Source organism: Schistocerca cancellata, chromosome 4, assembly GCF_023864275.1.
Source record: "Schistocerca cancellata isolate TAMUIC-IGC-003103 chromosome 4, iqSchCanc2.1, whole genome shotgun sequence".
In the NCBI taxonomy this organism is placed as follows: domain Eukaryota; kingdom Metazoa; phylum Arthropoda; class Insecta; order Orthoptera; family Acrididae; genus Schistocerca; species Schistocerca cancellata.
The window spans coordinates 567961529-568105707 of record NC_064629.1 but is presented as its reverse complement, the minus strand read 5'-3'; the positions used below and the strand labels follow the sequence as shown (position 1 = coordinate 568105707).

Here is a 144179-nt window from a genome sequence, read left to right as displayed (position 1 = left end):
ACAAAAGTTCAAAAAATGTCCGACAGATGGCGCTTCATCTGATCAGAATAGCAATAATTAGCTTAACAAAGTAAGACAAAGCAAAGATGATGTTCTTTACAGGAAATGCTCAATATGTCCACCATCATTCCTCAACAATAGCTGTAGTCGAGGAATAATGTTGTGAGCAGCACTGTAAAGCATGTCCGGAGTTATGGTGAGGCATTGGCGTCGGATGTTGTCTTTCAGCATCCCTAGAGATGTCGGTCGATCACGATACACTTGCGACTTCAGGTAACCACAAAGCCAATAATCTCACGGACTGAGGTCTGGGGACTTGGGAGGCCAAGCATGACGAAATTTGCGGCTGAGCACAGGATCATCACCAAACGACGCGCGCAAGAGATCTTTCACGCGTCTAGCAATATGGGGTGGAGCGCCATCCTGCGTTTTGGTTTCAATAAAACTCCATGTCATTCCAACATGTGTGTCAATTTTTACCTCTCTACCTACATTATTTCGTGGTTTATTAAGTTTTCAAATTTATGCTGACTTTTTGATCACCCGGTAGCTTGAAACATCTAGTAATGTTTTCAGATAATTCTTTGACTACTTTTTAAGTAAGAGAACTGTTGTTACTTTTTATTTCTACACTTGTACCACCTATAAAACACCAAATTGTCATCTACTAACAATGCAAGTACGAGGTCATTTACGAGTATCAGAAACAACAGTTGACCCAAAACAGAACCTTGTGATGCTGTAACTTACCCCTTTCGTGGTTGATGGTCATATATGTCCCACTAACTTTGAGCGCCAGTTCGAGTGTCGGGATATATGTTACCCAGGTCTGCACGGTGCTGCCATCTAGGGACGACTGTACTGAACCTAAGAAAAAAATCGGGACTGCACTGCAAAGGCAATAGAGAAGCGGTGACTACTTTTGTTGACTGGCGTGTATATATGGCCGCTGCAACACCACTTATTTGTGTCATTCTTCAGTTTTCATCATTTCTCACTTTCCAGCGATGTCTGAAGTAAGTAATTCATCTTATTATTAACTTAATAATCATTTTTTTAGTACAAATACAGTATGGAATGTACTTCTCAACGACTGTACTATCTTATAATCGAAATACAATTAGTGGGACACATGTGTCCCAGCAGACATTATTTGTAAAGATTAGCAAGACAATTGATTAATGGGTATTCATCCAGGAAAAAGAGGGGATCAATGCCCACTTTCTTCCCAGCAAAGAGAGGAGTCTCTACTGTGCCAGATGACGTCCGGCTCGTGAACGTAGGCAAACATACACCGACAGACATTGGCACTAGGAAGCGATGCAGATTCTGCAGCACAAACTCTAAAGAGAAGAGAACAAAAGTTGTTTGCACTGCTTGTGGTGTACCACTCTGTGCCACACCATGTTTTTCCAAGTTTCATGGCATGTAAAGTTTTGTAAGTATTGATCATGTATCATGAAAACTGAAATGTAATGAATATTTTTTACACTGGCTCTACACAAATAAAAAGATTACATGCATGTATAATTTGTAGTTATTTTATTCTCTGCAAAATCCTTTTGATGACTAAAAAAATAAAATTACAAAATCAGTCAGTCAGCAGAAAAGGTATCTTGCGTTGGTTCATGGGACATGTGTGTCCCACTTCCTGTTGTGAAAAAATGGAGAACTTAAAAAAAATATTTTGGTGGTGAAAATATAATAATGGGACTGAAAAGAAACTGTTATCACCTTAATATTTTAAAAATCTGTAAAAAATGAATTTTATCTATGAAAGCTGCTTGTTGCTCCAGCTGCCAACCAACCACACTTCTCGTTGGCTGCTGGCGGTGGCCCCATCGAGCGCCGCGCAGTTGCTGGAGCTGGCGCGGCTACCTCTCAACCGCGAGTTGCTGATACTGGCGCCAGTGCCACCGCCGGCGCCTCATTTAGGGCTGCGTCTACTGGAAGCCTTCCGTGTGGCCCCCAACAGCCACATGCGCGTGTTGCACTTTGCCGACTGGCGCGTCGGACACCATCTGCACCCGCAGCCACCGCCCTTGGAGAGACGCAGGGCCGACTTCCGTGGTGCCACCCTTAATGTCTCCATTAAAAACGTAAGTCACACACGGAACTCTAGTTGTGGGGAAGCCAGATGTCACACTGAAACTTATTGGAAGAAATTTCAGATTATAAAATTCATCCACGATGAAGACGTCTTACAGATCCCTCATCTGACCGATTCTTCAGTATTATCCGCCACTCAAAGACCTTTGTTGTAGTTTATTCATTATGTCGAAAGACTGATTTGAAGCATATTTATAAGCAGGTCTGTTGTGTCCAAATCTTGTCATGTCTGCTTTATTCCTGCACACCACATCGATTTGTACGTACTTACTGTGTTCAAACCTTTATTCCCCTCTACAATTCAACAATTCCACAATACCTCCCCCCAAACTCCCTCTACTATATATTTCACTATGCTTTGATGTCTAAGGCTGTATTCTATTAACCAATCGCTTCTTTTTAGTCAAGTTTTCCAGAGAGCTCTTTTCTCCCCAATCCGACACGAGAGAAGGTTCTCCACAGAACATACTACTATGTTCGGGCGTCTCTTGGACAATAGTTACAGCTTGTAACGGATCATTTGCTGGCCGTGACCGACGGCGAGTGCTGGCCGCTATTGTGAGCAACTTCGGCTTCTCTTCTTTCTTGGGGCTCCGGCTATTCTCCAGCCTGAAGACAATAGTCTGGTTTCTGATAATACTGCTAATGAATGATGGCTTGACCCTTCTGTGTGGTCTTCAAAAACGAGTGTGTTTCCCTCAGAAAGGCTTCCGTTTTCTAGAACGCTTTATGAAACAAACTCTTAAAAGTGTCGGCAGGTAGCAACACTTCTCAATAGAACTTCGAGAGTTACCAGGATATGGTCAATCACAGTGCCTTCTTTCTGCTCTGGAAGACATTTGGCCGGAACGTGTGCAAGTGGAAAGAATGTCATGGAACTATGAACAGATCGCGAAATCGAATAGTCGGTTGGTGGCCCTGGTAGGGTGCAGGAGGCGAGTTTGTGCCCTATGGCGGGGAGGTGGTGTGGTGGTATATTTCAAGAGTGTGTAGTCAGAGATCAGTAAAGTTGTTATCTCGGTTGGAAAGCTCATAAAGTGTTCGGAAGTGGGTTCCGTTGCATAAGTGTGAGAGACGGTTACCCTGTTGCGTGTTTTCGAGGTGAGTGTTGCTACTTAGCGAGTGTACACGGCTGCTAAGGAAGGGGCCGCCTAACACAGCCTGTGGCAATTACCTAGTTGGAGCCGTTCTCTGATGAACGAAGCGGACACGGAGAGGGATACTGTAAGAAATAAACTGCGTTTGGCTGCAGTGGAACAAGAGTAACAAAAATACTTGACATTTCAATTGCATGTTTAAGCCAACCGAGATTCATGTGCATATTTACTGATTCGTGAAACTTTTTAAAATTGGTGAATGGACAGCTCATAAATACACCATGATGACTGTCATGCGCTATGCGCGGTTAGATAAGCACACACATTTACAAAGCGCACTTTCAACTGCTTTAGAATAAACCAACCATAATAAACCACCAGTCAGTCCAATCGAAATGTTCTCTTTGTGCCATGTACGTCATTCCTGAATTTATAATTTGTGTCAGGTTGGCATAGATTCAACAAAATATTATTGTTTAGTGAATCACCAATCTGTTTTTTTATCATACTTTACAACATCGGGAAAACTGACCAGGAGACTACTATGCTTTTCATCAAAGTATTTGAAGCCAGCAGAGGTGGTGGCTATGTCTATGTTTTGTCCAGCATTACAATTACTCAGATTTTTGACACAAATATTTGATTTTGATTCACCCTTTCTTCGTGATATTTCATCACGCGAACTACATTTTTCGATTTCCTCCCTTTCATTTTCTATTCTCATTTGTTTTGGAGGTACAAAAAACTTAGGAATATTGGTCATTTTTCATTCTATTCACTATGTTTTTACACCTCACCATACTCTAACTGAACAACATTCATGTACCATTGCTCTCTTCCAACTCATTGTTGGAGAAATAAATTCTTTTACTGTAGACAACACTTTCGCGCCGTAGCAATGAGCTGAGTTTCGTGACAGGGCATAATAGAGACATTCATGCTCAAATGTGTTGCTTATTTGTATTAGTGATCACGAAATTAATTAAATGAAGGCTGTTGAACAACAATTACTCTATGAATGCCACCTGTTATTAGATCGCATAGGTTGGCATTAGTTCCTCTGGCAACAACTTCCTACTTCTATCAAGCCCCGATCAGCGTACTCCTTAGGAATAAACACCCCTTCAGCAAATGAAAATAAATGTAACAAAGATATGCTACCTCAAATTAGCACCAGACAGTTGTAAACTATTATTTGAATTTTGAACCAGTAAGCTTCTGTCGTGTGAGATTTGTCATGCTCTTGTTTTGTTACACACACTGCAGGACTGGGACACACTGCACCTGGTTCCTCTGCCGAGACCTGTTTGGTTTGGGTGACATTGCCAGCAGCTACAATAATCCTAGCATAGCACTAGACTTCACCGAAGCACATAACTCTTGTTGCCTAGCAAGGAAGTTAGTAATGGAGTTGCCTTCCATAAATCAGAGTTCCTTGGGAGAGAACCAGTAACTGCTACAGCAGGTAGGAAGAGATGGAGACCCCTCGTACCCTTTGCACCACCAGGTAGATGAGAACCGTTTATCTATTTTGCGGTAGTATTTCACAAGTGTCATGTTGCGCGAGCTGCTTGATGATCCAGAAGCGTTTTTTTTTTTTTTCTTTTCCCTTCGCAGAGCATGCGTATGACTGACCATTTGTGACAAGTTGAAACTTTTGTTACCCTCATCCAGGTAGAAAGAAATGGCCCTAACCAATTTTGGGATATGATCGTCTTTGGCAATACACATAACCTGCACAACAGTCCGTCTAACAGCTGGAAACCAAAGAAAGAGATTCCGTTCCGCGTAACCTCGTAAGCATCGTAATCGATCCCATTTACTGCGCAGATAAAGCAGTTAGTTGGTACTCTGACTGATCAAGATTAATCATAGGGATTTTGGTGAGCAGGAAGTGCAAAAGTCAGTCATAACAAGGGAGAGAGCCCAAATTTGCCTGAGTTATTGAAATATGTCGTGTAACAGGTGTTTGCATATAATTAACCAAACAAATATTTTTGTGATAATGTTCTTGTCAGGTCTGCAGATCCGATAAGAAGATTTACGGGCAATGTGTTAGGAAATTTTACGTAGTCACAAAAAACTATATTTTGCTTTGAAACCTGAGGAAAGGAGTGCATTAGTTTTGGTTATCATCTTTTATTTGCTGATGAATAAATGAAATGGTATTTAGGAACGCACTACCGGTGGAGACGAGCTAGAGAGATAAATAGCTGCAGTGAGAAGCGACAATGGATTGCGATGGCGTGATACGTAGCCTGCAGGCCGTAACACAGTCATGTGTGGCTAACGGTTCATCTATCAAGCGTGTAAAATGATGTCGGTAATTGTCGTCCCGTGAACAGTAAATGTCACTCTCCCGCTACTCCTCTGAGCTCGAGAGCTCTCACAAGGGAACCTCCCCATCGCACCCCCCTCAGATTTAGTTATAAGTTGGCACAGTGGATAGGCCTTGAAAAACTGAACACACATCAATCGAGAAAACAGGAAGAAGTTGTGTGGAACTATGAAAAAATGAGCAAAATATATAAACTGAGTAGTCCATTTGGAAGATAAGCAACATCAAGGATCACATAAACGCAGGAGCGTCGTGGTCCCGTGGTTAGTGTGAGTAGCTGTGGAACAAGAGCTCCTTGGTTCAAGTCTTCCCTCGAGTGAAAAATTTTTTATTTTCAGTTTATGTGACAAACTATTATGTTTTCATCAGTGGTTTGGGAGTGATTATCATATCCACAAGAAAACCTAAATCGGGCAAGGTAGAAGGTTCTTTTTACCCATTCGCCAAGTGTACAAGTTGGGTGGGTCGACAACAAATTCCTGTCATGTGAGACACATGCCCTCACCAGTGTCGTATAGAATATATCAGACGTGCTTTTCTATGGAGGGATCGGTTGACCTATGACCTTGCGATCAAATGTTTTCGGTTCCCATTGGAGAGGCACGCCCTTTCGTCTACTAATCGCACGGTTTTGCGGTGCGGTCGCAAAACACAGACACTAAACTTATTACAGTGAACAGTGACGTCAATGAACGATCGGACAGATCATAACTTTGCGAAAATAAAGAAAGAAAATGTTTCACTCGAGCGAAGACTTGAACCAAGGACCTCTCGCTCCGCAGCTGCTCACGCTAACCACGAGACCACGGCGCTTATGTGCCGACGTTCTACTTGATGTCATATATGTTGCACATGGACTACTCTGTTTGTATATTTTGCTTATTTTTTCATAGTTCCACACAACTTCTTCCTGTTTTCTCGATTGATGTGTGTTCAGTTTTTCAAGGCCTATCCACTGTGCCAACTTGTAACTAAATCTGAGGGGGGTGCGATGGGGAGGTTCCCTTGTCAGTACAAGACTTCACCGACATGGCGTATAGCGCGGTCTTCATTGTGGTGAGCACTGGCCGCACGATGCGACTGTCACGTTTTGTCCGCTTCAGACAGCCGAGAAACGCGAAACTAAGCGATCCTGCTTGATTCTATTCAACGACTCTGTCATAGCGGGAAAACGGCATACTGTCGTGCTCGGTACTAGTTTGTACTGCCACGCTAAAGGGACATTTGAACAAAAGCTAGATCACTTTTACAGGCGAGTTCTGCAGGAAATCTACAGATGTATTAGGTTGCCGTAAACTGGTTGGTCCTAACCACCAAATACCTCCCAGCGGAGGTATTCTCGCAGTCATTGTGTCCCCCTGAAACCTATATGTCACTGTCATCTTGCAGAGAATTAGTAATTACACCACTGGCCATTAAAATTGCTACACCACGAAGATGACGTGCTACAGACGTGAAATTTAACCGTCAGGAAGAAGATGCTGTGATACGCAAATGATTAGCTTTTCAGAGCATTCACACAAGGTTGGCGCCGGTGGCGACACCTCCAACGTGCTGACATGAGCAAAGTTTCTAACCGATTTCTCATACACAAACAGCAGTTGACCGGCGTTGCCTGGTGAAACGTTGTTGTGATGCCTCGTGTAAGGAGGAGAAATGCGTACCATCACGTTTCCGACTTTGATAAAGGTCGGATTTTAGCCTATTGCGATTGCGATTTATCGTATCGCGACATTGCTGCTCGCGTCGTTCGAGATCCAATGACTGATAGCAGAATATGGAATCGGTGGGTTCTGGAGGGTAGTACGGAACGCTGTGCTGGATCCCAACGGCCTCGTACCACTAGCAGTCGAGATGACAGGCATTTTATCCGCATGGCTGTAACGGATCGTGCAGCCACGTCTCGATCCCTGAGTCAACAGATGGGGACGTTTGCGAGACAAAACCATCTACACGAACAGTTCGACGACATTTGCAGCAGCATGGACTATCAGCTCGGAGACCATGGCTGCGGTTACCCTTGACGCTGCATCACTGACAGGAGCGCCTGCGATGGTGTACTCAACGACGAACCTGGGAGCATGAATGGCAAAACGTCATTTTTTCGGATGAATCCAGGTTGTGTTTACAGCATCATGATGGTCGCATCCGTGTTTGGCGACATCGCGGTGAACGCACATTGGAAGCGTGTACTCGTCATCGCCCAACTGGAGTATCACCGGGCGTGATGGTATGGGACGCCATTGGTTACACGTCTCGGTCACCTCTTGTTCGCATCGACGGCATTTTGAACAGAGAACCTTACATTTCAGATGTGTTGCAACCCGTGGCTCTACCCTTCAATCGATCCCTGCGAAACCCTACATTCCAGCAGGATAATGCACGACCGCATGTTGCAGGTCCTGTACGGGCCCTTCTGGATACAAAAAATGTTCGACTGCTGTCCTGGTCAGCACATTCTCCAGATCTCCCTCCAACTGAAAACGTCTGGTCAATGGTGGCTGAGCAACTGGCTCGTCACAATACGCCAGTCACTACTGTTGATGAACTGTGGTATCGTGTTGGAGCTGCATGGGCAGCTGTACCTGTACACGCCATCCTAGCTCTGTTTGACTCAATGTCTAGGCGTATCAAGGCCGTTATTACGGCCAGAGGTGGTTGTTCTGGGTACTGATTTCTCAGGATCTATGCACCCAAATTGCGCGAAAATGTAATCACATGTCAGTTCTAGTATAATATATTTGTCTAACGATTACCCGTTTATCATCTGCATTTCTTCTTGGTGTAGCAATTTTAATGGCCAGTAGTGTATGAACTACATCAGAATTAAAATCATCAAAACTTATTTCTGTTCCCAATTAATGTGCGCGTAGCTTGTGCTTGCTACTGATACCTCCGCATTTATTTACAGGAAATATCATGATTTTCGTGTCCGCTAAGGATACTGTTAATTTATAAGAATGATTTAGTAGTAATAATGCCAGTCTGTCTTTCAGTCCATATATCCAAACTTCTGTTGAAACGATAAAACGAGGTTTCGCTTTCATGAAATTTCTGTGTTACAGGATCCTCCATACGCCATTAGGAACATTATGAATGGGACTGTATACTTCAGTGGTTACTTCTATGACACGTGGCACCTGTTGTCAGAGCAGTTAAATTTCACGTAAGTCTTTCTTCACTTTGTTCGTTTTTGCCTGCTGACCATAGAAGTTTAATTGATGTGGTCGCAGTGACAGTGTTCGTGTATTGAACTAGTTTAAGATAGCGTCAGTGCATATACTTTCACTCGTTACTCGAAGGAAAATAAAAATTTGAAAAAGAGAAAATCGTTCCGGATGTTTTTCGAAAATTATTACAAATTGTATTTAGATTATTAATTGATGAGAACTTAAAATTGAAAAGTAAGTTTGAGCTGATTGTAAAATGAATAGATTACTTTACTCCTGCTATACAAACATCTTTCAACTTTAGGAACTAATAAATCAGTATCTTACCTTTTATATTTAGCTGTCATTTACATTCCTCCTTTACAGGGGAATGCTGACAAGGCCAAGTTGTCACTCTACACCCTGTGATTAATGATAGTGAAAGCGATATAAATATACTTTTTAATGGGATAAAACGGTGATGAATTCATGACGTGATGTTCTCGATATGGTTATTTGTTTTCTCTGAAGATGATGATAGTAGATAGGGCCCTACCGAGGGCTCGGGTAGACCGGTACTCGCCTAGGGAGCAGGCACAAAGCGGGCGCAAACACTAACCGTGAAAAGACTGTTCAGGAATTAACAGGCAGAAGTATGCGAGTACTGCCGCCCCTCGTGTTCGTATCTTCTGCCTACGAGAAGAAGCAATTTTCCTTGCCCTGCGACCGTAAATACACGCTATTGTAACAGTCTCATTTCGTCCTAGCATCATAAAGAAACCTTTACTACCGAAGAAAAATCTACCACAAACATGACTTATGTGGCAACAGTCCGCTAGTTTCACACCTGCCAGCTGCACAGCTCACTCACGTTCAACAATGGAGTTGATACTGCTATTTCGTCGCAGTATTATTGGACCTCAAAGGTCGGCGAGCACCTGGTTAAGGAAATATGCTGTTCCACCGATAAGTCCCGAATTTTGTCGATTTCCGCCGACTGACTTCTGGAGCGAGGCGCGATGGTGGAGGGAGCAAGCATAAAAAATGGAAGGGATGTGTAATTTACTTGTCCTCAAGCCAGGTAACCAAACATGTACTCTGCCATTGCTCACTGACTGCATGCTCAAGCAGTACCTATGTATCTGGTATTTTGTTGTTCATCCAGTGTGAATGAAACTCTGATACACGCTAAAGCATCACAAGTCTTAAGTTTCTTTGTTGATTATTGCGCAACACGTTTAACCCAGGTAGTTCTTGTATCAAACCCCACTAGACAGTCGTTTTCTTGTGGCCAGTCGTGCCTATGTGGCGAGTCGTTCGAAGGCGTGTATCCAAGCAAACCGCAGCAACATGGCACGGTGAGTGCACGTTAAATGCGCCGGTAATTAGTGGGATTGTTTCATTACCGCTGGACCACGCCGGTGATGTGCCGCCAGCGAGGCAGCAGCATAAACATCCACTATCGCATGAGACTGTGCGCAAAGAGGAGAATCCGACGACGTAACGATACACGAGAGTAGTAGGCAACAAGAACACAGCCCCATGTTGCATTGTTGTCAAATTTATTCAAGATGGCAGATCCAAGATGGCGGCGATGGATGTAGCAACGTCCTAATGAAGTCATGGCGAGAACTAAGTCATGGCGAGAACTTCAAATTTTGGAGAGAAAATAGATCAATTGGGCTACCTCCACTAAACTAACCCCTTCCCCTCCCCCTCCCCTCCCCCTCCCCCTCCTCTCTCCCTTCCCTCCCCCTCCCCTCCTCCCCAAGAAAATGACGGGAAGAAATGGTGGGAAAAAGGTCACTTGGGCTATGTCCACTACTACTGGTATTAGCTGTAGTGTAGAAGTATTAATACAAGCAGTTGCTTTCTTAGCAGACATAGAATTTCGAGACTGCTATTGGTAGTTCTATAAGTAGTTCTACTAGTGTAACTGAACTTAGGTAATGTAGACGTATAGTTTTTCTACAGTAACTGTAAAATCTACCGTGAGTGAGAAGTGTGGGCTCTATCGTATGTTTGTGAGTAGTGGGTTACAGTGTGCGATTTGTTCAAAGTATTTTCATTGGGGGAACGCAGAGGGGAAACCAGTGGGCATTCTAGTGAGATCCTCTCCTGGGAATGCAGAATCTGTAGTAGAAATAAGTTGATAGAGGAGCAGGAGCGTAAGATCTGTGCCCTTCAGGTGCTGTTACAACGCGAAAAGGAGGAACTGGATAGGTTGAGGAGGGTGAAGGGTGATGGGGAATGGGAACTGGCAGTTGTCAAGAAGGCTGCTATGAGGAGGAGGTATTCAGACAGTTATACTTTGCGTTTATGCAATAGATTTGACCAACTGTCAGAGTTGAGTGGAGAGGAGCCTCTTCTAGCTGTAGATGTAGGGAACATGCAGCAGTCCTCAGCAGTTAAGTGGCCTAGATCAGTTGAAAAGTCTAACAGGAAGAAGAAGGTTCTGCTGCTAGGTAGTTCGCATGGTAGAGGTGTGGGCCAGCAATTGCAGCAAGTGTTGGGGAGTGAGTACCAGGTCATCAGCATTGTGAACCCTAGTGACTGACAGCATACGAGAGTTATGTAGGAATTTTATGAAGGAGGGTCAGGTAGTAATAGTGGGTGGAGCAGGGAACAGTCTTGACAGGGCTGGAAAGGGTGCTGATGGCAGAGGGCACAGGTCACATTTCAGTGGTGCCAGTTCGGTTTATCAGTATGTTGGGTTTCACTAGGCATGGCCTGCACCTCAATAGGTATAGGGAGGGTAGGCTGGCAAAGCTTATAGATGACAGTGTAGTGGGTAGTGGTGGGATCACTCATGGAAAAATTCCTGTAGTACATCTACATCTACATCTACATTTATACTCCGCAAGGCACCCAACGGTGTGTGGCAGAGGGCACTTTACGTGCCACTGTCATTACCTCCATTTCCTGTTCCAGTCGCGTATGGTTCGCGGGAGAAACGACTGCCGGAAAGCCTCCGTGCACACTCAAATCTCTTGGTGTTAGAGCTGCACCTTTTTTAGATTGAAGTCAGCTGATAGGTATACCACTTAAAGGAAGTCCCTCTAGCTAAGGACCCATCTTCACAGGATGTCATGTTTCCAAGTAGAGAAGGAAGTAGCATATTTCAGCAAAATGTAAGAGGTATTAGAGATAAACTTAGTGAACTCTGAAATTATTGGTATATCGAAACACCACTTAAATAATTTGTTATTTTAGAGGCTTCCTTTACCAGGATACACATTAGCTGGCTGTTTTTCAAGGAGTTCCTTGCAGGTGGTTGAATGTTGTGCAGGGGCAGTTTAATTTAGTGTAACTAAACTTGTAATTGTTGTTGTTTATAGGTCCCCTGATTCTGACTTCAGAGCATTTCTGCTCAAGCTAGAGAGGGTTCTTGATTCACTTTGTAGGAAGTATCAAAAATTAGTTATATGTGGTGACTTCAATATAAATTTTGTATATGATGGTGCAAGAAAAAGGATTTTGGTAGATCTAAATTCGTGTGATGTGATGCAGACTGTGTTTTTTCCAACTAGGGCGCAGGGGAACAGTAGCACTGGCCTTTCAGACCATGATGCACAAATTTTAACACTAAAAGGCATTTGTACTCAAACAAATGTCACATGTAATTACAAACTACGTAGGGAAGTTAATTCAACACCAATAGAGACTTTTTTAAACCTTGTCAGGGAATAAGAATGGCAGGATGTTTAGAGTGCCGATAACATAGATGACAAATATAATGCTTTCCTTAACATATTTCTCATGCTCTTTAAGAATTGCATTAGAACATTCTAAACAGGGTACTAGCAGTAATAGGCAGCCTGGGTGGTTGACTAGTGGGATGAGGATATCATGTAGAACAAAGTGGGAATTATATAAAAATGTTAGAAGTAGCCACAATCAAGCTACAGTAGTCCATTACAAACAGTACTGTAAGGTGCTTAAAATGTTATTAGGAAGGCCAAGAGTATGTGGTGTGCAAGCAGAATAGCTAATTCATAGTACAAAATTAAAACCATATGGTCAGTTATGAAGGAAGTGTCTGGTCAGCAGCACAAAGTCGATTATATAAAGTCAGTTCATAGTAAAAATATTTAGGTTACTGAAAATGAGATATATGTGCAGCATTTAACAGTCATTTTCTGAGCATTGCTGGTGAATTAAATAAAAATTTAGTTTCTGCAGGGAATCATATAACTTTCTTGGCAAATGCCTTTCAGATTGATGTCTGAAATACTCCTCTGTGATTCAGACAAGGGGAAGATTGAGTCAATAATTAAATCACTGAAGACTAAGGATTCTCATGGATATGATGGAGTGCCTAGCAGACTATTAAAGTACTGTGCTGCACATGTTAGCCCTGTATTTACCCATATTTGTAAGTTTTCCTTCAGGAATGGTCAGTTTCCTGAGCGATTAAAGTATTCAGTAGTAAAGCTGCTTTATTAAAAGGGAGAAAGGGATAATTTAGATAATTTTAGACCTATCTCTATGCCATCAGTGTTTGCTAAAGTTATTGGAAAGGCTATGTATGTAAGGATAAATGATCATTTTATATCATACAATTTGCTATCAAATGTACAGTTCGGATTTAGAAGTTGTTTAACAACTGAAAATGCTATATTTTCTTTTCTCTGTGAGGTACTGGATGGGTTAAACAAAAGGTTTCGACCGATAGGCATATTTTTTGATTTAACAATGGCATTTGATTGTGTTGATCACAAAATATTGCTCCAGAAGTTGGACCATTACAGAATATGGGGAGTAGCTCACAATTGGTTCACCTCTTACTTTAGCAATAGACAGCAAAAGGTCATTATTCACGATGTTGAGAATGGCTATGATGTGGTATCTTAGTGGGGTACAGTCAAGTGGGTGGCACCCTAGGGATCAGTGTTGGGGCCACTCCTGTTCCTTATTTATATCAGTGATATGCCCTCTAGTATTACAAGTAACTCTAAAATATTTCTGTTTGCTGATGACACTAGCTTGGTAGTAAAGAAAGTTGTGTGCAACATTGTCTCGGTTTCAAATAGTGCAGCTAATGACATAACTTCATGGCTTATGGAAAATAAATTGCTGCATTCATTTTCAATAAGCTATCAATCGAATTCAAAAATCTTAGCAGTAATCCATGCACTTTCAAATCGAAACTGAAGAGTTCCCTCATGGGTCTTTCCTTCTATTCTGTCAAGAAATTCCTTGAAAAATTAAGCTTATACTTCTTTTATTGTTGATTGCGTTTACTTAAACTTATTGATTGACTTTTTCAGGTTTATAAACATTTTATTTTTATCTGTTATTACTTGTAAGTTGTAATTTCATGTACTGACACATTCCATGACCTTGGAGATTTGCTCCTCAGTTTGGTCCTATGGAACTTGACATGTAAATAAAATAAAATAAAAACACCTTCTCTTCCTTGGGATTGGTGGGAAAAGGACTCATCCTGTGCTGGGTTGATGACTAGGATGAAAGTAAACCTTTATTTTGGATGCAGTGTTTATTTAAGGAGTTTGAGTTGTCATAGGCAGTAGTCCACCCAGTGTGTTCACCATGAGGTCTCGAAACCAACTGACATAGTACACCGTAGCGTCACCAGAGGATACTGTCGTCCCTCCAATGATGTAATCCAAGATGGCGGTCTGGGGAAAAAACAGCAGGAGAAGGACTCTGTCTGTGTCCAACTGCTGGAGAGGAAGGAGTGTACTTTATTTATTTTCAGTGAGGAATTGGGACAATTTATTTAGGGATGTATTTCACGTAGTTTATTTATCATGCAGATACAAAACACTCGCCCTGACGTGCTTGAGGTCACAATACATAGCCTACAGACCTGCAGACTGCTCGTAAATTACTGAAATAATGCAGTACACTGATATACAGACAAGAAGAGAACTTGTAAATTGTCAAGATAATGCATGTATAATGCGCTGCAAACATGCCCACTAATTGTAAACTGTAGAAAAAAATGCATTGCACAGCCTACAGACCTGCAAAATGCTTGTAATTTAGCTACATAATGCAGTGAACTGATGTACAGGCACGCAGACAACTCGTAAATTCTCAAAATATATGTAAAATGCTCCGTAAACAGGCTTGCTAATCGTAAACTGTCGATGTAATGCACTGCACAGCCTACAGACCTGCAAACTACTCGTAAATCACCGAAATAATGCAGTACACAGATGTACAGACACGAAAACAACTCGTAAATTGTCAAAATAATGCATATAAAACGCTCCTTAAACAGATTTGCTAATTGTAAACTGTCGAAGTAATGCATTGCACAGCCTACAGACCTATAAACTACTCGTAAATCGCCGAAATAATGCAGTATACTGATGTACTGAAAGGAAAATAACTCGTAAATTGTTAAAATAATGCATGTATAACGCACTGGAGACACGCTGACTGATTGTAAATTGTGGAAATAATGTATTGCACAGCCTACAGACTTGCAAACCTCTCGTAGGTCACCGAAATAATGCAGTATACTGATGTACTGACATGAAAACAACTCGTAAATTGTCAAAATAATGCATGTATAATGCTCTGCAAACACACTCACTAATTGTAAACTGTCGAAATAATGCATTGCACAGCCTACAGACATGTTCACAAAATAATGTAGTACACAGATGCACAGACACGTTCACTATGTATAAAACTGGCAAAATAATTCATGGATAACTCAATTCAATTCAATTTATTGCTCATAACATGTAATTTTACAAGTATGTGCGTTTTCAACTAAGTATAAAGTTTTTACAATTACATTATTTTAATTTACATGATTTCTTATTATATTATAATTCATGATAAATTTAAGTTGTAAGGACATTTTTGGATCATCCACTGCTTGACTCGCTTTTTAAAAGTATCCTCTGTCAATATCTTAACTTCATTTGGTAACAAGTTATTAAAAACAGTTCCTTTGACATATGGGCTTTTCACTGTTAAAGTTTATCTTCTGTTAAACCATAACTTCCCAGCGTGTCCATATGGACACAATTGTTGACTAGTTTTGTTTTTACTTCATTGTTGGCTTACAATTATTTTTAGCGTTGGCGGTCACCTATTGTTTTCAGGAAGGGTTTGAATTTTACGTACATTGTGTTAACACTTCATTGTTACCATTTACACTGTGATTGCGACAGCCTGTATTTCAGGGAGTGCTTTGACGTCCGCAATGGAGCATGTTGATGTAAAGTAAGTAATGTTTCCTAAAGAACTTCTTCATTCTGGTATATGAAACTGTTTGCAGTATATCTAAATATGTTTTTAGAGATTTTGATTTGAGAAAAGTTGTTATCCATCGATTCACTTTCTGTTTATGAAGTGATTATTTCAGCCGTGTCCATATGGACACGCTGGGCAGTTGCAGGGTCAAAAATGATTTCGTTTATTTTTCTCTTTTCATATCATAACAGAGGTCTGGCAGAATTTTTAGAGCCTGATTTGACTGTGCAGGATGTTTTAGACATCCTGTTTGAGGAGTCAAACGCTCCTCAGGCTGATGGAATTAATATCACGCCCCCTGATCCAGCAGTCCTCATGGATGAGGATTCGGGTGATGAAGATGAAGGAGGAATAGCAGATAATCTCAATCCTAGACAACTCCGGGCTGAAGCTGAAATAAGATTAACAGACACACACACAGAAACAGATTTCTGAAATATAGATTACAGGAACAGAAATATGCAAAAAAAACCTGGGTTCATGGTGCACTAATTTCAAATTTGAAGTCTTTTCCTGATCCATGCTTTGACACGTATGTTGACAAGTCTGCAGTGGAAATGTTCGAATTAGTCTTTGATGACGATCTGATACAATTCCTAGTTGATGAGTCAAACATCTACACACTTTTCAAGAACTTTCCAAATCCTAATATAACTTGTAAAGAAATGAGGTGTTTTCTGGGGATCCTCATTCTAAGTAGTTATAACTCTCTCCCTAATAAGAGGTTATACTGGGATTGCAATTGAGACACATGAAACGATTTTGTACGCAATCCCATGAGGAGAAATCGTTTTGAACAAATTCTTAGATTTCTGCACTGTAACGACAGTAACAAATTTGATGAAAAGGACAAGCTGTGGAAAATTATACCTTTTATTGAAATAGTAAGAGACAAATGTAATAAGCTGTTTGTTCCTCAGCAACATCTGTCTTACGATGGCTCAATGATAAAATATTTTGGGAGACACTCTTACAAGCAATTTATCAGGGGAAAACCGATGCGATTTGGATATAAATCATGGTGTTTATGCACTACTTCTGGATATCTGGTAAATTTTTCCTTTTATCAAGAAAAATCAGCCAATACAAATACAGTATATGAAGCACAGTTTGGTAAGGCTACTGCCCCACTTGTTCAGATGATAGATGATTTGACACTGGATGTAAAGCTACTGCAATCCCACTTTTTCTTTGACAACCTATTTACAGGTTTTTCTGTTCTGTCATACCTGAGAGAAAAGGGCTATGGAGCAACAGGCACTATCAAAGAAAACAGAGTTCAAAAAGTCAGGAGGTTAAAATCAGAAAGAATCAGTCAACAGATATGAGGTTCAGATAGTGTTTCAAAGACTTGATGGCCAATTATAAACAAAATCAGAAATAATGAAACAGAAACTAATAATGTACAATTAACTGTGACTAATGAAGATATCTCTGATCCCCATCTAGTCAGCAATATTTTTAATAATTACTTCATAGATGCTGTTGAAAATGATGTGTCTATGAAACAGGATATACAGCACTCATTTGAGTGCAATAACAAGCAGAACTGCAGTACACTAGCCACAGTAAGCCTGTGTCACATTCTGAAGCTTATTTATAGTCTTGGAAACAAAAAATCAGCAGGGTTAGATGAAATTTCTCCATATGTATTGAAGAAATGCAAACAAGAACTAATGAAACCACTATTTGATGTAATAAACTGTGTTCTCAAAGGGGGCATTCTGAATCCTCACTTTGCAGGGATGATGGTGTTATAGTCACAAAATGGGTGGACAATTCAGTGGTTACTGTAGCTTGTAGCTGTGAAGGAGTTGAACCTGTATCATTTGTAAAAAGATATTCCGCAAAGGAGAAGAAGACAGTTCAAGTACAACTTTCTCAAATTATCACAGCCTATAATAAACACATGGGAGGAGTGGATAGGATGGATGAAAACATTGCCATGTGCAGAATAAACATTCGAAACAAGAAGTGGTACTGGGCTTTACTTTCTTTGTTGATTGACGTATCTGTACATAATGCGTGGCAGCTGAAGAAAGGAACGGGAGCTAGGACTACTCAACTCGAATTCAGAAGAGAAATTGTACAAGTTTACCAGGCCGTCTATCAGTCCTATGTGTGGATACAAATCGCGTGTTCCAAGTGATATCAGATATAATGGTATAAAGCACTATATCAAGAAAACTGAGAAGAAGAAAAGATGTGTAGGAGGTTTGTACTGCAAACAGAAATCATCAGCTGTTCGCTCAAAATGTGGGAAATGTGATGTAGGACTGTGTCTAGAATGCTTTGAAGTGTACCATGAAAGTCAGTAAAACAAATGATTGTGAATTATTTTGTGTATGGTGTTATAAATTGGTTTGTAAGAATTATTTTGTTCAGATTTTGCCTTACTTGTATTAAAAATCTGATTAATAAAACATATCTTCAAATGTATTTCAATATCACAGAAAATGTTTCAAATATGCATCTGAGTGCCCAACATGTCCATATGGACACGTTATGTTACAGACAAACTAAGACAGAAAAGAGTCAAGTATTAGCTTATATGCACTACTTAGATGCACAAGATGTCAAAAAATTGAAAATAAATTTAAATATCCAATTTTGAAAAATTCGGGCAGTTAAGGGTTAACCATGTGAAAGTCTTTTCTGTGCCTTGTTTCACAGTTGTGAACATCCATGTTTCTTTTTGTGATCTTAGTGTCTTCTTTCACTAGCATTATAGTTTCTAGTATATACATGGCATAAACTGTGACAATATTGTGTCTAATGAATAGGGTTCTGCAAGAAGTTCCTGGTTTTACTTTTTCTATGATCATCAAGACTCGCACTGCAGTATGAAAATCCTTTTCATATTAGTTTGGCATGTTCCACTCCACAGTACTATTCCATAAGACAAGAAACGGTACACTAACCCATAATATATAGTCCTTAGGATTTCAGAATTAAGATATGCTGATAATACATATAGACTGGGTGTTATCTTTTTACAGACTTAATCAGCTTGCTGCTTCCACGAAAGTCGATCATCTATGCATAAACCCAAGAATTTACAGTCTGTACAGGTTTTTGGGAGAATTTTATCAGTCACAATATTTTGTCTGTTTGGACCAAATGTTCAAAATGAATACTATTAGTTTTTTCTATGTTTACTTTCAGGTTGTCTCTTTTGAAGAAAGCTCTTGCCTTTTCAATAAAGTCATGTATATCTTCAACTGTCCGCAGCTCGAGGTCGTGCGGTAGCGTTCTCGCTACCAGCGCCCGGGTTCCCGGGTGCGATTCCCGGTGGGTTCAGGGATTTTCTCTGCCTCGTGATGACTGGGTGTTGTGTGTTGTCCTTAGGTTAGTTAGGTTTAAGTAGTTATAAGTTCTAGGGGACTGATGACCATAGCTGTTAAATACCATAACACTCAGAGCCATATGAACCATTTTTTTTATCTTCAACTAGGCTGGGCTCGCTGTCTGTCGAGCAGACACCAGGCATGTTGTTCTTGTGGTCTTCAGTCCTGAGACTGGTTTGATGCAGCTCTCCATGCTACTCTATCCTGTGCAAGCTTCTTCATCTCCCGGTACTTACTGCAACCTACATCCTTCTGAATCTGCTTAGTGTATTCATCTCTTGGTCTCACTCTACGATTTTTACCCTCCACGCTGCCCTCAAATGCTAAATTTGTGATCCCTTGATGCCTCAGAACATGTCGTACCAACTGGTCCCTTCTTCTTGTCAAGTTGTGCCACAAACTGCTCTTCTCCCCAATTCTATTCAATACCTCCTCATTAGTTATGTGATCTACTCATCTAATCTTCAGCATTCTTCTGTAGCACCACATTTCGAAAGCTTCTATTCTCTTCTTGTCCAAATTATTTATTGTCTGCATACATAGTGATCAACTGCTTATTGTCAAGAGAACTTCGGGAATCATTTACATAGCATATGAATAGGACTGGACATAAAATGGAGCCCTGAGGAACACCAAAATCAGTATTTCTTATACTTGACCTTCTTCTCACCAGTAATTCTCCATTAGAGTACATAATTTCTGTGCAGTGCTGTCTACCCTTTAAATATGTTTCTAGCAATTGCATAAGTTTTCCAGTGACGCCATTCTTCGCAATTTTTGATAAGAGGACATCATGATGTACTCTAACAAAAGCCCTTGAGAGGTCCAGAAATACTTCTGCTGCTTGGGATTTTTCATTTATTTTTTCAAGTACATGATGGACAAATTGTACTGCTGCTGTCGTGGTACTTCGCCCTTTTCTGAAACCATGCTAGAAATCACGTAATATGTGAGCATTGTTGTAATGTTCCAGGACTTTTTTAAATATTATTTTCTCTATACGTTTGCTGAAAGTTGAGATTAGGGCAGTGGGTCTGTAGTTCTGTACATGCATTATTTCTCCCATTTTGTGTATTGGTGTAACTATAGACAGTTTCAACTTATCAGGGAACAAACCATCTTTGAGAACACAGTTTATTACATCAAATAGTGGTTTCATTAGTTCTTGTTTGCATTTCTTCAATACATATGGAGAAATTTCATCTAACCCTGCTGATTTTTTGTTTCCAAGGCTATAAATAAGCTTCAGAATGTGACACAGGCTTACTGTGGCTAGTGTACTGCAGTTCTGCTTGTTATTGCACTCAAATGAGTGCTGTATATCCTGTTTCATAGACACATCATTTTCAACAGCATCTATGAAGTGATTATTAAAAATATTGCTGACTAGATGGGGATCAGAGATATCTTCATTAGTCACAGTTAATTGTACATTATTAGTTTCTGTTTCATTATTTCTGATTTTATTTACAATTGGCCATCAAGTCTTTGAAACGCTACCTGAACCTCATATCTGTTGACTGATTCTTTCTGATTTTAACCTCCTGACTTCTTTGCGGTATTTATATTTGTACTGCTTGTAGAGTTCTTCATTAACTCTGAGTTAGTCAGTTTGTGTAAGCTATACATGTTTACCGTTTTTTCTTTCAGGTCTTTTGTTTTAAAATCTAATGCCACAGGTTTTGATCTTAAAGGTTGATTGTTCTGGACATTAATTTTTTTAATAGCATGGCTCTATTTAAGTGCTCAGTCAGAATTTCTGTGAACATGTTTTATTTATTATTGACCCCAACGGTATAATCCGTTCATCATATGAATAAACTTGACGTAAACATTGCAGTATGTATGCTCCCGCAGTTGCTGGAACTTCATTGGATTTTAGTTTCACGTGGGACTGCAGCCAATCTGTCTCGAGTACTGTCAAGTACAATAATAAGGGTACGATTTGTGCTGTGCGTTACGCGCACATCGAGTTAGCGATAATACAACAACTTTACCGGCGCATTTAACTTGGACAGCACTGCCTCATCAGCTGGTACAGCTAGCCTGCAGTGGCGTTGCCAGCTGCAGTTCACACGTAAAACGAGGCGAGCAGAGGAGCAATACAGCTTTGAATGTCATTTAATTTTTGAGCAGAATGAACTAGTACACTGAAAATCTCCCACAATACGCTCCTTAGACGACTAGACGCAAACCGCAACACGTTATCGTTTCTAGCTAGCGTACTATTGTAATTAAAAACAAGAATGAGGAAAATTCCTGACCTAGCCACAGGCTAATTTTTCTGCATAAGCTGTGTGTAACGTAAGAGAGTAGTGAAGGATTTCACCGTACAGTAAAATATTGAAGACACTGAAGGTATTACTTACAATCAGTCGTCTGGTAATCTCTTAGCTTCTTCCTTATCGCAGAAATACATTTCAGTTCTGGAAGTGTCAACTGCTACGGTTATAAATAGCCTATCAACAACAGAATCCACGAAGCCAACCAGGCGTAGCATTTTCTGTTCTTTTATGACGAGCCATTCTATATCCCGCCAGCATTCGGCAGTGACGTGAGAAAAAGCTGCGTGCTTTAGTTAAAAAGCTTAACAATCTCATTACTTATCGGGACAAATCCCACAGCTTGGCTCCAGATCAATTCTGTTGGGTTCATTTTGTAATGGTACAGTAGTAAATGTAAGAATGCAGCATTTGTATGATGTGCTCGATGCTGTGAAAATGATTGTTTTTCATCTTTCTACGACACTCATCTACCTCTGTGGTATAAGGCGATAGACATAGTCCAAATAAAGGTCATTTGGTTTTTAATTTTTGCCTTAAAAATTAAATTGTTATGTTTTCTTAATTTAAACAACATTTATGATCAGTCTTTCATAAAACATCGATAGTTAAGAATTTGTATTTGAAGTGGAAAAAGGAATTTCGCGTCCAATATGTAATTAGAAACAAGAAGACGTGCATTATTCATAAAAAATGATGATGAGTTTTGTAATTACGAGATGTAGGTACTTCAAATTGAACGAGGAAAAAAATTGGGGGGTTTGAACCAACACATAAATAACTGCATTAGGTTCACGTGCCTTTACGCTATTGATTGCACATTACGTGCAATGTGAGTTGGTATATCAACTGCTGTATATACAACGCTGGGAAAACTGCAAAGTCTATTATCTCCGGAAATTTACAAGACAAACCGTTAAGAACAGCCTATTCCTCCGCACTTTTTAACCATGTTCCCCTCGCATGTTTCACTACGGAACAGAAGGCAGCCCAGCCATTTTTATACTGCTCATTAACAGCGCGACAATCAGAGCACAACGATGCAGAGGCTTTGACTGTACACGGTTTTTGAAATAAAAACTACGTAGCTAAAGCGTGATTAAGAAAAACGTTGATGGCTGTTAATACATTTGAATATCTTAAAGTTTCATTTATCGTAATTTAGTAATAAGATATCTAATACATAAGTAGGACCTACTTCCAAGAGTGTAACAACACCAGTGTACGTGTGCTATGGCTTCTGACCAATCATCGCATTTGTGTTTGTTTACATCAGGTTTATTCTTATGATGAACGGATTGTAGCCATAACTAATTCCCATGATTCCTGGCTTAAACTATGTCTTAATGTAACAATGTTGTCTGCAGATAGTAATTCGCCTGTGCTCATACATTTTTCTTGGTTTGAACTTGGTATCATATTTTAGCACTAGTATTTGTTCTAAATGATCTGAGAGGTGACCACTTATGACGTCTGATGAGTTGATGTGGTCATAATTTGTGATAATATGATCATTTGAACTACAATGTGTGTTAGCTATTCTGCTGGGTACTAGTCCAAGAAGATCTTTGCCCCGTAAGCCAGGATACAATCTGTAAAAGTTTGCTTCCCTAACCATCATGTAAAGTGTTGATGTTCAGATCTGCCAGTAAAACAAGATGTACATTTCTACAACCTGACGTAAATTTACTTAAAACTAGATCAAGTGATTTCAGAAAACATTTCCACAGGGAGATCTATATACACCTATGACATAGAAAGGAACAGCGCAAAATGTGAGTTTAAGAATTGCAACTTCGAAATGTTTGTCAACACAGAAATTGTTTGCCCATAGTACTTTTTCCATTGTGATTATGAACTTAAATTTTCTTGAGTAGATGGCAACATCACCACCTTTATTGTTTGTTCTGCAGCAGAATATAGCTAGGTTGTAGCCTTCTAATTTGCAATATTGATTGTTTTCCACTGTTTTCTGAGATAGACCACTGTTTTCTGAGATAGTCTTGTGATAAATGATTCAAAAGCAACTACTTTGTTTCCTAATTCCTGTACATTATAATGAAAAAACGATAAATTATTCTCGTATGAAGTGAAGCCTGTTTGAAGCACATATGAAACACATACACTTACATCTAGTGTTGCACTGGTGGAAGTTTTATTGTCCTAAAAAAAAACATAGCTTTAGTCCTGGCGATGTATTGTTTTACTGAGCTGACGTTTCGTGGATGATTCTTTCAAGTATTCGTTATTTTTGTCGTTGAAAGGGATGGCCTCTGTAGCACAACACTGCACATTCAATTTGCAGTTCACCACTTCTTGGATCAGTTTTATAACTAAGTCCTGCCACAGTCTGTTGATATGTAAGCTATGGGATGTATGGAATCTTCTTCCTATACAGTGTATGTCCACAAATATTACATTTTTGTATTACTTCCATATATTTAAGATCTGTTTATTTGCGCTTCGCACTTCTTTGTTTACACACGACCAGACTGGCACGTCATGTCGATGTGAAACAGAGAAGACGATCACGTTTGAGTTTTTCAGCTCGTGTAGCCTTCTTTTGAGTGAAATCACTAGGTCTTTCGTTTCGTTTTGTGCTACATTATTTGTTCCCGCTAAAAACACGAAAAAGTCGTTATTTGTTGTTGGTGCTTCCATGTCATGGTTCATGGAAGTCACTGCCTGAAATTTTGCGCCTGGTTTCACTGTGCTAGTTATTTTGTGATTGCTTCTAGACTGAAATTCTGCTGCTATTTTCCGTCCTTGACTATCTGCATATAGGTTTATTTTACACGTTTTTGCTGGCTGATGATAACGGTTTTTAGGCCTCCCGGTACTTCGGTTTCCCGTGGTGCCACTGTTTTTTTGTCTTTTTTGTCAGTATTAGTTGATAATCCATCTTGAGGAACACTTGATTTTGATTCAGTGTCGGCTACTACACTCACGGTTGAATTCTTTTTTTTTTTCCTGATGTTGAAAGCGACTCTGTTGTTCCTTGTTTCTGATGTCCTTTTTCTTCCCATGTGCTTCGGCGCAGCTCGTTGAGATATCACAGTCTACAGTTGAAAGCACTTCAAAACAGTTTTCATGCACAAAGATTGTCTCACCGCTATGTTTACCGTTTACACGATTTTGCCGTTCTTGCGTGCTGTTTTAGTAAGTGACTGTAGTTCACTTTTCGCTAGCAGCCGTGATGCTTTGCGGAACTTGTCGAGTATTCGGCTCACTTTTTCCAAGTTGAAAATTCGAGATATCCACTTTAAGAGCACTGATTATAAATTGTAAGCTCGGCGCATGTTCCTTTAACTTCGTGATTTCGTCTTTACAATTAGTACACGCCTTATTTTTAACGGCAAAATTAACTCTTCTCTGTGGAAAAAAAGTGTCGAACTCTCACGTTGGCCGCCATCATCGGATAACGCTCTGCAAATATGCTCACAACGCTTAAATAGCCGAAATCATGCAGTGCACAAACACTCATTGTACATAAAAATGCTTTCGAACTATCGTTACGAAATTCGACAGTGACTTATCAGAGAATTGTTCCCTACTGAGTTCCAAGGCGGAATGATGACCGGAAGAGTTCTTCCTAACGATCCTAACAGGACAGCCTGTCTCACATGAGAGATGCCTCCGGTCGTGCACGTGTTTACCTAGTCACCATGGGTGACATATAGCTTTCATAGCTGTGGGTCCAGCACCAAGTGAGGTGTTTGCATAGTGGCTCACCCTCGCAGGTGCAGCTAAAAGGTTGTCAGCGTTATACTGATGTCACATGTCTTTGTAAATAAGAGCCAAGTCTCCCTTTCAGAAATCGTACAGTGTCACAGAAACAGTCAAAGGTCGTTTTTGTTGTTGTAGGAGCTTTCATGATGTCTGAGCTTGTCTGAATGGAACTGCTTCTCCTAACAGGACATGTTTACGAAAATAGCCCATAATAACACCGAAAGCATTCTTCCTAATGGTCCTAACAATGCACCCCTTCCATTACGTGTTACCCTTCCCAGACATCATAACGTCATTCTTTCAACATACAGTAAATGTTCTCACGCTAAAAGCCTTCATAATGTCTGCGAATGCTTGCGAAAATACCATTAATCGTAAAAGCATTCCTGTTGTTTGGGAAAAAAAGCACTGTCTACGCACAGACGGGAAAATCAGAACAATTACGCAAACAGAATTTGAAGCATTGTCCTACAGAAGAGAAAAATGGCTGGAATTTTCGGTGTCCTACAGCTGTTGGTCTGGAGATGTCCCAATGCCACAATGGTGGATGAGGGACAGTATCCCGCCAGAGATGGATGGTCTGCTTCAACTAGTCTTTGAACACTTGAACATAGAAGACATCACATTACTCTCAGAACTTTCTGCAGATAGCTTGCCCCCATCTTGTTCGAATCAGTCTGTAGAGGCTCCTCTGTTCCAGCACAAAGGATGTCTTGTGAATGAATGGAGCATTCTGATTACCCGTAGCTGAATTTACTCGCCAAACTGCTGCTGCTGGTGTGGCAGCACTGTCTGCCACTTGTTTCTGCATACAAGACTTCCAGCAGCAAAACTATTTTGTACAGATCGTCATATTGCACTGACAGTTAAACCTTGCAAAACTGGTCTTGACACTTCCTCAATTCTACTGCTCTGCCACTGGCGATGGAAGCTTGAATATTTCAGAATGAATCCGATCTCCAACCCAGCTATATATCACCGCATTTCATGTCGATGTAATAAACACACAATTCGTATCCTATACCAAGCAAAATCATAACTTCCGCATCCTGCACACATCTAGCAACCACCAGACAGTCGTACATATATCACGAAGAGAGATAGGATAAGCACATGGATCGTATATAGTCTTCACAGCATTAAATATTTCCCGCGAGGTTGGTAGGTCATCCACCACAGCCGATGGTCACAAGTCATCTGCCCCCCCCCCCCCACACACACACACACACACTGGCCTAACACATGACCAGAGAATCCTCAAAGACTGGGTTGGTTCCCCCCAGCACAAAGGTGTTACTTCTTCTGGTCCTGACCTGCTCGCTTGCTTGCCTTCTACACCCATCTCCAGACTGTAGGATTACAAGAACATATGTATTTTCGCATGGTTTGCCAGAACATCATACCATTTACCCGATACTTCTCGATACCGAGCACATAGCAGTAGGCTACCGATCGCTTGCACAGTATAATTCCGAATATATAGAATGGAAATTATTTCTCTAGAAACCAGAAACTTTTGCGAGGTGCAGCGTGCTGTAAACCACTGAGTAACTACAAACTTATCCCATCTGCGAAGATCTTCACGGGAAAACTCGAAAAAAAAAAAAATAGAGGAAACTGATATTTCCACTCGGGAATACCAATGTCGGTGATATAACAGATTCCAAATCATCCTTATAATTTACGAAGCTAACTACGATGTTTCTCATGTGTAGAGAACCAGCAAACGTGTCTTCCACCTGTCTTTGACCTGCCAAATGCACACACCACAATCGATGTTCTGTCAACCAAATAAAGGAGGGAAATGTGCAGCGGCAGTCAACTGGACAATTTACATGGGAGGGAATAATGGTCCAGTGCAAACACATATCCATATTGAATCTTCTCAAATTTCCGTGGAGAACACGTGCGATCACGAAGGCTGTCCAACACATAGTATTAGTTCACTATTCTGCAATCTGTAGGGCGACACGGTTAAGTCAGCTACATTCCTGTACCACATCCGATCTTTCCATTCGGACGGCTCCTGCCGTTACCTGGAAACGTGAATCATTCCCAAGACAGGCCACCACCGCCACGTACTCCTTGCACACCAGGCAGGATCGTCCTAGGAAACCAGCCACATGTATTTTATCACTGTACTTATAATTAAATAGTACGATCGGAGTCTCAATTGGACGACAGTCTACAATGAGCGAACTGTCGGAAATAACACCTCCTGACGGCTGTGGCCCTGGAAATAGATATATCTCTACCATTCTTATGATCTGACATACTTTTCCAAGTAAAAAATAGATCTTACATTCCCTTTGCGGCTATCGCAGTATTCCACGTCAAATCCATACATTCCTTACGACTGGACATAGTCATTTTTTTTGCACATGTTTGAATACACACACACACATAATTTATAAGTGTAACGCTCAAGGCGAATCTATCACACATCCTGTACTCCTAAGTACAATAATTCCGCTATAACTGATTGCTGGCGATACGAAATAATACTGACCGAAAATCAGCGATGGGTGGACATGTCTCATACGTTCTTCTTGCTAGTGGTACCACAGTGTGTTAGAAAGAGAAATGTAACCGTCTTACAAGCCCCCAGAAGTTATAAACACGGTCGCAACGACTATGTTGCTATCACAATCGGTCCTGGTTTTACAGGTGCTCACAATTATCGTTAACGATGTCCATGTTAAAAACTATACAAGCCTTATAAATCGAGGTATTGCATTAGCTCCGGATGAAGTGCTTTTTCCATACAAATACCGCGAAACTGAATGTAGACGGTGATCGCCGAAGTGTATATTAACAGACCGAAAGTGCGATTACACGTCACCAATGGTGTAAGCTCATAATAAAATCCCCCAATTTAGAAAGTGATTCGGCTAAGGAACGTGACATAAAGCCTGTATTTTCAACTCTCACATCAGCCACTAGATATTTCTCCAGCATTCGTAACGCGTTCTGTCTCGATGCCACATCATAGGTTCTGCGATATATCCAAATAACGGTGGGTCTTTTCTGTCCTTAATCCAGTTATTAGGCACATACGTGTCCAGAGGGCGATTTACTATTTGTTTAAACTTTGCCCGTAATTCCTCTATGTCCGTCATACTGGAACCAAATGACTGAACTTCATTAACTAAGTGAGTTGCTAACAACTGCTTTTGTGCTCTTTCTAGCAGAGACACTCCCCCTATCCTTCTTGACTCATTTACTGACTTTCGTAACCAAAGTCGCTATGACGGTATCATGATCACTAATTCCTGTTTCTGCACTGGCGTCATCGATAAGGTGCAGCCTGTTTGTAGCGACAATGTCTAAGACATTTCCATTGCGCGTGAGCTGCCAAAATAGCTACTCGGGACAGTTTTCGGGAAACTCGTTGAAAAGGACTTCGTAAGACTGTCTGTCTGCATATCCTGCAATGAATCAATATACTCGGTAGGTTGAAGTTGCCTCCAACTAGTATTACATGATCTGGGTATTTACGCGCTAATTTAGTGGTATAAAGGTTATGCTTTCATCATATGAGTGGTGGCAGTTACGTGAGAATTTCCTAAACGTGATCTCCCTGCTCAGCGATTAAACGGCCTCCCCTGTGTTACTGGGCTGTCATACAATATGTGTTGGGGACTATCCAAAAATAGTGAAAAATACAATAACGAGAATAGTGCTGAGTAAACCTATTTCCAGAAATCGACAATCAGGAATTTGATATGAGCTAGTTCAACCGTACTGTGTTCTGTGAAGGACCATCTCGGATAGTGGAATTATATGTATAGATTTTTCGTCAATGTGTTGGGGGTGGTGGTTAGTGTTTAACGTCCCGTCGACAACGAGGTCATTAGAGACGGAGCGCAAGCTCGGGTTAGGGATGGATTGGGAAGGAAATCGGTCGTGCCCTTTCAAAGGAACCATCCCGGCATTTGCCTGAAACGATTTAGGGAAATCACGGAAAACCTAAATCAGGATGGCTGGAGACGGGATTGAACCGTCGTCCTCCCGAATGCGAGTCCAGTGTGCTAACCACTGCGCCACCTCGCTCGGTCGTCAATGTGTAGTATGCTCTTACAAACTTCACTAACGAGAACACTTTGGAGTACGTTTTCACTAGAAATTTTGATGTGTATCGTTATTCTGAACACATTATGTATGGTGATTCACCACTACCAAATCTGGCTAAATAAATGTGTACATACTTGCATATGTTCATTCACCCACAATGTTATCTGAAATCAAAAAAGAAAATAAATCTTTTTCTGCATCGAATTTTTTTTTTAGTTTATTTCAAGAGCATAAAGACACGCAGCCATTGTAGCTCATCTAATCTGTCAATTTCCTCATCATATAGCCACCAAAACCCTGTAGCTCGCAGAGACTGTTGGATGGAATGTATCAGACACTCTGAACTGTCCACCCATTCGCAAGTGACTTGCCTCGGTGTGTCTGTGGACACACTGGCAAAGTCCCCCCAAGAATTCCGTATTCAAAAAAGAAGAGCATATCGACATGATCAATAACTGGATGCTGATATATGTCCTTTTCAACATTGGGCCCCACAAAAGCTCTGGCACAGTTGAATAAAATGCAGGATTCAGCGTTTTTGTGGTCACGCATACACTACACACTTTGTCGAATAGATCTGCAAGCAGTTGTACATCTCTGTCGATAAGAGCTTTGTGGCATTGCTTGTAAAGTTGCTAGTGAATGTGGCTTCGCGGGGCACTGTTGTTTCGTTCTCTCCATCGAATCCTGACGAGCGAACCTTTGCCTTATCGGGACATGCAACTCTAGTGAGGTGCATGTCCTCTTGAAGCATTGTATCAGCAAGTTTCTGAAGCAGTGTGTGCATAAAACGTAATGCCTCCAGGAACAAAACTTGCAGTTGTACATCTCTGTCCATAAAGAGCTTTGTGGCATTGCCTGTAAAGTTAATGGTGAATGTGGCTATGCGGGGCACTGTTGTTTCGTTCTCTCCATCGTATCATGACAAGCGAATCTTTGCCTTATCGGGACATGCAACTCTAGTGAGGTGCATGTCCTCCTGAAGCATTGTCTCAGCAAGTTTCTGAAGCAATGTGCGCATAAAACGTAATGCGTCCAGGAACAAATATGTAACGTTCAACGTCATGTATCTCTCAATACTCTCAGGCACGACACTAACCTAATCGTCAGACAAACTAAAATCAGCCAAATGCCCAATGATGAAATGAGCATCATACCTGCTGAAACTATGGAAGAATACAGGTATGTGTTGTGGCACTAGGTAATTTAAGTTTCATGCACTGTGTGCTGCACTGCAGAACTTCCCTGTTAAATGACAGAGGTCTCCACATGGAATTCCTGGTTTTCTGTCCAATGGCGGCACACAAAGATGACAGTTGACAGCTTTCTTGTATAAGGTATCATTCTCCTGTGATTTGGTAATGAGAATGTTGGTGATATAAGTGCTGTCAACAAGTCACACAAGGTGTTTTAGCTCAGAGAGTGACCATCTCGCTGGCTTTTCCCCAACATATGATTTGGAATGATTGTGATTTGAGTCATATGAACACACAGTGTGATATGCCACTGCATATGGGTTGTGCCACCCTGTGTGGATTGTATGGGAGGCAAGGGGGTTGCTCCAACAGAGTGCACTCGATATCAGTATGTGCTATGAATGAGTAACACTCTTGGTGATGGAAATTCTTAAACTTGTTTTCCCCCAGTGGGTGTTTCCATACATATAGGTTGCTGGCTAGATCGATCTACTAGGTACTTTTCTAGACTACCACTTTTAGTAAAAGTGTTGAGGCCTCTAGGGCAACAATGTCATGCACTATGTTATTTATTATTTTCAGACATGTTTGGAAAAGTGGAGAGGCCTGATGACTTTATGCTTCATTTATTTTCTTCCCAGTTTAATGCCCTTCTTCTTCTGGCTTGCATTCACCTTTCTTCAGGCCACAGATGTGAATTGACACGTGTGTGTTCTGCCTCTCAGGCTTATGTATTTTCGGAAGTTTAGTGGAGAAATCAATGCGTTACAAGTTATAAAGTCCACAAACATCTCCATTCCGTATGTACGTGGACAATGTGGATTTGTCATGTATGCAAGTCGGCACTGACAAACTGAGGAAGAATTCATGTTTGAGATTCTGGACATAAATGCATGTCCCTTTAGCAGCTATATCCTTTGGGAGTTTGATACAACAGGATCCTCTCCTCCCCCCCTCCCCAATTAATTGGTCAAAAACAGACATGTGGATATCCAAGTAAAGTATACAACTGAGTGCCTTACCAAACCTCCAATCCTGCATTTTGGAAAACTGACCTAATATGACACTTAAGATAAACTCATGGAATGACTCAGTGACTGAGTTGCCCCACGATATCTCGCCAGTTTCCACCTCAGACATAGACAGTGGATTTCTCCTTTTCACACCGTCTTTCTTTGGGGTGTACGTTAGTTCACAGCATAATACTGTACCACATCTAATGGTGGAGCACCACAGCTTGTTGAAGATTTTAGGGAGCTCCATTTCCAGAATAGATATACACACGTTAAGAAAAAGAGTCAGATCTTGGACCCCCATAGTAGAATTATCTATTAAAAACCATTCAACAGCCAAGATCGCATAAAATATTTCTTTATTTAAGACAACCAGTTTTAACTGACTATGTTGTCATGTTTACGTCTTAAAATCTTTTTGTTGTAAAACATGTTCATTTTACGCTGACTTCACGTGCAAAATGAACATGTTTCACAACAAAAAGATTTTCGAACATGGAGATGACAGCATAGTCTGTTGAAACTGGTTGTCTTAAATAAAGAAATATTGTATGCGATTTTGACTGTTGAATGGTTTTTAACAGTTAAATAGATCGCCTGTCAGTTCTCTCAAAATGAGAAATTTAATGGAATTACCCATGTGGATAGACTATATCTGCTCCATAAATGCGCCTTCAACCACAGAGTAGTTTAATGCAGGCGTGGAACTGATCTGAACGAGTCTTAATCCAAAAGGAAACGCAAAGGAACTGTTGCTAGGCGGCTGGTGACTATATTTAGATGTCGATGAACTAGCTGCTGCTATGGCTCCAGATGACGTGAAGTCACCGTAGGCAGCACCACATTTAGGGAACACAGCCATGATGGCCTTGGACGCGGCGAAGGTCCAGTAGATGGCCCTGATAATGGGGATTGGAGCCCTGACAGCCCCACATGACCTCCCATACAGTGAAGGCACTATGCTTAGCATTAACGGCCTCGAACGTGATAAAAGCGCTGGGCACGTCGCTCGCAGGTTAGAGGGCAGTGTTGTAGTTGTTCCCACCACCTCAAGCTCCCTCCCATACAGTTCTCCCAAACATTCTGCAAGAAACGGGATTGATAAAAAATTGTCTGTAAAGATTTCGAAAACAAAAATGATATGCAACTGTCAATTATAATGATAATTTGTGGTACTTAAAGATACACGCATTTGTATCCAAATTTTAAACATAGACCTCATATCTTCATCAGCTGGTTTAATGCCAATCTTACTTAACTGTTAGCCATACACTCAGAAATTGGTAAAATTATAGGTATATTTTATGATGTGGAAGTTTTAATGTACACTGCTATTTTCAAAGCCCACCAAGAATTTACTGGACAATTAAATTTTATAATTTGGATAATCAGCAAACTAACATGTGATTTTAGTAAATGTTTGTATTTTTGAAACAGAAAACTCGTTGCTACGACAGTATGATACTGGATTTCGGAAAGAATTACATTTTAAAATTTGTATTTTCTGAAATATGAAAATTCTGGATACAAATTACTTTTGAAATCTTTCAAATAACTTCCGGGAATTCAGCCAGGTAACACTTCTAGCGACCGCCGATATTTCGGCGGGAGAACACCCGGCCATTTTCAAGGCAAACTGCAACGGACAGGTGCGTACATGCAAATTTAAAACCTCGGTTCTCGGACTGAAGCAGGAAAGATAACACAAAATGGTTCAAATGGCTCTGAGCGCTATGGGACTTAACATCGATGGTCATCAGTCCCCTAGAACTTAGAACTACTTAAACCTAACTAACCTAAGGACAGCACACAACACCCAGACATCACGAGGCAGAAAGATAACACACACACACTGAACGCTAGTGCCACCAAAGATGACCAAAGTCAGAGCTATCGATAGTGAGACTGTGAATTAGCAGGTGAGGTAGCATTGACTCTGTCCCTCTGTTTTTTGACAAGGGAGAGAGCCGGATTCCAAACAGAGTTTAAACAGAAACCTCCATCCCTGTTAACGAGGTTGCTCGCTAATTTAATCTCAACTGCCTCCCTAATAACACTGTCCCAATAGCTGGACGTGCATGCTAGTATCTCGGTTTTATAACATGGGGTAACCAGTAGCCAAGCAATGTTCGGCAATAGCAGATCTACTTGGCTGCTGTAATCGTGTGTGCCGTTTATGCTCAGTACATCGTTCCTCCACGGTCCTGATAGTTTGACCAATATATGCCATGCCGCAGCTACAAGGAATACGATACACACCCACCTTACGCAGTTCAAGATCATCCTTAACGGAACTCAAAAGTGCTCTAATTTTAGATGGAGGTCGGAAAACACATTTCACATCTTATTTCCGTAAAATACGACAAATCTTGTTGGACGTGTTTCCTACGTAAGGCAAAAAGGCAGTAGACTTAGGTGTTGACTCAGAATTATCTGAAAGTGTAACCTGGCTAAATTCCCGGATGTTATTTGAAAGTTGTATACGCCAGGAGAAAATCAGGTCTCAACATAGTTTTGAAATGTTAGATCTTCAGAAGAAGTAAAACGTTTGCTTGAAAAGGAGAAAGAGTGGTTTCAAACATACTGTGTCAATCGAAAAACAAATAATTTTTTACGGGGTCAAATTCTGAAGTACACGTGGTTTACAGACGTTGTGAATTTAGAATAGTTCTTTAAATAAATTGTTTCTGTGTGAACAGTTTACTCCATTGTCATCAACAATGAGTAAACTATACTGTGAATAATAAAGTTTAGTGAAATACTTCTTGAGTGAGAGCTCAGTAGTTCTCTTTACTCGAGGTATATGCATTATGTGTATAGCAGAAAACAGAAAAAATATTTAAGGTGTAGGGTCGCAACATCCAGAGCTGTTGCACCTTCCTGTGTCTCATTACCCCCCACTGAATGACACAGATAGATATTATAAATAGCTACCTGCATAATCCAATGTAAAAAAAAAGCTTAAAGACATACGGTGTAGTCCTCACTCATCCATATTGCGAAATGTCGGTGACGGGAAAAATGAGAGATGTTAGAGCTCATATAGAGGCGTATAAACAATCATTATTAGCACACACCATTCGAAAATCATACAGGGTAGCAGAAATGTTACTAATAACAGAAATATCCTATGCCACACATAGCAAGGTGGATTTTGGAGTGTAGGTGTAGGTATAGAACACTCCAGGTGAGTATCAGGATTGTTCCATTAAGCATAATGTTGCTGATTTCTTGTCTTATCCTAACCAAGTCTGAGGTTGTATTTCGTTTTTCCAGAGACCCACACCTTAATTATACAGGCCATAACCATTTCTGTCCCCAATTCTGTTCCAACATTGTTGCTGCTCTATTGTTAATGACTACAACATCGACACATGACCTTATCATCTTGAAAAAGAAACAAAGATTAGAGATTAACGTCTCATTCACAGCACAGTTATTAGATACGGTTATACAGTAATATTGAACAAGTAGGTAATATGGCTACATACTAGTTACTACTTTTTATCTCCCACACTTCCCTTCAATACTCAACAGATTGTTGCTTCACGCCCAGGGCCAGTATGAGAACATTTTTCCACACATTTCAGTAGATGAGGTATAAACTATGTTCTGGTGCGTTTTGTTAGTGCAGGTTGCATACATTCAGGGACAGGCTTGATTGATTTTGACCCCCTCCCCTTGACCTATTGTTCTGTTAATTGATTTATGACCCCCTGGAGATAATCCATCCTTTCAAGAACGTCCTACAACACTCCCCTTCCTCATCCATCTCCCCCACCCCTCCCCCCTCCCCCTCGCCAATACAAGTACACTTTCACACCTGACTTATTTGAATAGATGCCGCCCTCTCTATCAGTTCGATTGACTAATTAATTAAATCGATAAATTAATTAACCACTGCTGGTATATCCATCAACCCTCCTCTCCCCCACTTCCCCATTTCCCACCCCATCCAGAAGTTGGCGGGTCTGTGCTCGAGAGGAAGGATTTCTTGATATGAAATTCAATTACATATTGCCTGGGGTTGGATCTCTCTTGTTCGTCATTCTTTGATGTTCTGGAAGATGCAGGTCTTGTAAAACACATCGAAAAGAAGTAATTAACTCGATCGCTTTTTTCCGATTGCACAAGCAATACAATCCAGAAACACGCTCCGCACGTAGTAACACGATCGTTTTTTTGTCGATTGCACAAGCAACACCATCAAGAAACACGCTCCGCACGTAATAACACTTAAAATCTTTCCATCACAAAGCACGCTCCGTCCTCCATCCACTATGCCACACCACACAGCATCTGAGTCACATATTCTCGCACACACAGGCTGGAAGACAAGCCTGCACACAGTGCCGGCTCATGCGGCGCACAGACTGGAAGTCATGCTAATCCACCGAACAAATGCTTCAGGTGGCGGCAATCCTTTGATACTGGCACGTGAGAAATTCCTGTAGAAACAAATGCCCACCCCCCCTCTCTCTCGCTCTCCCTCTCTCTCTCTCTCTCTCTCTCTCTCTCTCTCTCTCTCTCTATCTTGCCACACACACAGACCAGGCGTTAGTAGTCGGTACATCCCTTTGTTCTCATATTTCGAATGATATGGAAACCTGTAGTGTATGCAACAAAGACATTTGAGAAGAAGTAGGTTGCATCTATCTTTTGCCACACTAATTCCACCTTTGTCCTGAACAAAGTAGTGGATACCTGGTAAACCTCCCCAGCTATGGATGTCTTCGAAACATTCCCTCACTCTGTCAGATTGACTGGCTAATTAATTAAATCGATACTCTCTGTCTGCAGCCACATTTTCCTTGAATTCTATTGGTGAATACTAGAAATGGTATATTTGGCAGAATTTGTTCCCGCAACTGCCTGGTTTCCAAATCCTACTCTTCTCCCCGTCCTGATTTTTTCCTCCTTGCACATATTAATGGATACAAGCACAGTGAGGTCATGTTGTAGGATGTCCATTACGTTGGAGGTAACTGAAAATTTCAAATTTCAGCTCAGTTGCATGCTATGTCTCTAAACGTTTTCAGGAGGAGTTGGATTTGTGTGTGTGCTCGCAACACCACTATTGGAAAAAAATTGATCAATCGGGAATTTGACATTGCGACTGGGTTTTTAAAGCACTGCAGAATTCATAAATTGGTTCTCTCCACTACATATGGAAGGCGGAGCAAGAACCTCCTGCGCGATAATATAGAAACAACAACAAATACCTCTGCAAGACAAGAGTCCCCTGCGATGTATTGAGAAGCACTAAACAGGGCACACTTAAACCACGATCGAATCCAGGTAGTAGTAGTTGTCATGGCTAGATGTCAGGGATCGCTGAAACACTCGTGCAACACACGAGCTCATGCTCCGATGTCTTCTACACGCAGTGCCCCACTCAGATGTCGCGTACAGTTATCTGCCGCCACGGGACATGCATCTCAGCGATCGTGACCCGTCTGCTACCAGGCTCGCTCCCCCGGGCAGGACCACCCAGACATGGAGGATGTTCAGGATGACCAGAGTGATCGTAATTCGGATGTTATCAATACGTCCAGCGCCAACATTCGACATATTGAATATTCTCGTATATGCACATAAACATTGGTGAATACTCTTGACACACGCGATGACGAAGGCTGCCTGGCACATACTGACCATTTAGTTTGCTAGTCACCCAACCGGAAGTGACACAGTTAGGTCATCTGCATCCCTTTTCCCCACCTGACCAGTTCAAAGACTCAGCCATGGCTCCCACCATAAGCCAGAAATGTCAATTTCTTCTATCACCGGCTACCTCTACCATGCACCCGGAAGTCAGGCAGAACGGTTCTGGGAAACCAGCCCCATTTTTATCAGAGTAATTAAAAATAAAAATAATGCGATTGTTGTCCCAATCTTATGACATTTGACAATGAGCGAAGTATCGGGAAACATCATCCTAACGACTATGCCTCTGGAAATATCAATAGCTACACCATTCTTAATACAGAAAATAATGAGCAAGAGAGCCAACCACCGCAAATTGAATTTTATAAATGAACAATATACTCTCTGCTGTATAACTGAATTTCATATTGTTGAGATCCTCTGCTCCAGCGCAGACCCATCAACGTGCAGATGGGGTGGAAGGGGGGGGGGAGTCTGGGAGAGGGGAGAGTGGAGAATGGAAGGGAGGTCTGGTGAATTTAGCAGAGCTAGTTAATTAATTTATAGATTTAATTAATTAGTCAATCAAATTGATAGAGTGATAGGGATCTATTAGAATAGCTCAGGCTAGAACATGTACTTGTATTGGCGAGGGTGAGCTGGAAGTGTTTTGATAGGCTGTAGGGGAGGTTTGGAGTGCTTTCTCAGAAGGTCGAATTATCCTCAGGGGATCATAAAACAATTAACAGAACAACAGGTTAAGGATAGGTGTTGGGGATCAAAATCAATTAAGTTTGCCCCCAAATACATGTAATCTGTATTAACATAATGCATCAGAACATAGTTAATCCCCCTACTATCACTTACCTCTGCCCACCCCCGTCCCCTCACACGTTAGTTCCTTGGGGTCTTGGTAAGGCGCTTAAAAATAAATCCAAATCTAGTGGTTGTGGAAACTGGTTCTACTTTCTTCAAAAATATGTTACTCAAGACACTCCTCTGTAACAAAAGTAAATTTCTAAATCTTAGTCTAGTTCTAGATATTAACTGAGAAAGCGTTATTTCCATTTAACTTATCTCCCGAAATTTTTAAAAGCTTTCAATTGCAGCAGAAAGGACTATACCTGTTAAAAACCGTATCTAGAGGAATGCGTTTGGCCCTGTGACATTCGATTTAAGGTCCAGAATTTAACACACAAATTTAATACTCCTGCTCTTAAATATTTTTAATAACGCATCTGAAGTACATGAATTTCTGTTTAGTACTTCTTTGAATCTGCAGTCATAAGATACAAATTCCCCTAACTTGGGTCAGCAAACGAAAATTTTTCGAAGGCCTTTCCACTTTCCATAATCATAGCCAGAAGTCTGTCAAATCTTGCATTTATGAAAAGAGTTTAGTGTTCATGGAGGTATGTTCTGTCTAAGCAATTAAATGAAATGCAGTTTGTTTTGTCATATGCTGTTCGCTTCTCTTATTTATGAAACATCTTAAGTAGCCTGTAACACGTTTTTTTTATGCGTATAATATATGTATTATGTAGTGGCTGCAGTAGGTTACTGTGTTACATTTTGCCATGTTTTTCTCTTGTTTTTCAGATTAGGAACAAGTTTTGTAGCACAAATTTCGTGAGGTTAAATTATCGTTTGGTGTTACGATTTCCATTGTTGTTGGTCCATCTGTGTGGTTCTCGAAATGTGTTAATTCGGACCCCAAAGTCCAGCTGTCCGAATTCCAGCAGTTCGGTCTGGCAAAACTGAAGGCTGAACAAGTAATGTGTACTTGGCTGTGTGCTAAGGCAGGTGGCTGGTCTGCACTTGATAATTAACGAGCAGAAGTACCTATTACCTGTTGCCGGGACAGCAGGACAAGAGATGTCTGTTAACCTCGTGAAGCAATCAGCTTGACTCAGAAAATCAAAGAATAGAAGTGACGCTAGAATCTCGCACTGGAAATTACGAAGCTACACACTCGCCCTCTCACTATCATTTCTTGCATGACTCTGCCAATCAAAAGCCACAGCACAATGCAGGGAGTCTGTATTACAAAACGAAAAAAAAAACATTCTGCCCCACTCCACATGTCACATTTTATGCTTACCAGGGAAACATCTCCTACCGCATCTCTGACGTTATGGCCGGTTGAAGCCAATCAGCTTTTCTCTTTCTACACATTGCTAAAGACATAGCATTCCCACACTCGGTTCGAAGTTTCTCTGAAAAGAGTAAAATTAACAGCAGTGGCCAGGGGAGAAATTCCACTGTTGCTCAGCCGAAATTCTCAGATCTTGGCTCCAAAGAGAGCCCTCTCCCCAGCGTGGGGATGTAGTAAAACGGCAACGAGAATGCTTGTTCCGAGTTTTCGCTTTGCCTGAAACCTACTGTATACTTCAAAGGGAACAACGACTTTCTATATCCGGTTGTGGACGGGTGGTGGCCCTCTTTGAAACCATAGTGTCAGTCTCAGCGGGCAGTCCCGCCCGTGTCGTGCTTTCACTTCGGCAGCCGTTCTAAAGATATTTACTAGGAAGCTGAGCTGAGGGCTTGCCTCTGATGGCGGCCCCATGTGAAACCTGGCTTCTCGATCAGTCCTGAAGAAGTCTGCTCTGCTACGAGGCAAACTCATTGCAGCTAAAAGCTGAACTACAATTGTCATGAGAAGCAGAAAGAAGGCTACTGAATTAAAGAATAAAGAGAATAAGAAGGAGAAAATGCATGCACACCCACTGACTACTGTTACTAGTAAGATAGCAAATTTGCATATTTCTCGATTTTATGTCCTATAAGGAATTAAAAAAGGTAGTTTTACATGAATAAAAACCATGGAAAATAGCGCGTATATCAGCGACGTTTTCCAATGTATATAACATTAAATCACATTATACGTAGAAAGCTCTAGGCTACTGCAAAAAACTCCTGTTCAGGGCAAAAAGAACGTGCTACAAAGATTCCTTTCATATTAAGGTGCCAAATGTGGAACATGTCACTCACATTTTTTCAGTTCTCCTAAAAACCTGCTGAAAATGGAAGCCGCAACATTGTGCATACATTCGAAAACAGTAGCTAAGAACGTACACCGCTAGTAAGTAAAATTGCAGCACTAGGCAGGATAAAAAAGACAACATTTTACTTATTGTGCATATAAATTACAGTAGGAAGAATACATGATTAAATGTTTAGGTGATTTGGGATAGACAGGGCGCCATATTTTGTACACAGAATTTCTGCATCAGGCAGCAACTACGGCTATAACCTGGATTGGCATCTGTTGGAACTGAGCTTAGATGTCAGATGCAGGTAAGTCTTTAGATACTACTTCAGCTCTAGGCGCTATCACTCGTCAATGGTAGTGGCTGGTGAGTGCTGGGGCGGCAGACTCTCGCCAGTCCAAGAACAGAAGTTTTCAGTTGCGTGAGAGATGTAATTAGTGCTATGGATAGGGGTTCTCAAATAGATTCCATATTTCTAGATTTCCAAAAGACTTTCGACACGATTCCTCACAAGAGGCTTATAATCAAGTTGCGTACCTGTGGAGTATCGTCTCAGTAGTGTGACTGGATTCGTAATTTCCTGTCAGAAAGATCGCAGTTCGCAGTAATTGACGGAAATCCATCAAGTAAAACAGAAGCCATGTCTGGCGTTCCTCAGGGAACTGGTATAGGCTCTCTTCTGTTCCTAATCTATACAAACGATTGAGAAGACAATTTGAGCAACCATTTTAGATTGTTTACAGATGATGCTGTCATTTACCACCCAATAAGGTCATCAGTAGATGAAAACCAGTTACAAAATGATTTAGAACACATATCTGTATGATTCTAAATGAGGAAAAGTGTGAGGTCATCCACATGAGTACTAAAAGGAATCTGTTAAATTTTGGTTACACGATAAATCACACAAATCTAAAGACTAAATACCTAGGATTTACAATTATAATCAACTTAAATTTGAACGATCACATAGCTAACGTTGAGGGAAGGCAAACCAAAGACTGCGTTTTATTGGCAGAACACTCAGAAGATGCAACAGCTCTGCTAGAGAGACTGCTTACACTATGATTTTCCATCCTCTTTTAAAGCATTGCTGAGCGGTATGGGATCCTTACCACATTGAATTGACGGAGGACATCGAAAAAGTTCAAAGAAAAGCAGCTCATTCTCTAACATCGCATCATATGGGAGAGAGTGTCACAGTTATTATACATGAGCTGGAGTTGCAATTATGAATGAAAACAAAGGCGTTTTTCGTGGTGGCGAGATATTTTCGCTAAATGTCAACCTCCGACATTCTCCTCCGAATGGGAAAATATATATCATTTTATTCGGAAAATTGCAAATCTTATAACGAGATAAAAATCCGAAAATGCGAAAAAAAATTTTCTGTTCTAACTCCCCATAAATCTATCTGTGCGAGAGTTGATTTCTCTTATTTTATATATATATATATATATATATATTTATTTATTCGGAAAATTGCAAATATATATATAGACCTGACTTACATGAATTTCTGTTTAGTACTCCTTTGGATCTGCATTCATAAGATACAAAATATATATATATATATATATATATATATATATATATATATATATATATATATATATACTTGTGAACTCACATGGGAAGTATTTCATTTTATTTTTTAAATGTAATCTACACTGGTTGAAAATGTTAAAATTTTTACATACATTAATTCAAGATCTAATAAAATCGGTAATTTTTTACATAGAAGGCTGTGGATTGTTGTGTTATAAAGGTTATATTACGTGTTTATATTGGTAGCACTGTCAAAAACAGTATCGTAACGTTTCGTAGTATGAACACGGGTTGTATGTCGAAGTGCTAACGTCTTTCCGAGGAAATGTGACGAATAGATTGGTAAATCTCCCAAATAGCAAAGTATGATGCCAAAACGAAGTGTTTTAAGAAAGATGAAGATTTTCGAATAAAGGAAAACATTGTGTTCAACATGTGATGTGTGAAGTTACAGACAATGAAATACAGGCAAACTCGTCAGTATCTAGAGAAACACCCACTAGTGCTTCGAAGATTAAATTAAAACGTTGCGATTTGCAGTTTTCTCAAAACGAAAGTGATGTAAATTGTAGGTTATTTTATTTTCTGATAGATTTACCTATCCTAACAAGGGTGTTAGGTGAATGTGTGTGTTGTAAAATATGTGGAGGGCCAGTTAGTTTACACGAAGATAGTGAGGTGCTGGCAGCTGTGGCTGAGCGGCTCTAGGCGCTTCAGTCCGGAACCGCGTTGCTGCTACCGTCGCAAGTTCGAATCCTGCCTTGGGCACGGATGTGTGTGATGTCCTGATGTTAGTTAGGTTTAAGTAGTTCTAAGTCTAGGGGACTGATGACCTCAGATGTTAAGTCCCATAGTGCTTAGAGCCATTTGAACCATTTGACAGTGAGGTATCAAATGGACAAGCCAGGAAACTTATCATTAATTGTGCCAGTTGTAAATATACTCATTCATTTTGGAATTCTTCTAAGTGTAAAGATAATTATTTTGAAGTAAATGTTAGGTGGTTTTATGGATTGAAAGCTATTGGCAATGTCCACCTTATAAAATCAACAAGTATGCAGGATTTATTGGAGCTGCTGTGGAATCTGGTGCATGTGAGTCAATGAAGGGTGCTGCAAACGAAGCTGCTGAAATAAATGATGGTATGGCTGGCATACCAGTAGCTTTTGATGGCACTTGGCAGAAGAGCGGCTACAGTTCTAAGAATTCTGTTGCTACAGTGACCAGAGTGGATACTGGAAGGGTAATAGATTTCCAGATTTTAACCAAACATTGTTATAAGTGTAAATCAGGGAATGAAGAACGGCATATCTGTGACAGAAATTATGAAGGAACAAGTAGTGGTATGGAGGACTCTGCAGCTACTAAAATTTTTAGTCGATTTGTGAACGAAAGGGGAGCGTGTTACACTAAGTTCTTAGGTCATGGAGAGTCAAAAGTATATAACAGTGTAGTAGCCGCTCAGCCTTATGGTGAGAAGATTATCACAAAACTGGAATGTGTTGGTTATGTCCAGAAGAAGATGGGCAACAGGTTGAGGAAGTTGAAACAAAGTTTGAGAGACAAGAAACTTTCTGATGGTAAAACCATAAGAAACAAGCTGACAGACAAAATGATTGATGAACTACAGCAGTATTATGGGATGGCCATTAGAAATGATACTGAGGATTTGTTGGAAATGAAGCAGGCAGTATGGGCTACCTTCTCCCACAGATTGTCAGCTGATGAAAAACTAGTACACGACCTTTGTTTGCCCTCCTGGACCCGATTCATTGTGCAGTTACTGCAATACCCAGTACTCAAACAGTTCATACAGCCATAAACATTCCATCTCAGCAGCAGTCATGGATATCATAAAACCTATTTACAGAGACCTGGCAAATCCTGAATTACTGAAGAAGTGTCTGCATGGTCAGACTCAAAATTCCAATGAGTCGTTCAATAATCTTATATGGACTCGCTTACCAAAAATGTTTTTGTTGGAATGAAGACACTAAAGTTTGGGGTCAGTGATGCTGTTATTGCTTTTAATGATGGCAACATTGATAAGGTGAGAGTGCTACAGCATATGGGAATTAATCCTGGAGCAAACTGCATCAGAGAACTTGAACAGATGAACAAGGTTCACATTGATAAATCAGAGTATGCAGCACAGTTGACCACAAGGAGTCCAAAAAGAAGAAAAAAATTGGAAAATAGATCAAGAGGATGGTATACGGTATGGTGCAGGGTGCTTCTGAGTAACTAAAAATAAAAAATTAAGCATATATTAAGTGAGTTACAGTCTTTTGAAACTTTAGGAGCCGTTCCTGAAAATTTACATTTCCTGTTGCATTTTCCCCTAAATCTCAGAAACCACTTCGAGTAGATTATTCAAATTTTCAGGGAGGAATAACATACATATCCTGAGTCTACTGAACTAAAAGAAGAACGTAATGTAATATATAATTATAATTATTTAGGATAACATACAAAAAAGTACACAAAATTTTAACCGTGTAGCCGGCCTTGGTGGCCGAGCGGTTCTAGACGCTACAGTTTGGAACCGCGCGATCACTACGGTCGCAGGTTCGAATCCCGCCTCGGGCATGGATGTGTGTGATGTCCTTAGGTTAGTTAGGTTTAAGTAGTTCTAAGTTCTAGGGGACTGATGACCTGAGAAGTTAAGTCCCATCGTGCTCAGAGCCATTTGAACAATTTTTTTAACCGTGTAATTAAAAAATTGTATTTCCGAAAGCAGTGGCTGAAGTGCAATTATTGTAGTTCAGTAGACTCAGAACATGAAGTTTAATGTCCTGTAAGAGTTTCATGTCAATGGCTACAGTGGTTTGTGAAATACAGGGAAGCCGAGTCACTAACATTGTCGGGATAGGACGTTCCAACTACCCTTAGGTGTTGGTTTTCCCTGCGTGCTGTTAGAGAATGAAATGGTAGAGAAGTAGTGAGAAAGTGGTCCGATGAACCCTCTGTCAGGCATTTAAGTGTGAACTGGAGAGTAGTTCAGATGGTTCAAATGGCTCTGAGCATTATGGGACTTAACACCTGTGGTCATCAGTCCCCTATAGCTTAGAACTACTTAAACCTAACTAACCTAAGGACATCACACACATCCATGCCCGAGGCAGGATTCGAACCTGCGACCGTAGCAGTCGCGTGGTTCCGGACTGAGCGCCTAGAACCGCTAGACCACCGCGGCCGGCTGGAGAGTAGTCATGTAAATATAGATGTAGATCTGGAGAATGCGCGTCAGGGCAACCGTCAAACGCACTCTGTAACGAAATAGGTCACGGCAGCATGGGGAAGATGTGGCCGTACAGTACTTTATTGAAAGATAACATCACGGAGATCTCTAAGGCAGAGCACAGCGCTGGCTTTAACACGCTATAAATGTAACTTCTGGTGTCCAGTTTACCAGCAATGATACCCAGAGGCCATCATATTGAGTACCCAAAGGCACTCCATGCCATCACACCGTGTTCTGAGTCCACATGACGATGACAAATGGAATATGGCTATGTTAATTCTCCTCGGAACCTCCACACACAGATATATTTCTCGCAATACTGTATGCAGTGGGACTCGTCTGAAAAGCCGACATAGTTCCTCTCTTGTGTCCAGTGTTTTTACTAAACACGTCTCTTAGGCGTACCGATCTCTGCTGCCGCGGAACGGGAAGCTGCAGCAAGGGTCACCGTGCTGACAGCCCATGGTGCTCTACACGTTGTCATATTGTAAGTGTGAATACTTGTCTAACAGCAAACATCTTATTTTTCTAACACAGGGTAAGTGAAGTGGTTGTGCGATTATGTATAGCTGAGCGAAGAATATGTGTCTTTTATCGGGCATTAGTCGCATAGGGTCATTGAAATCCTGCATGAGGTTGAGAATGGCTCACCTGAACCCATCGATATCATATTCGCAAGACAGTCGTGAGATTGCAACCAACGCGAGCACCAAATTCGCGGAACGGAATACCGCAGTCCCGATAGGCCATAATTCAGCGGCTGTGAAAAGTGGTTGCGTGCTGTTTGGCGTTACATGTTTCATGAGCAGAAACACAATCTTGTCACAAATGCTATTTTTGGATGAGAAACTCGCTGCATGATCTTTCCTGATATACAGAAAGTAGATGACTTTACTCCTAACTACTCTGTATGATTGTACTGAAATGCTAATTATTAGCTTGTTCCAATTATGTAGTACACTTCGTGCCATTCTGACATTTTTTACATGCCGCCACCACTTCGTTGCAACTTTAATGGCCATAGGTGTATTATGCAATAGCTCTTTTCTTTGTTTCGGTCATGGTGCGCAGAACAGAACTACTCGAGAGTTCAAGCATTTAACGTACTCAGAAATAAATTTAAATACAACCCCTTCACACACAGGATCAGCAGTTTACTTGTGTCAGTCGTCACTTTGCTTCCGGTCACAGAACGTCATTTTATTCCAACGACCACCTCTTTCATACGTCAACGTCGTACGTGGCTTCATTTTTCGTCCGTAACAAACAGTAGCAAAACTTATACACAGAAGTAATTTTTATCCAGTGTTGAATAACGTAGATTCGATTTATCACTGTCCATATTTATCGAGCTGATCTCTGCAACAGTTCAGAAGCGAACGCCACGAAGTTCTTCGTTCATATTAGGAGTCAATGATTTAGGTCGGAGGTCTGTGATGGATGGTACACCACTTTCCAGCCCCATCCATCGAATATATCAGTCACAACTTGCGCCCGAGCTTTGCCCTACAAAATGTAGGCTGGGCCCTACAGAAAGTGTCTCCGCTTCTTTCTCTAAGCTGTTCTGTTTTAGGATTTTGCGCGGTAGGTGGATTAAAACAAAATGTCCAGACACTCTGTGACCAAAATGGTACTGAAACAGAGGATGACAGACTAAAGGCCGAAATACTAAATGTCTTTTTCCAAAGCTGTTTCACAGAGGAAGACTGCACTGTAGTTCCTTCTCTAGATTGTCGCACAGATGACAAAATGGTAGATATCGAAATAGATGACAGAGGGATGGTAAAACAATTAAAATCGCTCAGAAGAGGAAAGGCCGCTGGACCTGATGGGATACCAGTTCCATTTTACACAGAGTACGCAAAGGAACTTGTCCCCCTTCTTGCAGCGGCGTACCGTAGGTCTCTAGAAAAGCGTAGCGTTCCAAAAGATTGGAAAAGCGCACAAGTCATCCTCGTTTTCAAGAAGGGACGTCGAACAGATGTGCAGAACTATAGACCTATATCTCTAACGTCAATAAGTTGTAGAATTTCGGAACACGTATTGTGTTCGAGTATAATGACTTTTCTGGAGACTAGAAATCTACTCTGTAGGAATCAGCATGGGTTTCGAAAAAGACGATCCTGTGAAACTCAGCTCGCGCTATTCGTCCACGAGACTCAGGGGGCCATAAACACGGGTCCCAAGGTAGATGCCGTGTTTCTTGACTTCCGCAAGGCGTTTGATACAGTTCCCCACAGTCGTTTAATGAACAAAGTAAGAGCATATGGACTAACAGACCAGTTGTGTGATTCGATTGAAGAGTTCCTAGATAACAGAACGCAGCATGTCATTCTCAATGGAGAGAAGTCTTCCGAAGTAAGAGTGATTTCAGTTGCGCCGCAGTGGAGTGTTGTAGGACCGTTGCTATTCACAATATATATAAATGACCTTGTGGATAACATCGGAAGTTCACTGAGGCTTCTTGCGGATGACGCTGTAGTATATCGATAGGTTGTAACAATGGAAAATTGTACTGAAATGCAGGAGGATCTGCAACGAATTGACGTATGGTGCAGGGAATGGCAATTTAATCTCAATGTAGACAAGTGTAGTGTGCTGCGAATACATAGGAAGAAAGATTCCTTATCATTTAGCTACACTATAGCAGGTCAGCAACTGGAAGCAGTTAATTCCATAAAATATCTGGGAGTAGGCATTAGGAGTGATTTAAAATGGACTGACCATATAAAATTAATCGTCGGTAAAGCAGAGGCCAGACTGAGATTCATAGGAAGAATCCTAAGGAAATGCAGTCCGAAAACAAAGGAAGTAGGTTGCAGTACACTTGTTCACCCACTGCCTGAATATTGCTCACCGGTGTGGGATCCGTACCAGATAGGGTTGGTAGAAGAGATAGAGAAGATCCAATGGAGAGCAACGCCCTTCCTTACAGGATCATTTAGTAATCGCGAAAGCGTTACGGAGATGATAGATAAACTCCAGTGGAAGACTCTGCAAGAGAGACACTCAGTAGCTCGATACGGGCTTTTGTTGAAGTTTCGAGAACATTCATTCACCGAGGAGTCAAGCAGTATCTTGCTCTTCCCTAGGTATATCTCGCGAAGAGACCATGAGGATAAAATCGGAGAGATTAGAGCCCACACAGAGGCATACCAACAATCTTTCTTTCCACGAACAATACTAGACTTGAATAGAAGGGAGAACCGATAAAGGTATTCAAGGTACCCTCCGCCACACACTGTTAGGTGGCTTGCGGAGTATGGATGTAGATGTAGATGTAGATATAGACCGTAGGACATGTGTAAGAACAAAGATGCAGTATTTGTAGATTTAGAAAATGTTTTTAACAATATTGACTGGAGGACACCGAAAAGAAATTAAAAACTGGGAATGAAAAGTTATCTATAACACCTGCATACACAAGACGGCAGTTATAAGAGTCGAAGGATATGAAAGGGAGGCTGTCATTGAGAAGAAGATGAGACAACCTTGTAGCCTATTTTTCTTGATATTCAATCTGCATGTTGAGATCAAGGGGTGATATAAACATTGTGTGTCTCTAATTGCAATCTATGGTACAATTGTTATTCAAATGTTTTCCAAGACGACACGAACGATATTTGTGTCTGCTCATCTCCTTAGCTATAGTTAGACGAATATGTAGCTGAACATCGACAGCTCTCTTAGTCAGCCCAAGCTTATCATTCCAGCATAGGTTAATGATCGATATTAGATCGTTATGTCTGGCACTAATTTCGATGATTGCTGATGAGGTTTGGTAGTCTCCTTTCGATGATAGGAGAAAATTCCTTTGTAAATAATTCAGCAGGTCTATGCCATGATGAAACGGAGCTATGCAACAGGATAACGGTGATATGTTATTTATCGTAATCTACCAACAGTTTTCATTACTTTTTTCATCTGTGTTTTATCTGGAGAATCCTGTGAAGAAGCAATGTGTGTGTGTGTGTGTGTTCAGATACCGCATGTGGGAGCAAACGTCATGGGGCTCGTTGTCCGAGGCAGGCGAGTGGAGTGGCATGACAGGTGACCTGACCCGTGGAGTGGCCGATGCTGCTGTCGCTAGCTTCACGCAGACCACCATTCGCAATCAGCATGTGGACTTCACCATGCCACTCATCCGTACCAGGTACAGAAAGCTTTCTGTCTTCACATCTTCTTATTTTAAAAAGTACATCAGCAGCGGAGGGCTGGCCTATGCCACCACTGCCAGCTTCATATATTTGAAAAACATAACCAGAATGTAGATTTCAGCACATCGCTCATACGCACTAAAGTTTACATGCCAAAACATGTTACACTTCAGTCTCTCTCACCCTCAACAACATGATAGGACGGAAATGTTAGTGGAAAACTGCCCAACCCCACCTTTGTCAGTTTGTTTAATTGCCTATCACAACCAGCATGCAGATTTCGTCTAGCCTCTCATCTGCACCAGGTACATATGCAAGTCCAGGTAGCTTTCTAGCTTTAGACTTCGTCCCTCAGCAGTACACTATGAGAGCAACGTGAATGCACAGCTGTCTGACGCCACCATTACCATTTTCACATATTGCCATGTACAACATACCCAGAGACATCACCACTAGGTTCATCTGTACTAGTGCATATACGCAGATGACTTCCTTGCTTTCAGGGTCTTTCCTCCTAGAAGATACACCATGCCTACAACAAGATTCTAGGGTTGACTAATACCAACACTGTGAACGTCCAGTTATGACCACTCACGACCAGCACGTATACTTCACCACATCCCTAATCTGCACCAGATGGGCCCTGCATACGCTATCCCAGGCATCTTTCTGGTATCCAGGCTCTCTTCCCTTAAAAAATACATAATGGCGACAAAATGAATGGAGGACTGCCTATGTCAGCATCGCAAATCTTATATTCAGGATGTTGCAAATCTTTAGGTTCAAAATTATACACACAGGAGAGGACAGAAAACTGATAATTTTAAGACAACGAACCAGTGAAAATTTGAGGTGATACTAGGTTTGAATGGAAAGTGCCTGTGAGGTATGTGTTTGCAAACTGTTTGCGCTTCTGCATCGTCATTCGAGTTGCTACCTTGAAAAACAAAGCACATAAGTCTGTGATGAGTACACAGTTTTTGTCCTATGGGGTAGTAGGAAGGGACTGAAGTTTGTAAAGCCAGTAGAAGATGAAGTGGAAGGAAGGAAGATTAAAGTTTGATGATTAGAGATGGAGTGCAAATAGGGACTAGGAATGGATGGGTGAAGGAATTGCCCTGTACTTTCCAATGAATCAGTCTGACATTTGCTCTAAGCATTTACAGAAACCACAGATAAATTACACTCCTGGAAATGGAAAAAAGAACACATTGACACCGGTGTGTCAGACCCACCATACTTGCTCCGGACACTGCGAGAGGGCTGTACAAGCAATGATCACACGCACGGCACAGCGGACACACCAGGAACCGCGGTGTTGGCCGTCGAATGGCGCTAGCTGCGCAGCATTTGTGCACCGCCGCCGTCAGTGTCAGCCAGTTTGCCGTGGCATACGGAGCTCCATCGCAGTCTTTAACACTGGTAGCATGCCGCGACAGCGTGGACGTGAACCGTATGTGCAGTTGACGGACTTTGGGCGAGGGCGTACAGTGGGCATGCGGGAGGCCGGGTGGACGTACCGCCGAACTGCTCAACACGTGGGGCGTGAGGTCTCCACAGTACATCGATGTTGTCGCCAGTGGTCGGCGGAAGGTGCACGTGCCCGTCGACCTGGGACCGGACCGCAGCGACACACGGATGCACGCCAAGACCGTAGGATCCTACGCAGTGCCGTAGGGGACCGCACCGCCACTTCCCAGCAAATTAGGGACACTGTTGCTCCTGGGGTATCGGCGAGGACCATTCGCAACCGTCTCCATGAAGCTGGGCTACGGTCCCGCACACCGTTAGGCCGTCTTCCGCTCACGCCCCAACATCGTGCAGCCCGCCTCCAGGGGTGTCGCGACAGGCGTGAATGGAGGGGCGAATGGAGACGTGTCGTCTTCAGCGATGAGAGTCGCTTCTGCCTTGGTGCCAATGATGGTCGTATGCGTGTTTGGCGCCGTGCAGGTGAGCGCCACAATCAGGACTGCATACGACCGAGGCACACAGGGCCAACACCCGGCATCATGGTGTGGGGAGCGATCTCCTACACTGGCCGTACACCACTGGTGATCGTCGAGGGGACACTGAATAGTGCACGGTACATCCAAACCGTTATCGAACCCATCGTTCTACCATTCCTAGACCGGCAAGGGAACTTGCTGTTCCAACAGGACAATGCACGTCCGCATGTATCCCGTGCCACCCAACGTGCTCTAGAAGGTGTAAGTCAACTACCCTGGCCAGCAAGATCTCCGGATCTGTCCCCCATTGAGCATGTTTGGGACTGGATGAAGCGTCGTCTCACGCGGTCTGCACGTCCAGCACGAACGCTGGTCCAACTGAGGCGCCAGGTGGAAATGGCATGGCAAGCCGTTCCACAGGACTACATCCAGCATCTCTACGATAGTCTCCATTGGAGAATAGCAGCCTGCATTGCTGCGAAAGGTGGATATACACTGTACTAGTGCCGACATTGTGCATGCTCTGTTGCCTGTATCTATGTGCCTGTGGTTCTGTCAGTGTGATCATGTGATGTATCTGACCCCAGGAATGTGTCAATAAAGTTTCCCCTTCCTGGGACAATGAATTCACGGTGTTCTTATTTCAATTTCCAGAAGTGTATATCTGGATGACCACATGGGTATTAGAACCACCGTTTACATGAATGTGTGTCTGGCGTCTTACACGCCATTGTAGTGCACGCATTTGGGGCTAGCTGTCGTCACCCTGTATAGTTGCTATGAGCTCAAGCAGATGTTATAAGGCGTGAGATTTTCGTATCAACGATAAACTGAATTTTTATTGACGACCATTAATTCCTCAGCTCAAATTAACCAGCTAATGATCATCTGGTTGTACATAACTTTGATCGCAAAAATCAGGGACACAATGTATTTGACATGATCAAGCAGAAAGTGAGGTTCCCCACGCTGCTCATCTGCACCATACTCTAACTGAGACAGTTTTCTATTTTTCAGTCTCTCTCCCTCTCAACAATACGTCAAGACAGCAAGGTCAACAAAGGGCAAACCGAAGCTACCATCACTTGCTTCACATATTTACCATGCATCACCACAGTGCAGACTCGCCAACGCCGCTTACCTGCATCAGGTACACAGGCCACTCTCGACAGACTTAACTCTTTTAGCACATCATCGAAACTGTACACGAAAATTGTCAGAAATCTACTGTTTTTGTTGTTGTTGTGGTCTTCAGTCCTGAGACTGGTCTGATGCAGCTCTCCATGCTACTCTATCCTGTGCAAGCTTCTTCATCTCCCAGTGCCTACTGCAACCTACATCCTTCTGAATCTGCTTGGTGTATTCATCTCTTGGTCTCCCCCTACGATTTTTACCCTCCACGCTGCCCTCCAATACTAAATTGGTCATCCCTTGATGCCTCAGAACATGTCCTACCAACCGATCCCTTCTTCTGGTCAAGTTGTGCCACAAACTTCTCTTTTCCCCAATCCTATTCAATACTTCCTCATTAGTTATGTGATCTACCCATCTAATCTTCAGCATTCTTCTGTAGCACCACATTTCGAAAGCTTCTATTCTCTTCTTGTCTAAACTATTTATCGTCCATGTTTCACTTCCATACATGGCTACACTCCATACAAATACTTTCAGAAATGACTTCCTGACACTTAAATCTATACTCGATGTTAACAAATTTCTCTTCTTCAGAAACGCTTTCCTTGCCATTGCCAGTCTACATTTTATATCCTATCTACTTCGACCATCATCAGTTATTTTGCTCCCCAAATAGCAAAACTCCTTTACTACTTTAAGTGTCTCATTTCCTAATCTAATACCCTCAACATCACCCGACTTAATTCGACTACATTCCATTATCCTCGTTTTGCTTTTGTTGATGTTCATCTCATATCCTCCCTTCAAGACACCATCCATTCCGTTCAACTGCTCTTCCAAGTCCTTTGCTGTCTCTGACAGAATTACAATGTCATCGGCGAACCTTAAAGTTTTTATTTCTTCTCCATGGATTTTAATACCTACGCCGAATTTTTCTTTTGTTTCCTTTACTGCTTGCTCAATATACAGATTGAATAACATCGGGGAGAGGCTACAACCCTGTCTTACTCCCTTCCCAACCACTGCTTCCCTTTCATGTCCCTCGACTCTTATAACTGCCATCTGGTTTCTGTACAAATTGTAAATAGCCTTTCGCTACTATTTGTAAATCTGTTATAATGGTTTCGCCAACACGCCACCCTTATGATACTTAGAAACAATATAGGTTTCTCGACGAGTGTGTTTGGTTTGGACTACGGTGATAGCATGAACGAGTGAAAACTAGAAATATGTAGGTGAACCTGCTGGAAGCTCGTAAAAATACACAACAAACGAACGGTGTACCCGCCTTCTTAGCAGCAGGAACATGAGGTGCTCTGCCACTGACGGTCTGTCCACATGGAAGTCAATAGAACAGTTGGACGTGGTTATCCAAATGGAATCAACTCGGAAATCTACATTTTGAGCTAGAGCTGTTTTAGCATAACTTTACACATAAAATTCAAATCTGACATTATACCAAATGCGACTGCCTCATTATTAACATTTTCTAATGTTCTATCGGATTAATACTACAGGCCTCAACAGTTATTGATCCACCGTGCGTAGGGTGCCGAAATTGGAGTTGGTTTCTTACTGCTTATCTTAAATTTGACACCGGGGCTTGGTTATTGTGGTTCGTAGTTGGAAAGAGAGAAAATGAGGCAGCACTTATATCACTGAAATAACTACACTTCAGAATTTATGTTTGAACAATTTTTTTAATTCACAACGCCAGTGTAACAGCGGCAGAATGTGGAAGTAAATACAAAAATAGTTTAAACATTATATGAAATACAAACTATTTGATTATTTTTATACAGTTTGATGAAAGTAATTACTTCAACACTTAAGTTAACATTATTACTACTGTCGTTAATTACATAAATACGTTATGCCCATATGATTCTCTTACACATTGACATGTTTGAAAGCTACTACAAAGTGAAATTAATTTAGCATTAGTGCCATCAACATCATCCACAATTTCAGGGTCTGAAGTTTTTCATAAATCTCTTTGGAATCCCCTGGAATGAGGTGCATTGTCGATTTTATGTACTGCAATTTTGGCAGTGATGTTGCTTTAGCATTTGGCCGTAGAGGTACCAAGAATGCTGTTAGGTCTGGCGAAGACTTTGGGAGGCCTACAGTACGTCTCTGAATATTTAGTTCAACGAAATTCTCTTCGAAGTTGTCGTTCATGAACACTGAATAAGATTTCTTCTTTGTTATTCGTATTTGTAAGTTCCAGCGAATTAACTTTGTTGTTGTGTCTCATGATTTCTGTTGACTGTTTTTTTTTTTTTCTAACGGTGAAGTACTCCAAAAGTTTTCCTTTGCCATCTTACGGATTTGCAGATAGTGTTTTTTTCTGACCTGTTGCATGACAGTGATGTAATCTTCTGTAGTATACGGCCTTTGTTGCATTTTTAGTGCACTTTATGTATCATCAAGGTCGCTTCATTCGGTAAGAATGAATGACCAGAAATAGAAATCCTATGGTAATCGTTTTAAGGGTAGCGTGTTCCTGTAGAGCAGTCTTCAACATTTTTGTGTTTCTGTTCTGCTCTCCACAAGAACCAGACCACAAAATCAGTGACTTAATTTGTTCAGTAACATTGCTAAGAATGTGTTTCCTTAGACGAGATCATTCTTCTTGAGCTCCATGACCAGCAACTCCTTCAATCCGCACATAACAGTGACCTTCGTTATTTTTTCCTGTATGGATTCCGTAGTTATACAACTAGAGTAGCCGTTTTGGTTCCACATTGCAAATCACTGCCACGTGGATACAGCAACTGGTAGTTGCTCCAGACCTCTCTACAGAGCATCATGTTATGGGATGGAGTTGGTTCTGTTTTGCTTGACATACTGCACACATTCCATCACAGTTTGCAATACAGAACCGGCAATCTGTAAAATGGTAGTTGGTTCCCAATTGTATAACTACGTCCAATTGAGGCCAGGCAGACGTTACGGCCAGTGTGCGCACATTAACAGAATACAGTTAAACTTCCGTGCAGATGGTAAACGAGAGAGGTGAGATAACGTCACTGGCTGTATCAATCTATGTTAACATATTTGTAGAAATAATGTGCGTAATTATAAATTCACGTTGGTGTTAGAAGTAATATTCCTCATTTATTGTGGAGTTGGCCATCTATATGAAGGGCTTATTTCAGTAGTGGTACAAGTCCATTTTTGTTCATTTTGGGATACAGAGTCCTAAAGTTAAATGAGCGCTGAAAAATCTGCAGTTGAGATACCAGAAATATTCAAGCATATGGCTTCTTGCTAGAGATGAACCTTTCTTTCTGTTTGTTTGGATAATTAATTTCAGAAGCATTATAGGCAGAAAAGTGGAGGTAATGGACTTGTACCACTATTGAAATAAGCCCGTCATATGGTCTAAAGACTATCCACCTCTATACGGTATGGTGTGTGGCGCTTCAAGAGCTTCAAGAGCTTCAAGATATTAGGAAGAAGTGCATTGAGTTATGTATACGGGAAGAGAATCGAAAAGATTGCATATATAAGTACTTTACTAACTATGAGAATAATTCCTGCTGAAGTCAGTGGCGACTCGTAACCACAAATTTGCAGCTATTCCGCAAACGGCGCGGATCCATATCTACTGGAACCTTTATGCTTCCACTGCAGTAGATTTTACCCCCGTCAACTTTCACTGTTAATTACGATACAGCCTGTGCACACCTAATGCCAGTTGCAGACATAGCCAATATTTGCAGACGTCAGGCACTGCTCCTTGAGCTGGGATACAGCATTTTCATACTGTTTTATTCGTTGATAAGGTATTGTGCGAAACGTTCAAGATGTCTTAAAAGATCCACAGGTTTAACAGATAATTCACTGAATCTAGAAGCCGTAGCTAGGTTACGCGGCCACTGTAAGCGTTTCAGCCGGAATATTTGCTTTCTGTTCTGCAGAACATTGCAATAGCCACAATGCTGCCCCACTGTGAATGCTATTCTTGAAAACGAGGTGAGTTGTCTGACAGCTGGAAATCGCCATGGCTACTACCACACGACAAAGAAGCTGCCGCGAATGGGTGTGTTGACGGAGCTCCCGAAAGTCATATAGCAGAAATATCAAAGCTACCTCAAGTACTGCCACCTCCTAAGGGTTGTGTTTCTTCTATAGTAAGTACGGGACCGATCACCACTCGTCTACTTGAGTGAGACGAGCATGTCAGTGGTAGGGCTAGGCACCCTGTACAGAGGAGGCTCGGACCAGAGAGAACTCAGGGTGCTATACCAACACCCGTAACTTACAAGTTTGAGGCGCTGTCTTTCACTGAAGCCGAAACTGAGCCAGCAGCGCTCACTTCACCTGTTGACGAGGCAAACGCAAAGACGAGGCAAACGTAAAAGGACAGGAGTCTATTAGCAGTTGGTAGTTCGAACGTACGGTGAATAACGATAGCCCCTAGGGAGACGGCAGCAAGGGATAGAAAGGAGCACCATGTCACTCAGTGTGGATGCGTGGTGGCCTCATTCGGCATGTTGAAAAGGCTATTACGGCAGCCATAGAGAGAACAGCGTGCGTTCAACTGATAGATTGTATCTTACATGACAAATGATGACTGTCATTTGGGCCCCATGGACATATTTCGATCATTTCAATGTCTGGCAAAGACGCTTGAGAATACTGGCCTTGGTGAGGGAGTTTCAACGAAGCTCACAGTGTTAGTTGTTGTTTTTGGGGAAGGAGACCAGACAGCGTGGTCATCGGTCTCATCGGATTAGGGAAGGATGGGGAAGGAAGTCGGCCGTGCCCTTTCAGAGGAACCATCCCGGCATTTGCCTGGAATGATTTAGGGAAATCACGGAAAACCCAAATCAGGATGGCCGGACGCGGGATTGAACCGTCGTCCTCCCGAATGCGAGTCCAGTGTCTAACCACTGCGCCACCTCGCTCGGTGAAGCTCACAGTGTGCAGTACTGTCCCTGGAACACATCGTGGCCCCCTGTTTGTGAGTCGAGTAAAAGTCTTTGACCAGAGACTGCGAAGATTCTGTGAAACGCTATTCTGTGACTTCCCAGACTTGCACCTTAGTTCTGAGAACAGTAGAGGCCCCCTAAATTGGTCAGATGTGCATTGCAAATCGGAGGCTGCTACCCAGGTAACTGACTGTGAGGGGTGTTCACGAGGGTTTTTTAGAATCGACGACTCTCCATTCAGTAATAACGACAGTTGTGGAAGACCCAAAAGTGTAAGTGTAAGATCCAAACGAATACCCCCACAGATGAGAGCATTAAAATCCTAGTAGTTAACTGCCGAAGTGTTCGCAAAAGAGTGCCAGAGTTTGAAGCACTCCTAAAAAGCAAGGAAGCTCATATATTACTAGATACTGAAAATTGGTTAGAATCTGAAGTTGAGAGCAGTGAAATTTTTGGTGAAAATTTAAGTGTATACCGAAAGGCTATAAACAACACACTAAAATCCATCGAGATAGAAATTCAAGTCGCATGCGAGATCGTTTGGGCAAGACTCAGTATCAGGGGTGGGCATAAAATTGTAACGAGCCATTCTGTCAACCACCAGACTCAACTCCAGATGTAACCAAAAACTTAAAGAGGAACTAGGCTCACTTATATGTAATTATCAGAGGATACTTTAATCATCGAACAATCAGTTGGGAAAATTACAGTAGGTAAGTGGTGGACGTGACAAGAAATCATGTGAAATATTACTGAATGCCTTCTCTGGAAAGTATTTAGAACAGAGAGATCGGAATGCCATTCATGTGGAAATATATTAGATCTAATGGCAACAAATAGATCAGGCTTTCTTGAGGATGTCAACACTGAAACTGGTATGAGTCACCAAGAGACAGTTGTAGCAACAATGACTTCTAAAGTACAAAGGGCAGCTAAAACAAGTAGAAAGATTTATATGTTCAGTAAACTATATAAAAAGCAGTATTGTCATATCTCAATGAGGAACTTGAAATTGTTAGCACAGTACAGGAGCATGTAGAGGAACTATGGCTCAAGTTTTAAAGAATACTTTACCACGCATGGGATTAGTACGTACCCAGTACAACAGTTCGTGATGGGAGGAACCCTCCATGGTACACCGTCACAGGAAGGAAAGTGCTAAAGAAACAGGGACTACTGCATAATAGGTGTAAACCAAAGCATAGGGCCGTAGACAGGAAGATGACGAATGAAACGTGTTTGGCTGTCAAGACACCAATGCGTGAATCCTTCTACGATTACCGTAGCAGAATACTGTCAAATGATCTATCACAAAAAAACAAATTCTGGTCATATGGAAAGGCTGTTAGTGGCTCCAAGGTTAGTGTCCAGTCACTCGCAGATGGGACAGGAATTGAAACCGAAGGCAATGCTATGCATCAAGATAGAAAGGGAATGAGAGAGGAAAAATTTTTCTACATCCCTACAGTCCGACATTTTGCAAGCACGCGGAAGTATCAACACGAGACAGCCGCTAGGCGTAAATATTTCGACACGGTTAGTCGCTCACCAAGAGTACGACACTTCTGCGTAAGACTGCGAGCGAGCTCAGTGGAAAAGTGTAAGACAAGTGCAGACCAATATGCTCCCGTACTGTCGTAACGATATGTAAGACACACCACGTAGGTCGCAAGAACACCTATCAGGGGTTTGACGAAGCAATTATGATACTGCAACTAACTGATTAAGCCAGTACAGCAAAACCGAAGACCACTGACGACTCATAATGAACGATACCGATTGGGTCATCACAAATGACGTCGTATGGCAAAACCACTCCTCAGCGCCATAAATACTCCCCCCACTGGGCTATAGGGAGTCGATCACTAGGCTCGATGGCATTCATGTTGTAGGCATTCGATTCTCTGATTATTATATTGTAATATCTTATGTGAGACTGTTCCAGTAGAGTGCTTAAAAATCATTCGTGCGACCCATTCTAGAATATTGTTCAAGTGTGTGAGACTTGTACCAAATAGGGCTAATTAGGGGCATAAAAAAGGGCAGAGCGAATGGTCACAGATTTGTTTGACCTGTGGGAGAGTATCACAGATATGTTGAAGAAACTAAACTGACAGGCTCTTGAACATAGACGTAAATTACCCCGAGAAAGCCTGCTTACAAAGTTTCAAGAACTGGCGTTAAACGACTGTAGGAACATACCACATTCCCCTACGTATCACTCCCGTAGGAATCGTCAGGACAAGATTAGATTAATTACAGTACACACGGGGCATTTGAACAATCATTCCTCCTGCGCTCCATACATGAATGGAATGGGGAAAAGCCCTAATAACAGGCACAATGTCACGAACCGTCTGCCACGTGCGTCACAGTGGTTAGCAGAGTATGGCTGTAGATGTAGCGGGAGATTCAAAACTCAAATAAACAAAAGAGTTTTTTGTTTTTAAATGCGATAGTAGTTTTATGAAAATAATTTTTGTCGTGCTAAGTATACGACAACCAAATGGTGATAACCCTAAAAATTTGTCAACATCCCCATTACAACACTATGAGGGTTGTAGCTGCCATGTCCGTCGATGTAGATGAATACAAAGCGAAGTAGAGCTATTAATGCAATAAGGTGTTTTTTATATTTTCCTGTACAAACTGTACTTACATTTACCATAAAATACAAATCACTTGCTGTAGAAACAAAGAAAAATTTAAAAGCGGAACTGGACAAAGAACTTTAGGTCATAAACTGTGTTCTAGGCGCTACAGTCTGGAGCCGCGCGACCGCTACGGTCGCAGGTTCGAACCCTGCCTCGGGCATGGATGTGTGTGATGTTCTTAGGTTAGTTAGGTTTAAGGGGCCCCGGAACGCCCTATACTTGCAATGCTAAAATAACGCTTATAAATTACATCTTTCCTCACAAAGTATTTGAGGTAGGAAGTTGAACTTTTTACAGATTATTTATTGGAATATGGGCTACAACTTAACACAGGGATTTTACAAAATTTTAGTTAAGTTATTAAAGATGATTTTTTTCAATTGTAATGAAAATTCACAACATTTTTTTGCAGTTTTTTATTTATATATTCAAAAATATACAGTTTTTGGGAAAAAGGTTGTGTTAAATTATGCAGAAGGTACTGTGTAACATTTACTGAAAGTTTGAAACAAATATGTTTGGAAAATCCTTAGAAAACATGTAATTAGCATGAGAAAATAAAAGTTTTGGGAATCGAGCGACAAAGATTGGATTACCTTTTTAGTGTATTCCAGGTCCATAGGATGGATTATCTTCATCCTCTGCAAACTCCTCCTCCAGCTTCCTCTTGTTCCTCCTCCTGTTTACTCTTGCTTGTATTTCTAGACTCTTTACAGCCCTGTCTGCAGCCCGAAGGCGTTCCTTGTCTAAAGCAAGCATCGCTCGTGCCATGTTAGAACCTATCTTCATTCCCATATTTCTAAATACCTTGCACCTTACAATGTTGCCATCATTGAAAGTCGCAACAGCAACTTTACTTTTACTCATTATTATACTTCAACAAAACAGAGACTCAAGAAACAGAATTAATTACGAATATTTTCGACATAACGACAGAGTAAATAAACATGAAACAATCGACAATCACACCAGCGATATATATTGAACCATCACAGGTTAGCCACAACACATACTTTATCTCACATCACTAAAATGTACCTGATGAACACGGACGTTAATAATAACACCATTTGACAGCAGTTTAACAGCGCCACAGTGGGTCACACCCATGTAGAACACATTTCAAAAAAAATTTAAAAATAGTTGTAGTCTTCAGAATTGAATAAATTATATATGTATTAAAAGGTAATAGTCTGCAGATTCAGAAAACGCAAAAAAGTAAAAATTGAACTTTTCATGATTTTGAGCCTTTCCGGAGCCCCTTAAGTAGTTCTAAGTTCTAGGGGACTGATGACCTCAGAAGTTAAGTCCCATAGTGCTCAGAGCCATTTGAACAAGTACAAATAATAAAATTTAAATGCTCCATAATACGCTTTAAATTCGAAAATTGCTCTGAAGTGCAATTTTTTACGTTTAGTTTTCACAACATTTCACTCGTACGGCCCGCACAACAGGTTCAACACCTAATTACGACCCTCGCGACGTGTGAGAAAATCCCTCACAGCTATGCTGGAAATACAGACGCGCTCAAATTGTGTTGTTGACAGCGTCTCTCGACCTAATGGCTGTACACTGGCGCCAAAACTACCGCCAACGTTCCTCTCAAGGCCAGTGTGACTTCTGTTGCTCACCCGAGAATGTGGTTTCAGTACGACGATGCACAGTCCCAGTCCGATAGTTATGTCCGTCAGTAGCTGAACGACCACATCCATCGTTGGACTGGAAGGGAAGGTCCTCTCCCTGGACCACCGATGTCACTGGATCTCAGTACTACGGATTCTTTTTTACTGGTCCTCCGTGACATCGTCAGTATGTGAAAGCCCAGTACAAAATGGACGGGAACGGTTCGGTATTGTCCTAGCTGCTTGTCTTCTTGTACAACAGACAGCGGGGATATACGAGAGAGTGTAGGAGTGTAGTGAAACTCCTTGCGCTGTTGTCGTGAATGCGTTGAGACAGCGACCGACACGTTGAACACTTCCTGTGATATTAAGTTGCTTAAATGCGTGAGTTGTCTATGTCAACGAAAGCTAAACATTCTGTATAACATAACGTCCTAACAGTAGTGGTAGTAGGTTGACTTTAAAAACTTTAAGTGCACAAAATGAGAAAGCAGAATAGAAGCACTGCAGCTTCTAAGACGGGAATTCAGTAAAGGCATTAAAAGATTATATGACTAGATACATCACAGTTCCAGGTACATAAAAACAAAACATACAACTCAAAATTTGTCATACTGAATTGCATATCTTAAGTTACTTTTTTCCATCACTATACGGAACATGAATCTCTCAAAAGTTGATGCTGTTAGAAAAATATTGCAGTATTCCCAATCCATCATAAAGGAATACCAGAACGTTATAAGTCAGCCCGTTAAAATCTTTATTATCTTCGGAACTGATGAAGCATTTTGCAGGAACATTGGGGATGCAGAGGTGTTAAACGCAGAAGGAAAGTGGAGACTGGCTTTCCTGTTATACAGAATGGAATAAACGTTCACCTAAATGATTATAAAAATCCCAAAGAGCCCATGAAACCTACAAAGGAATTATTCAGAACGAGTTTTATTTGACAATTGATGATACAGTTTTAATTCTATTTGGGCAATGTTTGAACATCTACATTAATATCCTGATGTATTTATATTTCTTTCTGAACTCAGGGACCTGATTAAATGACAAATTATTCTATCGCAACAAACGTCCCGAGGCGCAATGAAGAACTTCTGTCTTATTTCTTCACTTCAGTTCTTACATGTTTAACGCACCCTTCTGTCTAAAATAAAATACTGTGTGAATGATCTGTAACCGAAGCCTGACTTATACTTTCTAGACGGCAGTTTTCTGATCGATCCCGACGAGAGGAAGAAGGTAGCTGAAATATGCAGCGGAAATTGATTGATTCGCATCCACTTCATCTTGACCCGAATTTGTAGAATTCCGTCTTTCCACGTACCTCTGAGCGTTCTTTGATAATATTATCGTCTCTAAAACTCGGCACTGGCGCTACAGATTTGTGTGGGAGTTATGCAGTTTCCTATACACCGAAGCTCGTAATGTATCCATCAAAACGCGAAACCTCATTTTACGACGTATGCCGTAAGTTTGTCAGAGTGCATCAGCACAATTAATGAATTGAAAACAGACTTCTTTTATATTTATATTGGAGGAGAACTATTAATTTTCTATTGTGACTAGTAGCTGAAATTTTTCTACACCTCCTATGAAGGAACAGTCACGGGGTTCAATAGCATCCACTATGGATAAAATTCACTCTCTTAATTTTCAGAAGTTTGGAGGCTAGACCAACATATGTCCATGTGGGAAAAAGATATTTGAGAGTTTATTTTCACTTTATTTTAGACATTAACATTTGAGACATCGCAACACAAATGCTGAAAAATACTGTGTTTCAAAATGTTTCTCATGACATTTGATGAAGGGCTTGCAGTAATCGAATTTTGGTGTATAAAACTACGTACAGTTTTGAATACACCTTTTCTCATCCAGTAACTTGACAGTTTTCCCTCACTGACTGTGTAGGTCGACAAAGAGTAATCAAGTAAATCAGTGGATGGGGTATGGAAAAAAATGATTGATTTCAGTCGTAATGTAAGTACTCTGTTCCTTAATCTCATTCTTTCTTTTCCTCTCTGTTTATCTCTTCGACTGTGTATGAGCGTCCTACCTCATCGTCAGATATTTCCACGCCTTCCTGGTAAGTTTTTTGTTCTCTTCTTAATGGCAACAGGAAACAAAAATTAAAAATGATGGTGTTTCATAATTTTAGTGTCAAAATAATCAGTTAGTATAGGATCTTAAAACGAGTGCTTTGAAATAACGATTTAATGGTGCGATATTAATCATTCCTTTTTTTGACATAAATAAATATGCCTTATAATAACAGCTTAAGCTCTCAGAAACTCTTCAAAGGACTACTGCCACGTTGACGGGTGTTGATAGATGAATCTTCTCCCACAAGATCCAACACTATCTCCTCAATTTGTACTGGAGGGGTATCACCCGACTTGCCCGTGTCATTCGCTAAGTCACATGTGCCCCTCGAGTCGTGCTACATGGCGATCACCTCAAAGGAGCTCAGTCTGTGCTGGCTTAGTCAAGAGCGTACACAGTGAGGGAGAACTGTTGCCCTCGCCCCTGCCTTAGAAAAACAAATGATAAATTACAATTTTCCTCGCATCCTGCCCTGTCACACAGACAGACGTATTAATTTAGTATTCGTTTGATGATAGTCAGAAGATTTACTGGGTACTGACTAGTAGTAACTGCGCCCAGAACCATTTGCCCTGAAATTTCAAATTTATCTGGCCTTTCGCCGCGGTTTGGTGAATTCAGGGCTTCTGATCTGGGGAATGGCGAGCGCCGCCAGTCCTCTGGATCTGTATGCTCTGGGCATGTTAAAGCAGCCACAGTGCAGTGCTACGGCGAAACCTTCGTTGTGAGTTACAGGGAGCGGGGATTTTAGCTTAACTGCCAGTATCACGAGGATGCTACAGGTCTCTACAGAGAAACGAAAACTCAATCTCAGGGTGTGCTACTTGCAATTGGGGTAGATGACTGTTAAGGCGAAACACTCGTTGGAGGTGAACCTCTGTGGAACTGCCGCACCACAGATGCGTAGGACTTATCCAAGCAACCGGAGCTCTGTCCGACATGGAATCTTCTAACACCTTTTCTTTAAACCGCAGTGGGACGAGTATACGGCTGACGAGTATGAACACTCAGCTCAGTAAGACAATTTTCATGTAACCGTAGCAGAACACAGAAAGCTTGTCAGAATGCGGTTTTCGTCATTAAAGGGCAGTGAGTTAGTCTTTAATGAGCGTCATCTTTCTACATCCAGGAGGGTCTAAAGGGGATTTTTGGTACTTGGAAATCAAAACGTTTGAGAAACATGTCTTTGTTGATAGAAAGAAACACCCACTTCCCAACAAGCACAAGGCTCCAAACAGCTAAATGTCTGGAACAGTGACACTCAAAGGTACAGGGCAGACAGATACAGAAAGGAAAACAGTGAGAGGCTTCTTTGATTTGTATGAAGTCAAATGTTGCGCCCGACGCCATATTGAAACCGAGTAAATGGGAAACGATCGCTGCTTTTTACTACGGCTCGAAATTGACATTCTTACGAAACAGGAGTAATCTAAGGACTAAACGAAAACATTTAGGAAGAAAAAACTCTAATGAAACAAGATGCGTTAAATGTAGGTTTTTATTTCACTACTGTTCATATGTACAAGATTTGAGCAGCCACTACTTCTTCTTCAGTTTCCTAGAGTAATGAAGCTACTTAGTTTTGCAAATGTTGTTTCTCCTTACAGCAATTTTACTTTATTTCTTAATTTTTCTTTTCTGGGTCTTTCCAACAGAATCAGCGGTTACGGGACACACTGCTGGAGTTCCAGTGTTTATATTAGTGCTGAAATTTTCGTTAATGTTTTCAATTTTAAAGTAACACATAGATATTATTTACTTGCGTGTTGGGATGATCAATCATTAATGAGTATTGACAGCCGTCCGAAATTAATTCTAAATGAATTGGAGTGCGTGGATGGCCGAGGTGGTTACGGCGATCGCTAGCAATAAGTGGGAAATTCGAGTTCGAGTCCCAGTCCAGCACAAAACTTCCAAACGTTACTAATAGGTAGCATATCTGTACCTAAGATAGCTGATGCCAAGTATTGGCAGCCAACGATGTTTTTTTTTTTCAAATTAACATAGGTATTACCGTAAATGCGGACAGTAGGCTGCATTAAAATTTTATTTATGCCATTGTTTTGAAATAGGTCCAGACCCATACATTCACTCTAACCTATTATGTAATATGAATCACATACGTTTAATAAATGACAATTGATAAGTGTTGCAAAGAAACTTTTGTCAAGTTATAGTGTTTCAGCTTTTCTATTATGTAACTCTCGGTGTGAAATGTCTTCTTCTTCGTTATTATCTTCTTCCAGCAGTAAGCACAACAATAAACGCAGTCATTAATTTCAGATGCGTGCATCTCCTTGCACGAACTGTTCACGACTGAGCTGCAGGCTACATGAACGTGGAGCCGACAGGCTGTACACTCAAATAAAATTTGCAATAGTAACAATAAACATCAATTCAGTATTTACAGAAAACCTACCACCACAGATGTCAGTATTAGCAACTCATCTTGCCACCCCCGCCAACAAAAAATGGCATATTTCAGAACGATGCTACACCGAATTAAAAAAGTACGAATGAGTGACACAGACCAACAAAATGAAATCAATATAATTAAAACAGTTGCTCATAATAATGAATATAAACCCACAATAATAGAAAAACTCCACAACAAAATGCAGACAAAACCCACAGATCCACTTCACAGCAGTCACTTCAAGCCAAATCAGTGTGCCACTGAAGCCAAACCTAAATATGCTACTCTCCCATACATAGGCCGACTTTCATACCAAATAGCAAACTTATTTAAAAAGAAGAAAAATATCAGAATCAGCTTTTCCACAAATAATAAATTACAACAAAAAGTAATCCATGATGTATACACCTCCAAGAGTCCCTACCGTAAATCAGGAATATACAAACTCAAATGTGATACATGCCCAAAATTCTACATTGGACAGACAGGCAGAAGTTTTGAAATTAGATACAAAGAACATATTGACGCTCTAAGACTTGGTAACTTGAACAAATCAGCATTTGCAGCCCATATTGCTGAAGAAAACCATTCAGTGGGAAGCATTGAGGACAACTTAAAGATTTTGCATCTAACAGAAAAAGGAGCCACTATGAATATATTAGAAGAATTAGAAATACACACACACAAAAACAGCACCCCAGACTATATCCTTAACGAACAAACAGAGTTGGCTAATACCCCTTTCCTGAAAAATTTCCAAAAATTACTTTCCAGCCTCCAAAGCAAATAATATTAATACACCTATCTGCAGATCAAGTAGAAAATTTATATGTTACTATAATTCTCATGCTGCCAAATGTAATAAAATAATATACTATTTTTCCTATACAGTTCTACATATATATAAAAATCTTTATAATTAAATTAGCAATAACAGATATATATAATAAAATAATAATAATAATAATAATAATTTCAAGCTCTCTGTACTAATGTAATAGACATTACAGTTTTGTAAAAGAATATATGATCCAGTTTTGTAAAAGAATATATGATCCTTTCCAAACATAGGACATCATTGTCAAATGTTACGATATATCATAGCATCTGTGACACCCATATGTTTGTAAACTCTTTGTGTGTACCAAAACATGTGGTGCGTGGTTGGAATGATCTCAGCGACAAATCTAAAGTGTACAGTGAGAACTATTACGTGTGCAACAACGAGGCTGCAGTGGAAATGCATTTACATCGATTGGATGAACGTTATGGAAACAATCACTCGAAACCGACGTTTCACGTAAGTCACATACAACGAAAATCTGCAACGCAACCATCTGTGTGTGACGTGTTTGTAATTATGTTTTATTTATATTTTAGGACAATTAATCTATAGAAAAAATACCAAATGTCAGAAAGAAAGTGTGTAAACCGTCTGATGATGAATCGCAACGATTCGAAACCGGTAACGGTTTCCTTTGAATAAAGGAACTCAAAGTAAATTTGTGGCTGGTTGCTGTCATAACACATCAACATTTGTCTTCAAAAACAACCACGGTCTCCAACATGTCATCATATGACAAAATTGCATCAAATAAAATACTTTAACTTTTGTTTTCACCATACTGTAGTGAGATGTGGCTTTCCTTCCAACTTTAAAAACAATTTCGATATGTCAGCTACATTTAGTACACAGGAACGTATCTCCTGAAATGACCCAAATTTCACTACAAAACACTTCAAATTTTATGCTGCAGTGTAATAGGAAATCAACTATCACAGTTACTATGACCAATATCGAAAAAATTGACACTTGATCATCGACCTGCGATGCGAAACTACACACATCAAAAAAAGTTTGGAATCACCTCGGTTCCGAGGGTTTCGGAACCTGTACAGAAAATTGGAACAGATATCAACATAAACATCATTTCCGCCCTTTTTATTGCCCAAGAAAACCAGACATTGCATGTTGTACCACCAAACAACGAGACCTTCAAAGCTGGTGGTCCAGATTTCAGTACACACCGGTAACTCTAATGCCCAGTAGTAGACTACGTCCTCTTGCATTGATGCATGCCTGTATTCGTCGTGGCATACTATCCACAAGTTTAGCAAGGCACTGTTGATCCAGATTCTCCTACTTCTCAACGGCGATTCGGCCTAGATCCCTCAAAGCGGTTGGTGGGTCACGTCGTCCATAAACAGCCCTTTTCAATCTATCCCAGGCATGTTCGATAGGGTTCATGTCTGGAGAACATGCTGGTGACTCTATTCGAGCGATGTCGTTATCCTGAAGGAAGTCATTCACAAGATGTGCACGATGGGGTTGCGAATTGTCGTCCATGAAGACGAATGCCTCGCCAATATGCTGCCGATACGGTTGACTATCGGTCGAACGATGGCATTAACGTATTGTACAGCAGTTACCGCGCCTTCCATGACCACCAGCACGTACGTCGGCCCCACATAATGACACCCCAAAACATCAGGGAAACTGCATCTAGCTACACTTGCTGGACAGTGTGTCTAAAGCGTTCAGCCTGACCGGGTTGTCCCCAGACACGTCTCCGACGATTGTCTGGCTGAAGGCATATGTGTCACTCATCGGTGAAGAGACGTGATGCCAATCCTGAGCGGTCCATTCGCTATGTTATTGGGCCCATCTGTACCGCACTGCATGGTGTCGTGGTTGCAAAGATGGACCTCGCTATGGACGTCGGGAGTGAAGCTGCGCATCATGCAGCCTATTGCGCACAGTTGAGTCGTAACACGACGTCCTGTGGCAGAACGAAAAGCATTGTTTAACATAGTGGCGTTGCTGTCATGGCTCCTCTGAGCCATAATCCTCAGGCAGCGGTCATCTACCGCTGTAGTAGCCCTTGGACGGCCTGAGCAAGGTAGTTCCTGTCTCTTTGTATCTCCTGCATGTCCGAACAACATAGGTTTGGTTCATTCCGAGATGCCTGGACACTTCCCTTGTTGAGAGCCCTTCCTAGCACAAAGTACTAATGTGGACTCGATCGAACCATGGTATTGACCGCCTAGGCATGGTTGAACTACAGACAACACGAGCCGTGTACCTTCTTCGTGGTGGAATGACTGGAACTGATCGACTGTCGGACCCCCTCCGTCTAATAGGCGCTACTCATACATGGTTGTTTACATCTTTGCGTAGGTTTAGTGACTTCTTTGAACAGTCAAAGGGACTGTGTCTGTGACAGAATATCCACAGTCCACGTCTATCTTCAGGAGTTCCGGGAACCGGGGTGCTACAAAACTTTTTTTGATGTGTGTATAAGATACGAAAGAAATCAAGTTTGTGCTCCAATTACTTTCCTCAGAATCGAGTTAGAGTTATTATATACAGCAGTAGAGAAAACGCATAAAGGTGAGACAAGCCGTTTTTAATTTTTTTAAAGAAAAAAGAAGACCACTACTGAATAATAACTCCGGGAGCTGATATAGCTTTGCTTCATTTACATACATTATTTTTTACAGTTTAATGAGCTTTTATTGTTACAGCAAGAAAATCAGAAAACTCATTTATATCATGTAGTGCTAGCAGTCGGTTTGTGGGAACCACTCGCTACTTTCGTGTGTGATCTTTTCTCTTAGTACTGCTCATTATATATTGCTATCTTTAACAGTACATCAAACAACTGCAAGAAGCAGGTAAGCCCAGCAGCTATGATGCACAATTAATCAAATAACAAAACGTATCCATTCGCTTTTGGCTTCAGACACAGCTGTTTACTCAGTTTCAAAATGGTAGACTTCACACATGCGCCCTAAACTTTGGTGCATGGATTACAACCGATCAAAAATGGCTCTGAGCACTATGGGACTCAACTGCTGAGGTCGTCAGTCCCCTAGAACTTAGAAGTACTTAAACCTAACTAACTTAAGGACATCACACACATCCATGCCCGAGGCAGGATTCGAACCTGCGACCGTAGCGGTCGCGCGGCTCCAGACTGTAGCGCCTAGAACCTCTCTGATTGCAACCGAGTTTCCATTCTGTATACTGTCTGCTCTGGGGCTCCGTAAGGCCTCTACGAGGGCTCCAACAAAACAATATCAAACTAAGGAACAAAATACACCAAGCCTTTTAACGTACTGACAAAAGCAGCTGCTGTAAATGTCATATTAATGTTGGTTTTATAAATGTTATTTTTTCCTTCAATGCGTGATAGTCCAAAATTAGGCGACAAGTAGCATAATACACTCCTGGAAATGGAAAAAAGAACACATTGACACCGGTGTGTCAGACCCACCATACTTGCTCCGGACACTGCGAGAGGGCTGTACAAGCAATGATCACACGCACGGCACAGCGGACACACCAGGAACCGCGGTGTTGGCCGTCGAATGGCGCTAGCTGCGCAGCATTTGTGCACCCTCGCCGTCAGTGTCAGCCAGTTTGCCGTGGCATACGGAGCTCCATCGCAGTCTTTAACACTGGTAGCATGCCGCGCAACGTGGACGTGAACCGTATGTGACTTTGAGCGAGGGAGTATAGTGGGCATGCGGGAGGCCGGGTGGACGTACCGCCGAATTGCTCAACACGTGGGGCGTGAGGTCTCCACAGTACATCGATGTTGTCGCCAGTGGTCGGCGGAAGGTGCACGTGCCCGTCGACCTGGGACCGGACCGCAGCGACGCACGGATGCACGCCAAGACCGTAGGATCCTACGCAGTGCCGTAGGGGACCGCACCGCCACTTCCCAGCAAATTAGGGACACTGTTGCTCCTGGGGTATCGGCGAGGACCATTCGCAACCGTCTCCATGAAGCTGGGCTACGGTCCCGCACACCGTTAGGCCGTCTTCCGCTCACGCCCCAACATCGTGCAGCCCGCCTCCAGTGGTGTCGCGACAGGCGTGAATGGAGGGACGAATGGAGACGTGTCGTCTTTAGCGATGAGAGTCGCTTCTGCCTTGGTGCCAATGATGGTCGTATGCGTGTTTGGCGCCGTGCAGGTGAACGCCACAATCAGGACTGCATACGACCGAGGCACACAGGGCCAACACCCGGCATCATGGTGTGGGGAGCGATCTCCTACACTGGCCGTACACCACTGGTGATCGTCGAGGGGACACTGAATAGTGCACGGTACATCCAAACCGCAAACCGTCATCGAACCCATCGTTCTACCATTCCTAGACCGGCAAGGGAACTTGCTGTTCCAACAGGACAATGCACGTCCGCATGTATCCCGTGCCACCCAACGTGCTCTAGAAGGTGTAAGTCAACTACCCTGGCCAGCAAGATCTCCGGATCTGTCCCCCATTGAGCATGTTTGGGACTGGATGAAGCGTCGTCTCACGCGGTCTGCACGTCCAGCACGAACGCTGGTCCAACTGAGGCGCCAGGTGGAAATGGCATGGCAAGCCGTTCCACAGGACTACATCCAGCATCTCTACGATCGTCTCCATGGGAGAATAGCAGCCTGCATTGCTGCGAAAGGTGGATATACACTGTACTAGTGCCGACATTGTGCATGCTCTGTTGCCTGTGTCTATGTGCCTGTGGTTCTGTCAGTGTGATCATGTGATGTATCTGACCCCAGGAATGTGTCAATAAAGTTTCCCCTTCCTGGGACAATGAATTCACGGTGTTCTTATTTCAATTTCCAGGAGTGTAAATTTACAACAACGCTACTATCAAAAACTACACACAAAAGAATTTAGCTTCTACGAGTAGGTATGTGGCGATTAGATTCTCGTCACTACACATGCAAGCAGCGGCCGTGCTGACTCTCTCTCTCTCTCGCTCTCTCTCTCTCTCTCTCTCTCTCTCTCTCTCTCTATCTATCTATCTATCTCTCTCTCTCTCTCTGTCTCATCTACACACGCGGTGAACTTTCCACTACGTCCTCACCATCTCTCTCATCCACAAACACTTCTAACTCCCTCGGACTTCCTCGCTTCTACGTAAGCTTCACTGGCGGAGGCTATATAAAACCGCGTCATACAGCACAGAGTACAGTTCCTCTGCGGGTTTGCAATTGCAAAGTGCAGTCCAATTCGGCACAGCGAATCTTCACGCCGCTCTTGGACTGCAGTATATTCGACTTGTGGTTGTTATTCACTATAGTTGTGAAATTCAATATCTTGTGATGACATTATTCTATGTTTGTCATATTGTAGCGAGCGGCGCCGATTTACAAAAAAGATTGGAGGGGTAGGGCATACTGGGGGTCTTGCCCCGGTAAATTTTCTAAATTTTAGATGAAAAAAGTGAGTTTTAAAGTTTTTTTAAGCAGTTTAGAGTCATATGATCAGTGAACATATAACTCTGAAAAGACCTAAATTATATTTAAATAAATGCTAAACTATCATTAAAAGAATAAAACATAAAATATTGCTGTCGCACAATAACAGAACTTTGATTAATAAGTGAAATAGCTAATTTAAGCTTACTTTGAATAAGGCTCAGGGTTCATTAAATAAAAACAATATCTCAAAGTTAATGCTTTAATATAGTTAATAAAATTAATACAGTATGTCTAATACTTTCAGTCAAAAAGTATGTAAATAGCGGGTTTTAATTGAGTCTTACACCCTAAAAATATTTAAGTATTTGAAAATAACTAATACAGTCCTATAGTAATACAGTACTAAACTAGTACTAATATTTCGAAACTGAAAATTTAACATTATGTGTGTATTTAATTCTCTATTTTATAAAGATTTTTAATATTGCTCTTAATGCCATTATTAGGGCAAGAGTGTCTTTAAAAAGGTTCAAATGTCGACCGTCTGACAGGATTACTGAATATGAAGTCGTTGATGACTGGTCGGATATCCAATTCGTCCGTAACTTCTCGGTTGGCACGAAGAACACCCAAGTTGTGCAATCGCTTCTGCCCCATTGTTGATCGCAGATATGACTTCAGACGTCTAAGGGCGATAAATGACCGTTCTGCTGTCGTGATTGGAACTACTTCGGGAAGCTTAATGCACTTCACTACTTCACATAGCATTTCTCCAGTTGCAGGCTCTTGTGTAATGTACTTTCTTACATCACGCATGTTTTTTAAGACCAGTAGTTTTTTTATTAGCGATATCGGCTTACATATTCAAGCGTAAGAGTAGTCTCTCAATGTCTAGGTCATTTTTAAAAAACTCAGTTGATTTTTCCAAATTTGTTTCACCTCTGTTTATTCTTGTTCAACTGCAATGACCTGTGTGAGTCCAGTTGAAGCAAATCGCTCAATAATGCAAGATTGCACCGTTTCACAAACTTCAATGTAAATAGCTTTGTAGTATTCCTTTGGGGTTTTGAAAGTGAACGGTGAGCTGGCTTCGTTGTTTTCATACTTCTTTGGTACACTTCGATTCCAAGAAAGCGAAGGATCATCAACTTGTGAAGGTTTTTCTTTTAAACAGAATTCCCAAAAGTGTTCAAAACTATGACGTCTTCCATTCAATATACAAATCAAGCCCTCATATATTTTTTTCCAGATCAGCAATACTTAGATGAGAGAATTGAATTTTTTCATTGACATCCTCTACTGGGTTCATTGCATGGCAATAAAGACATAAAAAGAAATAACTCTTGAATTGTAACATTGACTCAAGGTTGCCTGCACATTTGTAACCTGCCTCTGTTTTGTCCTCTGCAGAAAATGTTTCAAAAAAACTCTAGAAGTTCTTCAAAATTTTTCAATATTCTCAAGATACTAGAAGCTTGGATAGTCCATCGAGTCGGGCAAAGGGGTCGTAGACCAGCTTGTATGTTGGCGCTCTCACAGCGTACGCTTCTGGAAAGTCGCATCCTTTTGTTGGATTCCCTTACGGTGTTTGTTAAGTCTTTGGCTAAAGCCATTATATCTCTCATAGACGTAAGATGGCGGAGACTGTCTGCAACTGCCAAGTTTAAACGGTGAGCAGTGCAGTGCACATAACGTGCTTTTGGTTGTATACCCAAAACAAACGTTTTTAGGCCTTTGAACTTACCTCTCATAGTCGAGGCACAATCATCGCACTGTCCTCTTTCGTTATCCATTGACAAATCAAGACGAGCAAAAACGGCTTTTAAAATACTAAACAGAGTTTGTGATTCAGTGTTGGGGGTCTCGTATAAGCCAATAAAGTCCTCATTGATGATTAAGGAATCATCGACAGTACGAATACAAAATGACACTTGTTCGTAAATCGAAGAATCACTTGTTTCGTCAACCATAACAGAAAAATGTTCAGTCTCCTTGATTGGAGCCAATACCTTTCTCAACACAGACTTTCCTAGTAGGTCAATGATCTCGTTTTGAATATCATGGACGTCCTCTTATACCCCGAACGCCCTAACCAATCTTTAAACTCAGGTATGTCATTCTTTTGGAGTTCCAACAATTGAAAAAAATTGAGTTTACATCCTCGTGCCCTCTAATTGCTAGTCTTGTCGGCATAGAAATTGCACGGTAGTAAAAATTTCCTCAAGAGCTAAAAGGCCTTTTTTCATATCTCTATCTAACTGTTCATTCAATTTGGAGGCCACACTTCGGTTAGTGATAGAATTCTGTTTCAGAACACCTTCTTTATGCGTAAACGTATTTTCATGAAGATGGAATTTATCCAAAGCCTTTTTTCCAGTTAGAAAACCCCAAAGAAGTAAATTGCTTCTGCTACTTTTGAAAAAAATTGTAATAGATTTTTAGCATCTGCCTCTTTGCAGGTTTTGCAAAAAACTTTTTCGGTAGATGCTTCTCATTCTAGCCTAGTATATTTGATCAACCAAGACTTCTGAAATGATCTTCCCTTACCGGATTGTCCAGGTTTCGGCTGTGAACGGTTTTCACCTGAAAACGACGAAGCAATTGACGACACAATAATTGTTGGAGGTTGACTTGCAGTATCATCAACTTCCAAGCGCGCCTTTTTGGTAACAAAATTTATCCATTGCAAACTTAATTCACAATACTTTAAGAGACTAAAGAAAACGAATAAAATATAGTCATATAAAATAGTCCACTAGACACTTAAGTCAGAACACTAAACACGTCTGTAGAATGCGATGAACGAAACTATCCACACTGAATGACTGCGACAGCAGGGTGGGCTTTATATAGCCGCGGCCTCGTAATGTCTCGAAGCGTCAAGACGACTAAGGCGGAGGGTTCCAGGCGCTTCTGCTCCAGTCCTTTTGATGTCACCGCGACCGCAGCGCTGGCCCGCCGGCGCCAGACTTGACCCAAAGCTTCGCGCATCGGGACAAATTCTAAGTGTGCCTGCAGTACCGTAACACTATCGTGATTCACACCACTCGTTTTCAGTTAGCCTGCTTACTACCGTAATAATTATTTGTTTTAAGTCATTACTAAATATATCTTAAAAGGTAACTATCGTCAAACAAGGAAAATAAAAAATTCCGCCCCCACCCCCCCAAACGAAATTTTGAGGGGGCTCGGGCCCCCTCAGGCCCCATTGTGTCGGCAGCTGTGATTTTAGAAACTGCTGATTTTGGAAGACAGAATAGAGCGTTGGCTTAAAGGTGTTGCAACAAAATCTTACGTCGAAAGTACGAAGGTGGTTCTCCCAGAAAATGAACCTCAACCTCAAAGATTTCTAATCAAAACTATGAGATTAAACAAGGTGATGTAACGACTACAAGCTCCATGGCTTGAAGCAGTAAGATATCCAACATTCTCACTAAAGTTGAAGAAAAGAAAGTATGACGACTCTTACGTCAATCTCATATTCAAATGGCTCACCTCTCTACATGTCATGTAGCATGCTACTTCCGAATAGTTCCATGGTACGTACTAAGATGCGCCGTCATTTAGAAACTATGTATCCCAATTTCAAAGACAAAACTGTATAATTTTTTACATATAAGAAAGAAAAATTATCAATAAGTCAAAAAACTTCGAAGTATGCGACAGATATGTCAATGAAAAAGCCACAGAAGCACCATATTTGATCAGCTATCACACTGCACAAGTGGGCGGAGCACACACTACCGCTCAGAATTTAATAAATCCGTGTGTGACGGACATGACACAATGTACACTCGATGAAAAATCTGCAACACATCTTTCTACAGTCTTTTGAACGACAGTTTCGCATCGGATTAACCATCTCTCAGGCTGTATCATACAAGAACTACGAGTAGATGGTCGCCTTCAGCACAACAAAGTCCGCCTCCGTAGCGTAGCGGTAGCGTTACCGCCTACCACGCCAAGGGGCCCGGGTTCGATTCCCGGCTAGGGCAGAGATTTTCTTCGCTCAGGGACTGGGTGTCGTGTTGTCCTCGACATCATTTCATCCCCATCTTCGGCGCGCAAGTCGCCCAATGTGGCGTCGAATGCAATAAGCACTTGCCCTCAGCGGCCGAACTTCCCCGAATGGGGGACTCCCGGCCCGCAATGCCGTACGCTCATTTCCAAGCACAACAAAGTTGTATTGCAAATTTGATGAGTCGACTGATTTTGCTGGACTAGCCATCTTGCCGATAACTGTGCAATATCCATACAAACATTCACTCGAAGAGGACCTTTCATGTGAACATCGCTGCCAACTAATACTACCGGAAAAGAAACTTTTAACATGATAAACATTTTTCAAATAAATCATATCGCTTGAAACGATTGTAACGATATTTGTGCAGATGGGCCCAAGGCAATGACTGGTAAAACAGGAGGAACACTACTAAAAATTAAAGCGCCAAACTGTGGTTCCAGTTATGGCATCCTGCGTAGACAAGCACTTGCGATAAAGAACATATCATCAAATCTAAAATTGCTTCTTGATGAAGGAGTAAAGTTAATCAATTACGTTAAATCACGCCCTCTTCAGTGCCTATTCTTTTCAATATTGTGTGAAGAGTATGGAAGCACTCGTGAAATACTACTGCTCCACACCAAGTTTAGATGTTTATTATATGTAAACTGAACGTGGAGGGGGTCGGGGAGGGGTGAGAAAGGAAAGGGAAGGAACGGATTACTGATGGCTGCTGCATTACGCGCCATCAGCGGAAACGAGTGAGAATGTGTACCGGACCGGAATTCGAACCCGGTATCTCACGTTTACTAGGCAGGTGCGTTAACCGCTGTGCCATACGGAACACAGTGTTATCGTGACTGTGCAGACTATCTCGGCAAGCCCGATGGCCAAATCACATTTCCACCGAGCACCACCTATCCTCAGACCCCGTCCATTACCTCCATCCTCGCAATTCACAGGCTCCACAGGAGGTTGGACGTACCTGTACATACGCACTGAAGAAGGTGGATCGATTGCCCATTTAGCTGCATCAACTATATGAATGCGTGGTATCTGTTCTTTTGGACATGCAAGCGATACTTTCAGCATATGTGAAACCATTGTGTTAGTGTTTAAAAGAGATACATTTTAAGAATTCTGGCGGACATGCCCGAAAGAACAGACACCACGTGGAATCCGCAACTGTGGTGCTCAGAGCGATTTGAACCATTTGTTCATTTCCTCCATGCTCGCTATTCAGAGAATCTCGCAGCAGGTCGCATGTACCTGTGCATCCACACTGAAGAAGGTGCATCCATTGCCCATCTAGGTGAATTACCGAGCGAGGTGGCGCAGTGGTTAGCACGCTGGACTCGCATTCGGGAGGACGACGGTTCAATCCCGCGTCCGGCCATCCTGGTTTAGGGTTTCCGTGATTTCCCTAGATCACTCCAGGCAAATGCCGGGATGGTTCCTTTGAAAGGGCACGGCCGCCTTCCTTCCCCATCCTTCCCTAATCCGAGCTTGTGCTCCGTCTCTAATGACCTCGTTGTCGACGGGACGTTAAACACCAATATCCTCCTCCCTCCTCCTCCTCCTACAGGGTGTTTCAAAAATGACCGGTATATTTGAAACGGCAATAAAAACTAAACGAGCAGCGATAGAAATACACCGTTTGTTGCAATATGCTTGGGACAACAGTACATTTTCAGGCGGACAAACTTTCGAAATTACAGTAGTTACAATTTTCAACAACAGATGGCGCTGCAAGTGATGTGAAAGATATAGAAGACAACGCAGTCTGTGGGTGCGCCATTCTGTACGTCGTCTTTCTGCTGTAAGCGTGTGCTGTTCACAACGTGCAAGTGTGCTGTAGACAACATGGTTTATTCCTTAGAACAGAGGATTTTTATGGTGTTGGAATTCCACCGCCTAGAACACAGTGTTGTTGCAACAAGACGAAGTTTTCAACGGAGGTTTAATGTAACCAAAGGACCGAAAAGCGATACAATAAAGGATCTGTTTGAAAAATTTCAAGGGACTGGGAACGTGACGGATGAACGTGCTGGAAAGGTAGGGCGACCGCGTACGGCAACCACAGAGGGCAACGCGCAGCTAGTGCAGCAGGTGATCCAACAGCGGCCTCGGGTTTCCGTTCGCCGTGTTGCAGCTGCGGTCCAAATGACGCCAACGTCCACGTATCGTCTCATGCGCCAGAGTTTACACCTCTATCCATACAAAATTCAAACGCGGCAACCCCTCAGCACCGCTACCATTGCTGCACGAGAGACATTCGCTAACGATATAGCGCACAGGATTGATGACGGCGATATGCATGTGGGCAGCATTTGGTTTACTGACGAAGCTTTTTTTGTACCTGGACGGCTTCGTCAATAAACAGAACTGGCGCATATGGGGAACCGAAAACCCCATGTTGCAGTCCCATCGTCCCTGCATCCTCAAAAAGTACTGGTCTGAGCCGCCATTTCTTCCAAAGGAATCACTGGCCCATTTTTCAGATCCGAAATGATTACTGCATCACGCTATCTGGACATTCTTCGTGAATTTGTGGCGGTACAAACTGCCTTAGACGACACTGCGAACACCTCGTGGTTTATGCAAGATGGTGCCCGGCCACATCGCACGGCCGACGTCTTTAATTTCCTGAATGAATATTTCGATGATCGTGTGATTGCTTTGGGCTATCCGAAACATACAGGAGGTGGCGTGGATTGGCCTCCCTATTCGCCAGAGATGAACCCCTGTGACTTCTTTCTGTGGGGACACTTGAAAGACCAGGTGTACCGCCAGAATCCAGAAACAATTGAACAGCTGAAGCAGCACATCTCATCTGCATGTGAAGCCATTCCGCCAGACACGTTGTCAAAGGTTTCGGGTAATTTCATTCAGAGACTACGCTATATTATTGCTGCGCATGGTGGATATGTGGAAAATATCGTACTATAGAGTTTCCCAGACCGCAGCGCCATCTGTTGTTGAAAATTGTAACTACTGTAATTTCGAAAGTTTGTCTGCGTGAAAATGTACTGTTGTCCCAAGCATATTGCAACAAACGGTGTATTTCTATCGCTGCTCGTTTAGTTTTTATTGCCGTTTCAAATATACCGGTCATTTTTGAAACACCCTGTAGGTGAATCAATTATATGAATGTGCGATGTCCGTTCTTTCAGATATGTCTGAAAAAACAGACACCACGCATTCATATAATTGGTTCGCCTAGGTGGGCAGTGAATCCACATTCTTCAGCGCAGTTGCGCAGGTGCGTCCGACTTCCTGCGGGAATCTCTGAGCAGCGAGCATGGAGGAAATGGACAGGAACTACAGATAATTGAAGCTCGGTGGGAAGGTGGGTCGGTTGTAGGGTTTGCCAAGATAGTCCGCGCACTTGCAGTAACACTGTGTCCCGAATGGCCCAGTGGTTAACACACCTTCCTCGTAAGCAGCAGATCCCAGAATGGAATCCTGTTCCAGTACACATTTTCACATGTCACCCCTGATTCCACGTAATGTCCTAATGGAGCTTACATCAATAATCCCTTCCCTTTCCTTTCCTTTCTCCCACCCCACCACCTGCAATTTACATATAATGCATTACAGATGCGGATTCCGCCTGGTGTCTATTCTTTCAGAGATGTCCGATAGAACAGGCGCCAAACATTCATGTAATTGATTCGCCTAGACGGGCAATGGATACACCTTATATTGCGGATGCACACGTACGTCCGAAGTCCAGCGAGAATCTCTGAGTAGACAGGAAGTGCAAAGAGGTGGCGCTCGGTGGGAATGTGGGTCGGCCGTGAGGCATGCCGAGATACTCCGCGCAATTGCGATAATACTGCATCCCGGATGGTGCACTGGTTAATGCACCTGCCTAGTAAGCAGGAGACCCTGGGTTCGAATCCAGGTCTGGTACGCATTTTCACTTGTCACTGCTGATTCCACGTAATGTTCTGACATGTCTGAAAGGACAGACATCACACATTCATGTAATTAGATCGTTATCTCATGGTAAGGGGAGAGACTACGTAATATGAAGTCTGCCTGAGGGAATCATCTAACTCCTCACCCAATTATCGTTGGATACTCACCCCACAGGAAAGATAGAGGGAACGAGAAATGTTGCCAGTAAAATGGCTTCCATACAGCACTGAAAAATCGCCATTTGAAGAATCATTTGTGGGATCTGACACTTTTAGTGTACTGTGGAGGAAGCGATACTTTCAGCATATGTGAAACCATTGTGTTAGTGTTTAAAAGAGATACATTTTAATAATTCTGGCGGACGTTTTCTGAGTGCTTATAGCCTCTACAGAAAAGACGTCAGTGGGCTAGGTGCTAAATGTGGAATGTTCATTAAAAGCGGTGTTTTTTTTTTTTGTTTTTACTATCCCTTGCTGTAGGGGCGGTAATTTTGATATTTTTTCTAAACCAGCAAGGTAAAATAGGGCCACTACTTCCACCACATCAAGTGGATTTAGTGCTCATGTACCCACACTGAGCTGTGAACTCTTCCCAGTTTATCAATGGGGGATAATTGAAAATTATTATTACTATTATCGGTACCACGCGTGCAATGGTCATGCCAGGCGCGCGATATTGAATCTTTATCCTATCAGTAAAGGCGCGAGACCTACACGAACTTATAGCAACCGTTATCACGAGAATAGTTCTGCATTATTCTACTGTGACACTAATGGTGATTTCAAGTAACGAAAGGGAGAATGTAAAGATTAAAGGACTCATTTATGTAACAGTTGAATATTGAACAATTATAAAATCAAATGGGTGTGGGCGAAGAAAGAATTGCGTTCAGCAGCCTGCCCCAAAGTACGTTCATAATAAGCCACGATGGCAGGAGAAAAGGAATTTTAGGAACGATCGCCGTATAATCAAATGGAGTTCAGTTTACTAAAGGAAGGGGTTGCAAGCATGCAACGACCACCACCAAGAATCAGTCAAAGACTAAGAAAGATGCTACTGGGGGTGGATCGCTAGGTATCCTCCTGTACTAAAGGAATAAAACCAGCAAGACGCGAAACTATTCATACAGGCGATACTAGGTAACTTTGGCTCGAGGTCCGACTACGTTAACGGAACAGAAGGGGCGCCAGACACTCACCACGTGGCGTAGGACAAAGGGCACAAGTTTTCAAGCTAGGAAGACCTAAATCCTGAGTCAAATTTTGCACGGTAGAACTGAAAGAGCTACTGTTAGACGAGGCGGAAAAGTGAGCATGAAAGTATATACTTTAGTGCCGCACTACAATCTACTGTGACTAATCAACACATCGCGTACATTATGCCCAACTGTACACGGAAAACCTACAGTTTTATAACCCGGAAAAATTGCATAAACCGTAATTTAAGGAACGCACCTCAGTAAAATGACCTATAAGGTTCCCTCTGGGTCGCAGGGCGCGAAGCTACAGTGCAAGTCGGCGCTCATGCTTACTGAAACTTCATCTTCTGGAAGCAGCACCTCCAGCCTCAGGCACGGTCACATTAGAGCTTCCCACTGCCCCTTTGCCCACTATCAACCCGCAGAGGGCGGTTGGCGCCCACCCTCGAAAAACGGGCGCGCACATGAACTGGCCAATCAAAGGACCGGAATCTCACAGGGAGGCGACCTCGCGACGTTAAAATCGAGCAGAAATAGCAGTTACAAGGTTGGTAAGGCAGGTTGGGGAACTGAGAACAGGAGAAACTTTGGCCACTACTGAACGTTCAAGCGACACCACGTGCTACCCTGGCGATCGAAAATATGATGGGAAACGGGAAGCCATCATGGTTGCTAGGAAGACTGCTGCCCTCGCCCATAAATAAAGAAAATTCCTAGCGTCAAGTTCCTCTCACAGAACAGTGTGAGACAAACTGTAAACATCGTCAAATAAATTAGGCAACCCATAGAAATTATTAACAAAAAAATGGCTCTGAGCACTATGGGACTTAACAGCTGAGGTCATCAGTCCCCTAGAACTTAGAACTACTTAAACCTAACTAACCTAAAGCCGTCGGAACACGGACCGTGCATCCGAACGTTGAGCGTTGAGCGTGCCGAGTTTCTGACGTCATAGCGTGGAATAGCACGTTCGGGAGTCTTTCCGAACGTGCAGAGCAATATCTGCCATGTCAGATATTATGAGCGTGTGTCTGAGCGTTGACCAATGAGATGGCACATCGCCACCTACGTCACACGCACGCCGTCTCCCTTCAGTGCAGAGTTTTGAGGCGCCATATTGGCATTCATTCCAAGCCTATATGTAGATATGCCGTTTCTGACTGAGCACCAGCAAATTGAGAATTACTGGAAAACCCGTTGTTAATTGTGTGATTCGTTCCAATAAAATAATGAGAAACATCATATTCGTGGCAAAAGAATTATTGTAACTTGCTTATTGTGAGAGTAGGCTATTTGAAGGCAGCGACACACTGAAGATCCACCCAAAACGCATTGTTCTTGGTACAATTTGTTATAATTAAATTTCAATTAGTAACATAATTATCTACGATTAACGTTTTTAGCAAGGGGTAAGATAATCTAAATAAGTATATGGTGTGTGGTGTTGCTTTAGTGTATTGATTATCGTCCGTGTGCGGATATGAGTTTTTGTTGGGGCGGTGGTTCGCGTCTTAACACTTCCAATTTTTTTTTCTAACACTTGCGTTTTTATTAGATTCTGATACTTTATTATTAGTTTAATATAATTATATGCAATAATATTTGATGTTATGTTAATATAAGTTGACCTTTTTTTGAGGAGTGACTTTGTTCGATTGACTTAGTCTACAGGACAGCTTGCGCTACTTGTATAAAGATATTTTGCTCCTTTTTCTTTTACGCTTCGTAATTCACATGTTGCAAAGATTCTGCTACTGGATAGGAACAGTGATCAAGTAAGACTGACCTTGGGGTTTTACTAAAATGTGGAAATGATGAAATAATGCTTATCATATGCGAAGAAGTATTCCAAATTTGTAACGCACTGTTTGTAACGGAACTTTTATAAGCCTGTGTCCTTATTGATTGGACATGGTACTTCCGTTTTCGTGGACGATGGAGGAAATGTGCGTTTTAATAGAGCTAACGTGGGAAATTTACGTGCGCTCGTTGAGTAAACAGTGTGATTTACGAACTAGAAACATCCCTCAAACTGCCGCTGGAGTGCGTTGCGATCGCGTATACCGCGTTGGGGCCCACGTACCGTATGCACAAGTCGCATCGTTCCTGAACGTTCAGCAGCACGTTGAACTTGGCACGCTCAACGTTAACGTTCGACAGCACGGTTCGTGTGCCGACGGCTTAAGGACATCACACACATCCATGCCCGTAGCGGTCGCGCGGTTTCAGACTGTAGCGCCTAGAAATTGTTAACAGGGCCTGAATTATTATATTACCGAATACCAGAATGCTGGGATTAGAAATATGAAATACGAGCACTGAATGGTGAATGAAGTGCACGTCTTTCGTCATTTTTGTAGATGATGCATATCATTGCTCACCCTTTGCTTTTACAGCAAGTTACATGCAACTGCTACCACAGTGTATGTGCATCATAGGGTGAAAATACGTTCCTTTTATCAGCCTTTCATCAACCAGTAGATCAAGAAGCTATCGCCGCCCTCATCACACAGCTCTCCTGACCATGTAACAGTCTTCAGGCCAACTACGAAGGCAGAATGTTTCCTGATAGAGTGAATAGTACTACTTTGCTGACAGAAGCAAGACACTCTGCATAGGTCAAAATGCCGAAAGCTACAGATATCTTCATGGTATTTCGGATAACGAAATCCAGATGTCCGCAAAATATAACAGAGACTAAACAGGGATGAAGGTAATAGTTCCCGAACGCTACAAACCGCTCCACCAGCACTACAATTGCATGAGAGGTCATTAGGCGTATTTCAGCGAGAGGTGGATGATGCCTAGTTACTAATGTAACGGTAAGTGAAAGCTTCCAGACCAACTCGAGATACATAGCCCATTCAGTTGAGGGACATTTGGTCTGAGTAACCGCCACCGCTAGTCGGGATGCACCCTTTCAGCAACAGAAATGTCATTAAGTGGGGTTGTTTAGCACTTCAGCTCCATTAACGATGTAGCAGACAACTACTCCGTACTGGAGCTGGAATACCAAGCGAGATGGCGCAGTGGTTAGTGCTATGGTGCCCAGGGGCACCAGCTGCAACACACATGGCGGCTATAACGCGCGAATAACGGAAAGCAACGCTCACGCTGTCTGTAGCAGCCACGTGGGATTTCGAAGTATGCCCCCAGGCCGCCATGAGGGGCACCGAAAGCTACGGACCACTGGGTACCTCGCCAGGCAACAGCAAGAGGTCACTGGACACATCTCAAGACCGCGCCTACATCCGGTCACTAGTTAGTATGGGGTCAGCACGTCTCTTCCTGGAGAACAGCTGCTTAAGGAAACCCAGGGATCACTGCGGACAGTTCCCGTCGTAGACCTACGAGAGCTGGGCGACTAATGCGCCCACTGATTGCAGTCCCTCAATGAAACTTTCTTCGGCGTGCCATTGGTGACTACAATGGAACGCTGAGAAGTACACTTTTGCGTTGGAAAAGAGCTTCCTCCGAGTGTTCATCGTTTTTATTGTCTATTTCCGGCTCCAGGGACTTAGGTGGAGCCAAATACACAGTAAAAGAAGTGTCGTGTGACTAGGGTCTCTCGTCGGGTAGACCGTTCGCCAGGTGCAAGTCTTTCGATTTGGCGCCACTTCAGCGACTTGCGCGTAGATGGGGATGAAATGATGATGATTAGGACAACACAACACCCAGTCCCTGAGAGGAGAAAATTTCCGACCCAGCCGGGAATCGAACCTGGGCCCCTTGGCAAGACATTCTGTCGAGGTGAACACTCCATTACCGGGGCGGACAATTCATAGTATTGTATTTTGTTTGGAACCGCAGAAGAAGTGAGGCTAATTTGTAATCATAAGTTGTGACGAACAGAATTTTGACTTTCGGAACGACAATAGAGAAGCAATTTACTCATACTGTGACTCTCTTTCAGTCATGAAAAACTGACAGATTTTGCAGGTAGCATAATGGGCTCGCATTCGGGAGAACGACGGTTTAAACCCACCTCTGCCCATCCAGATTTAGGTTTTCCGTGATTTTCGAAAGCTCTCCAGACAAATTACAGGATGGTCCCTGTGAAAGGGTATGGCCGATTTCATTCCCCACCACCAAAACAATTCGAGTTGTGCTCCGTGTGTAACGATTTCGTTGTCGACGTAGCGTTAAACCGTACTCTTCCTTCCTTCTTGGAGTTGGAATCGGCACATCCTGGTAATGGAAGTGCCAATGTTATGCGTTCTGCTCTTTTTGTAGTTTCGTTTCAAAATTTTATAGGAATATTATTTCAAGTTGCATGGAAATAAATAACTAACGTTGAAATATTCCCACTAAGGACAGAAAAGGGAACATTTGCACCGATTATTTGTCGAAAAGGTACTCTTCATCACATGAATTTTCACATTTTAAGTAATTTAACTTTAGTGACGATACAGTTAAATCTATTTTTGTTATGAAACTCTTAGTTAATAGCAAAATAGATTCCTACAATTCCACAGAAAGAATATTTGGAAGGAATTTACTTCAATTTATTCACACACAGATTCTATCTTAATAGGATAAATTTGGTAAATAAAATCGTCAAATCTTATACTACCACTGTCCTCGTCAAGACAGGAGGACGCTGATCAAATTCATTGGTTTCCCTGAATTGCTTAAGCCTAATGTCGGCATGGTTTCTTTCAAAAAGACATGTCCGATCCTCTTCCTCATCCTTCATCAACCAGAGCTTGTACACCGCCTTTAATAACCCAATTATCGACTGGACATTAAACCCTAATTTACCTTCTGGTCAGTTGGTATGAGGAAATAGAATAAACGAAGACGACACATTAGTTGATTTTGACAAAACATTCATTTGTCTTATATTCATGCTTATAAATGATTGCAATATTTTTCAGGAGCGCAGTATTTATTCGTGAGCGCTACGAAACAGAACCAAATCTCAGGTGGTTGACCTCTATCTTTTCTGCTCCTCTGTGGTTCGCAATTGGGGCTATGGCCATGTTGGACATCGTCTCCTACGTCGTCGTCGGATACCTTCACCAGAAGTTCGCATGCCAAGAACGTGCTGCTTCTATCCCGAGAATTCTGCACGACTGTTCCTTCACCATATTCGGCGTCTTCTGTTCCCAGGGTAGGTAAGATGTTTACAAGAGTCTACCAAACCATAACATAAGAAAGTGTAGTACGTGGCGTTTCAGATTTCCTGTCAGGCCTGAGAGAGACAAAAACGTCCTGATGACCTGATCACTGCAAATGCAACAAATAGCACATGGAAATCGATACTAAAATGAAACTTTTTGTTAAGTTATATCGTCAAATTTAAGTAAAACATTTGATACGCACAATAAAAGAAGCTTTAATGTAATTATATGTTGCAGTGAATAATCATCATCATAATCATCATCCTTTTGATGTCCACTGCTGGGTAACAGCCTGCTGTACACTTTTCCACGTATTACAATGTATACCGATACACACCTATACAGCTTCTCTATGATTTATAATGTTAGCCAACCTCCTACCTTTAAGCCATCGTCTCTATCGTTTGTTATCTCAAAGAACTTTCGTGCTCTAACCGCGATCCGTTCGTCTGGTTACATGTCCCCCCAACTCCGTTTCATTTTCAGTACATTCATAATTATATCTTACTCCCAAGTCTGTTCCTCGATCAATTTAATTATTTTCTCGTCTCTTATGGTAAGTCTCAAAATGCATTCTAACATAGTTCGCGAGCGAATTTCGTTTTTGACTGCTTGTCACATTAAAAGATTAAAGAGTCCATGTGTCATTACCATAAGTTAAAATTAGCAGTACACACTGACTGTAAATTTCCCTTTTCAGATACACTGTAAGTTTGATTTTGAAGAAAGTGTTTTGTTTGAAAAAAGCTTTCAAGGCAGTTTTTACTCTCTTGTTTACTGCTTTTACTCTAAATGCAGACGTCCTCAGCCGTTTAATGTGTTAACATTGTTATAATGGAGGTTATATGGAGACATATTTTTCTGGAATTTGTAATGAGGTTCTCGCTCCACAGAAACATATATCCTTCCTACAAGAGTCCTATTGTATCACGCACATTTGCTCTTAGGCTTTCGTAGAAGCTGTCTTGTAAACGCCATCTATATTGAAAAATTATTAAAGATTCTCTTTGAAATACACTATCTGATCAAAAGTATCCCGACACCCCTATATAAAGCGGAATTGACCAATAGATGAAACGAGAGGTGTACCTTTCAGTATAAAACGATATGGAAAGTATTGTATTGTCAGTAGAGAAGCAGCAATAGGAGAACTGGTCGGCCGTGAGAGCTCAGTGACTTCGAACATGGACCTAGTCATTGGATATCATCCGAGTAACAAATACATCAGGGGCATTTGAACCCTTCTAAAGCGGCCAAGGTGATTGTTGATGATGTGATTGTGAAGTGGAAACGTGAAGGATCAACCAAGACCAGATACATAGTACTGACGGACAGGGACCACCGAGCATTGCGAAGATCAGTTGTAAAAAATCTCATGAAATCAGCAAAAGGAATCGCTCGTGAGTTCCAAAGTGCTACCCGCAGTCCAGCTAGCACAATGACTGTGCATAGGAAGCTAAAAAATGAGGTGCAGTGGGCGAGAAGCTCCCCATAAGCCACAAATCTCTGTGATCAACGTGTGATTGGACACGAGTAATGTGGAGTGTTGATTCGCGCTATACTCTTTGACGATCCGATGGAAGGGTTTGGATTTGCCGAATTCCTGTAGAGCGTTACCTACCATCAGAAGAAATGCCACCAGTGAAGCATGCAGGAGGTGGTGTTCCAGTATGGGGGTGTTTTTCGAGATTATGGTTGGTCCCGTTATTAAGCTTAAGAAAAACCTAAAGACAGAAGGATATGAACACGATTTACAGAATTGTGTACTGCATTCAGTACATAATCAGTTCGGAGATGATGGTTGTTTCTATCAGCAAGACAACGCTTCCTGTAATGAAGCAGCATCTGTAAGGTGTACAATAATATTCCTAAAATGGACTGGCCAGTCCAGAGTCCAGACTTAAACCGTGGGACATCTTTGGGATGTGTTGGAACGTCGACTTCGCTGTGGACCCCGGAGTCTAACATGAACACCTTCTCTGCCGGGCTGCCATTCCTCCAACGACATTCAGACACCTCACTGAAAGTTTCCTAGCAGAGTCCAAGCTGTCATAATGGCGAAGAGTGGACACGCTCCATATTAATGACCACTAATAGGTGTCCAGATACTTCTGATCAGATAGTGTACACTGTACATCTGAAACTTAGTGCTATCATATGATATCAACAGCACCTCCTGGACGCGTGCCTTACATACCAGGTCCAGTTTCAATAAGGTTTCCTATAACAATTCGCTACAGTAGCTGGAATGTCCTAAACGGCTTTATTTTAATTATATTTTGATAATTGTTTTTGTGAGTATATACTATTTTTATGCTGCTCTGGGTGTATAAATACGTATCTTGAAATACTAACAAGCAAATACACACATTATGTAGATACTAATATGCCATCAAAGTTTTCAGTAGATAGAGAAAGTAATTAATTATCTCCCAATATGCGACTAATTTATGAAGTTGCTACACTGACTAGTTTCCGACCGTAATCTAAATATGACAGAGTGGGCAAATGAGCTGAGAGAAATCAGCTAAGAACGCATAGAAGGAACTGAGAAGTAGACTGGAAGGCCTGTAACTTTCTGGTATTGTTATCCTAAGAGTGCAATGAAATGAAAAGAAAAAAAAAAATTAGTACAACGAGAAATTCAGACAGTCAGTACATGACGTAGTCAGCAACAGAGATTCCGTCGCGCAACGAAGGAATTATCCGAGTGGGTCGTAAATCGGTAGATATGAGGTACATGTACAGACAAACAAATGATAAAATTAAAAAAAAAGGTTCAAATGGCTCTGAGCACTATGGGACTTAACATATATGGTCATCAGTCCCCTAGAACTTAGAACTACTTAAACCTAACTAACCTAAGGACATCACACACGTCCATGCCCGAGGCAGGATTCGAACCTGCGACCGTAGCAGTCGCGCGGCTCCGGACTGAGCGCCTAGAACCGCTAGACCACCGCGGCCGGCGATAAAATTTCAGAAAAATATTCGATGAGTTATTGAAAAGAAAGATCTTCAAAAACTGAGTGAGTCAATAAGGGGTTGGCCCACATCTGGCTCTTATGAAAGCAGTTATTCGGTTTTGCATTGATTGATGGAGTTCTTGGATGCCCTCCTGAGGGATATAATGCTAAATTCTGTGCAACTGGCGAGTTAGATCGTAAACTCCAAAGTTGGTTGGAGGGCCCTGCCCATAATGCTCCAAACGTTCTCCGTTGGGGAGAGATCCGGCGACTTTGCTGGCCAAGGTACTATTGTAACATTGGTGTGCGAAATTCGTCAAAGTAATAATTTAAACAACCAGGTTTTCCTAAGGTAAAGGACGTTTCAGTGGTTCAAGACAATTCGAAGATCCATGAAGCAAGGAAAACAGTCATATAATTAATCTGTGTTTGTGTAATTTTAAATCGGTGCAAAGAGAAAAAAGCTGTGAACTACCACTATGGTTATGGCGTGATAAATGCCCACATTTTGTTACTGTACGAAAGGAACCATTAGAAACTACTTCTCCTTATTTAGTGTAGTTTTCAATTATGATCTGTGGATCTCTACCAATACATCCAAGCGTATCTCCTTATCCTTATTGCTATATGCTAATTGATTAATGGTTCAAATGGTTCAAATGGCTCTGAGCACTATGCGACTTAACTTCTGAGGCCATCAGTCACCTAGAACTTAGAACTAATTAAACCTAACTAACCTAAGAACATCACACACATCCATGCCCGAGGCAGCATTCGAACCTGCGACCGTAGCGGTCGCTCGGTTCCAGACTGTAGCGCCTAGAACCGCATGGCCACTCCGACCTGCTAATTGATTAATGAATGCATGATAAAATAAGTAATGCAAAAAAATAAAACCGATGAAACTGTTTGACATTTGATAAAGGAATTTCATCCAGTAAGTGCGATGTATTTTGCACTGTTGTACCTAATATGATGCACTGATTAATTCGCAAAAACACTTTTGCTGTCTCTGTTGTCATTAGCTCTCTTTAAAAGAAAAAATCCCATAGAATAAAAACTGCTATACAGGAAATTCATGGCGTAGCTTGTCATATAGAAAATCTTACGGTATTAATCGTGTACTAGAGAAATCTGGTGATAAACTACATAGAGCTGAATGTGATACAAGTATGTGATAACACTGCCGTAAAATAGAAGGCTGATACTGACAAAGTTGTCAAACGCAATTCAATAGGTGGAGTTAGGAAGAAATAAGGGAAGCCGGGAGGTTATAATAAGGAACAGAAGTCCAACACAAAAAACACTTCTGTCGAAATATAGCTCTAACACAATATCAAATTCTCAATAAAAAGATATTTGTTGAGTTCGGCCTCATATATAAACACGTTATAATTAACTACAGGATTTTCAAATTACTTAGCTCCTATATTACTTATGTTGAATTACATTTCGTGAACGGAATTTATGGAGAAGCAATTATTAGAAATGCGTGATTTTTTCTGCCTAGGATCTAAATTTATAACATGGACATTAACACGTTTCTGGGTGCAACAAATTTTCGGCAGACCTGGTCGACAGTGCATTTCAACTCGTGAACATACACACATCAAAAAAAATTTTGCATCACTCCGGTTCACAAAACTCCTGAAGATAGACGTTGACTGTGGGTATCATATGACAGACACAGTCCCTTTGACTGTTTAGAGATGTCACGAAACGTGCCCAAAAATGTACACAACCCTGCATGAACAGCGCCTATTAGACGGAGGGGGCCCGACAGCCGATCAGTTCCAGACATTCCACCACGAAGGAGGTACACGGTCGTGTCGTCTGTAGTTCATCCATGTCTAGACGGTCAATACGGCGGTTCGATCGCGTCCACATTGTTACTTTGTGCCACCCTCAAGGGGAGTGTCAGGCGTCTCGCAGCGAACCAAAGCAATTTTGTTCGGACATGGAGGAGATACCGAGAGACAGGAACTGTCGATGACATGCCTTGCTCAGGCCGCCCAAGGGCTACTACTGCAGTGGATGACGGCTACCTACGGATTATGGCTCGGAGGAATCCTGACAGCAACGCCACCATGTTGAACAATGCATTTCGTGCAGCCACAGGACGTCGTATTACGACTCAAACTGTGCGTAACAGGCTGCATGATGCGCAGCTTCACTCCTTCCGTCCATGGCGAGGTCCATCTTTGCAACCACGACACCATGCAGTGAGGTACAAATGGGCCCAACAACATGCCGAATGGACCGCTCAGGACTGGTATCTCGTTCTCTTCACCTATGAATATCGCATATGCTTTCAACCAGACAATCGTCGGAGACATGTTTGGAGGCAACCTGCTCAGGCTGAACGCCTTAGACACATTCTCCAGCGAGTGCAGCAAGGAGCAGGTTCCCTGATGTTTTGGGGTGGCATTATGTGGGGCCGACGTACGCCGCTGGTGCTCATTGAAGGCGCCGTAACGGCTGTACAATACGTGAATGCTATCCTCCGACCGATAGTGTAGCCATATCGGCAGCATATTGGAGAGGCATTCGTCTTCATGGTCGACAATTCGCGGCCCTATCGTGCACAGCTAGTGAATGAGTTCCTTCAGGATAACGACATCGCTCGACTAGAGTGGCCAGCATGTTCTCTAGACATGAACCCTATCGACCATGCCTGGGATAGATTGAAAAGGGCTGTTTATGGACGACGTGACCCACCAACCACACTGAATCGCCGTTGAGGAGTGGGACAATCTGGACCAACAGTGCCTTGATGAACTTGTGGATAGTATGCCACGACGAATACAGGCATGCATCAATGCAAGAGGACGTGCTACTGGGTATTAGAGGTACCAGTGTGTACAGCAATCTGGACCACCACCTCTGAAGGTCTCGCTGAATGGTGGTACAACATGCAATGTGTGGTTTTCGTGAACAATAAAATGGGCGGCAATGATGTTCATGTTGATCTCTGTTCCAATTTTCTGCACAGGTTCCGGAACTCTCGGAACCGAGGTGATGCAAAACTTTTTTTGATGTGTGTATATTGGAGTTTTCCAGACCCTTAATCAAGATAGACCATATCAGTATAGACATTACGCCATATGCAGTGAGTTATTAACATGTCCTGTGAGCACCTCTCTGATGATAATCCCCTACATGTTTTTCGTGTTATGCTGGCCTACACTATCTACATAATAAACTAAATATTATGTCGTACAAACAATGATTCATGTTTTTATTGTTGTTGATGTAATCTTCAGTCTGAAGACTGGACTGATGCAACTCTCCAAGACAGTTAGTTCCGGCCAGGCCTCTTCATCTCTGCATAACTACTGCGACCAACATACATTTGAAGTTGCTTACTGCACTCAAGCCTTGCTCTCCCTTTACAATTTTGTACCCCCTACGCTTCCCTGCATTACCAATTTTAAAACGCATTTGTCGGGTTTGGACTGATATGTTTCATCTATCATTCCTGTTACACCAGTTTATCAAATGCCATATGACAGTTGTACCATTTGATAGATATCTGTGTTGATATTAAGGAGAATGGCAATGACTGCAAAAGCGGAACCGCTAACACAAATCTCAATTACATTTTTATGTTGCATATTTCGTTGTACACACGGGCAGCAGCTGTGTCCCAGGGCGTAGAGGCGACTTCTGAAGGAAGGGCCGCTACAAGCAGTGGCCACTGGACATACGGTATTGTCTAGTAAGGTGTCATCCACAGAGCATACAAATAAATAGAGTGGTCTTATCGTACGATACACGGCGAGTGAAATTTCAAGTCATTCGATTTGCCGTAAAAAATTGTTTTATGTGGATGAAGCAAAGCTACATCCTTCTCTGTAGGTAGTTTCTCAGTAAAACTTTTACTTTTCGCGTAAAAAAAATAAAAACCACTATTTTGGGATTCGCGCGTATTTTCCGCTATGCAGTCTTTCTCATCCGATTTTGAGGAAACTATTCGGTAAAACAAAAAGAAAAGAAAAATCCGCAAATTATAGCCACACATCACGGCATGATAATGAGCTTGTTTTCTTTGCGTTATGGACCATAGTTATTGTGAAGCTTCAAACAGCCAACAAATCGAAATTGTTTTTAACTGTGGAAGGTAATACCCCTTTCCATTCTCGAGAAAATACTTGAGATATATTGGAGTTTGCCCTCGAAGAGGTTTGCACCTAAGCGCCACACGAGCGGCTACTGCCGTCTGCTATACGCAATTTGGATCTGCCTCGTGTTTCTCTTCTTTGTAAGCCGCTGATACAAATGGAAGATGGAAATGAAAGAAAAACGTAATGAAATGAAAAGACACAGGGAATCGTTAGCTGATGACGCTGACTGTATGTTTGTAGTGTTCTGTACCTCAATCGGCAAAAATGGGACCCTTACAGGATCACTTTGTTATCTGTCTGTCCTGTCTGACTGTTTAAAATGGCTCTGAACACTATGGGACTTAACATCTTAGGTCATCAGTCCCCTAGAACTTAGAACTACTTACCCTAACTAACCTAAGGACATCACACACATCCATTCCCGAGGCAGGATTCGAACCTGCGACCATAGCGATCGCCCGGTACCAGACTGAAGCGCCTAGAACCACTCGGTCACAACGGTCGGCTGTCTGTCTGTTAAAAAACCTTTCTCCTCAGGAACGGGTAGACGTATCAGTTTGACATTTATGTCACATACATACCTTTGCCTTTGTAAAACATCGAAACTTCTAAGCCAATGCAATCAAAAGGTACGGCCATTTATCTCACACATTTTCGTACTCGCAAACTCGATCATTAAAACCTAGAATCATGAAATTTGCCAAGAAGCATCCTTTCACGGTAAAAGTATTGAAAAAATCCGAAAATTGTTAATTTGTAATTATAAAATACGAAGAAAGTGTTTTTTGTCATTTGTTGTCCGACTGTCTGTCAATCCGTCTTTTAAAACCGCTCTTTCTCGCGAACGTATCAAGTTGAAATTTATGTCACATACTAAAGTCTACGGACCCTTGACGGTGTAAAAAATGTAAGCTTCTATGTCCATGCAATCAAAAGATATGCTATTTATGTCACATATTTTGATATCTTGCCAGTATCGATAGCGGTAACAATCAAATATCGTTGAAATTCTCGATTCACAGGATGGATGAAGTGTCTATATACCTAATTACGTTTTTACAGAATCCTCAGTGCACGAGTCCTACTCGTTCTTTCCGCATTTTTTTCAGTTCATGCAACCTGGTTTCAGGAAACAATCTTTCCTATGTTATACTGTTTGCTGCGTTACCTATGTTATTGAACTTATTCACTCATTTATGTATTTAACTTGAAAACTAACGAATCTAAAGCAAACCCGATAGATAGGCGAGATGAGGCAGCGAATAAACTCACACACAGAAAACAGCAGCGAAACTGCTACTACTTGTGGGGGAGGTTTGCTGACATCCAGACGCCACTCCACGCCAGTTGCAAATTTCTGTCCTTCACAACGTGGGACAACAGCTCATTTGTTAACTAAAAACAATATCAGCTAGGTTTTAACGTAAAAAATGTTTCATTAAAACTGGAATTACTATGGAGGTCAATCAGTTACATCTATACATGCACAGGGGCGCCTTCAACTGCAACAGCAAACGGTCTGGAAAACAACTCGGAAACAGATGTAGGATTGACAATGTCCTCAAAATATTTGTAAAACCAGTGGCGGCTACTGTGTAAGAGCACAAGAGCACGTAAACACCCTAACTTTCGAAACCTTGCGGATTTTATGGTTATTTTTCTTTGAATGCTGTTAAAGGTATCATAGATGTTGCAGTCTGAAAGATACGGCACTTAATCTACCACGCCTCTGCTCCTCTAGACTCCGTGAAACTTGGCATCAGAGTCGCGAGCGCACTTTCAGGAAACTTATCCTGCGGTTTCTGAATGAGCTATAATATATTAAGTTATGAATTTTATCATACAGTAATCAATTTGAGGCGCTGAGAATCAGGTCTCAAAGCACATCACTGTCAATTGTGAGATGGTAGCGTTTATTCATGCTTCTGAAATTTGTTGATCTTGTGGTAAATCAGGTTTATCTGTGATGTAGGCCCTCGAAAATTCACGAAAAGCTGTGTCACTAGTTTTTCTGATATTCACTTAAATGTGGGATCGACGGCAATGTGCTTTAGGCCCTTATGGATCTCAGCGTCTCATTTGTATTCTAGTCAAGTGGCCATGTTGGTAGACATTACTACTGAGCTTTAGCATTTCCACAAACGGCACTTTGCGTTTGGAATTGGTTGTTTACTGTGCGGGTATAGGCTTTCGTGTGCGGGGTAAACATGAACTGTGTTGAATCTATTTTAAATGCTAACAGGAAAGCAAAGCTGTGAGGACGGGCCGTGAGTCAAGCTTGGTTAGCTCTGTCGATGGAGCAGTTCTCCGCGAAAGGCAAAAGTCCCGAGTTCGAGTCTCGGTCCAGCACACAGTTTTAATCTGCTAGGAAGTTTCATATCAGCACACACTCCACTGTAGAGTGAAAATCTCATTCTGGGAACAGAAAAGTAAATTACCAGGAAAAGTTAGCCGCAAAGGAACTACGGCCTCCGAGAACAGACCCTTTGATTTAGAGAGTGACGAAATGAACTAAACGTGACTCCAAGCGAACATTTAACAAGCAAGTGTACCGATAGTACAATTTGTTGGGTGGGTGCAGAGTAAGAATATCTGATTTTCACCCCGGAAGTAAATTCCTGAACTAATACACCGGTTAGGGAGCTAGTACATTTGTCCGAAAAACTGGAAAAGCACGAAAACTACCACTTACACAAAAATGCGAAATGGAAAGTTGCGAAACCTTACACATTATTTCGTTATTGCGCTAAACTGTACCTAATTATGTACAAAACAACAAAATTCCCCAAAAACATTTCTTTCTTTTGTCAGATAAGTTATGCATCTTATAATAATAATAATTATTATTATTATTGCTTTTGTTGTTATTATTGTCAGTGGCTGTAGTTGTAAAAACTTGTTGATAAGCCTAAATGTTATACAGTAGATGCTATTAATTTCACACTTTCAAATGTAGTTGAATCTAAAAAGCTGTGAACACCCAGAATGTATACTAATGAACTGCCACTGTGTAAAACTATCCTTATAATTCTTTCAGGGCTACAATGAATTCTTCAAACATAGCGTTTTCTTCAACGCCAGTGAGCTTAGGGACTGTCTTCGTCAGAATATGTCCCGTCTACAACTCGATTTTCTTTTTGAATGCATCCCCATCAAATAAAAAAAATTACAGTGCACTGTGGGCAGTGTGCAGTCAAGTCCACTTAAAATGCGAATTCTGCAGTCCATTCCGGATGTTCTAAAATGGTTCAAGTGGCTGTAAGCACTATGGGACTTAACATTTGAAGTCATCAGTCCCCTAGACTTTGAACTACTTAAACCTAACTAACCTAAGGACATCACACACATCCATGCCCGAGGCAGGATTCGAACCTGCGACCGTAGCAGCAGCGCGGTTCCAGACTGAAGTGCCTAGAACTGCTCGGTCACAGCGGCCGGCCCGGATGTTCTACCTTTCGCTGTTGCACTCCTTCATAAATTCAACAATAGTGAGTTTTAAATCGAAAAGTCGTTCCAGGCATGCCTCCTAACTTAACCAACGTTCTTTGCAGTAATATATGAAGTCTCCATACTCTTCGTTCAGATCCACTGGAAACAGCTCCAACTGAGAATGGAATAGTGCGTGAGACCAGAAATTTTGCTATTCGTACCACCAATTTCTTCAAGTGCTCCTGGTCTGCAAAATTAGTGCAAAGTGCTTTTTGATGTACAGAACAATGAATCCCGTCTGTCGATCGTTGTAATTCTTTGTTCTTTCATTGTCAGCTAAATCTTTAAATTCTTGCTGCATGGTATTGTAATTTCGTTTCATAGCAAATATGCAGTACCTGTCGCTTATGCGAATTCAGAATTTTCGCCCCTCTCTTCTGTCATCTCCATTCAGCTTAAAGGATTGCGACGACAGATCTCTAGGACTGACTCTTTTTGTGCAAACATCCCTTAGAACGTCGTTCATATCACGAACAAATAGCGCAGGTTAAACAGCGCTGGCAGCACGATTCTGCCGAACTCAGAGAGAGTTGTGCCGATCGAAACCTGCCTCACCGGAGTACTAAATGAAATGTTGAGCTGTACCAAACACTTCCGAGGACCGAGCAAAACCGCGTGGTAGGCCAGGCCGTGTCCCGCCGCAGCCCGCACACGCTGCACGCTTGAAGTTTGGCACGCTGTGGCCGGCCTGGGCAACAGGATTCAATTTCTTGTCTTGTAGTCGAGGGCTCACCCATGACCGAACAGATTTAGACATTTGCATATGGACTCGTGTTTCCTGGTGCGGCAGGAGTAGGGTGACCAGACGTCCGGATTAATCCGGACATGTCCTCCTTTTTAGCTCTTTGTCTGGGATCCGAGCGGATTATTTCAGCGTCCGGCTTTTTCACAAAGTTGAGCGTAATACATTTAAATTTACAATTCGTCCCGTTCTATTGCTCTTTTCTTAAATACTTTAACTGTTGGCACAGCCTTCGTGATAAACACGCACGAAGGCGGTGTTAGTAAGTGGCACCAGGATCGTCGATGTTATCGTTGATCGACCTATAAGCGAATCCAAATATCGATTATTTAAAGTTTTCGTTTCGTATCTTAGTTTTGTACTCGCTTGGCTTCCTGTAGTGCACGTGTGATTTATGAGTGTAATTTTTAACCGAGTGAGTTACATAAAATATTTGGCTATGCCTAAACGAAAGTGTACATTTTCTGATGTCCTTTCCTGCAAATATCCGGCTTTCAGGAAAGGGAGAAATGAATTTGAATCGGAATGTGAGATATGTGGAGCTGGAACGTACGTCTCAGTGGCCAATAAAGGTAAAAAATAACTCGACAGATTAACTGTCATGGTTTTATATCATTGTTTCATATCCATTCAATTTATTTGTATTCGGAAGGTTAAAGCGCAGTTTACATGTCGTCAGCTGCTGCTTGAATTGTAGATGTTGGTAGCGGTGCGTCGAATGAAGGGAGGTGAATGGTCTTACGTTTTTCGCTTTGTAAACAATTCCGTGTTGTTGACATGACAAAACAATTGCCGCCACACTGTCACCACAATCAATGTTTTAAATTTTTTTATATTGCTCAGTTAACCACCACCTGACCATCAGTAACAATTAACTACTAGTTTTACCGGTAATTCGCGGCAGTCACATGACATGTCCAAAGCTGATGGGGGGTATCCTTATCTGCAGTTGACCCGTTTGATGTGTCCTCTTTTTTCTTTCTTTGTCCTCCGTTTTTAAGCTGTTTGTCCTCCTTTTTAAACAACTGCATCTGGTCACCCTAGGTAGGACCAACCACGCAAGTCCAACTGCGATTATGCAATTTAGATAATGGTTTGTTGAAATGAGGTACACTTACATCCTGCCTAATCCTTGTCGGTCTTCTCAGCCTTATTTAGTATTCAGTTAAGTCATTCCAATATCCAGTATTTGTCACCCCTTTGCTTTTCTCTCGTGTTCTATTTACTCATATTAATCAATAGTTTTTCTTTCTTTATGGTGTGCTTGCGAAGATTAAAACGAGCTGGGGTTGATTTAGACCAAGACTTTCCATTCAGTAAGCAGTTAACACCCTCCAATTATTAATCCTTAATGATTTTGTGAGAACCGATAGCCAGGACTAAATTACGAGAGATCATTTTTTTCTCATTATACGATCCGTTGCGCGGCCGTTTCGTTTCCATAGCTGAGTACGTGGGGAACTATCTGTCTCTCACTGAGTCCAACTGGAACAGATTATTAAAGCGAACAAAGTTTGGTTAGCTAGAGTCTGCGTCTCCCAAGTTAACGATTTCTTGATGACTCAGTATGTGTACTGTCAACCTCTTTTAGTCAAGGAGACCCATAAATTTCTCTTTTTCCATTTCTGTGCATTAGTTATCTAATTACCCATCTAATCTTCAGCATTGTCCTGTAACACAGCATTTGAAAAGCTTCATCTCTCTTTTTGTCTTAACTGTTTGTCTTCCATGTTTCATTTCTGTATAAGGGTCCGCTACGGACAAATATTTTCAGAAAACTTCCTAATATTTAAATGTAAACTACTGGCTATTAAAACTGCTACACCAAGAAGAATTGCAGATGATAAACGGGTATTCATTGGACAAATATATTACACTAGAACTAATATGTGATTACATTTTCACGCAGTTTGGGTGCATAGATCCTGAGAAATCAGTAGCCAGAACAACCACCTCTGGCCGTAATAACGGCCTTGATATGCCTGGGCATTGAGTCAAACAGAGCTTGGATGGCGTGTACAGGTACAGCTGCCCATGCAGCTTCAACACGATACCACAGTTCATCAACAGTAGTGACTGGCGTATTGTGACGAGCCAGTTGCTCAGCCACCATTGACCAGACGTTTTCAGTTGGAGGGAGATCTGGAGAATGTGCTGACCAGGACAGCAGTCGAACATTTTCTGTATCCAGAAGGGCCCGTACAGGACCTGCAACATGCGGTCGTGCATTATCTTGCTGGAATGTAGGGTTTCGCAGGGATCGATTGAAGGGTAGAGCCACGGGTTGCAACACATCTGAAATGTAACGTTCACTGTTCAAAATGCCGTCGATGCGAACAAGAGGTTACCGAGACGTGTAACCAATGGCACCCCATACCATCACGCCGGGTGATACGCCAGTATGGCGACGACGAATACACGCTTCCAATGTGCGTTCACCGCGATGTCGCCAAACACGGATGCGACCATCATGATGCTGTAAACAGAACCTGGATTCATCCGAAAAAATGACGTTTTGCCATTCGTGCACCCAGGTTCGTCGTTGAGTACACCATCGCAGGCGCTCCTGTCTCTGATGCAGCGTCAAGGGTAACCGCAAGTCATGGTCTCCGAGCTGATAGTCCATGCTGCTGAAAAAGTCGTCGAACTGTTCGTGCAGATCGTTCTTGTCTTGCAAACGTCCCCATCTGTTGACTCAGGGATCGAGACGTGGCTGCACGATCCGTTACAGCCATGCGGATAAGATGCTTGTCATCTCGACTGCTAGTGATACGAGGCCGTTGGACCCAGCACGGCGTTCCGTATTACCCTCCTGAACCCGCTGATTCCATATTCTGCTAACAGTCATTGGATCTCGACCAACGCGAGCAGCAATGTCGCGATACGATAAACCGCAATCGCGATAGGCTACAATCCGAACTTTATCAAAGTCGGAAACGTGATGGTACGCATTTCTCCTCCTTACACGAGGCATCACAACAACTTTTCATAAGGCAACTCCGGTCAACTGCTGTTTGTGTATGAGAAATCAGTTTGAAACTTTCCTCATGTCAGCACGTTGTAGGTGTCCCCACCGGCGCCAACCTTGTGTGAATGCTCTGAAAAGCTAATCATTTGCATATCACAGCATCTGCTTCCTGTCGGTTAAATTTCGCGTCTGTAGCACGTCATCTTCGTGGTGTAGCAATTTTAATGGCCAGTAGTGTATATTCTACGTTAAGAAATTTCTATTTTTCCGCAAATTATTTATTAATTATTCATTTCATATCCTTTCTTCCTCGGTCATCGTTATTTATCTTACTGCCCAAATAACAAAACTCATTTACTGTTGTTAGAGTCTCATTTCCTAGTTTAATTTCCTCTGCATCGCCTGCTTAATTTCGATACATTCCATTATTCTTGTTTTTCTTTTGATGATATTCATGTCATAATCGCGTTTCAAGATAACATCCATCCACTTCAGCTGCTCTTCCAAATCCTCTACCGCCTCTGACACAACTGATATGTCATTGACAAATCTGGAAGTCTTAATTTCTTCCCTCTTAAGTTTAATTCCTTTTCCAAGTTACTCTTTGGTTTACTTCATTGCTTTCTCAGTGAACAAGTCGAATAATATTGGGGACATTCTACAAACCTATTACATGCCCCTCGCAACTAGTGTTTCTCTGTCATGTCCTTCGACTCACGTAACTACCGTCTGATTCCTGTATAAATCGTAGATAATCCTTTATCCCAGGTACATCCAGAATTTCAAAGAATGCATTCCAATCAACGTTGTCAAAAGCATTATTTAAATCTATAAATGCTACAAATAAAGAGATTTGCCTTCCTTCCGTCTCTCTTATAAAATAAGATTATGACTTACTATTGCCTCGTGTGTTCCTACATTTCTTCAGAAGCCTAAATCAGCTTCTACCATTTTTTCCATACTTCTGTAAATACCGTGTGTCAGTATTTTGCAGCTCTGACTTATTGAACCGATGGTTTATAATGTCCACACTTGTCAGCACCTGCCTTTTATGGAACTGGGATTATTACATTCTTCTTTAAGTCTTAGGGTATTCTGTCTGTCTCAGACATCTTGTAAACGAGGTGAAATAGTTTTGTGATGATATGAACTCACAAGTATCCCAATGATTCTGAGTGAATATCGTTTACTCTAGCTGCCTTTTTTCGGCTTAGTGTTTCAATACCCTTTCAAATTCTTCTCTAAGTATCATTTCTCCCATCTCATAGTCACATACTTTCTCTTCCATTTCTAAAACATTGTCTCGTTTCCCTAGTACAAGCCTTCTGCATATTCCTTCCACTTTTCTGCCTTTCTTTTTTTGCTTGGATCTGGCTTACAATCTGAGCTCTTGATATTCATAATGCTGCTTCTCTTATATTCAAAGGAAGATTTAATTTTTTTTAAGTTCTTGCTTATACAGATCGTATTTCTTCTTTAGTCATTCCAGCTTTTCATTTTGCACTTTCTGTCAGTCTCACTTTTTCGATGTCTGTTTTCCCTTTTGCCTTCCTCATTTCTATATGTTCATTTCGTCAATTTCTTGGGTTATCCTAAGAGTTCTTCTGGGACTTCTATTTTCTGTGTATTGGAGCCTCTGCTGTCATTACTGTTTCATCTCTCACAGCTATTCATTCGTCTTCTATCGTATTCCCTTCTCCCATTTTCAGTCAAACGTTGCTTAATGTTGCGTCTGAAACTCTCAACAACCTCTTGTTCTTTTAACTTATCTAGGTCCGATCTCATTATTTTCCTAACTTTATACAGTTTTTTCTCTTTTGATCTGCAGTTCATAATCAATTAATTGTTGGTAGAATCACCATCTGCCTCTGAAATTTTTTGCAATTTAAAATCCGGTTTGGAAACCTCTGTCTTACCATTGTATAATCAGTCTAAAACCTTCCAATGTTTCCAGGCCTCTTCCATGTACGCAGCCTATATTCATGCATCTTAAACCAAATAGTAGAATTTTTTAAATTGTGCTCTGTGCCAAATTGTTCCTTTCCCCCATTCCACGTTCTACTACTATTTTCCTTTCTCTTCCTATTCCCACTCTCGAATTATAGTGCTTCATCACAATTAAAGTTTTGTTTCCCTCAAATATATGAATAATTTCTTTTATGTCAACATTGATTCTTCATATATTTTCAGCATTTGTGGAGCTAGTAGGCATATGAGCTTTTATTACTGTGGTGGACGTTGGTTTTGTATGTGTCGTTTCTATGATAACTCTGTTACTAAGCTGTTCATAGCTGCTTATTTGCATTCCTACTTTATTATTCATTATTATACCTACTACTGCAGTATCCCTATCTACCACCGAACTTCACTAATTCCTGCTACATTAAACAGCAGCCTATCCAGATCTCTTTTTAAATTCTCTAACCTACCTGCCTGATTAAGGGATCTAACATTCTACGTCTCGACCTGTAGAACGCCAGTTTAGTTTTTTCTAATGATGACATCCTCCTGAGAATTTCCGTCAGGAGATCCGAAAGGGGGACCATAGTACCTCCGGTATATTTTGATAAAGCGTTGCGTGCCATCTGTAACACGTAACAGGTGTAGTTTCCCCTGTCTTTCAGCTGTTTGCAGGGCCATGTTGGCTACTGTTACAAGGCTAAACCAGTCAATCATCCAGACTGTTGTGTTGCCCATGTGACTACTAAAAAGGCTCCTGCCCTTCTTCAGGAACCACATCTTACTCTAGTCTCTCCACAGACATTCCTCCAATATGGTTCCATTTACGGTATACATACGTGTTTCGTTGATTATGCTGTGACAGGGACCAATGTTTGTGGAGAGCCATCCTTACCGAATCTCAGTCAGTACTCCATGTCAAATGAGCCCATCATCAACAGGATATTGAAACCTAATCTTCCTTTACCCCTCATTTGTACTGCTCGAGACCAGAGAACAATGAGTTGCTACTAGGTCTCACCCTTCCTTCAATTTTTTACACCATTCGGGACGACATAAATATATCACTGCACTTGAAACGCAGAATCCTGAGGGGATGAGAAGGACTCACGAGCACGTGCTGGCAGGGACAGCAGCTGCGACTGCAGGGGCGTGCGAGCGTTGTGTGGTGGTGGCATCGCTGGCCGGCGTGATGACGGTGCAGGCCGCTTTCGGGGCTGCGCTGGTGGCACGGCTCGCGGTCAAAACGCCCGTACTGCCCTTCTCCGGGCTCCAGGGCTTTCTCACCGACCGCACCTACCAGCTGGCCGTCGTCGCCGATTCGGCAGAGCTCACCAACTTCGAGGTAACGAGGCAGTCTTACTGCTACTCTCAGTATATGCTGTAACTGGGTTTTCTCTTTTGATGCTAGTCAGTTGTCAGGATGAACAATACTGCAAAGGGCATTTGATTCTAAAGCATTATGACAGGGTGAAAAAGACTAAATAAATTACCTTTTCTCTCTTAACAATATGTGGGCAGGATATGAGGTAGAATGAAACAGCATTTTTACATAAGATAACTTTTATTGAAACATTTGTACAATGGTTTCCTTACTGGATTGTTCTGGCTGGGAGAGCGGCAGCTGTGTCGCTTGCGAAGCCTTGCTGCGTGGGCGGCGGCGTCTGATTACGCCTGGCGGCGTATATCTCGTGTCGCTGTTTCGCCCAGTTGAGTGGAGACGCGCATCGCGAGGTGGCCCGTTTAATTATTGAGAACGAAGTCGTGAATCGGATGGTGATACCTTGGATGTGGCGTCCCAGTGTTTCTCTTCTCTATGCGGCCGCGTGTGCTGTACGTCGGCCAGCGGAGCGGTGTTGCGGGGGAAGGCCAGTGTCCCGGACTCGAACAACATACTCCAGCTTGCCAGTCTTCTGCTGTCAGATCTTCGTCACCAGCTCACAGGTGACTGCTGATGTGAGGCCGTCTCCTTCCCGTCCTCACGAGTCACCCGGGTATGTAAAAATCAGTCTTCAAATACCTCCTGACTTCTGTCTTCTGGCGGCGAGGCTGCTGCTTGCTATTCCATTACAGCGGCGGAATTAGTGCTTCTGTATACGATGTAGTCTCTTCCTGTATGACGGTTTTCAGCTCCAAAACTGAACTGAAAACTACTGTCAGGCCCACTGCGTCTCACGTATTTATATACTTCAGTTCACTGGAGGTGAACGACTTCACGATCATTGCCTCTTCTGTCACGTTGAAAAGCTTCTCGAAGAATCTTCTTAACGTCCGTCATTGGCTCTTGGAATGTAGGCGAGGGCCTTTGATCGCATGTGACAATTGAGAAACACGTGAGCCGGTCGGGCGATGCCCTGACGGCTGAATCGACAGCTTCCACTTATGTGAGGAGGGCGATGGCTTCTCTTGAACGTGCTGACTTGCAAGCGCCGGCGGTTCCACTGCTGCTCTGCCCGCTGTTTGCCAGTGTGTACTTTTCTAAACTAAACTACGTTTTTCATTTATTTTCTAATTTCTACTTCACTTCACATTGAATTCACTAATTAATTTACCTGTCTTAAGTACCACTCAACAATGCTTATCTCGGCGGGACAACGTAGGTATATGCTATTCAGTCTTAGACAGCCATTGTGAGTTAATTGTCACTTCACGGCAAGAAAGTTTGCCGGCATAGGAAATTTCTCACCGAATTGGCATGCACTAAAGTGACGCTATTCTGACATTTATCTAGTGTTGTGGTAAACAAAACACTGATGTTGTACCTCATAGTGGTTGCACACAGTCAACAACATCAGCTGATGACCACAGCCCACAAATTATGACTCGTAGATACCTCAGGAGGTACAAATGACAACAGTTATAGGTGAATATCGAGGTCATTTATACAGGGTGTTACAAAAAGGTATGGCCAAACTTTCAGGAAACATTCCTCACACACAAAGAAAGAAAATATGTTATGTGGACATGTGTCCGGAAACGCTTACTTTCCATGTTAGAGCTCATTTTATTACTTCTCTTCAAATCACATTAATCGTGGAATGGTGTGGTGTGCGTACTGTAAGACCTTCGGTACACACACCATCAGATTATTTGACTTGTCGCTCTAACGAAGTAGGCGAGTGTCAGCAATATGTCTCGTGGTCTTATTGTGGCGTGTTTATCTTCTGCCGTTGCACGCTTAGAGTAGCAGATTGACGGTGACCAACTTTAAACAGAACTTGATTAATTTTCACACACATTTATTAAAATAATAAATAAAATAGACATTATGTAACTTGAATCTGGATGCTGTTTACAATTGACAATCTGAAGTTCCTTTTGTCTTGGTACCTTAATCTTATTCTCACATATCTCTGATACTTGACAAAGTGTCTATACATTTCTCTTCATGGGTATGTACAGGAATTTGGTAATCTTATTAGGCGCAAACTGAAACTTGACTATAGACTGGTACAGACTAATGCAGACTGGTACAGACTAATGCAGATTGGTACAGACTAATGCAGACAAATGCAGACTGACTGATCGGAGGTCTGTACACTCGTTATAATACCTCGCGCATTCATGTATCACTGCGCGAGTGTGATCCGCGATGAGAAAAGGTTCTACTTTAGCAGCAATCTCATTGGCTGAGAGACATATTAATACGCGGATCGGCGGAAGCAGAATTTGGTCCGTCTCTAATGCAGCGCCATCTCGTAGTGCGGAGATGGACAAACGCTGCGCCTGCACTGTTGTGCTTAGCGGGGCGCGCTCTAGTGGGAAAGTTGTGCACGCACTGACTACGCAGAACTATGTACACAACAAATGGAAACACACAGCAACAGAACGTACCAGCGTGACTTCAAACACTTTGTTGCAGGAAATGTTCAAAATGTCCTCCGTTAGCGAGGATATATGCATCCACCCTCCGTCGCATAGAATCCCTGATGTGCTGATGGAGCCCTGGAGAATGGCGTATTGTATCACAGCCGTCCACAATACGAGCACGAAGAGTCTCTACATTTGGTACCGGGGTTGCGTAGACAAGAGCTTTCAATTGCCCCCATAAATGAAAGTCAAGAGGGTTGAGGTCAGGAGAGCGTGGAGGCCATGGAATTGGTCCGCCTCTACCAATCCATCGGTCACCGAATCTGTTGTTGAGATGCGTACGAACACTTCGACTGAAATGTGCAGAAGCTCCTTCGTGCATGAACCACATGTTGTGTCGTACTTGTAAAGGCACATGTTCTAGTGGCACAGGTAGAGTATCCTGTATGAAATCATGATCACGTTCTCCATAGTACCAGCCGCGGTGGCCGTGCGGTTCTAGGCGCTGCGGTCCGGAACCGCGGGACTGCTATGGTCACAGGTTCGAATCCTGCCTCGGGCATGGATGTGTGTGATGTCCTTAGGTTAGTTAGGTTTAAGTAGTTCTAGGGGACTGATGACCTAAGATGTTAAGTCCCATAGTGCTCAGAGCCATTTGAACCATTTTTTTGCTCCATTGAGCGTAGGTGGAAGAACATGGGGCCCAATTAAGACATCACCAACAATTCCTGCCCAAACGTTGACAGAAAATCTGTGTTGATGACGTGATTGCACAATTGCGTGCGGATTCTCGTCAGCCCACACATTTGATTGTGAAAATTTACAATTTGATCACGTTGGAATGAAGCCTCATCCGTAAAGAGAACATTTGCACTGAAATGAGGATTGACACATTGTTGGATGAACCATTCGCAGAAATGTACCCGTGGAGGCCAATTAGCTGCTGATAGTGCCTGCACACGCTGTACATGGTACGGAAACAACTGGTTCTCCCGTAGCACATTCCATACAGTGACGTGGTCAACGTTACCTTGTACAGCGGCAACTTCTCTGACGCTGACATTAGGGTTATCGTCAACTGCACGAATAATTGCCTCGTCCGTTGCAGGTGTACTCGTCGTTCTAGGTCTTCCCCAGTCGCGAGTCATAGGCTGGAATGTTCCGTGCTCCCTAAGACGCCGATCAATTGCTTCGAACGTTTTCCTGTCGGGACACCTTCGTTCTGGAAATCTGTCTCGATACAAACGTACCGCGCCACGGCTATTGCCCCGTGCTAATCTATACATCAAATGGTCATCTGCCAACTCCGCATTTGTGAACATTGCACTGACTGCAAAACCACGTTCGTGATGAACACTAACCTGTTGATGCTACGTACTGATGTGCTTGATGCTAGTACTGTAGAGCAATGAGTCGCATGTCAACACAAGCACCGAAGTCAACATTACCTTCCATCAATTGGGCCAACTGGCGGTGAATCGAGGAAGTACAGTACATACTAACGAAACTAAAATGAGCTCTAACATGGAAATTAAGCGTTTCCGGACACATGTCCACATAACATATTTTCTTTGTTTGTGTGTGAGGACTGTTTCCTGAAAGTTTGGCCGTACCTTTTTGTAACACCCTGTATACACTAAACTACACAATTAAAGGATCACGTTTCCGAAAGCCCATAACTTCCAGTTGCGATGTAGAAGTTTGAATTTGACTCAAAGGTGCCTACAAGCTTCCTCCGTAATGGTGAGAAAGCGTGGCGTCACTACTGGACTCGGCAGTGCTTTGAATAGCAAGGTGTCGACGCATGCAAAAAAGAAGGCCAGAGCTCAGGAGTTCATGTGAGGTTTAAGGCGTGTTGATAATGGCACTAAATTTCAGTGCAATCCTGCCCAACACCACCGTGGACATGTCACACGACGGATGGTCATCGCACACACCGCAATGTAGCGAAGCTCTACATAAATCGACCATGCTAATGACAACTTGTCTGTGTCATTGGATGCATTAGTGGCTAGATGTAAGGGCTGACAAGTTCCTGTCAGATACACCAGTTGCGCGGCGTAGGAATAGCTTTCCCAGCCGATGATGCGAAACCAAATACACTCTATGGCAAAAATAAAAAGCGACGCACCATGGAGGAATTATGAGAATGGAACGGAACTCTGTAGATGTGATTTACATGTACAAAGAAACAAACGGTTACAATTTCAGAAAAATTGATTGATTTACTTAAGAGAAAGAGCCTCACAAATCAAGCAAGTCAGTAATGCATTGGTCCGCACTCCCCCTAATTGTTTTTCCTGTGGTCTTCAGTCCGAAGACTGGTTTGATGCAGCTTGTAATGGTACTTGAATTACGCAACCATTACGGCACCTCACTTCAACCTCTCGATACCAGCAATATTCTACTGTGTTTCTGTAAAATAGTTAACATATTTCTGTGACAACATTCAGATTTTATTTCATTAATGTAGAGGTACTTCGATACAGCGATATGTATATAGTGCAGTGATATTATTCTTATGTGTATTCTTTCTTTTGTCACTATGATCTTTGACGTACTTGTAACTCTGATTTTTGGGCGCGTAAGCGGTTATTAGAGAGTCAAGCTTTGGTCGTCATGTTAAAAAGACGCAAATTGTAGTCAGTTTTTGAAATGTGAACTTTAACATTAAGGAAGATATTTTCAAGTATGTTTTATATTGTGAAATGATGTTTTGGAACGATTTACGTGATGTTGCAACAAAAGTAATAAAAAAGAAGTGTAACTTAAATTCGGAGTGCTGATTACTTTTTTACATCACCATTGTCCTAACTTGAAAAAGTTTAATCTTCAAAAATGGTTTATGAAACACATATATAAAACTTATGAATATCGCAAAATAACACTTAGGCCTCTTTGCATCCGAGCTTGGAATCATCACTACCTAGATTTTCGACGATTGAGCCATGAGTTCACAACGAGTCCAGCGTGGGAAACACGAAAAGATGAGTGCCTAGTTTATCCATTATTTCAAGAAATGACTTTATTAACTGTGCTCTAATGGCACCTGCCACATAATATAACTTTGTTGTTGCCCGAAAATGCAATATTTAGCAGCGTGAGCAACACTACAATCATAATTAATTTTTGACCTTTGTTGTGGTAGGGTTGTTGGAAGCTGTCCATGCTATTCTATCCTGTGCAAGCCTCTTCATCTCCAAATGACTACTACAAACTACATCCATCTGAATCTGCTTGCAGTATTGATCTCTTGATCTCCCTCTACGATTTTTAGCCCCCTCATTCCTCTCCAGTACCAAATATGTGATCCCTTGATGTCTCAGAATGTGTACTATGAACCGATCCCTTCTTCTAGTCAGGTTTTGCCACAAGTTTCTTTTCCTATCAATTCTATTCAGTTCCCGCTCATTAGTTACGAGATCTACCCATCTAATCTTCAGCATGCGTCTGTAGCGCCAGATTTCAAACACTTCTATTCTCTTCTTGTCTAATGTGTTTATCGTCCACATTTCACTTCCATACATGGTTACATTCCAGACAAATACCTTCAGAAAAGACTACCTAACACTTAAATCTATATTCGATGTTAACAAATTTTTCTTCTTCAGAAACCCTTTTGTTGCCATTGCTAGTCTACATTTTATATCGTGTCTACTTCGGCCATCAGTTACTTTGGTGCCCAAGTAGCAAAACTCACCTACTAGTTTAAGTGTCTCATTTCCTAATCTAATTCCCTCAGAATCACTTGATTTAATTCGACTACATTCCATCCTCATTTTTCTTTTGTTGGTGTTCGTCTTATATCCTCCTTTCAAGATACTGTCCATTCCGCTTAAATGCCTTTCCAAGATCTTTGCTGTCTCTGACAGAATTACAGTCATTGGGAAACCTCAGAGTTTTAATTTCTTCTTCCTGAACTTCAATTCCTACTCCAAATTTTTCTTTTGTTTTCTTTACCGCGTACTCAAGAGTACAGATTGAATGACATTGGGGATAGGATACAACCCTGTCTCATTCCTTTCCCAACCACTGCTTCCCTTTAATGGCTCTGAGCACTATGGGACTTAACATCTGAGGTCATCAGTCCCCCAGAACTTAGAACTACTTAAACCTAACTAACCTAAGGACATCACACACATCCATGCCCGAGGCAGGATTCGAACATGCGACCGGCCGGCTCCCTTTAATGCCCCACGACTCTTACAACTGCCATCTGTCTTCTGTAGAAGTTCTAAACAGCCTTTCGCTCTCTGTATTTTACCCCTGCTACTTGCAGAATTTCAAAGAGAGTAGTCCAGGCAACAATGTCTAAAGCTTTCTCTAAGTCTACAAATGCTATTAACTTAATTTTGTCTTTCCTTAACCTATTGGTTAAACTAAATCGTAGGGTCAGTATCACTTCGCGTGTTCCTACATTTCTCCAAAATCCAAAATGGCCTTCCCCGAGGTCGTCTGCTACCAGTTTTTCCATTCTTCTGTAAAGAATTCGTGTTAGTATTTTGCAGTCATGACTTATTATACTGATAGTTCGTTAATTTACACACCTATCAGCGCCTGCTTTCCTTGGGATTGCAGTTACTACATTTTTCTTGAAGTCTGAGAGTATTTCACCCGTTCCATTCGTCCTGCACACCAGATGGGATAATTTTGTCATGGCCGGTCCCCCAAGGCTACCTGTGGTTCTGAAGGAATGTCGTCTGCTCCCAGTGCCTTGTTTCGACTTAGGTCTTTCAGTGCTCTGTCAAATTCTTCTCGTAGTATCATATCTCACATTTCATCCTCATCTATGTCCTCTTCCCTTTCTATAATATTGCTTTCAAGTCCATCTCCCTTATATAGATAGACCTTCTGCAGGGTGATTTTTTCCCACTATGTACAAACTCTAGCGATTAATCGATGAGAGGGTATGGAAGAAAAAATGTTTAATAAACTTATGTCCGGAAATGCATGATTTCCATGCTAGAGACCATTTATTCGATCGTACATTGTTACAGAGACTGCGGTCTAATACATACCATGTAGCCACAGTTACAGTATGTGTTGAAAATGGTTTCCATGTGCCTCAACGCATGCGTGTACACACGTTGACATGGCGACGCTATATCCAAACTGCGTCAAAAGGAGCATGAATACGCTGCTCCATTGTCTCCATATCTAGAATGGGTTTCTGCATACACGATGGTCCCATAACCATAAATCGCACTGGTTGACATCCAGTGAACGAGCAGGTCATGCAACTGTACCCTCTCGTCCGAATCAACGACCAGGGAAGACACGATTGAGATGCGTTCGGACGTTAACGGCGAAGTGGGCTGGAGTACCGTCATCTGGCAGCCACATAACACTTCGAATCATCAATAACACTTCTTCCAGCAGGGGAGGCAAAGTCACCCGCAAGAAACGCCGATAGTTCCGGCCTGTTAGGTGACGTGGAAGGAAAACTGGTCCCAAAATACAGTCGCAAATTGTACCGGCCTACACATTCCGGCTGCACCGATGTTGACGATTCGCTGTCACTTTACCACGTGGGTTCTGCATACTATCCCACAGATGACTGCTATGAAAGTTGAAGATACCACTCTGCATAAAGGTGGCCTCGTCTGTGAATAGGATGGATGACACGAACCCCGGAATCGTGGTTGCATGGTGAAGAAACCAGTGACAAAACTGCTCCCGATGTGGAAAGTCTGTCGCCAGTAAGTCCTGCGCACGCTGTAAGTGATAAGGGTAGTAAAAATTGTCATGGAGAATGATCCACAAGGTCATCTGGCTTACCCTGTACTGGCGGGCCAAGTACCTGGTACTAACACGGCAGTTGCCTTCCACGGTGCTAATCACATTTTCGTCCAAGTCTGGTGTCCGAACATTTCCGATACGTCCTTCATGATCTGTTGCTTCCCGAATCGACGCCGTCTCAGACAAACAGCGGAACACTGTTGCAAACATTGAATGCTGTGGTTGTTGTCGGCGGGGATAGGTCTCCTAATACAGCCTTGCTGCCCGCCGCCCGTTGCCATTTGCCTTTCCATAAGCGAACATAATGTCGGCAAGTTCTCGATTCAAATACGGTACCATTATGAACAACGCTGTATCACATCCACTACAAGGTGAGTCAGCAAGAGAAGTGAATCGGACACAACATTACCAGTTACTATGGCAGGAATGGGCGCTAGTGCATGACATACGAGAAATAGTACCACCCTCAAGGAGGAAACCATGCATACTGTAACTGTGGCTGCATGGTACAGTGCGTATCAGACCGCAGTCTGTAACAAAGTATGATTGAACAAATGGTCTCCAGCAAGGAAACCATGAATTTCCGGACATAAGTTCATTAGACCTTTTCTGTTCTGTATCCTCTCCTCAGTAAATACTTAGAGTTTGTACACAGCAGTAAAAACTACCCTGTATATACTCCCACCTTTCAACTTTCCCTTCTTTGATTTGGACTAGATTTCCGCCGGCCGGTGTGGCCAAGCGGTTCTAGGCACTTCAGTCTGGAACCGCGCGACCGCTACGGTCGCAGGTTCGAATCCTGCTCGGGCATGGATGTGTGTGCTGTCCTTAGGTTAGTTAGGTTTAAGTAGTTCTAGGGGACTGATGAAAACCGATGTTAAGTCCCATAATGCTCAGAGCCATTTGAACCATTTTTGAACTATATTTCCATCTGAGCTCTAGATATTCATACAGTTGCTTCTCTTTTCTCCAAAGGACTCTTTGTCTTTCCTGTAGGCGGTAGCTGTCTTTCCTCCATTTAAATATACTTCTAAATCCTTACATTTGTCCTCTAGCCATTCCTGCTTAACCATTTTGTTTGCACTTCCTGTCAATCTCTTTCTTTAGACGTTTGTTCATCTACATTTGCTGCATTTTTAAATTATCTCCTTTCCTCAATTAAATTCAACGACTCCCGTGTTATCCCAGGATTTCCAGAGGGCCTGGTCATTTTATCTATTCGATCCTCTGCTGTCTTCACTACTTCATCTCTTAAAGCTACCTATTCGTCTTCTACTGTGTTCCTATGTCCTGTTCCAATCGCCTTAGTCGGTAGTGACTTCAACCTACCCTCGATATTCTGGAACAATTATACATTTAAATCCTGTGGCAGGTGTGAAACGTCATCCGAAATTGTACTGAATACTTTCTCAGAAAATTATTTTGAACAATTAGTTCATGAGCTCACTCGAAGCGTAAATGGTTGCGAAAGTCTACTTGACCTCTTAGTAACAAATAATCGTCTACAAATAGGGAGTGTCATAACGAATACAGGGATTAGCGACCACAAGGCAGTTGCTGCTAGGCTGAATACGGTAACACCTATAACCATCAAAAAGAAACGCAAAGTACATCTGTTTAAAAAAGCTGATAAAAATGCTCTTAACGCGTTTTTAAGAGACAGTCTTCACTCCTTCCGATCTGATCACTTAAGCGTAGAAAAGATGTGGATTGATTTCAAAGAGATGGCATCGACGGCAATTGAGAGACATATACCTAATAAATTAATAAGTGATGGTACTGATCCCCCATGGTACACAAAACCGGGTCATACCGCTGTTGAAGAAGCAATGAAAAAAGCACGCCAAATTTAAAAGAACGTAAAATTCCCAAGATTGGCGAACTTTGCAGAGGTTCGAAATACAGCACTTACTTCAATGCGAGATGATTTTAATAATTTCCACAACGGAACTCTGACTCGGAATCTGTCAGAAAACCCAAACAGATTCTGGTCATACATAAAGCACACCACTGGCAAGACGCAATCAGTATCTTCACTGCGCGATAACAAATAACAACGATGAAGTCACTGATGACAGTGCCACTAAAGTACAGTTATTAAACACGGTTTTCCGAAACTCCTTAACTAAAGTAGACGAAGTAAATATTTCTGAATTCCAGTCAAGAACAGCTGTCAAAATGAGAAGCATAGAAGTGCGTATCCTCTACGGCCGATGTGACCGAGCGGTTCTAGGCGTTTTAGTCTGGAACAGCGCGACCGCTACGGTCGCAGATTCGAATCCTGCCTCGGGCATGGATGTGTGCGATGTCCTTAGGTTAGTTAGGTTTAAGTAGTTCTAAGTTCTAGGGGACTGATGACCTCAGTTGTTAAGTCCCATAGTGCTCAGAGCCATTTGAACCATACGTATCCTCGGTGTAGCAAAGCAGCTTAAATCACTTAATAAAGGCAAGGCCTCCGGTCCAGATTGTATACCAGTAAGGTACCATTCAGAGTGTGGTGATACAATAGCTCCATATTTAGCAATTATATACAACCGCTCGCTCACAGAAAGTTCCGTACCTAAAGACTGGAAAGTTGCTCAAACCACACCAATACTCAAAAAGGGAAATAGGAGTAATCCTCTGGATTACAGGCCCATATCACTAACGTCGATTTACAATAAGATTTTGGAAAATATACTGTGCTCAAACATTATGAATTACCTCGAAGAAAACGATTTAACATAGTCAGCATTAGCGTGTGGGATGTATGGGTATTTCAGCGATCTCCAACATCTAATCATGACAACTACTACTACAGAATGGAGCGTAGTTCAAGTTTGCGGTGTTAATTGCTTCTCAATACATCCCATTGGACTCAGTCTCGCAGCAGAAAGTTGTTGTTACTCTCCTATCGCGAGGTAGGTGCTTCCTCCTCTTCCCCCTACATCACATCTAAATCTACGCGATTACTCTAGTATTCACAATAAAGTGCCTATCAGAGTGTTCAGTCAACCACCTTCAAGCTGTCTCTCTACCGTTCCACTCTCGAATGGCACGCGGGAAAAACGAGCACTTAAATTTTTCTGTGCGAGCCCTGATTTCTATTATTTTATCGTGATGGTCATTCATCCCTATGTAGGTGCGTGCCAACGGAATATTTTTGCAAACGGAGGAGAAAGCGGGTGATTGAAATTTCATGAGAAGATCCCGTCGCAACGAAAAACGCCTTTGTTTTAATGATTGCCACTCCAATTCACGTATCATCTCTGTGGCACTATCTCCCCTATTTCACGATAATACAAAATGAGCCGCCCTTCTTTGAACTTTTTCGATGTCATCCGTCAGTCCCACCTGATGCTGATCCCACACCGCACAGCAGTACTCCAGAGTGGGGCGGACAAGCTTGGTGTAAGCAGTCTCTTTAGTAGACCTGTTGCACCTTCTAAGTGTTCTGTCAATGAATCGCAGTATTTGGTTTGCTCTACCCACAACATTATGTATGTGATCGTTCCAATTTAGGTTATTTGCAATTTAATCCCTAAGTATTTGGTTGAATTTACAACCTTAAGATTTGTGTGACTTACCGCATAATCGAAATTTAGCGGATTTCTTTTAGTACTCATGTGAATAACTTCACACTTCTCTTTATTCAGGGTCAACTGCCACTTTTCACACGGTACAGATATCTTATCTAAATCATTTTGCAATTCGCTTTAGTCATCAGATGATTGTTGCATCATCTGCAAGCAATCTAATAGGGCTACTCAGATTGTCTCCTATGTCGTAATATAGATCAGGAACAACAGTCGGCCTATAACACTCCCTTGGGGAACGCCGGATATTACTTCTCTTTTACTCGATGACTTTCCGTCTCTTACTACGAACTGTGACCTTTCTGACAGGAAATCACGAATCCAGTCGCACAACTGAGGCGATATTCCACAGGCACGCAGTTTGGTTAGAAGACGCTTCTGAGAAACGGTGTCGAAAGCCTTCTGGAAAACTAAAAATGTGGAATCGGTTTCATATCCCCTGTCGATAGTACTCATTACTTCATGAGTATGTATCACAAGAACAATATTTTCTGAATATTTTTGCTGACATATCAGAAGAGAGAGATGTGGTAAAATCTTATTCGGAGCTTTACTTCGTTGGATGCCACAAAAGTAACGAGGACAGTGAGAGAGACTGTGCTGTCAACGAAGACTCTGAATCATTACACTGTGGTATTTCTAGCGTGGTAATCATAGGTATTCGATAAAGGAGATCAGGTCATGTACTGGGGGAAATTTATAGACTGTCATTTGGAATCGATTAATTGTACGTGTTATGCTTCTTAATTGCTTTGTGCAGTCTGCATAAACTCTGCATGGTTGTGAAATTCCTCCTGTAAGTTAGTGTGCTACTTTCCTCGTTGTGGTAGCTCTCTACATGTCAATCTCGTAACTAATGGGACAGTGGTGTCAGAACGTGGTGGGATTTCGAGAGAAGTAGCACAGGTCTGTGACCTGGCATGGGATACCAGTTCATCCTGCTCTGGCAAACGCCAACTATCGTGCAAGAATGTATGTAACGTAGATAAGAGATGTGTAGATTTTTTATCTGTAGTTACGCCCTTTATTCCTCGACGAATATGTGATAACGACGATGTAGCGGGAAAATTTTGCTACTGGGAAGCTGTGGTAGACTGTGTGAAATGACAAACCTGTATACCTATTAATAATAGTAAGAAATGTTATGCTGCTTGAATATAAAATTACTGTGGCTTATGTTCCGACATATCAACAGACGTTTACGTGGAGTGATCAGGCCACTATTCATGTAAAAAATTACGTATGTCTAGTCATAAGGGGAGGACAGATTTGAAGTGAGGAATTGTGATTTCAACGCAATGAGGAGTGTATTCGACCGCAAGAGGTGACAGATTCGTTTCGTAAACACCTGCGCAATATAGCAATGCAAGCCTTCAGCTGAATCTGCTGTAGTGTACCGTCAGGGCGGACAATACGGCTGTAACAAAATGGATACATGGTTCTTCTTCTCATCGGCTCCCCTAAGCAGATCCTAATATGTTCTCTGTCGCACTGTCGATTGCGATGCAGTACACCAACCCATATCAGTGATGTCTTTCCAACCCTTTCATCTCCGGTAGCGGTGTTGATTATCACATAGTGCCAGACACGTGTGCTTTACAATGTTTGTTTATGGGGCCTTGGTGGGATGCAGCACCTTCCTGAAGTGCTGATCGAAAATACCTGCAGTCTGTTCTCGAATCTGACTGGCTGGGAGACTTATATGTCAAATAATTTCCTAGAACTGAGGAGAATCGAGAGGCCTATCCGGTGTAAGTGTGGACATATCATAATTTTTTCCGATGCTATCCACAGATAAACGATAATCGCAAATGCATATGTGTTAGAGTGTAAAGTTACTGTGGTCAATGTTCCAACGTGTGCAAAGAAAATGACAATGTCCAGTCGCAAGGGAAGTATCGATTTGATCAGAAAAACTGTGATTTCATTGCATGGATAGCCATAAGGGGAATGAAAGGTTTTACATGGAAAATTATGTCCAGTCATAAGAAGGATATATATTAATGCAGGCAACTGATATTTCCAGAGTCACAGTAGTCAGGAGGAGGTATTTCCGATACTTCTCTCAGTGCCGGATCTCACCAGATTAGGCCTACAATCGTAATATTTAAATGAACTTACACTGATAAATATCTGGCTGTTTTCCTAGGATGGTTCTGCCTGCCGTCCAGGTGCACGGCGTAGGTAGCCAGTGACCGGAATGAATGGACATTTGTGGCTTCAGATGTGTGCTGCCGCTAAGCCTCTCGAACCAGTCACGAGGAGTTCAGCTGTGTCGCCCTCTGGGCGGATGAATTGTGTACTGATACTCAGTCTGTGTTGGACAGCATCCTGACCACATTTGTTGCGAGTTTCTCAAATTTTTTGTGGATATTTGATAAGATTCAATATCGATAATTTACTAGTGTTGGTGCTGGACATATTGTTAAAATACAAATTGCTGCCACTCCAGTTATCCTGGACACCCTCCATGGCCAGGCAGTCCTCTCACGTGGGCTGACTCCGGCTACAGACCTGGCACAATCGCTGAGATGCTGGCCCACTGCAGCAACTAGAACTGCGTGACTCTCTTGCCTTGGGCACTGTGTTTGGTTGTTGAGACATGAGTGCTAGATTGTAAGTGTGTATCAGTGATCTCCACCATCTAACCATGATCATTACTACTATGGAATGGGAGGTGGCTTACTGTACTGCTTCTCAATACAGTCCAATGGACTCTGTTTTGCAATGGAAAGTGAGAGCAGCATTTGTTGTTGTTACTGTCCTATCACATGGTATGCCCTTCCTCTTCCTCCCCCTCATTCTTTGTCCTGGTGTATCTGAGACAACCAATGGATGGATTACATATTGATTTAAAAGCTATAGTAACATCAAATTCCTGATTCATGGATTTATTTTTTCTGATGGTGGTATTGGGTGCACACACTCCAGTCAAACCCCTACCCCTGTCTCCAGCAAATTGTTTAAGGACATAGAGCAATTTGAAACTTTCAGCTACCTCCAATATAATGGACTTCCTGCCAAACGACCAACCTCCAGTCAGCATAACAAAAGGTGCACCCCTGAATCTATGATTTTCCCTGAATGTATGCAACCTGCACAAACAAAATGCGTTTGTGCTGCCATTACCCCACCACTATCCTACTCCTGTGTTATCCCTATTTGATTTTGTATTTATAACCCTGTATTCATCTGGCAATAAATCGTGTTCCTTCTGCAACTGCTGTTCACTAATTAACACTATATCAAATGTCAACCTATCCATTCCCCTTTTTAAATTTTCGGATCTGCCTGCCAACTAAGGGATCTAACATTCCATTCTCTGATCTATAGAATGCCAGTTTTGTTTCTCGAGATGATGACATCCTCCTGAGGAGTCCCCACCCATAGATCGAAATGAAAAACTATTTTACCTCTGGAATCTATACCCATAAGGATTTCATCATCATTTAACCATGCAGTAGAGGTGCATGCCCTCAGAAAAAATTGTGGCTGTAGTTTTCCCTTGCTTTCAGTTGTTCACAATACCAGTACAGCAAGCCTATTTTGTTTGAGATGTCAAGTCCAAATCACTCAGTCATCCTGACTGTTGCCCTGCAACTCCTGAAAAGGCTGCTGCCCCTCATCAGGAACCACACATTTGTATAGTCTCTTAACAGATATCCCTCCATTGTGGCTGGACCTACAATACAGCTATCTGTATCGCTGAGCCACCCAAGCGACCCCACTGATCGCAAGTTACATGGTTCATGAGGGGGATCTTTCCCTTATACAAGTAGGTATTCAGCTTGGCATTGATTGATAGAGTTGTTGAATGACCTCCACAGGCATATCTTGCCAAATTCTGTCTAACTGGCGCGTTATTTCGTCAAAGTCCCGAGCTGGTTGGAGGGCCCTGTCCATAATGCTCCAAATGTTCTCGATTGGGGAAGAAAAGGGCAACCTTGCTGCTCATGGCAGGGTTTGGAAATCATGAAGACAAGCAGTAGAAACTCTCGCCATGTGTGGCTGGGCATTAACTTGCTGAAATGCAAGCTCAAGATGGCTTGCCATGAAGGGCTGTGGAATACTGCCGATGTAGCACTGTCAACATTCATAGGATTCGTCAACCTGGAAAAAGCGTTCGACAATGTAAAATGCTGCAAGATGTTCGAAATTCTGAGAAAAATAGGTGTGAGCACTAGAGACAGGTAGTATACAATACGTACAAGAGTCAAAAGAGAATAATAAGAGTTTACGACCATGAACAAAGTACTTGGATTAAAATGATGTAAGACAGGGATATAGTCTTTTGCCCCTACTGTTCACTCTGTACATCAAAGAAGCAATGATGTAAATAAAAGAAAGCCAAGGTTTAAGGATAGTGGTGATATGATTTGCTGATGTCGTTGCTATCCTGAGTGAAAGTGAAGAAGAGTTACATGATCTGCTGAATGGAATGAACAGTCTGATGAATACAGAATATGGATTGAGAGTAAATTGAAGAAAGATGAAAGTCAAGAATAGCAAGAAACTTAACATCAGGACTGATGGTCACAAAGTAGACAAAGTTAAGGAATTCTGATACCTAGGCAGCAAAACAGCCAATAACAGATGGAGTCAGGAGGACACCAGAAGCAGACTAGCACGTGCAAAATGGGCATTCCTGGCCAAGAGAAGTCCACTAGTCTACTAGTAATAATTTGAGGAAGAAATTTCTGAGAATGTACGTTTGGAGCACAGCATATTATGGTAGTGAAACACGGACTCTGCGAAAACAGGAACAGAAGAGAATCGAAGCATTTGAGATGAGGTGCTATAGACGAATACTGAAAATTTGGTGCACTGGTAAGGTGAGGAATGAGGAGGTTCTGTGCAGAATTGGAGAGGAAAGGAATCTATAGAAAACAGTGACAATGAGTAGGGATAGGATGATAGGACATTTGTTAAGACATCAAAGAATGACTTCCATGGTACTAGAGGGAGCATTAGAAGACAAATGACTGAGGATTTAGATTGCAAGTGATACTCTGGGATGAAGAGGTTGGCACAGGAGAGGAAATCGTGGGGGTTATATCCAACCAGTCAGAAGACTGATGAGTAAAAAAAAACTGTGCTGTAAGGGTGCCGCCAATGACTTCTGAAGGGGTCCTGCTATGAAAACGAATGGCGCCTCAGACCATCACTCCAGGCTGTCAGGCGGTATGGTGGGCGACAGTCAGACTGGTATCCGGACGCTATCCGTGACACCTCCAGACACACCTTCACTCATTACCAGGGCCCATTTCGAAGCGGGCATCGCTTCAGGCTGAAGACATGTCTGAAGACGCACCAGATGGCAGTGGAATGCCAACCTGGCTGTCGCCCACCATACAGCCCAACAACCAGGAGTTATGGTCAGAGGTCCTGCTTTCACACATCTGAGCACATGATCGCCCTACCCCAACGTAATAATTTGACAATAACAGTGTGTTTTTAGCAGGGTTCTTTGGTTAAATAGATGATTGTTCTATTTGATTTTCACCATTTAGGTCAGAAATGGGAACCATTTTTCACATGTACCGTTTCAACACTTTATGTGGCAGTGACATCTGGATAAGTATTGGATTTACTTTTTTAAACCTTATCATATTCAAGCTTAGAGAAAGATCTAACAGCTTCATCATCATTATCATCATCATTACCCATTAATTCCCGAGGTATTTTCAGGCATTTTACACCAAGATAAAAGAAACCCGTTGTCACCTTCCTTATGACTAAAAGAAGAGAAAACGATATAAATAAATTATTTACGAATTATTCCATTTACTTGTGTACAAAGGGATAAATTTTTTATTTGGTCTCCTGAAAGTAAGGTTCCCAACACTTTTTATAACAAAGTATTGCATGTTATTTTGGACAATCTTTCTGTATACTTTTTGAGAACAATAAACTATGTGAAATACCTTTAATTCACATTGTTTCATTTTTTATAGGATTTTGTATGTAATGTAACCTCAAATGTCAGTATTGTCAATTTCAAAGATTGTCATCGGAGTTTCCGTTGAGAAAGGGTGAGAACTTGCTAATTTCGAATTCTTCGCAATTATAGACAAGCCTGCGTAAGCTGATGACAGACAGTTGCAGTAAGCTGGACGCAGCAGCTTCGAGTGCGCACCCACATTAAACAATCGCGTAACACGATTTTCTAAACGTCTCTATGGCAACTTCTCAGTGTTGTCACTTCCTTGGTTGTCAAAGCTCTATAGACGGTTGTTACTTTCACCTGCAGCCGTCTGGCGGGTGTTGCGTCGACATTTACACATGAAACCATACAAAATTCAGCTACTGCAAGCTGTTTGTGAAGGCGACAAACAACGTTTGGAGTTCTGTAATTTCTTTCTTGGCAAGATGGAGGAGGAAGGTTTCTTCCATGCTTAGTGTTTAGTGATGGGGCAACATTCCATTTACATCAAAGAGTGAACCGTCATAATATGAGAATATGGAGTACTGAGACATCACACAACAGCAGCTGTGGAAGTTGTAATTCAAGCCATCCTCGCTGCAGTGTGGGAACAATCTGAATACCGCATTGATATGTGCCTTGTATCTCAAGTGGGGATATTGAACACCAATGAAGAGGTAAAAAAACGTTTTGAGTTTCCTGTTCATCAAAAAACAAAATTCATTGTATACATTTAGTAGTTTCAGAAATATAGATGCAGAAATCGGATGATTCTTTTTGATACTTCCTGTTTCTCTCTCTCTCTCTCTCTCTCTCTCTCTGTGTGTGTGTGTGTGTGTGTGTGTGTGTGTGTGTCTGGGCTAAGTACTGACAATGCAGATGCCAGTTTTGGAGTTAGCCATTTTTAATTTACAAATATGAGAGTTTTGGTACCAGATTTGATAAAGAGAAATTGTCATCCACACATAGTGCATAACTGCATGATGCATTCCTTGTGTTTTAACTCTACTTTGGATGTGAAACAGGCAAAAAAATTTAGCTGTTACCCTCACCTGAACTGACTAGTAAAATTCATAGATTTTTTTTTTTTTGTTACCTGTTGACAAATCTGTAGAGTACCTAAATTTAATTTAGTTAACAATATGGTTGTTTACACTAACCAATATAAATTGAAAAATTACTGTTCAATTTGACCATTTTGTCAACGTATTTGAAATTATAGCTACAAAAACTCATATTAAAGATGAATTATCTTCATGGGATAATTGTATTATTAAACATATTATACAATCAAATAAATACTTCTGAAGGTTTCGCAGAATTATCCACTGCACAAGAATGGCAACAAATATTTAATAACACAATTATTATTTTAGAAAGTTGTACAAATTAATTTCATTTCATTGTTGATTTCCACCACTTCATTGTATATCAAGTGGCAGGACGAAAGAAACAAAATGTGGCTTCACTTGATAAAAATGAATTATTTGTTTATTTTAACTTAAATATAGACTGCAAAGATGCTGTGTAGCTGGTTAGCAGTGAGATTTACTTGTTATTTCCAAAAGCTATTAAAATATATTTTTGAACATAATTATTAAAAAGTATAAATAATGCTTTATTTTAATACAAAGTACTTTTTTCTACCTTTAACGATCAATATACTTCATTTGCTCATAAAAAGGTGGCAACTCCACCTGTGAGCTATATCTTGCAGAAGAAAACACAGTTGCATACGGTCATGCGCGCGATAATAGAAAAATGCCGACGATCGCATTGAGTCAGACTTACAATAAGTGCAGTTTAACGTGAAACAGTAATACTAACAATGACGCCAACTACACTATTCCAAAAATGCAGACAAAAAAAGAAAAATTTTTGTACACTGTTTTGGCAATAAAACTTGCGCATGGAAAGGGATCAGGCCCAGTCCAAAAGCTCTCTCGTTGCTCGCCCTCTCCCAAAGCGTCAGGAGTGAAACGACGAAAAACCAATATTTTTACAGCTCAGGCCACAGGATCTATTAAGTTTTGTCACGCTTATGGAGCTGGTACCCGGTACGGACCACACCCCCTTTGTCGTGGCACTACGTACATTTCTGTATCATGTTGTGTACTGCTTGGATATGATCAATACTATTGAATCCCGCCTGTCGACTGTCTGGAAAAAGTCAAATTTTCGACTCAGGCGGTTTTTAATGATTTTTGTTAGCGGCCTGAAAATATACAGTGTGTACATAAAGTTCGGGAACACATTCAATTATTTATTGCACAGGAACCAAACATTGTACAAATATGATACATATGTCATTTTGAAGAGAAACCCTGAAAGCCTTTTTCATGTATACTGCCACAGCGCAGTTTGGTAATTTGCCGATAGTCAGCGCTAGTCGCAAACATGGCAAGTTTAGGTGCGGAGCGAGCTTTCTGTGTGTTGGAGTTCGGAAAAAACAAGTGTGCTACAGCTGTTCAACGTATGTTTAGAGCCAAGTATGGTAAGAAGCCACCAACAAGGAAGGCCATTTACCACTGGCAAAACAAATTCGTTAGGACTGGTTGCTTGTGCCTGGCAAAGAGAAGCAGACGTCCCAGTGTGAGTGAAGTGAATGAGGAGCGCGTACGAGAGACATTCATAAGGAGTCCAAAGAAATCGGTACATCGTGCATCCCATGAACTCGAAATGGCTCCAATGACAGTGTGGAAAGTCCTGAGACAGAAGCTGTCTATGAAACCATTCAAATTGTAGCTAGTGCAGAAGCTCAATGACAATGACAAAGACGAGCGTTTTGAGTTTTGTTTGCAGTTGCAACAATTGAATGAGGATGGGGAAGGCATTTTCGATCACTTTTTATCAAGGAAGCCACTTTCCACATCGGAAAGTAAATCGGCATAATTGTCGAATCTGGGGTACAAAGCATCCAAATGAACGCATTGAATTTGAGCGTGATTCCCCAAAGGTAAACGTTTTTTATGCTTGTAACGTCGAAAAATATACGGGCCACTCTTCTTCGCCGAGAGCACTGTTACTGGATATTCCTACTTGGACATGTTGCAGCAATGGCTGAAGCCTCAAATGCAATCGGACTCTCCGTTCATCTTTCAGCAGGGCGGGGCTCCACCCTATTTTCATCGTGAAGTTCGTGGGTACCTGAACACGGAGTTGCCGCATCGAAGGATCGGCCGTGCTACAGGAGGGAACAGCTGTTTCATGAAATGGCCTCCTCGATCACCAGATCTCACTCCGCGTGATTTTTTTCTATGGGGACACATTAAAGATCTGGTGTATGTACTGCCTCTACCACGTGATGTAGCAGAGCTCCGGGAGATAATACGATAAGCAACTGCCACAGTCAATGATACCATGCTGGGACAGGTATGGCAAGAATTCTATTACCGTATTGACGTCTCCCATAAGTCCAACCCCTCGTTCAAGTCGTGGGAGATGGGCAGCGGCACAAAGTAGGGGACTTCCTATAGGGGCGATGTACAGCGGAGACTTCGTGTGCCCCAGGACCGCTACGGTAGCTGAGAAGGCCCTATGGGAACCCTGAAACGTGACGGCTAACGGGGCTCTGGTGAAGCTGCGATAGGCCTAGCAAGCCAGTAGTGGATAAATCAACTGCTTTCAAAAAGGGAACATGCCTCGGATCACGGAACGGATCTAAAGGAAACCGACCAAGTAATGGAAAAGGATTACGAGATGGTTTACGACTGGGCACCCTAAACGTAAGGACTCTAACTGGGAAGTTAGAAGAAATTGTAGAAATGATGGAAAGGAGGAAATTGGACATCTTGGGACTTGCTGAGACTAGGTGGAGAGGAGTTGGTGAAAAACCACTAAGTAAAGGATGTAAACTGTACTGGATAGGGAATGAGAGGGGAAGAAATGGAGTGGCAATAGTGGTTAGAGAGGGTCTGCAGGAGGAGGTGGAAGGTATCAATGATCGAATGATAAAAGCCAGAGTACGGGTGAAAGGAAAAAGCATTGAAATCATCCAAGCATATGCCCCACAGGTGGGGTGTACAAAAAAGGAGAAGGAGGAATTTGAAGATGACATGCAAAAGCAGCTAAATGGAGGAAATCAGATTATAATAGGGGACCTCAATGCACATGTTGGCACAGACAGGAAAGGATTCGAGGAGATAATGGGACCAGAGGGCTGGGGGAACCGAAATAGAGAAGGAAAATTGTTGCTGGAATTCTGCAAGAGGAATGGGCTGGCGATCGCAAATTCCTGGTACAAGAAGAGAAGTAGTCACAAAATAACTTGGTACAGTGGGGACTGGTCCCAAACTTCAGTAGTAGACTATATACTAGTGGATAGGCAGATGATGAGCAGCCTCACAGATGTTAAGGTCATTCCATCTGAGGCCTTAGACAGTGACCATCGGCTGTTGGTAGCCACCCTGAGAGAGAAAAAAGATAGGAGGGCAACAGAAATACAGGAGAAAAGGTTGAAGACATGGATGCTGAAAGAGGATGAACGGAGGACCCAGTACCAGACACTGATCAGGAAGAAGCTGCCAAAGGAAGATCAGAGAACAGTGGAAGAAGAATGGGGAGATTTTAAGAGGGCTCTAGTTGAGGCAGCTGAGACTGTGTGCGGAAGAACTAGCACAAAGAGGAGAAGTAGGGAAACCCCATGGTGGAACAACATATGTAAAGAGGCAGTACTTCGAAAGAACAAAGCCTTCAGAGAATGGTTCCAGACCCGAACAGAGAAAGCTAGGGTAAAATATAAGGAAAGCAAGAAAGCGGCACAGACCATAGTAAGGGCGGAGAAGCAGAAGTGGTTGGAAAAATGGACAAGAATGTTAGAAGAGGACAGTGAAGGGAACAAAAAAGTACTTTACACCATGGTAAGAAATAAGAGGAACGACAGAAGCGAGTGCCTGAGGATCATGGATAATAATGAAAGAGTTGTGGAGGAAATGTATGAGCTCAAAAAGATTTGGAAGGAGTACTTTGAAGATCTGTTGAATGCCGCCAAGCGGGTAACTAACAGCGATGGAGAGCCTAAGGCAGCAGACGATTATAATAGTGGGGAAATTGATGATCTAACTTGGAATGAAGTGGAAGACGCCATAAAGAGGATGAAAGGGGGCAGGGCACCAGGTTGGGACGAAAGTTTCTGCTTGTCTGTCCTATATAAATTGATTTGCAGTTCTGGCATGTCAGATGTGTTGTGTTTGTCTGTGCTTGTGTTGGTTGCTCTTAGTTTTCACTGTATTGAGTTGTCTGTCCTGTGGGCTATTTTTAGTCATTGTTTTTTTCAATATGTTGCCTATTCTGTGGGCTGCTTTGTTGTTGTAAGTGAAATGGGTGTTTTTTGTTCATATACGCTTGTGTGTGTGTGTGTGTGTGTGTGTGTGTGTGTGTGTGCGTCTGTGTTGTATGTTTGTTTTATGTGTGTTTATGTTCTGTGTGTCTGTGTTTGTAAGTTGGTTATTGGCTGTTTGTTTTTGTGTGCTGGGTGTCCTCTATATTTTTGTTTTCATTTTGTGATTAAGTTTCTCTATAATGTTTGTATCATATCCATTCTTTATAACTATCTGTTTGATTATTTGTAATTCATTTTTGTAGTTTTCTTCACTGGGTGGAATTTTGTTCAGTCCATGCAGCATATAACATTTGGAAACCAGCTAGTTTGTGTGCAATCATATGATTAGAGTATTTGTCAAGGTGGTGACTTTCCTGAATATAGAGAATTGGTGTAGGTTGTTGTCTCTGTGAACTGTGCGATCAAGGACGTTTAACATTCTGTCATTTTATGTTTAGATAGCATATTTTATTTTGCGTTGAACTGTGTTTATATCATTCTGGAGTTGTATGCGACTAGGTGTTTCAGCTAGAAGCTGTAGGAGGTCTTATATGCAGCAATACCCATATACTACCTTGTATTGTTCAAGGCCTACTATTGTTTCAAATGTTTTTTTTTTTCAGTGTTACTGAAGAAGATGTTGGCTAGGGGTCCACTGAATGTTGACCCCATGGGTAGTCCGTATTTTAGAGAGTAGAACTGGTTGTCAAATGAGAAATAGTTTTACTCTGTGATTAGTTTTGGAAGACTAGTTGTTTCTTTTATGTGGGGTGTGGGAATGACATTATGTTATACCAATTGTTGTTTGATGATGTTGAAGGTTTCAGTGGTGGGGGAGTTTGTGTACATTGATGTGTTGGTGAATGATGTCAGTACAGCTGATGTGTGTATGTTGACGTGTTTGATTTTTTTGTATCAGTTCTTTGGTGTTGTGTATGCTTCTGTTGTTTGTGTATACATAATGTTTCTGTAAGTATGTGTGTATTTCTCTGGGTAGGTGATATGTGGGTGCACTTCTGAAATTTACCACTGGATGTATCAGTGTGTCCTCCTTGTGAACCTTTAGCACTCTGTTCAGTATAGGTGCCTTGGCGTTCGTTTGTTTTAGCCATTTCACTTTCTGTTTCATGAATATATGTATGATACTTTTTAGAAGTGTCTGAATATTTTTCTGGTATCTTTGTGCTGGGTTAGCTTCCTTAAGACATTGTTGTCTTCTAAAACGTTTAAGATTTTGTTTCTATATTCCACCTGTTTTATTGCTATCATGGTGTTGCCCTTGCTCTTGCGATGAGAGACCCGTTGTTTTTAAGTTTGTTCATTATTTTCGTGGAAGTTTTTTCTTCTTCAGTTTTCGTTCCTGTCAATATGTTGTTTTTCTTTTTTATTCATCTTATTTCTTCTGCAACTATCTCTAGTCAGCTCTGCATTGAAGTGTGATTTTGTTTTGTTTCAAAAATGTGTCTAGTTTTTCTCCCATTTTATTTTTATTAGTGTTTCTGTGTTTTATTTAAATCTATTCACGATTTCATTTAATATTTCAGAGATTTTGATGTGATTTTCTAGTTCAAGATGAACTTTGAATAGTTTGACATTGTGTTCCTGCTTCTTTATGTGTAGGTATCTAATTTCTTGTTTCAGCAGCCAACTTCAACTTTGTGCTTGACATGTTGTGCTGCAGGTGACATACTGTTTGCATTGACACGTATATAGTTAATTATTACATTATGTGAAAGACAGATTCTCTGGAATTTTATGTTTAAAATAATTTGATGTAAATTTGCTATGGTGTTTTTGTAGAGCTTTGCTTGCACATACCCAAAAGAACAGACACCATACACATATAATTACGGCCATCACAAACCAAGGACCATGTTGGTGTGGATGCACACATAAGCTTGAACTCATGTGGGAGTACGCCTTACCATGAGCATTGCGATTAATTGTCAGGGAGCACTTCTTTTGTAGTATGTGAAGTAAACTGAGAATGTGGGTCTGCCGTGGGGGGGGGGGGGGGGGAGGGGGAGGAGGGGGGCGCACTGATTCCTCTGTCCACAGTGGCTTAGGAGTTAGAGTGTCTGCCTATTAAGTAGGAGATACTGGGTTTGAATCCCAGTCAGGCACACATTTTCAACTCTCCCATCATCCCGTACACAGCTGATGTCTGTAATTCATTGAAATTTAGTTCTTCACAGCTGTCACGATCCACCATGATGTCTCTTCTTTCTGACATGTCCAAAAGAACAGACACCATACACAAACAATCTTTATTTTTCTTCAGACAACACACAAACAATGAATAATAAATAAATAAAACACACACACACACACACAGACACACACAAACACCCTTCCACACAGTATTACTTAATGGCAGGCATAACCAACCATAACATACCCAGTCGTAAATTTTCTAATTAAACCACTGTCCTACAGTAAGTTCTAAATGCTTGCAGATGACAAACTGTGAAACGAAATAAGTGTATTAAATTACATAAAATCCAAGAAATCCACTGCATGGGATAGCAAGGTATATATACAAAAATTTTTTGTTTTTTCTGGTACCGAGCCCCATGCAGTCGCGCCGTACGCCATGGCTACGCGTGCTCTTGGCCCCGAGTCTAACGTGAAGGCACGCACCACTGTGGAGCATGTGGTCCCAGCGGCCAATAGCGACATACCTTGTCGTGTATTTAGGCGGCTACCTCTCACTTCCCGTTTACAAGTGGACATTGTTTTGATTTCGTGAGAATATCTCTTGTGACTTCGTTGCTTAATACTTTGTTGATGATTTTCGTGTCTTGCTCGACTGTCCGTCGTCATGCTTGTTGTTCCATTCCCGTTCGTCCATCTTGTTTGTTCGCGGGCCACTTCCGTTCAGTCAGGCTGCATTTTTGTTAGCGGCAACCCGCGACCGTTCCTGTCGCGATTGCATTATTTTTCGTATCCGTAAATACTGTCTTAAAAGCTCAAATTTGTGTGTGTACAAGCAGTAGAATGCATTTGTAGTGTTTTATAGAAGATAGCAAAAACCCCATTGATCATGTTGAAACTTCAGCACAACATATCTGATTAGTAAAAAAAACTAGTATATTGTTCAAGGAGGACCCTCTCCAAAAACAAATCTAATTGTAAACATTCAAGAGCAGAAGAGCTTCAACCTCCAACTGATTTTGATGATCTCTTCACTCTAGTGTTTTTCATTCACTAACCTTTTCTGTTGCCTATGGTACATTTTTGTTAAGGACTCAGTACCTGGATGCATCTCAGTGTGTTTCGTCTTTCTTGTACAAGCTGTTCTGTTTCGAGATCGAATCTCGGATTTTTCTGTTTTTCGGGTGCACTGATTTTCTTTACTACCCACCCAGATAGCCGCACATGTTAAACCGACGCTTCTGAGGTAGGGAGGTGCGCTGGCCCTGGAGTTAATTTATCCAGTGGATTAACGAAGAAGGTTGGCTTGCTGATTAGCTAAGATGTGGTTTACAGACTGTATCCTACAACCCATTAGGTGAATATCAGGTCTGGCATCTATGTCCCACCTCAGTTACATGATTAACAAATGCTTAGAAAACTTTCCCTCACTTTCACATGGATAACACAGACAGTTAGGGTACTCATACTGCGTTTCAAGGATAATGGGGTGTCGACGTGGGCATCTGGCCACCGTTTAAATCAACCATCCATTCATAATCATGCTGATCCAGCGCCAATTTGACTTTCGCTACTGGTGTTTGAATACCACTTGTAACTTCTGTCCAGAGTTTGTTCAACTTCGTTCCATCTAACTTTTGAATTTTTAGTTTCGTGTCTATCCATTGGCTGAACTCACTTTTTCCCCTCCCAGTTCATTTATTGTAGCTTGGATCTTTCTTTCCATCACATATTCCATCTTATTTTAGTGTTAATATTGATCCTGGCTGTAGCTATCCTGTGGTCGCTACCTGTGTTAAGTGATCATCAGAGCACATTCGATTGTTCAGTGTGAGGATGTTTTGTTCATTCTTTTACATGTTGACAAAGTTTCTCCAGGAACAGTTCCTTCCAGATTTTTCTATTAAAATATGTTCATATCTCACAATGTTCTTACCTCATGTCGACGATGTGGGACTGTTATAAGGAACTGTGACTGTTTATGACAATAAAAGTTGAAATAAAGACAATTATCTGCATCAATCATCATCAGTAACTCACCCAAGAAATCTTCATTTATAAAAATTGTTAAAATTAAAATAAAATTAATTTAATTAATTCCTCTATATAAATTTATCTGTAATTCGTCAAAAGAACGTTATGTATTAAAAACACCTAAACTGCCCTCAATATAACCACTTACAATTATATATCTAAAGCCACATCTATTTTGAGTGCACGAGAATGTTATAAAATTTTGCTGAAAATAATGGGCATTCTAAGTGCATTAGAATTAATTTAATAAAAATACAGGTCTTTAATCTGGTTACCATTAACGAATGAAACAGACATTTTATTTATCTTGCTGTATCAAATCCTGTCACAGAAGGCCATCAGTCACTAGAACGTAAACTTGTTATTCATTTTGGTGTGTCAGATCTTGTGCTCGATGGCCATCCCCCACGAAATTACAATGAATTAAAAATATTTTAAATAGGAAACTAGAATATAATGCAATACAGAGATGTTATTACCATTAATGTTTTCACTTTCTTCAGTGTTCGATGGTTATCCTTATCACACACTAGATTATCGCGATTTAAAAAATTTAAACAAAAAATTCGAGATCATGCAATTCATTATAATTATATTTAAGTTTCTTCATTCCTTTACATCTCAGTTGAATATTCCCCCTTCTAAAAAACTGAAAATCCCTACTACTACTTAATTTCAAACATTGGTCTGTCAAAATAATTTTAAAATTGTTATTGAGCTCCACACAAATTTCCTCTCCATTTCTAGACTTCAAATATTTGCAGCCTGTAATGTCATACAAAACATTTACTTGTAGCTCACTAATCTTTTTAGACAAATTAATATTGATAATGTTGTTGAGCTTCTTCACAAGGCTTCCATTTCTATAGATCAAATTTTTATAAATAATTTTAAAAACCATATTGAACTGTTTCATAATTGTATAGAACTATTCTTTTATTTTATTGAAATGAGAATTCCTTCTTAATTTGCTTATTCATTAATTTTTTTAATATTTACATCCCTACTTATTTATTGCACTCTTATTGTATCTTGTCTTTCACTTCATCCTCAGTTAATCTTATCATAGATTCTCCATTCAGTTTTTGAATATTTTTATACTTAAAAGTGAATCCCTTTGTTTTCATCTCTGTAGTTTTATCATTTTTCTCAAAATTATAATTTTTAGATCCAACTGAAGCCCAAGGTGTAATCTGGTTATTGCCCAATTCAATGGTCCATTCACTCAGCATACAACCTGTTTCCACAGTATTTTCACCATTACCAATATATACTATCGTACTTTCCAGTACACCATATCTATCTAATGCATAATTAAGAGTTGTATTGGTTTTTAAGATAATCTTGTGTATCACTTCTTAAATTGTATTTCTTTTACTGAATTTTCCTAGAATATTTTTGTATTCAGCTTTTAGTTCTTCTTTGTTGACATAGTTACTGAGCTGTGTTAGAATACTTGCGTATTAAGGTTTTGTAAGAAGATTGGCTAACTCATTTTCTAAATATTGTTTGGCAACTGCATCATAACCATTTACAGGATCTTCTACCTTTAAAATTAATATAACCTTTTAGATACTCGAAAAATTTCAGTTAAATCATTTTGAAATTGCTTGATTAATTCCTCTATTTTTCCATCTACTAATGATTTTAATCCTACACACTTGTTATAAACATCAGTTACATTCTTATTGAAGTTTTTAATCAATTGTTATGTTTTTTAATTTGTTTCTTTTCTAATATTCGACTGAAAATTTTTTGTTTTTGATTCCAATGCTTTTTTGATTTTCCTGAGTTTCATTGCTCATTGATATTGCAGCTGTCCTTAAGCTGTGCCTTAGTTCCAAAAATGTTCATTTATTAGATTCAAAATATCATTAAACTTATAATTACCTGACAATAGTTTCAAAACAAATAGACATGGATGGCCAGAAATTACTTCATTAAAATTTTGTACTCACTGTCGATTACAGTACAACTCATTCAAGTATAGATATTTACAGATTATGCTTATCCATTACGGATATTTTAGAACCATGACTGTATATTGAATGTAAATAAGTTATACACAACTGCAACCAGTCACTTTTTTCAATGATAATGCTTTATTACACGAAACGGTTTTCGAACCCTTTCGGGTTCATCTTCAGATGATTTCGGGAGGATCCGGGAAGTTACATCATTACTGGTAGTAGCATAATGCTGGGTGCTGGTTCTATGGCAGAAAGATGGGTCACACTTTAATGTATCGCCATGACTATAGCTTATCTGTCGATATGGATGTAAATTTACATTATTGCAAAAAGTGACTGGTTGCAGTTGTGTATAACTTATTTACATACAATAGATATTTACCCCCTTCTTTAGGAATATTTCTTCCAAATGAAGCTAACACAAATTTTTATTTCATTCTTATAACAACAGATCCTATGTGAGGCAGGATGATCAGATGTATCTAAATTAACTATTCCAGATTCATACTCTCTAGGGTGATCATCAACAGCTGAAGCAGTCTTAGGACTGTGTCCAGGTAATTCATCAACCACATTTTCAGCATTCATCTGTAGCACCACATATCAATGCTTCAGTTCTGTTCCAGTTTTCTTACAGTCTATGTTTCACTACCATACAATGGTTTGTTCCAGACATTCATTCTCAGAAATCTCTTCCTCAAAATAAGGCCTCGCCTATTGATCGCAAATGTCGCATAACCGTTAAATGGTTGCAAGTCATCACATATTTCAGTTATCATAATTCTAGAATGTGGAAAATCATACTGTCCAGAACGATTTTTCTTCACAGAAGAAAATCGTTTTCTGTCGTGTTTTGCGCAAAAGCACTTCCCACACACAATACAAAGGTTTCAAGCTATCTCTGCTGCCTTTCTCTCCTCTATTAAATTCAAAGTGAACAATATGGCACAAATGTTAGACCTTTTTCCACTTGCGACTTTTTTTTTTTTTTTTACAACGATGGAACAATGTTCATAAGTATCAAATATGCAAATTCCAAGACCTAACTGGAAAAGCAATACTAGAACTTTAAACAAGAAAATGATAGTTAATAAATACAGTTATAACGCCTTAGTGTGGTCGGATGGTGCCTGAGGTCAGGGGGCGGGTAGCCTGTGGTCGGCAGCTGGTGGTCACTGAAAGGCTAGGAATCTCTTGCCCGTAAACTATTCTCAGGTGGGTTAGGAAGTGAAGCGAATTATCTTTCAAGTTCCATGAAACTGATAACACTAGTACACATCCGAAATGCGCTCTAAAAAAATGGAGGAAGGAGACAACTTGAACTCGTGACTGTGTGGTTACGTTGCATGGCGTTTCAAACTAGACGACTGGCGGAAACAGCACTCTTAACACCTTGAGAAGAATACGTTGCTTTCTCCAAACACCCCTGGATCATACAACGTTGCCGAATGGTACATATTGCCAGACTTATAATTCTGAGGAGCAGGAAGTTTTTTTGTCTGTATTAAATATACGACTTGGACGTAGTCTCTCATATGGCCAGTTTTATTTGAAAGACTGTACATTAGCTTAACATAGACACATAAGTGAATGAAACAAACAAAATAATAAACTGATTGAGTATATCAAAGGAAAAAACATTAAGACTACAAGACTACAATGTGGGCTACAGCAAGAGGATTAATATTGACCATGAATTTATTCAACTCAGACACAAATATTTTTCTAAAAAGTAGCCTCACACACGCAATTAAATTGCACAACATAGAAACAAGAAATCAAACTGATTGACTTTGCAGAGTTAGCAGAGCGTTTGCAAGTAGTGACAAATGTAAATGAAAGGTATGGAGCTGTGCATCAAATCACTAACATAGTAATTAAGTTTTCACAAATCTTTATACCGTGGCAAAGCTCATATCACCTGAAAAATTCAGTTACTGACAGACTTGTTATGAGCCTATGCCCACCAGCACTCCAGTCCCAAAATATTTTCAAGTCCAGAGTTGGTACACCTCAAAATATTTCTAAGTTCCCAGAAACACTTAAACCCATGTGGCTCTCTGACCACACAAACCTTACGAAAGCCAATCTCACAACGAAAATAAAAAGCCAAAAGATCATGAACCCTTTTCTACCTGCCCATTTGCAGCTTGATTATGTGGCCCACTGATTTGCTCACTGTGGCGACTTAAACTTGTAAATGTTACCAAAATTGTTATTAAATAATATCAAATTCACCATGGAAACAGAAACAGAAGAGACAATACGCTACCTCGACCTCAAACTCATGAAATCTAACAACAGACACAGTTTCAACATTTTCAGAACAGAAACAGCCTCAGATGTGATTATTCCATGGGAATCAATCAACCTGCACTCTCAAGAGCTCCAGCCATCAGACGTATGGTATACAGACATTGCAGAATACCTCTAAGCAAAAAGAACTATCAGGTTATACTGAACATGATCATCAACATATCACAAAACAATGGATGCAGCGTCAGTATGACACCACAACATGAATATAAAGTAAGGGCACAGCAAAACTGAAAACAATTTGGATTCATCAATATATAACAATAACACACAATGCATGCTTATATGAGAAAACACATCCCTCAACATAAAACGTCACATCACAACATAGCACAGTGATAGTCAACATGGTTCACACTGTCCGCTAATGGGTGCTCCAGCTTTCATAGTGGGCAGTAGGCAGTAAGGATTTTGAAAGCATTTTCATTAAGTTTTAATAAAATTTTGACATAAAGTATATGGCAAATAAAGTATGTGGTAAATAAATGTATAAAGTATATGGTAAATAAATAATTATTATTATTTGATTTAATTTGTTGTAATTCTGTTTCATAAGTTTCATAAAGTAAAGTTACTTACCTACTTTGTAAATCATCATTGCTGTGGAGCTGGTGGGCTCTTGGAAAATTTTACTACTAACAGAGACACAAAAGAGTGCAGTCAGTAAAAATGGTTGGCTGACCATCACATAGCAAAAGACGCGAGCTAACATCCCAAAGATGTTCGGGCTCACATGCGGTTCCTCTTCGTCGAAATGTCTTGGCTCAAATTCGTCTAGGTGTTGAACCGCACTTGCCGCATTACGCGCCCTAAATTAGACACTTGTGACCCTTTGGTTAAATTGTCTGGCTGATGGAAAGTTTGCGAAATACAAAGTTAACATAACATGTAATAACAGTAATAATAATATCAGGAACTAAATTAACGACCCATAAGTGATGTAGGGCACACAGCTGCGATTTGGTTAGAGTAATGTTTATTGAGAAAGCAAACTAATAGCGAAAGTGGTCGTATTTAGAGTTACTGTACACTCGAACGCATATCCATTTGACACAGTTCGACTATCCACAGTCTCATCAGGAAACACAAATTCAATACTCCACCTCCATATTTACACGAAAAGTTAGAGTTCGCACCAGGCGCGCGGGTGCTCTCCGCTCAGAGAATAATTCCCGCGATACCACACAACGCGAAATTTTCTAAGTCGTTTCGCTTCCTAGCTACCTAAAGACCGACTGTCCGCTTTCGCGTCTCAATCCGAACTGTCCACTTTGGTGTCTCCAGCCGAACGGACCGCTTTCGCGTCTGCACCAGCACTGTCCTCTACCCGTCACCGGCCGCGTTCCCCTAGAACTTAGAACTACTTAAACCTAACTAACCTAAGGGCATCACACACATCCATGTCCGAGGCAGGATTCGAACCTGCGACCGTAGCAGTCGCGCGGTTCCAGACTGAAGCGCCTATAACCGCTCGGCCACACCGAATGGCAATTGGGGGGGGGGGGGGGGGTAATTCCAATACAGATTCGTGTCTGGGATACGATCACACGCCACTGGCAAATACACACACATCAGGAACTTATTAAATGTCAAAAACGCCGAGACTGGTGTCAGTCATGCACCAGACCCAATGTTACGCTCCCCATTAACTCTTCAAGGTATTGGAGTACATCCATAGACTCACTGGGAGTAATCAAATGGTTCAAATGGCTCTGAGCAGAATGGGATGTAACATCTAAGGTCATCAGTCCCCTAGAACTTAGAACTACTTAAACCTAACTAACCTCAGTACATCACACACATCCATGCCCGAGGCAGGATTCGAACCTGCGCCCGTAGCGGTCACGCGGTTTCAGACTGTAGCGCCTAGAACCGCACGGCCACTCCGGACGGCCCGAAAATCCTCGCTCAACTGACTAGGGCAGTTCCCTTTCCTGAAGCCGTCCGCCTGATTGGCTACGGATTATTCTTCATTATTTTACATTTTAACACATTTAAATAATCAAAGCTTGACCACTTTCACGTTCTAAATAAATTAACAATAATATCCATTACATAATAAAGTTAAATACTTTTACATAAAAACAATACAATTTCCTTCTTAACTTTGAATGTCATGGCCAGTAGCCTTGCACCAATGTGCTTTCTGATAGATAAATAAAGAACAAAAGCAACAATTATGCACTGAACTTTACAACAAATATTCTATTACCTAATGATTCAATAAGGTGTCATGCTCTCATCGTTCAATGTGTTTTGTGTGGAGGAAATGATGATCTGATGCTTAACTGAAAATACTGATAATTTAAAATCGTTAAGATCGACCAAAACGTTCAGATTTTAGCATTCAGGTCTTTGTTACAAAACTTGTTAATTTCACTTTAACAGTAAATCCTAAACTATTATAGAAATGATCAATATTCAAGTTTTATTGGGATCACCATGGAAATTTATGAAGGATGACAGATTAAAATTTTTATGGCTTCGTTCCCTGAATTTACAACAGAATTAAATTTTTTCATAAATGTTTCCCTTTATGCCCGATCATTGGTCCGCCATATTTAACACTGCTACATCTCATCGGCCACAAACGGCTTCTGCTGGGTTACCCTATGATGTAGGTTCTCGTCTGTCTCACTCGCACACTACAGCGGTTAGGCCTCAATAGACAATAGACGCCTGTGAATTTCCCCATCTCCTGGTGAATCTGTACCATTTGTGGCACCCGGTCCTGGACGACAGGGTTTGTTTCAAAATTCCTGAAGGCTGACTCTTTTGGCCATATACTTAAATCAGAGCGAAATGCTCGTTAACTCACATAGTTACTCAACCACAAGATTAGCAACATCTTCAAAGAACATAAAATCAATATATCCTTCAAGACAAATAGAGCAATACCAAAAAACTAAAAACTTTGTCAGAAGAAAAAGAGGAATACAGAAGTTCAGGAATAAATGACTTAACATGTAATAACTGCAATTCTAAATATATTTAGATTACCGTAAAAAAATTTTAACATCAGGTACAAAGATCATATAAGGACACTGAAGAGTGAATGTATCCACTTCATAGATGCAGAACACATAATAAAAGAAAATTACTGGGATGAAAACAGACATCACAATATTATGCTGTAGTAACAAAATAAAAAGGAATGCTCACACTACAAGAAGAATATTGCGTTCAGAAGGCCGTAAATAAAAATGAAAAAAATTCTCAATCACCAAAGCAGCAATAACATAAGACAAAAATTCAGTCTGATTTGCAAATAACCATAAAAACTTACACACACTCTGTCTCTCTCTCTCTCTCTCTCTCTCTGTCTGTCTCTCTCTCTCTCTCTCTCTCTCTCTCTCTCTCACACACACACACACACACGTACACACATTGTGCCGCACCACCTACCTATCCTTCCTCTATGTACACTCCAACACTCAACTCCACTCTCCCCTTCTACAACTCCCATGGTGCCTCAGTCACTATAGCATGTGAAGTGTGCTACAGTACAAGTTATGTGCAAAGAAATGTTTATTGTAAGCAACCTGAGCTATTTGTCTCTAGCACATATAGAGCAACAAGTCAATGCATAAATAAGACACTGAGTAAATGTAAATAAAATATACGATCAAATAACTGTAAATATAAATGGCTAGATTTAAATAAACTGGCAAAGAATCACTACAAATCTCATATCAAAACGTGTGTAATTACATATTTTTTCTATTATAGGTCACTGAAGATGCTTAGTACTTATAAACAAAACATGTTTGATACAAACAAATTCAGTTACAAAATACAGGATTTTTATTGTTTATTTGGTAAAACATAACTGAAGTTAGCATCTGGCGAAAATGGCTACAAATATTAGCAATACCCTAAGTTTCAGATTCTAACGCAGTCAGTTTCTGGCCATATTGCCTAAGCACACTGTGGTACTTCATCTCCTGTAACCTTGGAATTTTCCAACTCGTTAGGATTCTGCGGCCAGCCAAGTGGCTCCCCACCTTCGGTCACAACTCGCTCTATTTACTAGGATTCGAATCCCAGCGCCTACTCACTTAACGGGACAAGCCACTACACGGCAACTTGCTAGCTGTGTATCACTCAACTTCTGAATGGCGTAGCTTAGTGGACATGCCACTCGTAATGTCATTTTATGACTGTAGCTCACAGTCAAAATTGGAATTTTATAACAATAAGTGTGATTTTTAGTCTGAATAACTAAAAAAGGATTACTAATATCATACATTGCAGTTCCCAAAACGATAAACATGCATTATTTTACCGATTAAAAGGCTGAAACCTAATACTACACAATCAGAAATTTTTAAGTTGACAGTTAACGTTTACCCTATAGCGTCACTCTACTGATTGCTTATCCATGCAGATAGCCCTGGACTTTTTGTAGTTCCAGGTATTTTGTCTTATGTACACTGCTGGAAAGAATAGTACACCTGGAAAGACGACGTCCATTCTGATCCGATGACAGCATGTGCAACCTGGGTGATAGCCAATCTACCGATAATGGTTTCAACGTCGTCCGCCAACAGAGAGCGTAGTGGCATAGCTACCAGAGCGCCATCTGTCTCCATCCATTAATAGAAAATGCTCACATCCAGAAGGCTCAGTGTGATGCAAACAAGTAAGCAAGCAACCATGCCACAGAGAAGCACTTGTGTTCCTTACAGCTAACTGAGCTAGTTTGAAGGATTGTCCTTTCAGGCAGCTGCCACACAAGTTGGACGTGCTACGTCAGTTGTGCAACGATACTGGTATCACGCCCGTAGACAAAATTTTCGACGTCCACGCAGCAGAATCGTTGTATTGTAAGGACAGCAGTGGCAAATCGTACAGCTACCTCATCCCATATACGAGGGTCATTCCAAAAGAAATGCACACTATTTTTGTAAAAATACAGTTTTCATTCTGCATGTGTGAGAGTTTTACAGTGTGTAGATACATCCTTCCCACTTGTTTTCAAACTTAGTTCGGCCTGTTACCGTGAGTGACGCCGTCACAGCGTGTCTTCAAGACGGCTGCTACACTTGACGTTCGTCAGAAGCAACGTGCTGTCATAGAATTCCTGTGCTGTGAAAACGAGACAGTGGGAAACATCGACAAGAGGTTGAAAAAGGTGTATGGAGATGCTGCTGTCGATCGCAGTACAATTAGTCGGTGTGCAAGCAGGTTACGTGATGAAAGAGGGCATGGCAATATTGAGGATTGTCCTCGCAGCGGCAGGCCTCGTGCTGCACACACTCCAGACAATGTGCAGAGAGTTAACAAATTGGTGACTGCTGACACACGCATCACAGTGAACGAATTGTCACGCTACTTTGGGATAGGGGAAAGAAGTGTTTGCAGAATACTGAAAGTGTTGGCGTTACAAAAGGTTTATGCCAGGTGGGTTCCCAGGATGCTGACAGTGGCTGACAAAGAAACAAGAAAAACGGTATGAGGCGAACTTTTGGAACAGTACGAAAATGGTAGAATGAATTTCTTGGAAGAATTGTGACAGGTGATGAAACATGGCTCCATCATTTTTCACCAGAGACGAAGAGGCAATCAATGGAGTGGCATCATGCAAATTCACCCAAGAAAAAAAAAATTCAAAACCACACCTTCTGCTGGCAAAGTTATGGCTACGGTGTTTTTCGATTCCGAAGGACTCTTGCTTGTGGACATCATGCCAAGTGTAACCATCATAAATTCTGATGCATATGTGACGACACTGAAGAAACTTCAAGCTCGACTGAGTCGTGTTCGACCACACCGGCAAAAACAGGATGTTTTGCTGTTGCACGACAATGCACGGCCACATGTCAGTCAAAAAACCATGGAAGCGATCACAAAACTCGGATGGACAACACTGAAACACCCGCCTTACAGTCCTGACCTGGTTCCATGTGACTATCATCTCTTTGGGAAACTGAAAGACTCTCTTCGTGGAACAAGGTTTGAAGATGATGACTCCCTTGTGCACGCTGCCATACAGTGGCTCCAACAGGATGGTCCAGAATTTTACCATGCGGGTATACAGGCGCTGGTTCCAAGATGGCGTAAGGCAGTTGAGAGAGATGGAAATGGTGTGGAGAAATGAATATATTGTTCCTAAAGGATGTATCTACACACTGTAAAACTTTCAACCATGTAGAAAAAAAGATGGATTAAAAAATTATAGTGTGCATTTCTTTTGGAGTGACCCTCGTAAGAAGTCTTGTGAGCCCAGGCGTGTCAACACGAACTGTTGCGAAACAAGTATTAACAGTGGCACTATGGGCGCACACATCTCTAGCCCATCTTCCTCTCACTTCACAACATTGACTTGCATGGCTCGACTGGTGCTGTCAGAGGATCACTTGGAGAATGGAATGACACACTGTGGTCTTCAGCGATGAAATCGGATTCTGTCTGCGTGCAAGTGGTGGTTCTTTGAGCGTATGACTTAGACCTGGTGAGCGCTGTTTCATAGAGTGCATTAGTCCAATACGCACTGGCCTCACCCCAGATCTTATAGCCTGGGGTGCGGTAAGCTACAACTCTCACTCACCTTTGATGTTTCTGGAGGGGACGCTAACCAGTGTTCGCGATGTCCAGAACGTTTTAGACTCATTGTTTTGTCGTTCTTGTAACAGGAAGGTACTGTGTTGTTCCAATAGGATAGTGCTCGCCCACACGCTCAACGGGCTTTTCAAGACGTGTAGTAAATTCCCTGGCCAGCACGATCTCCAGACTTGTCTCCAATTAAGCACGTGTGGGATATGATGGGACGAGAAGTGGCTCGTGCGACTCATCAAGCAATAACTCTTACAGAACTACGTGAGCCGGTCAAGCAGGCGTGGGATACCGTATCTCAGGACAGTATTCGCCATCCGTACATTCAATTGGATGCCCGAGTCCACTCCTGCATTGCCGCCCATGGAGGCTACACCACGTACTAACATCGCTGTTTCAGCATGGGTCGATACCTGTACCTCAGAACCAATTGTACTATTGATCTGTAAATGCAATCATTTCGTATACTGCCTATGCTCTGTTGTGGAAATAGACCTTGAGTGAATTGGAAACAACTAAAAGAGTGTACTAGTTCTTTTTCTGGCGTTGTATATATTTTGTTAACGTTATTATAGAAAGAGCCAAAAGCAATCACATTTTAGAAATATTCGTTCAGTATCTGTTTATTTCTCTTCCAGTATGCTGCGGATAACGTGAGAAGAGCGTTATATCTCCAGCTGATAGCACCGAACAAGGATATTTTACCACATGGCAATATCGAAGGGCTCCAGAGAGTCTGCAGCAATGCCAAGTATGCCTTCATAGCCAAGCATGAGACAAGCATGCTATATTCAAAAAGCCTGTCTTGCGCTCTTTCGGAAATTCCTGAGGCATCGACGCCTTGTTATTTGGGAATAGGTCTTCAGAAGGGCAGCCCATACCGCAAAATCATCAACGATAAGTAATGTTGCATTTTTTGAACTATTAGCTGTAATATATTCTCTCTCCAAATATACAACTGTAAATTAACATAGACCCCATTGCAAGCTTTAGACTACTTCAAAATATGAATTCTATGCACTTTTCGTATCATAATAATACAGAAACAATTTTCTCAATAGTTCATTTATTGAAGATGACTTTGGTTTCGTGGAAAGATAGTAGTGTCAATGAACAATTACACAGTTATTTAAATTTGACATCATTCTTATGGCTAGTAGTTGTTTTACAAATACCTCATCTAAACAAGAAGTGGAGTTGTAGTCGATGTGCATATGTTTCTGTTTCATTACAACCTTAGACAAATTTTTGATAAATTCTGTCTTTCGCAGGCTGTACAAAATGCGCGAGAGCGGTATATTGTCAAGAACACTACTGATCTACTGGCCGCAGAATGAAGCTAAAATAGCATCCGAATTTATAAGTGTCGCCTTCTGTACTATGGGACCCGTCTTAACTATTTCACTTGCTGGTTGTATAATAGCAATCCTTATACTGTTGGTAGAGAAAAAGATAGAGAGAACTGTAAAAGACTAAAACTTGTGTAATATTAGCTGGCACCTGCATAGTAGCTGCTGCATTTAATTATTTGAAAATAGGCTATTACTCTGGATTATTCTTTTGTGTTGTGTAACATTTGTTTCAGTATTTGACTGACCATGTAATTATATTTCCATATTGTATGGTGGAAAATGGAACATAATGTAAATATAATTTGCTGAATTTATGCACATCACACTGACTATCTTTCTTTATATGTGCAACAATGTAAACTGATTTTCATTTGTAACATCACAGATATTTATACTGTCATATGAGCCCTAATTAGCAAAAAAATTTCTGGTGCGGCAGAAAATTTAATACCTTATGTGTCGCTTTTAGTCTCCATTTGTCAGTGAAAATCAACAACCAACAATCTTAGACAACAACGTTAGGTTCAGAAAGGCATCACCCACTTGTGGGGTTGTGCCCAGTTCTGTTGTAGTTGTTGTTAGCTACAACGATGTGAACTTTTCATCCCACTCTACAGGGACATCTCAGATTTGTGGGATTAGTAGTACCAGGGCATCAAAAAGTCAGTATAAATTTGAAAACTGAATAAATCACGGAATAATGTAGATAGAGAGGTACAAATTGACACACATGC

The 144179-nt window shown here is 41.5% G+C and overlaps 1 protein-coding gene across 1 annotated transcript; it reads left to right on the top strand.

Moving 5' to 3' along the window:
* Nucleotides 1-48990: 48990 nt before the first annotated feature.
* Nucleotides 48991-142998, top strand: LOC126184331 (glutamate receptor ionotropic, kainate glr-3-like). Its single transcript, XM_049926706.1, has 4 exons — nucleotides 48991-49154; nucleotides 52122-52254; nucleotides 103782-104042; nucleotides 142732-142998. The coding sequence occupies exons 1-4, from the start codon at nucleotides 48991-48993 to the stop codon at nucleotides 142996-142998; spliced, it is 825 nt and encodes a 274-aa protein (XP_049782663.1).
* Nucleotides 142999-144179: the final 1181 nt, after the last annotated feature.

Bases quoted from the DNA above. Each gene is read 5' to 3' on its own strand.
- LOC126184331 (XM_049926706.1), top strand. From the start codon at position 48,991: ATGTGGGAGCAAACGTCATGGGGCTCGTTGTCCGAGGCAGGCGAGTGG. The intron at 52,255-103,781 runs GTACACAGGCCA...CTTGAAACGCAG, and splicing joins ACGCCGCTTACCTGCATCAG to AATCCTGAGGGGATGAGAAG. The intron at 104,043-142,731 runs GTAACGAGGCAG...TTTCTCTTCCAG, and splicing joins CAGAGCTCACCAACTTCGAG to TATGCTGCGGATAACGTGAG.